This window comes from Ursus americanus, chromosome X (genome assembly GCF_024610735.1).
Source record: "Ursus americanus isolate L20-20 chromosome X, mUrsAme1.1.p, whole genome shotgun sequence".
Classification (NCBI taxonomy): domain Eukaryota; kingdom Metazoa; phylum Chordata; class Mammalia; order Carnivora; family Ursidae; genus Ursus; species Ursus americanus.
The window spans coordinates 83039867-83166248 of record NC_142164.1 but is presented as its reverse complement, the minus strand read 5'-3'; the positions used below and the strand labels follow the sequence as shown (position 1 = coordinate 83166248).

At 48.0% G+C, this 126382-nt stretch overlaps 3 protein-coding genes across 18 annotated transcripts; all 3 read left to right on the top strand.

Annotated features, from left to right (window-relative positions):
* Positions 1 to 5218: 5218 nt before the first annotated feature.
* UBA1 (ubiquitin like modifier activating enzyme 1) lies at positions 5219 to 27257 on the top strand. 4 transcript variants are annotated; one of them, XM_045790438.2, is made up of 27 exons: positions 8508 to 8712; positions 12923 to 13045; positions 13196 to 13312; positions 13446 to 13504; positions 13620 to 13788; positions 13880 to 14014; positions 15012 to 15118; positions 15375 to 15465; positions 15576 to 15708; positions 16186 to 16283; positions 16358 to 16504; positions 16651 to 16827; positions 16951 to 17055; positions 17143 to 17223; positions 17581 to 17736; positions 19684 to 19849; positions 20012 to 20208; positions 22054 to 22118; positions 22360 to 22555; positions 23250 to 23324; positions 23443 to 23632; positions 25112 to 25200; positions 25490 to 25582; positions 25713 to 25904; positions 26509 to 26610; positions 26717 to 26817; positions 26937 to 27257. In XM_045790438.2, the coding sequence occupies exons 3-27, from the start codon at positions 13196 to 13198 to the stop codon at positions 27070 to 27072; spliced, it is 3177 nt and encodes a 1058-aa protein (XP_045646394.1). In that variant the 5' UTR covers positions 8508 to 8712; positions 12923 to 13045; the 3' UTR covers positions 27073 to 27257. The 4 variants fall into 4 exon arrangements, with proteins under 4 accessions (XP_045646395.1, XP_045646396.1, XP_045646394.1 ...); XM_045790439.2 differs by lacking the exons at positions 8508 to 8712; positions 12923 to 13045 and adding an exon at positions 5219 to 5363; XM_045790440.2 differs by lacking the exons at positions 8508 to 8712; positions 12923 to 13045 and adding an exon at positions 6066 to 6210.
* A 3369-nt stretch (positions 27258 to 30626) lies between these two features.
* CDK16 (cyclin dependent kinase 16) lies at positions 30627 to 45356 on the top strand. 12 transcript variants are annotated; one of them, XM_087860289.1, is made up of 17 exons: positions 31034 to 31435; positions 34593 to 34676; positions 35870 to 36077; positions 36684 to 36817; positions 36919 to 37044; positions 37141 to 37197; positions 37294 to 37408; positions 38092 to 38186; positions 38276 to 38338; positions 38590 to 38713; positions 38911 to 39031; positions 39140 to 39237; positions 39318 to 39423; positions 39489 to 39552; positions 39716 to 39806; positions 41918 to 41995; positions 44164 to 44667. In XM_087860289.1, exons 2-17 carry the CDS (start codon positions 34671 to 34673, stop codon positions 44277 to 44279), a joined length of 1602 nt encoding a protein of 533 aa, XP_087716415.1. In that variant the 5' UTR covers positions 31034 to 31435; positions 34593 to 34670; the 3' UTR covers positions 44280 to 44667. The 12 variants fall into 12 exon arrangements, with proteins under 12 accessions (XP_087716414.1, XP_087716417.1, XP_087716418.1 ...); XM_087860288.1 differs by lacking the exons at positions 31034 to 31435; positions 34593 to 34676 and adding an exon at positions 30627 to 30994 and having other exon boundaries at positions 44164 to 44670; XM_087860291.1 differs by lacking the exons at positions 31034 to 31435; positions 34593 to 34676; positions 44164 to 44667 and adding exons at positions 30629 to 30994; positions 42405 to 43307.
* Positions 45357 to 46204: 848 nt separating this feature from the next.
* USP11 (ubiquitin specific peptidase 11) lies at positions 46205 to 62086 on the top strand. 2 transcript variants are annotated; one of them, XM_045790430.2, is made up of 21 exons: positions 46205 to 46380; positions 53847 to 53956; positions 54133 to 54263; positions 54529 to 54646; positions 55007 to 55152; positions 55274 to 55335; positions 55461 to 55560; positions 55926 to 56099; positions 56196 to 56354; positions 56594 to 56818; positions 56954 to 57037; positions 57145 to 57239; positions 58185 to 58391; positions 59059 to 59111; positions 59285 to 59527; positions 59616 to 59686; positions 59969 to 60081; positions 60857 to 61006; positions 61084 to 61199; positions 61387 to 61475; positions 61564 to 62086. In XM_045790430.2, the coding sequence occupies exons 1-21, from the start codon at positions 46235 to 46237 to the stop codon at positions 61699 to 61701; spliced, it is 2730 nt and encodes a 909-aa protein (XP_045646386.1). In that variant the 5' UTR covers positions 46205 to 46234; the 3' UTR covers positions 61702 to 62086. The 2 variants fall into 2 exon arrangements, with proteins under 2 accessions (XP_045646386.1, XP_045646385.1); XM_045790429.2 differs by having other exon boundaries at positions 46215 to 46380; positions 59285 to 59542.
* Positions 62087 to 126382: the final 64296 nt, after the last annotated feature.

Below are 126382 nucleotides of genomic sequence, written 5' to 3'. Positions count from 1 at the left end.
GGAACCGCCCCGCCCCCAAACAGATGCTTGTGAGGTGAGAAGGTGAAAGGGGAAGTACTAAGGGAACGCAAAGCCCCTCCCCCACTTACTGGCTTGCATTGTGACATCTCCCTGCACCAGCTGTAGGAGGCAAGGTTAGAAAGAAGGGGTCCCCTAGAAGTGATATGGTGGTGATTTGGGGTGGGGGTGTTGCCCAGGGACAGAGGAAGGGGGGTGTGGGAGAGGGCAGAGGGACAGGAAATAGGAACAGAAGGAGGTCACCTGTAAGAACCTGTCTCAGGATGGGTGGCTTTTAGCCTGGAGGCGCCCACATGTTCCCTTCCTGCTTCCCACCTACTCCCCCAGGGCTCTCGGAATCCCACAACAAGGAACCCTTACACATGGTCTGAAGTCGTAAATGATGCAGCCACTGTGGAAAACTGGCTCTTTCATATAAACGTACACTTACCCTATGACCCAGCAATTTCATTCTTAGATATTTACCCCCAAATAAATGCAAACGTATGCCAACAAAAAGACCTGTTACATGTACATGGAAAGCAGCAGCTGTGTTCACAGTAGCCAAAAACTAGGAACCCAAACATCCAACAAGAGGAGAGTGGATAAATTGTGGTCTACTCATACAGTAGACTACAACTCAGCAATAAGAAAGAACAAAATACAGATACAAACATCGACATCAATGAATCTCACAAACATGAGTGAAGAAAGACACAAAAGAGTACACACTATATAATTCCGTTTATGTGAAGTTCTTGATCAAAACATGTTGGTGGGGTACCCGGCTGGCTCAGTCAGTACAGCATGCAACTCTTGATCTCAAAGTTGTGTAAGTTTGAGCCCTGAGTTGGCTGTAGAGATTACTTGAAGTCTTAAAATTTTTTTTTCTGATGATAGAGCAGAGTGGAGGTGGGGAGGGTGTCTTTCACTAGAAAGGGTTGCACAAGGTAGCTTTCTGGAATAATGAAAAGTTTCTAGATCTTGACTGGGGTACTGGCCTCGTGGGTGTATATGTAGGTAAAAATTCAAGCTGTACAATTAAAATCTGAGCGTTTTATCATATGTAAGTTATACACAAAGTTGGAAAAAGACCACCAAAGCAAACCTCAATAAGAAGCAAGGAAATAGGGCACCTGGGTGGCTCAGTTGGTTAAGGGACTTCCTTTGGCTCAGGTCACGATCCTGGCATCCCGGGGTGGAGCCCCACATCGGGCTCCCTGCTCAGCAGGGAGTCTGCTTCTCCCTCTGACACCCCCCCCCTCGTGCTCTCTCGCTCTCTCTCTCATTCTTTCTCTCTCAAATAAATAAAATCTTTTTTTAAAAAACAAGGAAATAAGAGAACAGAAATAGATGAAATAGGGGAAAAACAAACAGATTAGTAAAATCAAAGGCAGAATCTTCTAAACAAAAAGTAAGAGGAAAGACCTGGCAAGACTGATCAATTAAAGAAGACTGAAAATGCAAACACACCAAATACAAAATTAAAAAGGGGAACTTACTACAGATGCAACAGAACTTTTAAAAATAACAAACATATGTCTGAAAATCTAGATGAAATGAATACATTCCTAGAATAATATAAAATGCCAAAAACCATTCCATGAAGAAACAGTTAAATTGAGCAAAAAGTAATAAATTGAAACAGTAGTCAAAAGCTTTCCTCTCCCCACCAAAAAAAGGGGGGGGGGCAAATGGTTTTTATAAGTGTGATTTACCCAACTCCCAAGGAATAGTTAGTTGCTACCTTATAGAAGTTGTTCCAGGTACTAGAAAAAGAATAAAAGAAGTCTATTTTATGAAGTTAGTGTAATCTCTATCCCTGAAACAGGTGAGATAATACAAGCAAATTTCAAGCCCATTTCACTTATATCTGTAGATGTAAAAATCCTTAACAAAATCTTAGCTAAATGAATCCAGTAGTATATTTATCAAACATGTTTTGATCAAATAGGATTTATCCTAGGAACGCAGAATTGGGTCAACATCAGAAAAGGCTATAAATGTAGTTCTCTACGTTAATAGACCCAAAGTAAACAAAACATAATCATCTGAAACACAGAAACAGCACTTGATAAATCCAAGACACCGTGAATCCATACCTATATAAACGAATGGGTGAAAGAGTAAATAATTGGAGAATAAGGGAAATGTTTTCTTTACAGTAGAACATCAACTAATAATACTAATAATTGTCAACAATGATGGAGTTAGAAAATTCACGAGTGCTCAAATTAGGGGTTACACTAGCAGTCCAGTCGGTCACACTTCGATGAGAAACAGGATATTCACATAGATTCAAAGTATCTCTCCACGAAATACATGTTAGTTAATTCTAAAAGGAAAAAGAGTATCTTTGCAGTAGAGAAACCTGACAGCGAACATTATCGGTATGAAAATGAGCCATCTGAGAGAATGAAATGAGGAGTCAGCGACACTTCTGTGATATTCCTGTCCCAAATGCAGAACCTGAGTCCAGCCACGAGGAAGCACCAGACAAAACCAAACTGAGGGACAGGCTACAAAATTCCTGGCTTGTCCTCTTCAAAAGCGCCAAGGTCATGGAGGTCAAGGGAAGACTGAAGAACTGTTGCAGACTGAAGGAGACATGCCATTTGAAAGTTCAAATGTCACCTCCTTAATGAGGCCTGCCCTGTCTACCCTATTTAAAATTCCAAACCCTCCCCCACCATACTCCCTATGCCCCGCTCCTTGCATTACTTTTCTCCATAACACTTCTCAACTTCTAATGTCCTCTCTATATTGTTTTCCTCTCTATATTGCCTCCTTCACCAGAACAGAAGCTCCATGAGGGAAGAGACTTTTGTCTTGCCTTGCTCACCACTGTGTCCCTAATGCCTAAAACAGGGTTTGGCATATACCAGGTCTTGGAAGTATGAATAAATACACCACAACCGTTCAAATCACCCTCACTTAAAAAAAAAAAAAAGACCAAAAAAAGGCTAATATATAAAGAATTCCTAAAAATCCATGAGAAGTACAGCAACCCAATAGAAATGAACAAAAGACAAACAGAAAATTCCCAAAAAACAAGAACCATAAATACCTTTAAATCTATGAAAAGATGCCCAAGCTCACTCCCGCAGAGTTCACAAGACACTCTCCTTCGTGGCTGGAGGCAAAGCGAAATGGCACACCTCTCTCTCACCCCCACCTCCCCCTCCCTGTCCTTTTCCTGCTTTCTTACCTCCATGGGCTTCTGCCCAAGCTGTTCCCTCCAACTGGAATGCTCTTTCTTCTCACTTCGGAAAGTCCAAATCCTGCCTCAGTTACTCCCACTGATCCATTTGAGGGCAATCAATTCTTCAGACAAGAACTGGGCCACACCCATAGCTTCGGCTGTCCCCTCCGACGGTCCCCAAATCCATATCTGCAGCCCCAGACCTCCCTCCATCCCCTGAATTTCACACCTGGTCCCCAACTGTTCACTCAACCAACATATACCACAACTTGGACGTCCAACGTGCATCTCGAATGTAACACATCCGAAAACAAATGCCTGATCTTGCCCTACACCTGGTCCTAGTGGAGAATTTCCCATGTCGGTTGATGACGCCATCGTTCCAGCTGCTCAGGCTCATAACCCGGGGGTCAGCCAGGACTCCTCTCTACTTTTCAAGTCCTGTATCTGATCTCTTGGCAAAGCCTGGCATCTTTACCTTCAAAATCAATCCAAAATTGCATCTCTCCTCACCCCCCCCCCTTTTACCATCTTAGTCTGATCCTGTCTCATCACTTCTGGACTCCTGCAGTGGCCTTTCCACTGGTTTCTCTGCTCCCGTCTTTCCCCTTAGTTTGTTCTCTCTCCACACAGAGCAACCAGCTTGTTTACGCTAAAATATAATTTATATAATGTGACTCCTCTGCTTAAAATCCTTTCATGGCTTCCCACGGATCTTAGAACAAAACCTAAACATCTCAGCCTGGCTTATAATACCCTCCTTGACATGGCCTCAGATCTCATCACCAGTGTGCTCCCTTCCTCCCTCGTCTCTGACTACACAGACTTCTGCACTCTTCCTCAGACAGGAACTTACAACCTCTAGGCTTTGCACCTGATGATCCCTCTGTCCGGAATGCTTTCCCCCATGTGACACATGGCCTGCTTCCTCACTTTTCACTTGCTGCTTCCTCAGAGAGGCGGTCTCTGACTACTTTACCGGGAGTATCTGGGGAGGTCTGTCTGAGGTGAGGCAAAAGATAAATAAGAAGGAAAAGATCTGATGGAACAGTGTTCTTGACTGTTGCAAGGGCAGTCTCCTTCGTATGTTCTTTGCTGTGTTCCCAGAGCCCTGCACTTAGTAGGCACTCAAGAAATCCCTTTCAAATGAATAAATTTGGAGGTTGTTGACAGGATGTGAGATACAGAATTTGCGTTAAGGTATTTTCTGTTAAACACCTTTGCTCAAACATCACCTTCTCAGCAAGGCCTTCTTTGATCACACGAAAAATGCAACCTGACCCCAGAGATTTCCCCTTATCTTGTTCTGTTTCTCTCCCTAGCACTTGGCAGTTGTCCCATACATATATACAACACGTATTTACGTATATCTTTAATTATATGTTCACGTATGAATATAGAATACACACAATGTACTTAAGACTTTTATTACATACAGATGTAAATTATTTACATATTGACACTAGCTATCATGTTATGTCAACTATGTATTTATATTTATATTTTATTACATATAATTTATATTATAGTCGCATATATCTATCATAATCTTTATATGCGAAACTATAATTTTTACTCATTTGCTATATTTATGGTCTATCTCTCTCGCTAGAATGTCTGCTCCGTGAGGGCAAGGAAGGAATCCCTAGCTCCTGGCCCACAGCTTGAACTCCATGAATGCCAAATGAATGAACTCCTTTGGCCCTCTGAGCCTCAGGCTTCCCATCTGTAGGATGGGTGTGCCTTTACATCTGGAGGTACCCCATGTTCCACTCCCCTTTCCCATCCCCCAGAGCACAGCTCCCAGAATTCCACAGCCCAGGTTTACATTTTCCCATACTCTGGGCGCTGTAGCCCACCACGTGCACCGGGCACTGGCCAGACAGAACTACCACCCCCAGCATGCCTCGCGCGCTCGGGAAGTACCACAACCCGTAGGGGTGTCTAGGTCCGACGCGGGCACCGACGGCGCGGGTGCAGGGGCGGGCGCCCCTCTAGCTAAACATCTGTGGTACGTCCCAAACCGGGGGCCCTTGAAGGCCCCGCGCTTCCGAGCTCCGCGCAAACTCTGGCTCTTGTACGACGGAGGTGGTTTGCTCTTCCGTTGCCCCGTGGCTTCGGCTCATCTCCAGCAGGAAGGCGAGGCTTCCGCCCGGCGCAGGGGGTGAGCTGGAGCACGGTGCCCCCAAACCCTAGACAGCATTTGGGGGAAGGGGCTCAATGTGGGGGATCCCCTCATGGGCACATTTGGAGCTCTGGGCCCGGGGTGGCTTTTCGGGGTGGCTGTTATTGAGGGGTCCCTTAGGAAGTGGTATTTGGGGACACCGGGATGGGATTTTGAGTCTGTTTTAGGGAGTATCACTGGGAGGCAGGATTTATATACCCCTCGGAGGCAGGCTTTACACCCCTCGGAGACAGGGTTTAGGGGGATGTTTGAGGAGACCCTTAAGGTCCGTGTATGAGTTCTCTGTCCATGAGGCAGGATTTGGGGGTCCTCCCCAAAGGGAGAGGCGAAGTTTGAGGTTCCTGAAGTCAAGGCGGAATTTTGGGAGAGCTTGTTTCAGGAAAGCTCCTGTGACAGTGGGAACGTTCGGGACCGACGTGGCATTGTGGATGTATCTATGGCCTTTGTGACCTCTCTGGTTCTATGATGAGGTCCCCCCGCGCTTGGGTACTCGCGGCGAGGCGACCGGGCAGATCGGAGCCCACACGTTCTTAGGGAGAGGGACCCCGAGGCCAGCCTGTGGAAGGGACGCCGGAGCCCAGTGTGCTAGGCTCTTCCCGAGGGGACAGCATGCTACCGGGCCTTCGTTGGCCGCGGCTCTTTTCATTATTCATGAGGAGGTGGGGCTGTTGAGGAAGCCCACTCTTGCCTCTTTCGCACCTGGTCCGCTCGAAGTATCGCCTTGTGAATTATTCACGAGGGGGCGGATCAGCGTGCTGGAGGGGTGTGCTGAAGGGGCGTTCTGCAGTCCGCCGGGCAAACTAGAACTCATTGATTCATCGTAAAGGTGAGTAGCGCCCCGAGTTTTCTGTGGCCTTTCTAGGGGCGTAATTGTGCATAATTCATGAGGGGCGTAGCTTTTATGGTTTCATTTGCATGACCCGCTGTTAGCTTTCCCTTACAGGTTCCAGGATTTAAGCCTTATATCCAGAGAAGGGGCGAGGCCTCCTACATTGTTCATTCCTTATGGCCCAGTAATTCCAGATTATCAACACAGGCTCTAGGTTCAAATCCCATCGATCCTTGCCAGCTGTGTGATCTTTGGCAAATCTTTCCGTGAGCCTGCAAATGGGTATGGGCATAATGATAATCAGATGGGTTTATACTCATTTCACACTTTATTAGCCCATTTAATCCCCACAACAATCCTAGGTGGTAGGTTATTATTATCCCATTTTATAGATGAGGAAACTGGGACACCGGGAAGCTAAGTAATTTGCCTAAAGTTACTCACAGTCAGTGAGTGCCTGAGCCAGGATTCAAACCCAGTCAATCTAGTTCCACAGTCTATAGCCTTAGTCAAATGCCACAATGTCTCCCCCCGCCGCCACCACTTTAATGGCATGTACTACTACTAACGTTAGTCATATAGCACTTGTGCCTGGCACTGTTCTAAGCCCTTTCTGCCCATTTGCTCATTTCAACTCCATCACAAGGTAGGTTACTATTCTCATTTTATGGGTGGGAAAACAGTGGCCCAGAGAAGTGAAGTGTCTGGCCCCAGGTCACACAGCTAGTCATCAGTGGGTGGAAATGATTTTTGTGAGGGTTCAAGAACTCTCTAAGGAGGTCACCTTTGAACTAAAACCTGAAGGCCAGGAAGGAACCGATTTCCTGCTCTGAATTCCTGAGATCAGCGGCACAGGGCATGGAAAGGACACATCACTGTAATGTGCGATCTGTTAATATGATCTGTTGTTATTTGAGAGAAATGTATTGGGTGCTTATTGTGTACCTGAGGCTTTGGTATATAGTTGTTTCTCTGGTGACCTGGTCCTCTATCCTACCTATTCAGTGGACATTGGTGGCCTTAGCATTCTATTTTCCATTCTCCTTCTGGGCGGTTGGTTGTCTCAAGGTATTGTTTTTTTTGTTTTTCTTTTTAGTCCTGAATAAGATTTCATTGTCTGGTCAAGACATTGTTTTTTAAATAATGCCCCAAGTTGGGGGTTTCTCTAGTGGCTGAGTACACCCTCACCCATAACTAGTTTTATATTAATATAAATATATATTTACATAGTTCTTTTATGATAATATATAATACTTAAATTTAACAGCGCCCTGTGTCAGCACTGCCAGCTCACACCATAATCCATATTCTCTGATTTTCATAATAGCTCATTTTGCCTTTATGAGGTAAATGGGTTCCATTACTATCCCCATTTTACAGTTGTGGAAACTGAAGCACCTGCCAAAGGAATATTAGTCTGGATTCGGTTGGACCAAGGCAGCCCTGGTGTTAGTCACGGGTGGGGAGAAGGCAGCTACACTTCCCCTGGGTTTCCCCTGTAGCTCTGCAGCATCGGCTTTCATTATTCATGAACAGGAAGGCGTGGCTGCGCTGCCTTGGCTGGAGTCCTATAATCCCTACTAGCAGGGCAGGGCTGTCTTGAGTGTTTCTGTCCATCCAGCCTCATACATAATTCATAAGTAACTAGGTGGGACCGTTCTTGACCTCTCTGAGTTTCCAGGTTGAGCTGCTGCAGCATCATCATTCATTATTGATAAGCCGGGGGAGTGTGTTTTCCCTGTGGTAGCCCTTTTTCCCTGCTTACAGGGTATTAGATGCGGCAATAGGTGGACCTGTACCTTTTGTTCCAGCCCACCGGGCCTCATGCATTATTCATGATAAGATGTAGCCTTGGTCTCCTTGGCTTCCGGGAGGCTGTAAGGTTATTAATTATTCATGACAACGGGGCGTGGCTTCCATGTTTTAACATTGGCTTTTTGGTCGCAGGGAGTTAGTCCACCAGCCACCCGGCCTCATGCATAATTCATGATCAGGAAATGTAGCCTTGGGGTCCTTTCTTAGTTTCCTTGGCAGCCTGGGTGCAACAGTGTATTCATTATTCACGTTTCATGGGGCGTGGCCTCTATGGTTTTTGGTTTGTTTTTTTTTTTTTTTACCTGTTTTCCTAGTTGCTGCCACCTTGGCCACCAGGTGGAGCTCTTCCTCTTCGAATGAGTCACAGCGGGCAGGGACCATTATACATGATTCATGAATGGGCGCGGCCTGCCTGCATCCGGGTTCCTGGGGGGTGGGGCTCAAGGTTTTGTTCCGGCCTCGGGCTCTGCGGCCGCCATCTTGTGTCGGCGGCGGAGGTGAAGGAGGTGTTAGGGAAGAGCGCTACCACTACGGCCGGGGGAGGAGAAGGCGGCCCAGGCGGCGGCGATTCTAGGCGGCCCAGGCGGCGGGGAGGAGGAGGAGGAGAAGGAGGAGGGTGGCGGCCGGGCTTGGCTTCGGCTCCTAGAGGAGTTGGCGGCGGCACGACCCGGGGAACCGGCATTGGTAACAAACGGCCTTTCTCAGCGCCTTGGCCGGGGCAGGGGTTTCGGGAAGCATTAGAGGAACCTGGGTCGGCGCTGGGCCAGGCTGTTGTCGGGATGGGCGGTGGTGACTCGGATACTAGGGATCTGTGGGGAGGGGGACAGATCTTGGGGCGGGGTCGACGTTTCCCATCGTGGACCAGCCCTCCGGCTCCGAAATCTGACCTTGGGGTCAGACCCCCCAGGATCTGGTTTTGGAGACTCAGGCCCAGTATCCCTAGTCAGGGACCGGGACCTTGTCCTGAACCTTGTATCGCAAGTCAGAACGCCCCTCAGTCGCCAGTAGAGACTTATGGGATTGACATTCCTGGTCGAAGCCCCCCACCAATGTATGCCATTAAAGCCCTACCCCAGAATCTGCCTTCAGACCCTCCTAGTCCTTCAGTATTTGCTCTCACAGCTTTTAAGAGGGGCTAGACCCCGGGGAGGGTCTTCGTTTCTTTAAGTCTTCTCTAGCAGCTTCCTTCAGATCGCTCTCCCTCCTCCCCCAACTCACACAGGCATTATCAACCCTCAGAGCCTCCAAGGGAAGGAGACCCCGTGAAAGACTATTTGGGCCTGGCTTCCATGTCAGAGACCCATTCTCCACATCTCCAACCCCGACCTGGCCCTAGCATCTTCCGTCAGAAAGCCCTCTGGGCCCAGCATTTCTAATCAGAGGTTCTCCTCAACATTTACCTTTAGAGACTCCTTTAATTTCTAGTATCTGCTTTTAGAGACTTCCTGTACTTTAAGGGAATGCCCTTTTTCACTGTCTCAGTATTCTCTTTGGAGACTACCTCTTGTGGGCCTCAGCAGCTCCCTGATCACACACTCCTTAACTCCCAGGATGTTCCCTCAGAGCCTCCCAGAGGACCAGATGCCAGGGCAGAACTGTTTGGATACATAATTCTCCATCACAGATCCCCCCCCCCCCCCGGCCAGCGCCTGCCCTTGCAGACCCTGTTGCCTTCTAGCCCCCTCCGTCAGACTCACCTCAAACCCCACCCTTCACTCAACCTCTGCCTTCAAAAGCCAACCAGGGTTGCAGCTTCTCTCACAGATCCCTTAACCTCACATCAGGCCTCAGAATCTGCCCTCAGAGTCTTACAAGGTCCGTAGCATCAGTTAGAGGCCTTCAGGTTCGTAGGACCCCAACATCATTGTCATATGTCCCTTCCCCTAACAGGCCCAGTTGTCTTCAGTCAAAGTAGAAAATCTCCTTCTCAGCATCTATTCTCAGAGCCTCCATGGGATTCCACATAATTGATCAGAGAAACCCAACCCTACTTGGAGACCTAGCCAGTATCTGCTTACTGAACTTTTTAGGGCCAGGACTGTCTGGGCTCAGCCTCCCCTTTCCACTCCGTCAGAGCAGCTGCTGTACCTAGCATGTACCAATCAGAGAGCAATACAAGGCTTTTGTGCTCCATTAGAGATTCCTCCCCAACCCTACCCTAGGACTCAGCATTCACCTTAGAGCCTCCTGGGACTGTGACATTGGTGTCAGAGACACCTCTCTCCCCACAAGTACCTGTTAATTTTGGTCAGAGGTTTTTCTGTGCCAACAGCATCCATCTGCAGAGACCCCTAGGGCCCCAGCATCCTCCTGATGGAAAACACACCTCTCCCTAGACCCCTGCATCTTCCTGCAGCCTCCTTAGGGCCCCAGAATCCCCCACCCATTCCCTGTGTAGCTTCCATGGGGCGCAGCTGCTGCCCTACCTCTTTGCAGCCTCAGGGGGCCTCTAGTGCAATTTCCTGGCCTTTCCCTAAAAGATCCCTTTCCAAAGACCCAGATATGGGTCTTAACAACCTGGCCTGGCCCTGCCCTGCCCACCTCCCATGACTTCTAACCCCCTTTTCCATTTCCGTCTGAGCCTCCATGGGCTCAAACAACTACCTCCTGACTCCTCTCTTGTATGTTCCCAGGGACTTCTCAGTTAATCCCTCCCAGGAGCCTTGACAGGCCCCAGCATCCTGTGCCCTAGCTTCTCCATCCTGATAACCTGACCCTGTGCCTGCCCCCTCTCAAACCTGCTCCAGGACTCCTACCTCAAACCTTCTTCTCTGGTTTGGGTGGGAGAGAATGCTCAGGCTTCAAAATCACCAGTTTGGAGACCTCAGGCAAGTTCTGAAACTCTCTAAGCCCCAGTTCAGCTTTGCTGAACAATGGATAGTATATACGTCCTAATTGGGGCCTGAGCATATGTTGAGGGAGAAAGGGTATCCATTTTGTACTGGGGGTGGGGGAATTTTTAGCTCCTCTCTGGGGTTTCTGCCCCAGAGTCCTCCTCCTTGCCTTGAGACTGGGCTGTTCCAAATCTCTGCAATTGAAATCTTTTCTGGAACAGTCACCCAAAACCTGCTTATAGACCCTGGCTGGCAGCAACAGGAATCCGGAGATAAAAAGTGCAGATATTAAAGATCTCTCTGGCCCTGGATCATCCCTGATTTAGGAAGCAAGGGAGACGGTGTGTCCCAGACAGAGCAAACCAGTGACAAGGCAAATAGATAACTAAGTAATGGAGGCCACTGTGGGTGTCCAGGGAGGAGCTTACTTATGTCCACAGAAGTAGACCTTTTTAACCTTTCCAGCAGCACCTTGAGGATAGTTCTGTTTGTCCCTGCTTTTGGAGAAAATGGGGCTCAGTAAATGAGATTCCTTCCCTAGGTCAGAGAGTCAGTAAATGGAAAAATTATGATTTGCTTTTGTCTCTACTAATTCACCAACTTTTTCTTGTCCAGGTTAGTGCTTTGTATTCCCAGTCATTAAGTTGGTTGGCTCCAGGACCCTAGCCAGCCTCCTGCCTTCTGGGTCCTCCTCCCTCACACCTCATCCCTTAGCCCCTCTCACTGAGGGCTGGGTCCTGAGCTGGGTCCTGACTCTTCTCCCAGGAGGCATTTGGCAAACAGGCCCGCACCAGCTGCGTGACTGTGGGCAAGTGATTGAGTTCTCTGAGCCTTTGTTTTCTTACTTGTGATGTGGGCATGAGGTTATCTTGGTGGGCGTTGTTGGGATTAGACAAAGCCCTTTACCCTGTGATTGACAGGCAGTGAGCCCTTGGTAGATGATAGGGAGCTCCTGTCTTCTTGCCTAGTGTCAGAGTGTGACAGGTGCCAAGATGGAATTTTAGGTACAGTGGGGATGCTCAGTGTGATCGGGGGGGGGGGGGGTCAGAAAAGGCCCAGTGTAGGAGGACAGTGACTTAGGAGAGCTTTGGTAGTGAGGGGAAATGATTGAGGGTCCTGTTGTCTCCGGCATGTGGATCCAGTCACACACAGATTTCACTCCCACAACAGGCTCTATTGTTCTGTTTCTGGGACCCAGTGTGTGTGATGCTCGGCAGGTTAACTTGACCTCGGGAGCTCAGGTTTTCTCATTTTTCTGGCAAGGGTGCTCAGCCCTGCTTTGTGGGGTCAGGACCGTTGAGGGCATGAAATGTGGTAACACTGGGCGGCAGCCTAGGCTTCTGGGTCAGCAGATCCTGGTCTGGGTCAAGTCCCCACCAAATGTCCCCAAGTGAATTTTTTTCCTCCAGTGTGAGTTGGGGGATGTTACTGATAGATAGTAGTCCACATCTCATGGAGACGCCCTGAGGACAAAGTGAGGCAAGGCTCCTAAAGTGCTTAGTATGACATCTGGCACAGGGAGGATTCCTAATAAATGTTCAGCTGCCGTTATCCTTAACTTGTTTAAGGGGCTCCACATGCAGCCGGGGCTTGGGAAGTGTGTTTTCTCTCTCCCTGTGACCTCTTTCATTGGCCTGGGCCTTTCCCCTCCCGGAACTGGGGGGACGGGTGGGGTGGGCTTTGGAAAACTCTCTTCCCTGAGCCCCTCTGGGGACTGGGTCTCTGGCAAGGTGTCTCCCGCCATCATGCCACCCTGATGGAAGTCTAAGCCGCGTTTCCCTCCTGCGCCCCTGTCGCCGGGGTTAAGGGGGAGGAGAATGGCTGCTTGTTGTTGCCTACCTGCTCTGTGCCAGGCTCTGTGGTCTGGGCTCTCTCTCATCACTTCGGCAACTCCGTGGGGTAGGTAAGTGGCCCTGTCAGCCCTATTGCACAGGTGAGGGAACTGAGCCCACAGGGCTTAAATGAGGTCTGTCAAGGAGTGGCAGGGTCTGACCTGAGCCTACACCCTCCTCTGACTTTCCCACAAGGACATTCTTCATGTCACTCCTCTCACCCTGCAGGATTGGAGTCTCTCCCTCATGCTGGGCTGGGGAGAAAGGCGAATGGCCTAGTGGTCAGCAGCATGGATTGCAAGCCAGACCACCTGGGTTCAGATCTTAGCTCTGACAGCTGTGTGACCCTGGGCAAGTCACCTCACCTCTCTGTACCTGCCTCCTCTTCTGTAAAATGGAGATACCAGCCCTTAAGTCTTCCCTTCCCCCCACAGTCACCACTAACCAGCTGCAACACTCACATGCCCCAGGCTCACCTCTGACCCTTCTTTTCCCTTGCAGATGTCCAGCTCGCCGCTGTCCAAGAAACGTCGCGTGTCCGGGCCTGATCCAAAGCCGGGTTCTAACTGTTCCCCTGCCCACTCCGTGTTGTCCGAAGTGCCCTCGGTGCCAACCAACGTAAGTGTCTTCTTCCTGGACCCTGGCAGGCAGGGCGGTGGGAGTGGTGGGTGGGAGAGCCTTCCGTATCACCGTGCATCTGTCCGCGCCCTCCTCTGTGTATCTCCCCAAACCTGTTCTTCTCTGTCCGTAGGGAATGGCGAAGAACGGCAGTGAAGCAGACATAGATGAGGGCCTTTACTCCCGGCAGCTGTAAGTGGGGACTACTACTTGGTTGGACCAAGCAGCGGCAGGGGCACTGGGAGGACAGGGTCTGGAGGGCTAGACCTTGACCCGGAACACACACCCCCCCCCCCCAACCTGGCAGGTACGTGTTGGGCCATGAGGCCATGAAGCGGCTCCAGACCTCGAGCGTCCTGGTGTCAGGCCTGCGCGGCCTGGGCGTGGAGATTGCCAAGAACATCATCCTTGGTGGGGTCAAGGCTGTCACCCTGCATGACCAGGGCACTGCCCAGTGGGCTGACCTCTCCTCCCAGGTACCTCTTGACAGCCCTTCTTCTCCCTGGCGGGGGTGCCAGTCCCCCGGGCTCTGCCACCACTCCCTTCCTCCCTGGCTCCCCTTTGCAGTTCTACCTGCGGGAGGAGGACATCGGTAAAAACCGGGCTGAGGTGTCCCAGCCCCGCCTTGCCGAGCTCAACAGCTATGTGCCTGTCAGTGCCTACACCGGGCCTCTGGTCGAGGACTTCCTTAGTGGCTTTCAGGTACTTTGGGGGGCGCACCACCCAGCCTCCTGCCCAGTTTTCTCCAAGTCCATCTTTGCTTTGTTCATTAGTTCTCTGGTAAATGGGCCAGCCTCCGTGCCAGGTTTCATGTTGGGAACGCAGGTGGGATTTAGACCCTGGACCTGCCTTTTCGGGGGCAGGGGTGTGACTGGGCAGACCCATGGAGCGTAGTGGTTGTGAGCACAGGCTGGAGCCAGACTGCCCTAGCTTGGGTCTCCAGTCCTACTAGTGTGACCTCAGGCAGGTTGCTCGATCTCCTCTGCTTTATTTTTTTCTCGTTTGTGGACTTGGGACCGATAGTAATACCTACTTCATAGAGTTTTTGTGAGGGCTGAGTGCTTAGAATAGCAGCTGGCACGTGACAAGGGCCATCTGGTTATTTGTTAAATAAAAACTCTGAGCCGGAAAGAGGAGCTGTGGGAGCCGAGATTCTGCCCTGGGGCGTCCCAGCGGGGGCCCCGCTGCTGCGGAACCTGAGGTAGTTGTAGGAGCTGGCCCTGGTGGGGAAGGGTGGGCGTTCAGACAGAAAGCGAAGTCCCAAGGCACCCGCTTCAGCAGGCATTGTCTGGAGAATTGGGAGCAAGTGGGTGTGGTAGGAGTGAGCTCAGACTTTGGCTGCGGAGGGAGGTTTACTTCTGTGTTTCACAGGGCAAGGCAGGGTTGTAGGCAGGCAGCGGTGGGTGTGGGTGCGTAAATGAGTCAGCTCCTCTCCACACTCTCCTGGCTGCCTCGTTACCTTGCCAGCTACCTTGCCTGCCCTGATGGAGGGACTGGCATTTCTCTCTTCTCTGGGTTTTACCCTGGCTGAATCTGATACATAGTAGATACCTTGTGAGAGTATCTACTGAGCCATGGTAGATACTTTGAAAGCTTTAAGGACTCTTCTGAGCCCCCCGGCACCAGCCTTCTTCCTCCATTATTCTCTCCCCTTTGCCCCAGTGCCGGGCCCTTGCCCTCAGCCTGTACCTCTCCACAGGTGGTGGTCCTCACCAACACCCCCCTGGAGGACCAGCTGCGGGTCGGTGAGTTCTGTCACAACCGTGGCATCAAGCTGGTGGTGGCAGACACGAGGGGCCTGTTTGGGTGAGTGCCCCCACCCTGGTTCCCCGACCCCTGCCAGGCCCGGGCCAAGACCCCTGAGCTCTCACCGCCCTGCCCCTCAGCCACTCGGGTTCTGGATTCTTTGTGTCCACCTCTCCCCACGTGACATGAGCGCTATGTGATTCCCAGTAGTGATGGGCTGAATTTGCTCAGCAAGTATTCACTGCATCTCAAGGGACATGCAGATCCCCACGCGCATGGGACTCTGGGGCATCAGCCCTGTTGCCTCCCTTTACAGGCAGCTCTTCTGCGACTTTGGAGAGGAAATGATCCTCACAGATTCCAACGGGGAGCAGCCACTCAGTGCTATGGTTTCTATGGTCACCAAGGTGAGGAGACCAGCCTCAGGGGTCCTGGCAGGTGGATGGGCAGCAGCAGGCCTTCTTTCTGCTCCTGGTACCCCGAACCTGCCTCTGAGGGTCACTTCTTCTTTAACCAGGACAGTCCTGGTGTGGTCACCTGCCTGGATGAGGCCCGACACGGGTTTGAGAATGGCGACTTTGTCTCCTTTTCAGAAGTACAGGGCATGGTTGAACTCAATGGAAGTCAGCCCATGGAGATCAAAGTCTTGGGTGAGCTAGGGCTGTGGAGGAATCGGGCGATAGGAGGTATGACCCTGGGCTCTGAGTGAGGAGAGACAGACCCCTCTGAGGTCCAGCCAGAGCTGGTGGGCCTGGGGTAGAGGTACTGTCTCGTGTTCGAGCTGTTTGTAGGAGAATAGGTCCCTGGTATCTGCGCTGGTGGGGAAAAGGTCTCTGGCGATTGAACAGAGTAGATCAGAGGATCCACTCGTGTCTGAGCTGATGTAGACAAGGAGCAGAGAATGTCTTCTAGTGTGGACTTGGGTCCAAGAGCACAGGGTCTTGTGGGTTCTGAGCCTGGGTCTTGGGCAGAGGGGAGATGGTTTCTGATGTCCAAGTAGAATCCGGGGCTGGGTCTTGGCTCTTGATGACTGAGCTCCCTGAAAATCCATGGATTTTTCCCTTATGTTGGGGGAGTTGTGGGCTTCAGGGAGGGCGGGTAGCCTGACTCTTTCCCTGTCTACCTAGGTCCTTACACCTTTAGCATCTGTGACACCTCCAACTTCTCCGATTACATCCGTGGAGGCATTGTCAGTCAGGTCAAAGTACCTAAGAAGATCAGCTTTGTGAGTGTGGTGGGGGTTGGTGGGTGGGGAGTGATTCTGGGCATTTCTAGGCTCTGATGCCCTGCCCCCCACAGAAATCCTTGCTGGCCTCACTGGCAGAGCCTGACTTCGTGATGACGGACTTTGCCAAGTATTCCCGGCCTGCCCAGCTGCACATTGGCTTCCAGGCCCTACACCAGTTCTGTGCTCAGCATGGCCGGCCCCCTCGGCCCCGCAATGAGGTGGGTGGGCCAACCAGGGAAGGTGACCTTGGCAGTGAAGGCCCGCTATGCCTCTACCTCTCTACTCTCCCTCCCATTTTCCCCTCCCCATCCCTCTTCCCACAGTGGCCTGACATGTGCCTTCTTGGTTTCTTCTGCCCCACCAGGAGGATGCGACAGAGCTGGTGACCTTAGCCCGGGCTGTGAATGCACGAGCGCTGCGAGCAGTGCAGCAGGACAGCCTGGACGAGGACCTCATCCGAAAGCTGGCCTATGTGGCTGCTGGGGATCTGGCACCTGTAAATGCTTTCATCGGGGGCCTTGCTGCCCAGGAGGTCATGAAGGTCAGCGTGGGTGGAGAAGGGCAGGGTCGGGAGGTGGGCCAGGCACCTCCCTGACTCCATCACTTATTGTCCATCTGCCCCGATTAACCACTGACTGCTTCATCTCTCCTCCCCAATCCCCAGGCCTGCTCTGGGAAGTTTATGCCCATCATGCAGTGGCTGTACTTTGATGCCCTGGAGTGTCTCCCTGAGGACAAAGAGGCCCTCACGGAGGACAAGTGCCATCCGGTATGCAAGTGGGGCCCATGGGGAAGACGTCATTGGGGGCATTTCTGGCGAGGCCCCCTCTGACTCTCCTCCCTTCGCACTCCTCAGCGCCAGAACCGTTACGATGGGCAGGTGGCCGTGTTTGGCTCCGACCTGCAAGAGAAGTTGGGCAGGCAGAAGTACTTTCTAGTGAGTGATCCCCTTAGATACCTGCACCTCCCAGGCCTCTGGCCACCTCTTCTGGAGTCTCCTGCCTCCCGAGAGAGGGTCTTTTGGTTCTTGTACCTCTGTTGCGTGCCTTTTGCCACGTTCTTTATCTCGAAGGAAGGCCTGGTGCGTCCTTCTGTTTCTGTCCCCCCTCTGGCGCTGCCTTCCCTCAAACGGCTCTGGGTTATTTCTTGTAGTTCTGGGACTTGGGGATGTGGCATTAGCCCCACTTTGCCTCCTCTTGCTGTCTTTGGGGGGAGGGAGGAGTAACGTGTACCCATCACACTCACCTGTGTTACTCCAGCCAGCCTCTTGTCTCTCTTCTCGGCTGCCTCCTAGGTGGGTGCAGGAGCCATTGGCTGTGAGCTGCTCAAGAACTTCGCCATGATTGGGCTGGGCTGTGCGGAGGGCGGAGAAATTGTTGTCACAGACATGGACACTATTGAGAAGTCAAATCTGAACCGGCAGTTTCTGTTCCGGCCCTGGGATGTCACGGTGAGTGGGGTGGGGAGAGAGGGTGGGATTTTGTCCTCTGGCTTTGCTCCTGTCTTTTGTTTCCATTCTTTCTGGAAAGGAGGGAGGCCTTTCCACCTTTTTCGTTCAGCTCTTTCTCTTAGCTTTTCTGCGTCACTCATTCAGCAAACGTTTCTTGAGTATCCTTGCATTGAATCTGCCGTTTTTCATCTCTTTTTTTTTTCTTTTTCTTTTTTTTTTCTTTAACCTCTTAATAGTGCTGGTTGGGACAGTGTGTTGGGGGACCCCCAAACAACCCCCAAGTTCAGTGATTGACTAGGAGAACTCACAGGACTCGGCTTATAGCCATATTCCCGGCTATGATTTCTTCCAGCAAAAGGATGCAGAGCATAATCAGCAAAGGGAAAAGGTGCCCGGGGCAAATTCTGGGGGAGACCAGGCATAAGCTTCCAAGACTCCTCTCCCAGTGGAGTCGCATGGGATGCATTTAACTCCCCCAGTAGCGAGTTGTGACAACACGTGTGAAATGTTGCCAACCAGGGAAGCTCATTAGAGACTCAGTGCCTAGGGCTTGTACTGTGGGCTGGTCACGTAGGCACCCTCTGCTGGGCACTTACCCAAATTCCAGCCTCCCAGAAGGAAAGCAGGAGTTCAGCAGAAACCACACTTTGCATGAGCAGTCTGGGTACAGTGAGCCACCCTTACCAGATAAGGCATAGTGAGAACCCTCCCGAAATCCAGGTTCCCAGATGCCAACCAAGGGCCGGCCTTGCCAGCAGGCCTTCCCTAGGAGAACATTTGTGCTGGGTTCACTCTTCCCTGCCAAATGGAGCCTGGGCCATACATGGCTCGAGCTGTGAGGCCTTCCGTGTGCGGACAGTGCCATTTGTGCCTGCCCAGGATCTGTTCCCCTTTCCATTCATTGACTTAGTCACCAGGTAGCCATTGGCCTAGGCACTGCTCTCGGCACTTGGGGTACAGCAAAGAAACAAAGATTCTAGAGGAGGGAGGGCAGACCATAAGCAATCAACATAGTGTAATCGTGAGGTTTGGAGTTAACGGTGAGGTTTGGAGTTAACGTTGACAAGTGCTGCGCAAAGGAAACAAACAAAAGCAAGTGAAGGGAAGTCGGCCAGGCCCGGAAGATGGGTAGGCAGTTTTGATTATAGTGGTTAGGGAAGGGCTCAGTTCTGCAGACCTGGAGGGTGGAAGGGAGTAGAGTCCCCCCCCTTTTCTGGGTTCAGAGCGCTCTAGGCCAGGATCCTGATGGCGGGGAGGAGGGTAGGAGATGAGCCAGGGGAAGTGGGGGCCAACTCCTTTTCCCTTCTGTGGAGGGGGGAGCCAGGGGAGGGGCTTTTTTTTTGTTTTTTTTTTTTTTTTAAGATTTTATTTATTTATTTGACAGAGATAGAGACAGCCAGCGAGAGAGGGGACACAAGCAGGGGGAGTGGGAGAGGAAGAAGCAGGCTCATAGCGGAGGAGCCTGATGTGGGGCTCGGTCCCATAACACCGGGATCACGCCCTGAGCCGAAGGCAGACGGCTAACCGCTGTGCCACCCAGGCGCCCCTAGGGGAGGGTTTTGAGCAGAGGAGGGACATTTACGACCTGACCTGGGCTTTGAAAGGATCCTGTTTTGTTCGAGAGGATAGATCCCAGCCCTGGGTGCTGTTATCTGAAAGAACAGTAGATGTTGGGTAGGCACAGAAGCAGAGTGTCTGGCCTCTTGCCTCCGGTCTGCATTTGTTCACTGCTCCCTTTCCACTGAGCCCCCTGCCACCTCTGTCACAGCCATGGTCATGTGGTGCTGTCGCAGACTGTCTCCTAAATCGGGAGCCTTCTGAATTCAGAGCCTGGTTCTTCCCAGGCATTAAGTAAATCCATGTTTAGGAGGACGGTTCTATAGAGGTTGTTGGGTGAATGCATGAATAACTGAGCCCCATGTTCCCCTCCTGCCCTTGTCCCCCTAGAAGTTAAAGTCTGACACGGCCGCTGCAGCTGTGCGCCAGATGAATCCGCACATCCGGGTGACAAGCCACCAAAACCGTGTGGGCCCTGACACAGAGCGCATCTACGATGACGATTTCTTCCAGAACCTGGATGGTGTGGCCAATGCCCTCGACAATGTGGATGCCCGTGAGTTTGGAGGCGGGCGACGTGGTCAGGGGCAAAGGTGGTGCACGTGTGTGCACGTGTGTAGGTGTGGGTGTGGGTGTGTCAGGGGTGTCTATCTTTCCATTCTCTATTGACGTTCCTTTCCTGACGCACGCATGGTCTCTCTCCCCCCCCCCCCCATAGGCATGTACATGGACCGCCGCTGTGTGTACTACCGTAAGCCGCTGCTAGAGTCGGGCACACTGGGCACCAAGGGCAACGTGCAGGTGGTGATCCCCTTCCTGACAGAGTCGTACAGCTCTAGCCAGGATCCGCCTGAGAAGTCCATCCCCATCTGCACCCTGAAGAACTTCCCCAACGCCATTGAGCACACCCTGCAGGTGATCAGCTGTGGGGGGAGAGGGGAGGGGGCAGGTACCTTCTTGGCCGCTAGGCCACCTCGGGTGGCAAAAGTCTAAGTTCAAGATGTGCTTTCTCTCAAAACCTTCCTCCCTCGCTTCCCATCCAGCAGCCTGGGTTTTTTAAAGTGATTCATTCATTTTCTTTTATTTTGAGAAGTTTTGAACATGTAGAGAAATACAAAGAGTGGTATGGGTATGATGAATGCTCAAATATCATTTCTCACCTAGATTTAATAGTTGTTAACGTTTTGACACATTTTCTTCTTAGATTGCTGTATTTTTCCTTCTTTGTGCTGAAATGTATCACGGATATCCCAGCACCTCACTCCTTAATACTGTAACGTGCTTCTGCGAGGGAAGTACGCTCTGCGTAGCAGGGTTTCTTGACCTCCTTGGCATATGGACATGTGGAGCCAGCCGTTTCTTTGTTGATGGGGGGTGGCATCCTCTGCACTGTCCAGTGCTTAGCAGCATCCCTGGCTTCTGCCCACTAGATGCCACTAGCGTGCTCGCGCAGTTGCGACAACTCGGAATGTCTCCACCCATTGCCAAATATCCCCCGGGGCTGGGGGGCAGGATTGCTCCCAGCTGAGACCTGCTGCTGTCTAACCCAAACCCTACCTTCGTGCGGAACAAAATCAGTGCTAATTTCTTACTATCTCCTGTAGTAACTTAGATCTTTAATGCTTAGTTCCTCTTCGGGTGTCCCCAGCTGTTGCTCAAAATGGCTTCAGCAGCTGGTTTCTCAGGACGATCCTGTGTGTGTGATGGTGTGCATACAGCCCAGCGCGCCTGTCACCAGGCCGACTTTTTACCAAGGGAACACACCTAGGCACCTGACACCAGGGCCACAAACCAGAACCTAAGGGTGACCCGAGGAGAACTCTTGGGCTGTGAGAATGACCCTATAGTCTTCAAGAACAGACCGTTCAGAATGTTTAGTTAGGTGTGTGGCGGTGAGAACCAAATAGGGAAAAACCGGTTTCCTCGGCCACTTTCCCTTCTGCATGGAGTTCCGGAGTGGGCATGTTCATATGTTTGTCCCCGCCATGGTCTCACTGTTTGACTTTGGACTCCAGCTCTCCTGCCTGACCCCTCCTCTGTGAAATGGGGCCGATAGCAGTGTCGGCCTCACGGTTTGGAAAGCACTTGGCATTACTATGTATCTGGGGCCGGTTTAGGAAACTTAAGGTAGACACATACTGCTCATTTCTTGTTTGCAACCCCACCACATGGTTACTACCAGTAAGTATCTGTTTTAGGAAGGAGGGTGCACAGGTAAGCGTTGCCGTATATTTCTGAAGTCACAAAACTAGATATTAGGTAGCAGAGCTGGGGATTGAACCTAGACGTCCTCTCCTCCAAACTCCCTCCCCAGTGAATGCATTTACTGTCCTCAGGAATTTTCAGAGTACAGAATATCTGTCTTGTTTGCTGCTCAGCCCCAGGGCCTGTATGGTGATCGTTTTTGGTTTGGGTCTGAATTTTTTTTTTTTCTCTTTTTAAATTGTGGTAAAATATACATAACTAAATTTTTTTTTAATCGAGATATAACATATCTCTAGTAAGGCACACAGATCCTTAAGAATAATTTTTTTTCACACGTACACTAGTGTAACAACCACCCAGAAAGTTCGTTGGTTTTTAAATTGAGGTGCCGGAGGGTGGGGGAGTGGGGAAGATTGGGGAGCAGCGGTGGAGGTCTTCCCTTTTCTCAGAGCAGTGGTGTTCTTCTAATTGGATGCATTCGCTGATGGTCTTTCTAATGACAAATCCCCAGTTGTCAGCTGTCACTCCATGTCATGCATCTGTTCTGTCTTTCAGTGGGCTCGGGATGAGTTTGAAGGCCTCTTCAAGCAGCCGGCGGAAAATGTGAACCAGTACCTCACGTAAGTCACCCAGCGCCCCATTCAGCCTGTCCCCTGCCTGCCCGTCAAGGCATCCTGCCTGCTTTCTTCACCAGCGACACTCAGCACCAGGCACACTTTGCACACGGAGCAAGGAAGCCTCGGCCCTCATACCGCCGGGAGTCAGGACTAGCTTTCCGTGGAGAAAGTGGGGTGGCCCTGGAGCCCACTCCTGGGGCCGCTGTGTAATCCTGCCCCTCTGACCCCCTCCAATTCCTGATAGAGACCCCAAGTTTGTGGAGCGGACCCTGCGGCTGGCGGGCACCCAACCCCTGGAGGTGCTGGAGGCCGTGCAGCGCAGCCTGGTGCTGCAGCGGCCACAGACCTGGGCTGACTGTGTGAGCTGGGCCTGCCACCACTGGCACACTCAGTACTCTAACAACATCCGGCAGCTGCTGCATAACTTCCCTCCCGACCAGGTAATGCCCACTTGCCAGGTCCGTTTGGCGCGATGCATTTTCCCGACATAGGAACTTGCTGTGGGCTCCCCACATGCTCTTCCCCGTCAGGAGGCCGGCTGTGGCAGGTACCCCAGGGCACGGGGCTCTCAAGACGGCTTAAGTCTGACCTGTTTTTCCCGCTGCCTTGCCTTCGAGCAAGAGACCTGTGTTTCCGCTTCCTTTGCCTGTGGCGTGCTCTGAGCCCTGCTCGACTCCCACGGCCATACGGATTATGGGGGAGAAAGTTTGTAGTTGAGAGCACAGGAATCCGTATGGGTTCGCAGCCCAGCTCCATTCGCGCTTGGGCAAGGCACATAACTTTCTCTGCACCTCAGTCTTCTCACACGTGAAGTAGACATAATAGTAATCTACTTCACGGGGGGTTTTGTGAGGATTTATTGGTACTTACTAATAGTACAGTGCCTGGAAGTCTGTAAGAGTTTGTGAAATGGCTGCGTATCTTTCACAAAGCGAGTGCCCAGGAATTGGTGGTAGTTTTCTCAGAGAGGTCCCTGCTTCAGCCTGGCGTCAGAACTTCCATCTACAGGACCGTATGATCTGGGTCTTTCGTGACTGACTCCAGTGCCCTGCGTGTGCCCAGCCAGGAGTTAGGCTTGTTAGAGAGGCCTCTGCTTTCAGGTTCTGCCCCTCAAAAATCTCTCTGTTCCTTTAGCTCACAAGCTCGGGAGCTCCGTTCTGGTCTGGGCCCAAACGCTGTCCACACCCGCTCACCTTTGATGTCAACAATGTAAGTCTCTTCCCTGGGGTCTCCTTGGGTCAGGTGGAGGGCGGGTGGAGGGAAGGAGGCCGAGTCGCATCAGGCGAGAGCTGATGTCCTCACCCTTCTGGGCCCTGCCTTCCCCCAGCCCCTGCATCTGGACTACGTGATGGCTGCCGCCAACCTGTTTGCCCAGACCTATGGGCTGACAGGCTCTCAGGACCGAGCTGCTGTGGCCACACTCCTACGGTCTGTGCAGGTCCCTGAGTTTACCCCCAAGTCTGGCGTCAAGATTCACGTCTCTGACCAGGAGCTGCAGAGCGCCAATGCCTCAGTTGGTGAGGGTGTTTGGCCAGTCGGCCAGGAGTCACCACCTGCCTTGTCCCCTGCCCAGGCCAGCCGTTCTCTGCCCCTGGTTCTGCTCTGCCACCCCGGGCCTGAGACTTCCCACACCTTCTTTTGAGCCTCCCTTCTTCTAAAGTGTGAAGAAGGTCGGTCGGTCGGTTGGGCCAAATTGTCTCCCTCAGTCCTCCCCACTCTCTGGTCTTCTGTGTGTTTTGCCTTGGAAGAATCTCTGTGGGGTATGATGTCCATCAGTGGTCTCTCCCTTGACATCTGGCCCCTGTGTTCCTCTGTATGCTTCTTCACCCTAATATTGCCCTCCATATATCTTTCCTCAGCACTCCCTCCCTATCTCTCTCTCCATGTCTCTCCCCTCCAACTCCCATCTCTCTCCATCTTTCTTCCAGCTCATGCTGCATATTAGGTGAGGGGCCAAACAGTGACTCTCAGGCTTTGCAGGCCATAGAGTGTGTGCAGCTAATCACCTGTCACGGTTGAAGCACAAAGCAGGCATATGCAACGTGTAAATGAACGTGTGTGGCTGTTTTCCAGTAAAATTTTATTGATGCAGCTGGTGGCGGGCTGACTTTGGCTCGGAGCCGTAGTTTGCTGACCCCCGGTCTGTGGATTTCTCTCTCTTCCCCTCTGTACCTCTCCCCATCCGTAGACTAGATACTGCATCTGCAGCTGTGTCACTGTCCCTGCATTTACCTTCCATGCTCCCCATCTGCCTCTCCGTTGATCTTCTCCTTTGTCCTGTCATTTCCTCCGTCATCTCCCCATCTCCCTTCCCAAATCTCTGCCTGCCTCGTGTTCCTCTCGTATGTTTCTTCCTATCTTCAACATTTCCTCCATTTTTCTCCTCTCGTACATATGTACATACGTGTATATAGCTGCATAACTGTACATGAGATCTATATAATGTATGTAAGGTATACGTATAATGTATATAAACGGTATCTATAAAGTATGTATGAAATGCATAACATCTCCATGTCTCGTGCCCCCATTCTCCGCTCTTCGTATCTTCTTTCCCCTTCCTGTATCTTTCCTCTATCTTCATGTCTGCATGTTCCCCCCCCAGTATCCCCTCTGTATGTTTTTCTATCCCCCTATCTGCGCCCCGCACCCGTATTCTCCATGTCTCCCCACCTCTTTCTGTGACATTCTTCCCAAGATCTGCAGCTCTCCCACCTGGGTCTGTCCATGTCCACCTCCTCCTGATGTCTTCCTTAGTGTCTCTGGAGAGCTCTCTGTTAATATACCTGCCCCCTTTCTGTCTCCTTCAGGTTTCTGCTCTCTCGTCCTGCTCTGCCTCTCTGCCTTGTGCCTCCTCTCTCCCAGGATAGTTTTCCTTTTTAAGTCGTCTCTACCTGAACATCTTTGGCCCTCCTTGCCCCTGCCCAAGCTCCTGTTTCCACCTTAGACACTGGCCTGGGATCTCAAGGGCCAATGGTATCCTTTTCTTCCTGCAGATGACAGCCGTCTCGAGGAGCTCAAGGCCACACTGCCCAGTCCAGAAAAGCTCCCTGGATTCAAGATGTATCCCATCGACTTTGAGAAGGTGCTGGGTGGGGGCCCTGGGCAGGCAGGGGGATGGGCTAGACAGAACGGGTCCGTGGGGATCTGGAGTCAGCCCCAGGCCTTTATGGGGATTGCATCATGGGCCTGCCACATGGCCCTGAACATAATAGATGTTCCCAGCCATGCCTTTGTGATGTGAGAGAGCCCGGCAGGTAATTGCAGTGGAGGATACTTCTGTCCCCGGGGGCCAGGAATCCTTTTCCTCCTCTGACTCTGATCCTCTCCTCATCTCCCCGCCCTTCCCCTTCCCCCTCCTCCACTCATAAAAGGATGATGACAGCAATTTCCATATGGATTTCATTGTGGCTGCATCCAACCTCCGGGCAGAGAACTATGACATTCCCCCTGCGGACCGGCACAAGGTGAGAGAAGTCTGGACCTGCTTCCGCCCCCGCCCACCAGGCTTGAGCTCTCCACGTTCGTTCATTCTGTGCAGGCTCTGAGCCTCTTCTTCCTTAACTATCATGTGTCTTGACCCTTCCTGCCTCACAGAGCAAGCTGATTGCAGGGAAGATCATCCCAGCCATTGCCACGACTACAGCAGCTGTGGTTGGCCTTGTGTGTCTGGAGTTGTATAAAGTGGTACACGGGCACCGACAGCTTGACTCCTACAAGAATGGTTTCCTCAACTTGGCCCTGCCCTTCTTTGCCTTCTCTGAACCCCTTGCCGCACCCCGTCACCAGGTAAGGGCCTTTATCAGGGCCTTCAGGTTTGTGCTCCGATGTTTCTCTGTAAAGCTGGCTTTAGTTTGCTTTCATGGCCCAAAAAAGAGCAGAGTAAGGAGGACTTGAGTACCAGGTGGCAAGGGGATGGTTTGGGGCCTTTAAATGTGGGATGGTCAGGAAAGGCCCTGCTGAAAAGGTGACCTGTGAGCCCAGTCTTGGAGGAGGGGTGGAGGTAGACCATGCAGGCTCCTGGGGGGAGAGCATTCCGGGCAGAGGGACCAGTCTCTCCAGGGGTCCGGAGGTAGGAGCATGCCTGGCATGTTTGAGGAAGAGTAAGTCTTTAGAGCAGAGTGAGAAAGAGGATGAGGGGGTAGGAGATGAGAACAGAACAGGATCCCAGTGACCATGCCATGTCGGCCATTGGTCACTGAAGGGTGTCAGTGCCCAGGGTGCCACGGAAGCCACATGTTTTTGACAAAAGAGGCTTGCAGTCTGACTTAACGTGTTAGCCTGAGTGGTGGTGGGCGGGGGGCGAGGATAGGACTTCCTGGGGCTGGACCCTGCGGTGGCCCGCAGCCAGCTGTGGGGTTTTGATTAGAGCAGCCCACTCCTTGTCCTGCAGTACTATAACCAGGAGTGGACGTTGTGGGATCGCTTTGAGGTCCAGGGGCTGCAGCCTAACGGTGAGGAGATGACGCTCAAACAGTTCCTGGACTACTTTAAGGTGAGGCCCCTCCCTCACTGTCATGCCACCTGCAGGCAGAGTGTTCAGGCGAGGCTCGCTGGGCCGTCCACCCCCATGACACTGCTGTCCCCCTCCACCCCCCCAGACAGAGCATAAATTGGAGATCACCATGCTGTCCCAGGGTGTGTCCATGCTCTATTCCTTCTTCATGCCAGCCGCCAAGCTCAAGGAACGGTTGGATCAGCCGTGAGTTGGGGCAGGGGGCTCCACTTGTAGCTGTTCCACCTCAGTTCGCTGCCCGCACCTCCCCACCCTTCTCCCTCGCTTTTTGCCTCCCTGACTTTCTGCTCCCCCGCCCCCCCCAGGATGACAGAGATCGTAAGCCGTGTGTCGAAGCGAAAGCTGGGCCGCCATGTGCGGGCGCTGGTGCTTGAGCTGTGCTGCAACGACGAGAGCGGCGAGGACGTCGAGGTCCCCTATGTACGATACACCATCCGCTGACCCCCGTCCACGCCCGTAGGCTGGCCCCAGCCCCCCACCCCCACCCCAGGGCTCCCATCGGGCCTCTGGCAGTGGCCCCGCTAGCCATGCCTGGTGTTCCCTCCTCATCCCCCTCCCTGCACCCCTCTTGCCGCTGCTTTCTACCTTGTTTGGAACCTGAATCCTAATAAAGAATTATTAACCCAGATGTGGCATGCGCTGCTGATTCCAGGGAAGGAAGGGACTTCCGGAGCTGTCCGGTTCGGGTGGTAGCCCAAAAGGCTCAGCCCCACGCCAGCTGCTGGTTACCTGGGCAGAGAAAATGTGGGAATCGCCACTTCTTCCTGCCACCCTCCCCACTTGGGGGAGATGGAGGCATAGGGTACAGGTACCTGGATCCATTTGACTGTATTTGAGCCGGGTTCAAATCCTACCTTGTCCAGCTCCAGCTCCTGACTGCCTGTCATGTTGATTTTGAGAGGTAGTAGGGAGTTGTGTTTGAGCAAGTCCTGTCACTTCTCTAACTTTGTTGCTTCCGTGAAGAAGAAAGTTAACTTCGACCCATCAGCCAGGGCTTGGTCGGCATGGCTTATGTCCTTGGGACAGACCCCTTCCCATCTGGTTTAAAGCACTGAGCCCCTGGACAAGTCTTTACCATCATGGTTCGCAGCACCAGGAATGCCTGTGGTGCCCTTGTTCAACTTCTCAGCTGCAGGGGGGGCCTAAACAACTCTGTTGGACTGAGGAATATCTGTGACTATGCAGACTTTGCAGTTTTTAATGAAAATATTTGGTTGAGAACATCTGTGGAGGAAAAATCCCTTTCCCACTCCACCCTGCTCCCCCTCAGGCCTGGTCTGCTTGTCCCCAGGCCTCCTACCTTTGAGAAGAGAGCCAGCTGTGGGGTTTTGATTAGAGCAGGCTCACTGCAGTTCACTCGCCCAGGACTGCAGAGCTGCCCATGCTCCTTCGGCCCCGGTGTCTGCCACGTCTCCTTGGTCTGGACTGAGCGCTCCAGACAGTTCAAAGCACCAATCAGACTGGCTACCTGGTGCCTGGGGATGCCGCTCCTACCTCTCCCTCACACAGCCAGAAGCCAACTTCTCTCTCCCACTTGGAAACAGACCCCTTCATGCCTTCATTCAAACCTGGGTACTGGGAATAGCACAACCTATCCCTGAACCTGGCCTGACACTTGTCACAGCCTGCCCCCACATCTGCTGCCTCCTGGGCCAGCTTCAGACCCCAGGCACAGTGTGCGCCCTTGTCCACCTCCCTCTCATGATTTTTTTTTCCCTTGGCCTACTCTGCTTGGGTGACCTCATCCTCCCATACTTCCTTTTTATTCCCCTCCAGGACGTTGGGGACTGAAGTGCTTTACCTCTGGCACCTATTTAGTGGTGATGCTAACTGTTTGGGTCAAGTGGAGAGGTTTTCCTGCCAGAGATACTTTTTCCATTGCTGCTCAAGAGCACGCCAAACACTCCACACCTTTGTCCGCTGTTGCTACCATCTGAGACTTGAACACAAACTTCTGCTCCCCTTCTCTACTATCCCAGCTCCTTGTCCACTATCTCCCCCATTATAGCTCTTGATTCTCCAGACACTTTTGTCCCTTTGTTCACCACCCCAGCTCCTGGATCACCTTCCTACCTCATTGTACCTGAAGCACTTCTTTATCAAGAACAGCTTCAGGGGCGCCTGGGTGGCACAGCGGTTAAGCGTCTGCCTTCGGCTCAGGGCGTGATCCCTGCGTTATGGGATCGAGCCCCACATCAGGCTCCTCCGCTATGAGCCTGCTTCTTCCTCTCCCACTCCCCCTGCTTGTGTTCCCTCTCTCGCTGGCTGTCTCTATCTCTGTCGAATAAATAAATAAAATCTTTAAAAAAAAAAAAAAAAGAACAGCTTCAGCTGGAACCCCTGAATCCTGGTTGTATCTTAGTTCCCCCCACACGTGTCATTTTCTGTCCTGTTTGGCTACCACTGTAACACCAAGAAGATAGAAGTCCACAGTTCAGTGGGCAGGGTTCAGGTCACTTCACTGAGCCCCCTGCACCGGGCAGGCACAAAGGAAATGGTGGTACACAGTTGTCTCTTGTCTTGGCCTAGAGCCATTTGCCATCAAACATTTGCCACAATGTTTATGGAGTGCTTGCTATGGGCCAGACACAATATTCTAGGCATTGGAGACAGCAATGGATCAAAAAAAAAAAAAAAAGAATCCCCGCCTTGAGGGGTGTGTGTGGGTGTGTGTTGACGGGGGCTTATGTTCTGCTAGGGTGAGACCCAGAATAGACAAACACAAGTAAATTGTAAGAAGTTGACTGGTGTCATTCAAAAGGTCTGCAGGGCCAGGTCTGGGGGTCTCGAATGATGGGGGTGCAGGTAGGCATTTTTAAATAGGGTATTCAGGGAAGCCTTCATGAAGGTGACATTGAAGCAAGGACTTGAAAGCACGTGAAGGGATGAAGTATGTGGGTATCTAGAAGAATATTCCAGGCAAAGGGAACAGCAAGTGCAAAGTCCCCGAAGCTGGATTGGCCCTGCTTTATTCAGAAACAGCTTGAAGGGAACAAATGCATCTGGAGTGGAGTGAGAGGAAGAAAGGTAGGAAATGAGAATGAGGTCAGAGAAGTGATGGACCTGATGGTCTAGCCCGCGGTGGACTTCTGTCTTTGTCAAGTATTTCCACTCCCATCATGCGCTGGTAAATCCTCGCTAGTATGAACTTTACTTAAAACTCTAACCGGTGTGATCAAGGCTGCCATAAAAGGAAGCCCAGAAGAGGCGGGGAAGTTGGCTTTGGACTGGGGTGCAGTGTAAAGATGTCCCAGAAGGCCTGCCAAAAGCTGCCGCCATTTGAGCTGGGCTTGTTGATAGGGTAGGAGTTTTCCAGGCATAGAGTGAGGAATTAGGGGTGCTGGCAGTGCTTGACACACAACAGGCGCGCAATAAATAAAACCGAAAACCGCAGACCTGGGGAGAGCCACGGGCGGGGCTCTGGCAGGCAAGAGGTAGATGAGAGGTGGCAGGCAAGAAAACCCAATTCAGGGTGCATACGCAAAGGCTCGCGTGAGGCAGAAAAAGAGGTCTCCTTCCGACCTGAAGTCCCGAGCATGCGCAGTAATGCACCCTCCCCTCTAAAGGTCCGCCTTTCCTCTTTTCTCAGCCTAGGCTCCACCCCGTGAGTCTTGCTGAAGGGGGGGGGGAATGGGAGGGGTTAGAGGCGGGACGAAAGACGATTGAACCCTCTTTTGACCAATCATCTTGCGGAATATTCGGCCTATAGTGAGAGAGGCGCTCAGAACAAAAAGAAGAGCCCACCCCCAGTGCTGAAAGCCAATGAAAACCTGGCAGAGGCGTGGTTCGGGGGGCAGTGAAATCACGCCTCTTCAGCTCAGCCACGCCCTTCATTCTTGCGCTGCCTCACCCCAGGGGGCAAATCCGATTGGCTGGGCGACAACCTCAAAGGGCGGGGCCGCACACGTTCACAGTGGGAATGAGCTAGCGGAGGGGGGGGAGCTGGGCGGGGCTAGACTCTGTCCTATCTAAGGTGGTAAAGGCCAATGATTCTCCAGGCCGCCTCTCCTAGGAAAGTCATCTTCTCGCGAACCTTTAAAATTCCTGCCTTCTGAGGCACCTCAAGGGACTCAGACTGACTGCTTCATCTGTCTTTTTCCTCCTTGCAAAAGTCCCGTTTGCCACCATGGGGATGTACCAAGTGAGACCACGTAGGGGGACCGAGTGGTGACCGGCACGCTGGTTACTGGCTGCTGCCCACTTCGGCGCTAGCAAACTTCTAGCAAGATCGGAACTGAGTACTAAGCAACCTCTACACTTCCCCCTGGCGCCGTTCCAGGGCTGGCGCCACATTCCCCGGTGGGCGCGCAATGGCCGCGCCCCCTCCCGCTGCGGACGGGTCTTTTGGTACATGCAGTCCGAGGTGAGTCCCCTCCTTCCCACTTCAGCCTTTTCGGCGCGTGCGTGCGCATGCGCGGAGCGCGGCGCGCGCGGCGGTTGGGCCGTTGGGTGTTCGGCCCTGGGATCCGCCGCGTCTCCGCAAGCAGTCGGCTCTGAGCCGCGAGCCGCCGTGAGCTCTCGGATTCGAGTGGGCACCAGCGAGCCCGGGGGCATCGCCCGCAGCGGCCAAGCTCATGGCCGGCTGAGCGGGACGCCGCCGCCGCCTCAACCACCGCCGCCGCCGCCGCCTCCTCCTCCTCAGCCGGCGGCGGCCCGGGCCCAGCAGCCATGGCCGAAGACTACTGGGACGGGCGCCTGCGGCGAACAGGAGGAGAAGGAGGTCGCGCGGCCTCAGCCCGGGCCGCCGCCCCAGGCGCCGCCGCGCCGGCCCCGCGGCGCTGAGGTTGCTCGCGCGCCCCCGCCGGTGAGCGCGTCCCCGAGACGTGGGGTGGGGGGCTGCCCTTCCTCTTGCAGAACCAACCCAGACCCCGGGCGGTGCCCAGGGGTCTGGGCTGCACCGCTGGCATGTGCCCCCTCCCCCAGCGAATTTCCCAGAGTGCACCGGGGCGGGGGTCATTCGGGGCCTCCCTGACCTTGGCCCCGCCCTGGGCCCGGTCTGGAAACGGGATGGGCAGTCCTGTGGGTGCTAATGGGGAGCAGGGTGATCAAAGGACCAGAGGTTGTGGAAGTGGGTGGTGAAAGGCTCGAGGTTTGCTAAAGGCCTGAGCTGTGGAGGGGTCGGAGCATGTGATAATAAGTCTTACCGCTGTGTAGGGCTTGAGGCCCAGCGCGTGCTAACGGGCGGGCGAGGCAGTGAAGGGCCCGGACGGTGTGTGATAGGGGAGAGCATGTCAGAGGAATGCTGAGGTATGCAAACGGGGTTATAGATGTGGAGAGACCCCGTGTGTGTTAATGGGGAATAAGGTGGTAGAGATAGCAGAAGGTATGCTAATAGGATCAGGGCTCTGAAACCCTGTGTGTGGTACGGAGCGTCAGGTTGGTGTTAATAGTGTGTATTTGTCCGTGAGGGACTGCAGCGTGCGGGGGTCCAGAGAGTGCTCATGGAGGTCAGGGTAGTGGAAGAACTGGAGTGTTGAGAGTGTGCTAATGGGGGTCTTAGGTGTAGAGGGTACATGTATGTGTTAATAAAGGTCTGGGTAGAGTGAGGCCCAGGATATGCTGATGGAGACAGAGTGGTGGAAGACCTGAGCCTGTGCTGCTGGGTACCAGGAGTTATATGGGGTGGGAGGGCACAGTGGTGAGGGAAATGTCTTAGCACCGTAAGAGGTTCAGTATATTAAGGATCAAGATGGTGTGAGGTTAGTGTGTGTGAGTGTGTGTGTGTGTCCATGTCCATGAGGACAGGGGATGTGAGACTCCAGGATGCGACAAGGGACAGTTATATATGAAACTCTAGTGACCATTGGTGTGGGTTTAAAGCCTTGGAGGTGCTTAAATGTGTGCCATTGGGGGGAAGAGTCAGAGCAGTATGGGGTCTGGAAAATGCTAGTGAGCGTCAGAACATTGTGAAGACAGTGTGTGCTTGTGTCCACGGGGGACTGGGGTGTGTTGAGGTTCCAGGGGGTGCGGTAAGGAGGATCAGGGTTGTGAAGGGATTCAGGTGTGAACCAACAGGCATTATAGGTGTGGAGGAGTTGAAGCAGAGAGAAAGGACAGGAATACGTGAAGGTCTAGGTGTGATAAAGTGGATTCAGAACCATGGAAGGCTGAAGTGTGTGCTAATGGGGCTCCAGGCTGAATGAAGACCTGTGTGCGCTAATGAGGGTCAGGCCATTATAGAACACTGTGTTTGTGTGTCCCTGGGGAATGGGGCTGAGTAAGGGTTCAGGGTGTGCTAATGGGGAGGCAGTGTGCGAGGCCCAGTGTGTGCTAATAGAGGTCAGGGTGAAGTGAAGGTCCAGCTTGCTCTGATGGGAGGTGGTGGGGACAGGGTAGTGAGAGGACCAGAATATGGGTTTAACGGTGGTTATAGCTGTGGAGGGGTCTGAGCGTGGGCAAAAACAGTCAGGTCAGGGATTGGCAAGTTTCACTTTGTGTTAATTAGATTCAGGGCAGTGTGAAGGTCCAGTGAGTGCTAATTTGGGTCAGCTGCAGAGGGTCCCAAGTGCATGTTAATAGGGGTCAGAATCATGCACGGGGAACAGCGTGTTAATAGGGATGAGTGCTTTGGAGAAGCTGATAGGCAGCTGGGCCTGGGAGGCGCCTAAGAATGTGGTGGTGAGAGTTAACTTAGAGGGGCCCGAGCCTGTGCAAACAGAGTTCTCTGCTCTGTTGGGGCTTCCTATGCTGATGGGGATTAGAAATAAATGGGGAAATTGCAGGTACTGGTAGTTAAAATGCAGAGAGGCCTTCTTGAGGGGCCAGTGTGTGCTTATGGGGGTCTGGACAGGATGAGGAGGGTGTGTCCTTGGTGGGAGTTGTGTGATGATTGTGATGACTAGAGTGTGATGACTGTGTCCTCAGTGGACAGTGTGGTGTGAGGTGATGAGTGCCCTTGGTGTGAGAGTATTCTGAGGATGGGTGTATGTCCTCGGGGGTCAGGAAGGACATATGCCCTTTTTTTGAGTGCAGTTGTGTATCCAGTTTCTTGTTCCCTCCTTCCCGATTCTGAAATCTAAAAAGCTCAGAAAATGGAAATAATAATATTTAAAAGTTTTATTGCATATTAATGTTCAAGTGTCTCTGTTCACAAAGGTCTGCCCAGGGCACCCCTGCTGGGAATGTTGCGTGATACACAGATTTTGTATCCTGTCTTCCTAAAATCCCCAAAAAACTGAACTCTGGAACATGTCCAGCCCTTGGAGTTTCCAGTTAGAGGTCATGGACCCTGGCTCCTTCTGGCTCCCTCCTCATCTTCCATCCAGCCCTACTTACCGCCCCCCAGATGCCCCATTCCCTGCCACAACAGGCAGAGCCGACTGGGTATTCGTACCATGGATGCAAGACTGCCTTTGGGGCTGACCATGCTTCTTCTTCAGCTTCAGGTCCTGTGTTTGGACTACTGGGTCAGGATTTTTGTTGTTATCCTGGGTTCTCTGAATGGACCTCATCCTCTTTACTGGGGTCTTTCTGCTAGGCTGGCCCCTCTACTCCTCCTGGGAGTGGTGAGGCCAGGTAAGTAGAACCAGGGTGTAGGGACCAGTGGGGTAAGCACCTGATTTCAAGGTAACAGATGACCCACTTCTCTCCTCGAATCCAGCCCCAGCCTCATCCTCCCACCTCCTATCTAGCTCCACTTCCCTTGGGCCCAGGGCCATCTTAGGCCCTGCTGTGAGTCCAGATGGTTCCTAGGCCAGGTCTTTCCCCCTCCTTGCTGGCCTGGAGCCCAGGAGGAAGCAGAAGAAGGCCAGCCTAAGCCTTTTGGTGGCCCTGTTCCTTCCAGCAGCCCCATCTAGGTCATCTTCCTGCCGATGCCAGTGTCCCTGGGCCACCTTTTCTGGAGTTGTTCACGAGTAGCAGACTTACCCTGTCCATCCTGGTAGAGATTGGTGTTAGGCCCTCAGCCCCCTGATTCATTAATTTCTGCCATAAGCACTTTTTGAGCATCTACTCTGTGTCAGTCACTGTTCCAGGTCCTCAGGATATAGCCGTGACCTAAACAGACAGAAATCTACCCTGGCGGAGCTGATCTTCTAGTTATGGCGGTGAGGAGACAGACAGTTAAGAATATAGAAACCAATAAGTAGATGGTATCATTTCTGAGGAGGTGATAAGAGCTGGGGGGATAATTTGGCAAAGTGAGGGGGAGCTCAGTGTGGTTGAGATTTTAAATAGGGTTTTTTGTGGAGGGTTTATCCATGAAAAAGGTGATATTTGAGCAAGGGTCCGAAGGGGGTGAGGGAGTGAGCTATTTTGAAATATGGGGGAAGGGTATTCCACGTACCAGGAACGGCCAGTGCAAAGGTCCTGAGGTGGGACTGCTGGGTGTGGTTGCAGATCAGCCACCAGCAATGGTTGAGGGGAAGGTGAGGCCAGAGAGATAATAAGGGGTGAAAAGGGTAAGACCTTGTGGGCCACCCTTGAGCACTGAGACATTTTTGGGGGGTGATAAGGGAGATGTGCACTCTCAAGTAGAGGAGAAATGAGGGTAGGCCTGGCTTATAAAAATCTTGAGTGGGACCCATAGGGTCCCAACCTGATTGAAACTTTCCAGCAGCCCTCAGGACAGCTGGCATCTATTGAGATCCCCCCCCCAACCTACCCAGTGGTTGGGTCTGGGCAGGACTCCCCTCTCTGTGCACCCCTCACTTGAGTAGACCAGTGGGGTAGTCCACTCACTGTGACAATGGTTGCTGGGGAAGGCGGGCGGGTCCTTGTGGTTGTGGGGAACATTCTGCCTTGGCAGTTGGGGGTGATGTGGGGCTGGTGCCGGTGGAACATGCCATTCTATGGGCGAGCCTGGGGCCGTATTGGCGGCCCCTCGGTCCTGGGCGAGCCCCTCGCCCCACCCACAGCTGGGACCATCACCACCGCTGCACCTGAGAATGCCTGCTGTAGAGGCCTTTGTTCCCGCAGTGAGGCTGCCCCCATAGAGGCCGACAGTCCACCAGTTGGGCCTTTGCCCTCAGCCAGCCACCCAGGCCTCAACACCCAGGTGCGCTACTTAGGACTAGGGTCCCCAGGGACTGGCTGTAGGTGGGCAGGCACTGACAAGGGTCCCCATCTGTGCCAGGTTTCCGGGAATCCCGAGTGGCTCCAGGCCTCCGCAGTGGTTGGGTGGGAACTGACACAAGTTCATGTCAGTGTGCCTCACTAAGTTGTCTTGGGCTTTAGGGGGCCCATGGTGGCCAGGCGAGTGCTAACGTGGGACCCATTCCCATCTATCCCTCCTGCTCAGGTCGCCATGGATCGGATGAAGAAGATCAAGCGGCAGCTGTCGATGACACTCCGAGGGGGCCGAGGTGTGGACAAGACCAATGGTGCCCCTGAACAGATAGGCCTGGATGAGAGTGGGGGTGGCGGTGGCAGTGACCTTGGAGAGGTACCCACTCGTGCCGCTCCTGGGGAACCTCGCTCTGGACGGGGCCCACTCAGCTCTGCACCAGGTAGGTCTACTGACTGCTCTTGCCCCCAAGACTGGTCCCCAGGTGCTGCCTCCCAGCCGAGTTCCCCTAGACTTGTGTTATTTCTGTTTTCCTTTCTCCATTTTTTCTCCCCTCCCTGCCATCCTCTCAACACCCTCTCTCTATCTGCCCATCTGTGTCCCTTTCCTTGGCTTTGTGCCCAGGCCTCAGGGGGGAGGAAGAGTGCCCTGCCTGCTGCAGCTGCCCCAACCTTCCCTTTGCCCTTCTCCTGCACTCTGCTGTGGCCCCCTCAGGCCTACGGGTGCCTGCCTGCCCTGGGCCCGCCTTCCCAGGGCTTTTGGCTACTCTGCCGCTGCCTGCCTCCTGGCCCTGGGCCAGCACCAGTCTCAGCTCACCCCTGGAATGGGGTGCTCCACTAGGTGACTATTGCCCCTCCACCCCTTTTCAACCCGTCCAAGCCTGACTGAACCTCCCTGGGCCTTGCCACTCTCTTCCTGAGGGACTCCAGGCTGCTCTGGGGGCTTGTGTGTACATGTGTGGTGAAGGAATGTGTTATGCTGGGGAGGGGGTTCCTGGGGCTCCAGACCTCAACTGGTCTGCCCTCCTCCCCCCTGTCCTCACTGCCAGAGATTGTACATGAGGACTTGAAGATGGGGTCTGATGGGGAAAGTGACCAGGCTTCAGCCACGTCCTCGGATGAGGTGCAGTCGCCAGTGAGGGTGCGCATGCGCAACCATCCCCCACGCAAGATCTCCACTGAGGTGCTTAACCCCCTGTCTGGCTGGTGGTGGGGCTAGAAAAGAGGGTTAAGCCAGGGGAGGTGGAGCTCATGGTCCTGTTTCCCCCCTCTCTTGCCTGCTAGGACATCAACAAGCGCCTGTCACTACCAGCCGACATCCGGCTGCCTGAGGGCTACCTTGAGAAGCTGACCCTCAATAGCCCTATCTTCGACAAGCCCCTCAGCCGCCGCCTCCGCCGTGTCAGCCTGGTGAGCGTCTTCTGTTTCTGTCCTCTCCTCCTCCCACTTCTCTCTTCCCTAGTCCCCTCTCATGAGCCTGCTTCAACCTGCCCCTTTACCCCACAGTCTGAGATTGGCTTTGGGAAACTGGAGACCTACATCAAGCTGGACAAGCTGGGTGAGGTGAGAGACAATCATGAGGCCTGTGGTGGGGATGGGGTCCGTGAGAACTTTCTGCAGCCTCCAGCTCCCCTCCCATCACTCTTCCTCACACCCCAGGGTACCTATGCCACCGTCTACAAAGGCAAAAGCAAGCTCACAGACAACCTTGTGGCACTCAAGGAGATCAGACTGGAACACGAAGAGGGGGCACCCTGCACCGCCATCCGGGAAGGTACAAACACCTAGGAAGGCTGTCCCAGGCTTCCCGGGCTCTCCCCATGGCACATACACACACGCTCCATAGTGAGAACAGGGACTGGGGGTTTTGAGACTTCCCTTCTGACACTCTGGGCTTCATGAGAAAGTGCCCATCATGCAGATACCTAGATAATAATCAGGGTAACCAGGAATCTGTTCCCATTTGGAGAAGAGGCCAAGGAATTAGAAAGTAGGGTGCTTGCTTTGGTTCTGAGAGCACCCACGAAAGTGCTCACCAGTTTCCTTGACATGACAGTTTCTAGTCAGACTGTCACACAGAATGAATTTGAATTGCATAGAAATTTTATGTGCAAACTCAATTTCACACGAAGCTGTGGGCCTCTCTACTGTGGGTTGAAGCAAAACCCCTTTCCATAAATCAAGAACAGGTTGTGAAAATCTAATGTCACATAAGCCTGGGGCTGCAATCACAGATTCTTGCTCCATACTCTTCTCTGAGCTTTAGTTTCCACATCCGGAACATAGGGACACACCTTCCTGGCATTGGGTGGGCTAGAGCCAGTGGCTGTGAGCCACCACCCCAGAGTGCACGGGGAAAGAAAGAAACTGTGGGCTCATCCCTGTCTGGTCCTCATCTATCCTCTATCCTGAGGGTGGGGTCCTGACTCCCCCATCTCACTCCTATGCTTCCTGCAGTGTCCCTGCTCAAGGACCTCAAACATGCCAACATCGTCACGCTACATGACATCATCCACACGGAGAAGTCCCTCACCCTTGTCTTTGAGTACCTGGTAAGATTGGGTGGCAGTGGGTCCTGGGGGGAGGCGGGGAGATGGCCACTATCTCCTCTTCTCTCCTCTATCTCCTCTTCTCTCTTCAGGACAAGGACCTGAAACAGTACCTGGATGACTGTGGGAACGTGATCAACATGCACAACGTGAAAGTGGGTGTGGGGCAGGAAGCAGGGGCACACGGGGGCCCCCACTCACCCACTCCACCCCACAAATCTCCCAGAAACAGACTTTTCCCGTTTGGCTTTTTTGCTGGGAGCCCTTGGAGGGCATTGGGACCCTGCCCTCTTTCGTGAGATAAGGCTCTGGGCTCAGTGTCTGTGTTTGGGAGGGGAGCAGTGTCTGCTGGGGGTCAGGCTGCTGGATACCCTTTGACCTCCACCTGCCCTTCCTGGGTCCCTAGCTGTTCCTGTTCCAGCTGCTCCGTGGCCTGGCCTACTGCCACCGGCAGAAGGTGCTACACCGAGACCTCAAGCCCCAAAACCTGCTCATCAACGAGAGAGGAGAGCTGAAGCTGGCAGACTTTGGTACCCTGGCCTCCCCCTTCTTCCCAGTGATGCCCCAGCCTTACCCTCTTATACTCCCCCTTCCTCATGACCACCTAATCTCAGTGCCCTTCAGCTTCTCCAGGCTTTGCTTAAGACTCCCTCAGTCCCAACTGTGCTCTCCCCCAGACTGCCTGGGACCCCCTCAATTCCAGCTGCCCCTTCTCTCAACCTCCCAGGCCTGGCCCGAGCTAAGTCAATTCCAACGAAGACCTACTCCAATGAGGTGGTGACACTGTGGTACCGGCCCCCCGACATTCTGCTTGGGTCCACGGACTACTCTACCCAGATTGACATGTGGTGAGGACAGGTGGAAGTGTGGCAGGAGCCATGTGGTGAAGGGGGTGGCTTGGTCACAATGGCCAACCAGCCAACCGCCTCCCTGTTCACTGTGCCCTCCCTGCCTAGGGGTGTGGGCTGCATCTTCTATGAGATGGCCACAGGCCGGCCCCTCTTCCCAGGCTCCACAGTGGAGGAACAGCTGCACTTCATCTTCCGCATCTTGGGTGAGGGGGAATGAGCCCTAGGAGCTGTGGGGACATTTAGAGATGCCCTGTGGGTGCTTAGGGTAACTCTTCCCCACCAGGAACCCCAACTGAGGAGACGTGGCCAGGCATTCTGTCCAACGAAGAGTTCAAGACATACAACTACCCCAAGTATCGAGCCGAGGCCCTTTTGAGCCATGCACCCCGGTGAGTCTGGTGGGTGGGTTGGGTGGGTGTTAGGGGCAAGAGTGCCCAAACTCAATTTAAAGCAGGTCCCCTTGTCCTTGCTGTAGACTTGACAGCGATGGGGCTGACCTCCTCACCAAGCTGCTGCAGGTGAGTCCACCTTCCTGGGCCAGCCTTGGGGGTTAGGGGATTCTAGGTGTGGGGAAACGGGGGAGCTCCAGGGGTACAGTCTGGGGTGGGGAGGAAGAGAGGCCTACTGTTGAAGGTGTTCAATACGCCACCACTGCCGCCGCCGCCCCTGCCCTCCCCTCAGTTTGAAGGTCGCAATCGGATCTCCGCAGAGGACGCCATGAAACATCCATTCTTCCTCAGTCTGGGGGATCGGATCCATAAACTTCCTGACAGTGAGTGAAGCTGGTGGGGGGTGGAGAATAGGACACTGGGCAGGTTGTGCAGGGCTCTGGCTATGTCATCTCTAAGGGGGCACACCCTTGTTCAGACATGTGATGTGTTTATTACAAAAATTATTTGGTTTTTGGTTCCTTTTTACCTTTCATGGGAATTTTCAAACAGTCATAAAAATAGATGCAACATCACTTTCCCTTTTTTAGTAAACATTTTCTTATAAAATATATACGAAGAAATGCACAGATCATAAGTATACAGCACAATGAACTTTCGCAAACTAAACATACCCATGTGACAGGCAAACAGGTCAAAAAATAGGATGTGAGGGATTCCTGGGTGGCTCAGTCTGTTAAGCGTCTGCCTTTGGCTCAGGTCATGATCCCAGGGTCCTGGGATCGAGTCCTGTATAGGGCTCCCTGCTCACCAGGGAGTCTGCTTCTCCCTCTCCCTGCTGCTCCCCCTGCTTATGTGTGCGGTCTCTCTCTCGCTCTCTTGCTCTTTCTCTCTCTGACAAATAAATAAAATCTTTAAAAAAAAGAAAAGAAGATGTGAGAAGCACCCCCGAAGGTGCCCTCTTGTTTCCTTTAGTTATTCCTAGCCCCTTCCCAAGGGTTACCACTAGTTGGACTTCTAACAGCACAAGTTTTCCCCATCCTTGTAGCATATAGAAATGTAATCACACAGGGTGCTCTCTTTTTATACCTGATTTTTTAAAAAGATTTCTTTATTTTAGAGAGAGTGTGAGTTGGTGGGGAGGGGCAGAGGGATAGGGAGAGAAGTCCTCAAGCAGACTCCCAGCTGAGCATGGAGCCTGACATGGGGCTTGATCCCAGGACCCTGAGATCATGACCTGAGCCAAAACCAAGAGTTGGACACTTAACTGACTGAGCCACCCAGGCACCCTTTATTTGTTTTAGAGTGTATGCAGTGGGGAGGGGCAGAAGTAGAGGGACAGAGAGTCTTAAGCAGACTCCACGCTGAGTGCAGAGCCTGATGGGCTCAATTTCAGGACGCTGAGCCAAAACCAAGAGTCTGACGCTCAACTGACTGCACTACCCAGGCGCCCCTTTATGCCTGATTTTTAAAAACTTTTTAATATGGATACTTAAAAACGATATATATTTGGGGACGCCTGGTGGTTCAGTCAGTGGAGCTATGACTCTTGATGCTGGGGTTGTGAGTTCGAGTCCCATATTGGGTGTAGAGATTACTTTAAAAAAATAAGGGCACATGGGTGGCTCAGTTGGTTAAGCATCTGACTCTTGGTTTCAGCTCAGGTCATGATCTCAGTGTCGTGTCATGAGTTCGAGCCTTGCATTGGTCTCTGTGTGAAGTCTGCTTGTCTCTCCCTGTCCCTCTCTGCCCCTCCCCATATGCCTCTCTCTGTCTCTCTCTCAATAAGATTTTTTTTTAAAGATTTTATTTATTTGACACAGCGCGGACAAGCAGGGGGAGCAGGAGGGAGAGGGAGAAGTAGGCTCCTTGCTGAGCAGAGAGCCCACGTGGGGCTTGATGCAGGACCCCTGAGCCGAAGGCAGACACTTAACCAGATGAGCCACCCAGGCGCCCACCCCAATAAGATCTTTCTTTAAAAAAATAGGTACAATTATGTGTATTTATATGTTAGACCAAATAGTATGAGTCCCCAAGTACTCCATCAGGTGATCAACTTGTGGCCAATCTGGTTTTATCTGTACTCCCTCTGATTATTTTGAATCAGATCCCAGATATATCATTCATCTATAAATGTCAGCATGTATCTCTAAAATATTTCTTAAAAACAATATCATCATACCTTAAAAAAATTGGCCTGCTTGCTGTATCTCCCCACCGGATTAAACTAAATCAAATCCCAAATACCATTCATCACCTAGACTGCAATACCATTATCACACTTGACAAAATTACTGAATTCCTGGTGTCGTGTAATAGTCCATGTTCCATATTCCCTCGTTGTAGCTGGTTTGTGTGTAAGGATTATTTGATAGGTGAAAGTCAGGCCCCTCAAAGAAAAGGCAACTTTTTGTAATTCCCCAATGGGGCCATGTGGGAGGTGATCCTGGATGGCCCTGTGGGTCATTTCCCACTGTTTCTCTTCCACCCACAGCTACTTCCATATTTGCACTAAAGGAGATCCAGCTGCAAAAGGAGGCCAGCCTTCGGTCTTCATCAATGCCTGACTCAGGTAGGTGTGGCCCTTGCCCTCTTCACTGCCCCAGCCACCTACCTGCTTATCCACCAACAGCCATCCGCTCTGCTTTCCCCTGCAGGCAGGCCAGCTTTCCGCGTGGTGGACACCGAGTTCTAAGCTGAGTTCTAAGCCACAGACCGAGGCCCCAGCAGGCAGCAGCTGGAGGGATGCCACTCCCCTCACAGGGCAGCCCCCAACTGCATCCTCCTTGCTTGCTGCCTGCCTACCTGCCTGACTCATGCTCGCCTACCCACATGTCCCCTGCTGCCTGTCCGAACACCCGACCATTGGCCTGTCAACCCACCCATTGGCCTGTCTGCTGGGTGCTAACAAAGCTCTCATCGCTCCTTTGCCTGGTTTGTCTTGTCTTGTCTTGTCTGTCTGTCTCTCTCTGTCTCGGTAGTTGCCGGCGGACAGCATGGCCGTGCCAGCCTCCCACACTGAGGCCAGGCCTATCCCCCCTCCCCGTCATATCCTCCCCCAGGACCACTACCCCACGGCCAGCCAGGGGTCCGGAGCTAGCCCAGGCTGGGGATCTCGACTCAAACAAGATGTGGCAATGCCTTGGGTCTGAGGCTTTCCCTGCCTGCTTTCCTGCCTGCCCCACCTGCCTCATGTTGTGTGGGCCTTTTTTTGTTTGTTTCATTCATTGTTGTTTTTTAATTATTTTAAATGAGGTTTTCATTTTTTAAATGCAATATCTCTGTATACAGACTGGCTGGGCCCCACCCCCTGCGTGTGGCCCTCCCACAGTATTTTGTGCAATGAAGCCCCGCTCCCAGCCTTTCCAAGGCAGGGACACAGTCCCTATTTGGAACCCTGACCATCACCAGACCCGGGTCGGCTAAAGGAAAGCATGCCTCCACCATTCGCCTTCCTAACCCCCCCCCCCCTCGCCTGCCGTCCCCGGCTGCAGGGGGACCTGGGGACTACCGGAGACTCTGGGAGGTGGACGAGGTGGGGGGCCCCCACTCTTTCCCTCCTGCAGTCCCATAGCTGGGGCCTCCTTCCTTCTCAGGGTCTCCTTAGCCCAACCCTCCTGCCCCTGTCCCACTCGGTGCTGTTGAGTAGGGCCCTGCCAGGAACTGACCAACTCTTCAAGGAGCCATAGTGTGTATATGTGCACAAGCAGGGGCAGAGGGGTGCATGGGGGTCCATGCCCAGGCGTTATCCCCAAACCCCTGGGGAGGGTGAGGCAGGGCAGGGACAGTCTCTGGGGTCAGTCCCAGATGGGTGGTTACCTCCCCGTCCTCCACTCTAAACCTGGGGCCCTCAAATGGGGTGGGAGGGCTGGGGTGGGGGCCCTCCTAGTGGGGTTTGGGGGGTTGGGTTCCTGAATGCACCATAATCGCTGTATGAAATATTAAAAAAGTCTAAAGTGAAAAACCTGATTGCAAGTCCCTGCAGGGGTGGGGGTGGGCTCAATCCAAGGTGAGTCCTGGGACCTTGGAGAATTCGTAACTGGTTCCCATTGTCTAGGAGAGCACTAAGATAGGCTAGGGACATGGCATGACTATGAAAGGCATCTGGGGGGTTGCACATGCCAATAGTAGAACATTGAGTTGAAGCAGGTAGGGCAGGCTGAATAGAGGATGAACTAAGAAGCAGAGAGAAGATTCACCCAAGAATATGGCGAAGCCAGATGGTGGAGATGGGTGTATGTGGAGGGGCTGTTTGTTTGCAAGACACTTGGGAAGGCCCCATAAGACCAGGAGGTAGGGAGGAGAGGCCCAGTATGACCACATGTCAGAACTGGACACCATGAGGCAGGCCAGTTGGAGTATGAGAGGAGGGTAAATTTTGGACCACTGAGTAGGTAGGGGAATCCTTTAATGGGTCAAATTCAGGAGTGGGGCCATCAATGGATGGAACTGGAAGTTTGGATTATTGGTGTCCAGGAAGTAACAAACCATGGGCGTGGGTGAGATAACTGAGAAGGACGCAATGGCTACTGCAGGTAATAAGCCTAACTTAAGGCTGGTTACTGAAGTCCAGCGGTGGTGGCCCAAGGACCTCTAATCATTCCACGGTGCCCCTGTAAGCACTTTGGTGATATCTCAGCCTGCAGCCTTAACGATTGCATGATGGCTGCCATGTTCCCTGAGATGGGGAAACAAGCAGGGAAAACAGGACATCCTTCCTGTCTTATTTCCTTATAACAGGCCTGAACCTTCCACAAACAACTCAACGGACTTCCAGTGCCATTCCTCTGGCAGGAAGGGAGGCTGGGAAAATGAGGACCTTGCAAAAGGAGGCAGGATTGCCAGGCCAGACTTAAAAGGACTAGAATTCATACAACTGCTCTGGGAAGTGGTAGGGTCATTGGTGTGTGCAGAGGTGGGCCTTTGGAAGGTAAGGAACCAAACAGTCTAGGCCTGGGGAGGGAGGCCTCTTGTTGAATTGTAGGAAGGACAGGCTACCCAGTAAATGGGGAGGGGGAGTCTGCAGAGGGGCAATGAGAAGAGGCAATTCAGAGAATATGACAGGATTCAGCTGCGCTTGAAGAGCAGCTACTTGCCCCGTGCCAGACCCAACTGTGCCATTATAGAGACCCTGGGGTGAAAGGGCTGTTCGCTTCTCCCTCAGAGTTTACACAACCGAGTTGTAAACCCTCAGCTGTGCCAGGTCTGGGCTAGGGGATGGAATCGCAGTAATAAAGACACAATCCCTGCTCTATAGAGGTTAACTGAAAATAGAAATTATGATATCCAGTGGATGGGTGTTTGAAATTGTGCAGGGAGAGGGTATTCTGGACACTCCAGGCCCGGGGAGCTGTGTGCATGAGCTTAGAGCTATGGGAAGGCAAGCTGTGGTCTCGCTTGTGGGGATGGGTGGTGGTGATAAGGAGGTCACCGAACCAGAGCCAGAATCATGAGCCTGTGTCTTAGGGAGTATGTAGGATGGTCAGGTCGGGGAAGCCAGCAGGCAGGTAGATACAGGGAGCCAGAGAGTGAAATATCCAAGTTATCAACAAGAGGTAGGGCTGGAAGCCCCAGCAGAAAAGGATGGCAGAGCCTAGTGCAGTGGTTCTCAACCAGTGAACACTGGCAATGTCTATAGAGACAACTTCCGGGAACGAGATGATTAGGGGATGATAACTTGCTATCCAGTGGGTAAAGGGCAGGGATGCAGCTAAATATCCTACAATGCTTCCCACAACAGGGAAATGTCCATTGTGCCTAGGTTGAGAACCCCTGGCCTGGTGCAATGGTTCTAAACTTTCTGGTCACGATCCCCTTATATTAAAAATTGAGGACATCTAAAGAGCTTTTGCTGATGTAGCCTCGGAATATTCCACCACACATGCAAGAGAGAATGACAATGACAAAGTATTGTGGAAATAGTTTTGACTTTGTGAACCCTCCTGAGAAGGTCTCCTGAACCAGTAGGAACCCTGGAACCACAGTTTGGGAATCTATGGCCTGGTGCTTAAGGTCACAGCTCTGAGTTCGAACCACAGCTCAGCCATTTACTAGCTGGGGCAAAATGAATTAACGTTTCTGGTCCTCAGCTTGCCCCATTGAAGTCCATAGGTGACAGTGATATTTATCTGCTGCCTAAGGCTACTATTTACGTGCAATAAAGCACTTAAGCAGGGCCAACTATTATTAGTTATCATTGCTATAACGCCAACAAATACGCTGGGCCTGAGGCTGACTTGCCTTCAACACGTTTGTCAAGAGAGTAAATCTAGTTCAGGCAGGGAAGCGGCCCGCAGGCCTGGGTGGTGACCTTTCGTACCAGGTTTGGATGGCCGAGAAGAGCAATGCAATGAAGGTAGGGCATTCTCATCAGGCTAACAAAAACTCTCAGGGCAGGGGCCGCGGTTCCCTACCAGAGCACGGGACCGAGAAAGCCCGTAACCTTTTTGTCCCTGAGCATTCCCCAAAATGTCCTCGTCCGTATCGGGGACCTCCGCCTCCACTTTTCCACACCACCTTTTGCCTAGACTCAACATGGCGTTAAAATCCGACAAGGCACCTTTGTCTTTCTTAGTTCCCAACTGGAGGTTTTACCCCGCCCATGGGCCGCAGAGATCACCGCCCACAGTCCGATGCCCGCCTAGCCCCTCCACGCGTCCGAGCGTGGGGTCCCTTTCCAAGATGGCAGTTGCCCCCTGGCTGTTTGGGGGGCTCTGTTTCCGTTTCCGGGACCAGAATCCGGAAGTGGCCGTTGAGGGGGCCTCTTCCTATATCTCCAGCTGCAGTAGCTGAGAGAGGAGGGCGAACGGTGATGGCGGCGGTCGCAGCGAATGTGGCGGCTGCGGCCGAGGACCGAGAGCCGCAACGCGAAGCGGTGCCGGGCCTTGAGAGCCAGCGGCGCCAGATCGAGAACGGCGAGAGTGGGCGAGAGCGTCCACTGCGGGCCGGCGAAAGCTGGTGAGGCAGGGCTGCGAGCAGAGCCTCGACTGAAGGGACACAGTGGGGGCGTTGGCGACGGTGGGAGACGTGGCGGCCGAGGTCCGAAGAACTGCCGTGGGGGCGGGGGAGTGGCTTGCGGGACTGAGGACGGGAGGGGCGGGGAAGTGCTTGTGAGTGGATCGCCTTGTCTGAGAAAGAGGCGGGGCATGTGTGGTGGCGCCCGAGGCCTGAGAACAGGAGAGGGTTTGTTGTGGAGAGGCGGGGGGCGGGGCCTGAGAAGAAACGGCCATGGGGGTGGGGCCGGGCCTGCGTTGTGGAACTCGGAACCTGGGAAGGGGCGGTCTTGGCGGCAGAGCCCGAGGGGCGTGGTCTGCGTGGCGCTAAGTAGCATCTGGCGGCAGGGGCGGCCTGCGGTTGCTTGGCTCCTGAGAGCTAGGCAGAGCGGATGACGTCAGGCAGAAGAGCGGAATCCGAGCCGTAGGGCTGTGGGCGGGAGGGAGGGAGGGAATCGGAGCCTGCGTGGTGGAGGGAGCTGGCGCCTGGGAACGAGGCTTGTGACGTGAGCCGAGGGGCGTGTCCTGAGGCCGAGGAAAGACTGCAGAGGGGAGGTGGTGCCTGTGAAGCAGAAAATGGCGCCTGCGAATGAGCAAAGTTTGTGACGCGGCGAGGTTTTTGCCTCTGGCCGAGGCCTTCTTCCCAGGACGGGAGAAAGTGCAGGTGATTGGCACGGGAGGGGCCTTCGATGTTACGTTTGTTTTCTGTTTTAGTACTGTTTTGTTTTTGTAATCAGGAGAAATAGCTATTTAAGAAAATGTCAATGCGTATCTTGATAAATCGGCTTGTTTTACTGATTTCTTGGCTAACCAGTGCTTGAAATGTACTGTTTCTGGGTTTATTTTATTTCTCGCTGTGTTGCATCTCATTTTTTAAATTGTGATATACGTAAGTCCTAAAAAGATTGCATAAAACGTTTACGTAGCCCAGGTTGATGGACATTCTGTAAAAAATAAACGGCCTCTGCTCTTCAAAAATTTCAAGGTCGTGAAAGACAAAAGATGAAGAACTGTTCCAGATTGAAGGAATTAATGGGATTTAAAGAGTCATGATAACTAAATGCAATGTGTGATCCTGGATTGGATCCTGGAGCAGAAAAAAAATAAATTGTTTTTAAAAATCAGGGTTTTTTCTCATAAAATTGATTTTCTCTTTTTTACTGTAAAAGATGTTGATAGGGAAATTGGTGAAATTTGACAGACTTCCAGCTTAGATATTAGTAGTGATCATCTCTTGCTTTGGATAATTGTTATTGTGGTTATGAAAGAGAGTACCTTTTTTTTAAGGGAATACATACCGAAAATTTTACGGATAAAGAACCATCGTGTAAGCCGCTCACTCGCAAGTGGTTGGAAAAATAGCGTATATAAAGATGTGTTTAAAGAAACGATCGGGCAAATGGCTAAAATGTTAAATTTGGGGAATCTGGATGAAGGGTATACGGGAATTCTTTATATTATTTTTGCAATTTTTCTGAGTCTATTTCAAAGTAAAGAGAATTAAAGAATAATAAAACAAAAATTTGTGAATTCACATTTAGGTTAAGATTCAGACCGTTAGCTTAAGAAATTCTGTGCCCCTCTCGGATGAAAATCCCTCTCTGCGCCACTATTATCCTGAATTTTTCAATTTGTTAACGTTTTTCCACTTCTGTATGCATCCCTAAATAGTATTTGTGGTCTAAGCTTTCATTTAATGGAGGATATATGTGAAATCATACTAGATGCGTACTGTGTGCTCTTCGCATCATATCTGGTGGTACACGGTATCCACATGACGTCATTGGTGACGTTAGCCTTGAGCATTTGGTGAAGGCGGTATCTGCCCTGTTTCTCCACTATAAAGGTACTATTTTTCTCTTTCTGTACACAGCAATTCTTTTAAAAACGTATTTATGTCCATCCATTCCTCAAAACGTTTTAACAGGTTCCCATCTTGTACAGTGTAAATGCTAAAATTCTTACAATGACTAGCAAGGCTGGTCCCCCGCTCTGATTGCTTCTCTGATCTCGCATCTGATTACCACCGCCGCCCCCCCTCAACTCTCTCCATCCGGCCATATTGGACTCTTGCTGTTCCTCAAACACCGCGGGCATGCTCTCGCCTGAGGGCTTTTCAGAGTGAGGTTTGCTCATTTTAGAGTTCTCTAATCACAATGCTAGTGAAATACATGTATCCCTGTTAACTGGAGAGTACAGAGACAAATTGAGATTCCCCAAATGGGGAATACAAAATCTTTTTTTTTTTTTTAACTGTTGCGCTGTAGCTCTCCAGCAAGGAAAAACCTCATTCCATCCTGAAAATAAACAACAATAACTGGAACGTTTTTTATAGTTCATTTGGATGTGTTCAGACAGGGTTGGGGGCTTCCGTTCCTGCCGCATCCTGCCTTTACAGCCGCCTCGTGACAACACCCTTTAAAATTACCCCACGGGTACGGATTTCCTTTTGGGGTGTTGGAAATGGTTTGGAACTAGGTAGAGGTCGTGGTTGCACAACACTGTGAATGTATTAAATGCCACCGAACTGCTCACTTGAAAATGGTTACTTTTATGTGAATTTTTAAAATGATGTTCTGTCAATAAAAAAAAAAATTACGCCCCCAATGTTGGTTCAGTACTGAAGCCAGTTTATCTGTGCAATTGTGGCTGATACCCTGAAGCGTTTTTCTTTAACTCCATTTTTAAAATGCTTGTTGTCTACTTAGGTGAGAGCAAAGCATCTCAAGGTTCTTTAATTTGCTTTTCATTTTATACAGGTTTGCTGCAGTGGTCAGGAAATTTGTGTTTTCGAAGCATTTCGAAGTCATGGACTAAAATCCCCAAATCATGTATCTAATATCAATATTAATGTTTTGCACCTTCTTTTTGTCAGCTGGCAGATCTGGGCAAGGGCAAGTAATTTGTCCATCTGAACTGATTTAATTTCTAGGAGAAGCTTATATTTTAAGAGTAAATTCAAATCTATGATGGTATAGCTTCCTTGGCAAATTCCAGTTTTTCTTTTTAAGGATGAACCATCTACAACCATAATTAAATCAGGGAGAGTGGAAGAAGTCTCTAGAAGGTTCGTGCAGGGTGTGGGTAGTTTCCTAACAGGTAAGCAGGCAAGGGGTTCTTTGTTCAGGTAAAGGAAGGAGTGTGGCTGGGTTCAGTGTTGCAGAGTGGATAGTGATGTGTGAAGGGAAAGTGACAGTGTTCCATGAGAGGTTAAGGACTGGCCTAGAAATGTTGAGGCTTTTCTGTCAATGGAGAAGTCTGCATAGCACAGGGGACCACTAAGTGTAATGAAGACGCTAGAACTACATCAATTTTCACATGTTTGCTTGGTGATTGCTGCTATAGCCCAAATAAGGTGGATATGCCTTGACTTCTGGATCTAATGAAAGGCTGAAATGAACAGTAGGCCTCTAGCTATTCCCTTGTCATTGAGTCGGTCCCCCTAGTGCTTGTGAACCAGGGGGAGAGGGTTTGTGAGTTTAGAGTCCTGGACTGGGAAATCTTTTGGTAGATAGTAATTGCACCAGTCTTGTTGCTTGAACATGGGTATGCTTTTTAGCTTGAAAAATATGCAGTTAAAGATATTTGCAATTTTAATTATAATTAATGTAATTAAGCTAGGAAGATAAACTTGCTTTTTGATGTGTCATTTTAAAAAAATACTAAGTTTGTTAAAGACTACACTTACCACGATGAGCACTGAGTAATGTATAGAATTGTTGATCACTATATTTCTCACCTGAAACTAACTCTGTGTTAACTATACTGGAATTATAATTAAAAACTTAGGGGCGCCTGGGTAGTTCAGTCGTTAAGCGGCTGCCTTCGGCTCAGGTCATGATTCCAGGGTCCTGGGATCCAGCCCCCGCCCTGCGTTGGTCAGGCTCCCTACTCAGCGGGAAGCCTGCTTCTCCCTCTCCCATTTCCCCTGCTTGTGATCCCTCTCTCTGTGTCAAATAAATAAATAAAATCTTTTTAAAAATTAAAAACTTAATAAAATTTAAAGAAAATATTAAGTTTGGAAAATGAAAGAGCTTTTATAAAAATTTTAAGTTCATTGAAATTTGGAGAATTTTAATTAAACCTAATTTTGCGTATTGCCATTCCTTTTATAGGGCAGAGGAGCAAATCTTTGTGTTATCTCCCAGACGTAGTTTAGCTATAAAAGAACATTTTAACAGTATTATTCTTCTGAATTGGAGAAAGACAAATGAAGAATAGTTGCTAGGGAAAAAAAGATATGAATTGAAGTAAGGACAAAAAAATACTTAGAGTCAACTTTGTAAAAACGCAGTGATAAATAACAAAGGTGATTAGAAGCCTAACTTCTTTGATGTCAGAAAACACCAAGAGTTAATAATTTGGTGATTTAAAAAAAAAAAGGATCTTATAATCTACTCACAAAATAATGACATTTTACAGAAAAGGTCCAAATTCTAATTTTCCTCCTTTGGGTACATTACTGATGCAACAATTTATAGTAAAGGATTCATTTATGTACCTCTGTGTACATCTCTTTAGGCTTATACGGATATATAAACCATAAACTTAGAACACCATAATATTAAATTTACCATCTGAATAAGCTAACAAAGCTTTTAATAAACAAATAGGAAATCCTATCTCTTCATTTATATTTATATTTCTCTGTCTCTCTGATTATTGTATCTAGTATAATTGACCTGTTAATGTATATTGTTATCTTAATCAATATAACCAGTTTTCTTCAGACACGAGAGAAAACCAGAGGACAAAAAACATAGTTTAGTAATTTTTTTCCATAAGCACATATTTCATAAGCGTTTGAACAAATTTGAGGAAACACAAACATAAGTGATTTTAGCACGATGTGTTGTATTTCTATATACTAGCAGGAAGAAATTGGAAAATTAAAATTTAAATTTAAAAGAGACCATTTGTGATCGCATCCTCCCAAATCAAATCTAACAATGTGGGTGCTTCCCTATCAGACAATGACAACTGTCATGACTGCCATCTGGGCTGACAGATTATGAGACATCCCAATTTCAGAGATGTTAAACATTTTTAAAGTGTCCTTGAATTGAAGAAATCTGGTAGTCTTATTCTGTGAAAATTGGTGTAAAACTTCGGGCTCCTGTGAAGACTTCAGAAATTCAGGTTGTAGCCAGGTATGGGGGGTTTTGCTTGCCTCTGCAGAGTGATTTTGTTTTTTTAATTGAAGGTGTAGTTGATATACAGTGTTACATTAGTTTCAGGTGTATGCTACAGAATGATTTTAATGTTAATTTTCCTTAAAAATCTGCTTTTTTAAAAAAGATTTGATTTATTTATTTGACAGAGACCGTGAGAGAGGGAACACAAGCAGGGGGAGTGGGAGAGGGAGAAGCAGGCTTCCCACTGAGCAGGGAGCCCGATGCAGGGGGCTCGATCCCAGAACCCTGGGTTCATGACCTGAGCCAAAGGCAGATGCTTAACAACTGAGCCACCCGGGCGCCCCTAAAAATCTGCTCTAAAAAAAAAAAGTTGAGCAGTGCCTCCCCTTGCATTGAAAGTCCCGGTAACCCTAAAGGAGCTTTAGGGAAGAAATGAACCTCATAGACTGTCAGTGGAGACAGTGAAAGCCACGGGGGGTGAGGGGTGGGTTTGCAGGTATGAGTGGCGGAGGGGTAGGGGTCAGTGATGGCGCATTCAAGAAGAGTGATGGGCGATTTGTGGCATGCGCCACTGGGGCAGGGAGGGTGTGTGTTCTGGCATGAGTGACGTGCAGGGGGCTCAGTGCAGCAAAAACAAACGACGAAACCCCACTGAAATGTGTGCTTAGCCGGGTGACCCGTCACTATTGCGGGGTTTTCTAGCCCTCCATCCCCCCACCGCCCTCATCCTTTTATGAATACAGGAAAAGTTGCCATTTTAAAGAATCCCGTTGATAGGGTTAAATTGCTGGAACACTAATCACTACAGCGTGAGAGTAATATTTTAAAAAGTGTTTGTTTGAGGTGGTTAACTGTTTGGGACAGGGTCTTATGTGTCAGAAAATCCCATAGCAGAGCAGATGTGTGAGTGAGGGTGGGACCAGGGTTGTGCGTCTGTGTGTTATGTGAGCTTTGAGGCCCAAGTCCTGGGATTCAGACAGTAACTGCTAACATTCATTTAGCATTTTTACTCTATGTCAGGTCTTTTCCAGACTCGAGAATTGCTCGTGACACTTTACAGAGGCAGGCTTCAGCAGTCCCAAATATTTATCCTAGGTATCGTGCATATAAAAGTTTCTCTTTTAAAAGAGAGCTGGTCAAGCTGTACGTTTTAAAATGGTTAAAAAAAAATAAAATGGTTCAGATGGCAAATTTTACAGTACATGCTTTTTGCCACAGTTAAAAAAAAAAAAAAGAGGGATGCCTGGGTGGCTCAATTAAACGTCTGCCTTCTGCTCAAGTCATGATCCTGGGGTCCTGGGATCGAGCCCCACTTCATCGGGCTCTTTGCTCAGCGGAGAACCTGTTCCTCCTTTTCCTCCCTGCTCTTGCTCTCTCTCACTATCTCTGTCTCTCTCTCAAATAAATAAATAAAATCTTAAAAAAAAAAAACGAGCTAGTAACCATAAGCTCAGAGATCTATTATAAAGCCAAAATAAATCCTCAACACAAAAATGACGAAAAATGGTGAGATGCAGTCTTTGAAGGAAAACCTTATGATTCTTTTAGCATTTTATTTTATTTGATTTTTTAAAGATTTTATTTATTTATGTGACAGACAGCCAGCGAGAGAGGGAACACAAGCAGGGGGAGTGGGAGAGGAAGAAGCAGGCTCCCAGCAGAGGAGCCCAATGTGGGACCCGATCCCGGAACGCCGGGATCACGCCCTGACGCTCAACGACTGCGCTACCCAGGCACCCCTCTTTTAGCATTTTAAATTCTTCTCGGTTTCTGAGTAGGTTTCCAGAATTTAATAATTCATTTCTTACTCTTATATTTATATATCCTTTACAAACACTGCACACTTAATGAACGACCAAACCTTTATAACATTGGCTGTAAACAACGGATAATTTTCAGCCTGATTCTTTGTTCTATAATAAAACCTCATCCTGGCACTATGGGTGTGGGTTTGTGGTTTGTTTTGTTTGGGGTTTTGCCATTTTCTGGTTTTAATCCCATCTCTTTTAGTGTCTTAAGAAATTAGGTAATCTATTCAAACCTGAATTTCGCTAAATAAATTTTGCTTCTAATTATTTTTATATGATGATGAAGCTTTTTCTTCATATTGAATTCTGGGAGAGATTTCCCCTTTTTTTGAGATATAATTGACATACAATGTGGGATTAGTTTTAGTGTACGTGAAATTTGTCATGTTAACTTGCAGTGTGTTGATCCTTTTAGTCTAATAACCATGGGAAATGGTACCACTAACTCCAGGTAACCACGTGACACCCTTATTACCTGTCTGGTGCAGGTTCCTCGTGGAGCAGCACTGGTACAAACAGTGGGAAGTGTACGTGCAGGGAGGAGACCAGGACTCCGGCACCTTCCCTGGCTGCATCAATAATGCTGACCTCTTTGAAGGTACCAGGCCTCTCCCTCTCCACCCCAGCCAAGCCCTGGAGTTCCTGTCCCCTCTGTCCTTAAAACAAACGATCATAAGCCTCTTTACTGAGCTATGTCATTGGTGAGATGGCCAGAGTGACTTACCACTTTCCTTCCCTGATTCTTCCTTTGCCGCCATCCTCTGCCCCCGGCAGACCAGGTAAACTGGCGCCTCAAGAAGGGTCTGGTGGAAGGTGAGGACTATGTTCTGCTCCCAGCCGCTGCTTGGCATTGCCTGGTCGACTGGTATGGTCTAGAGCATGGCCAGCCACCCATTGAACGCAAGGTACAACAGATGGGGAGGGTGCTCAGGGTAGATTCTTGGGGGATGGGGTAGGAGAAAGGCCTTGTAGACCCCGGATGGGTCTGGACCGGTGTGTACACAGTGTAGATACACTTTGTCTGCACTCCTCTTCCCTCAAGTATCTCAGTGTGTCCCGGGTGTGTGTTCGTCTGTGTGCGTGCCGCTCTGGTCTCAGAGGTCGTCGCGCCTGTGTGTGTGTGTCTGTGCTATGTGGGTATGCCCATGTACGCACCCCTCCACCTTCCAGGTTGTGGAGCTGCCCAGCGTCCAGAAGGTCGAAGTGTACCCAGTAGAACTGCTGCTTGTCCGGCACAGTGATATGGACACACCTCACACTGCTCAATTCAGCCATACAGATTCTGTCGGTGAGTCCGAGGGTCACAGAGTGGGTTGGCCTTCCCACAGCTCCGTGACCCGAGAATGCCTGGGGTTTGGCTGTGGCCGACCGAGAAGGCATTGGTCAGACTTGGGAGGACCTGCAAGGCACTGGTCGAGTTGGGCAGAGGCGCTGAGGGGGTGCCCTGGAGTCCTGAGGGTACGCGAGCTGCACGCCAGCGGCTTCGATGGTACAGCAGAGGAGCCTTGCTGGGGGCCTCGGGCCCCGAGTGGGCGAGATCGCTCAGACCGAGTGCAGAGTCTGTGAGGATGAGTCGGGGCTGCTGCTGAGAGGGGTCAATCGTTCAGAGTCTCAGGAAGGCTTGAGTGTGCTCCGCCACCTTCCACAGATCTCGTTCTGCGCACCGCCCGAGAGCAGTTTCTGGTGAGCCCCCAGGAAGAGACACGCCTGTGGATCAAGAACGCAGAGGGCTCTTTTGAGAGATTGTGCAACACCCGCGTCACAGTGCTCGACGCTGCCCTCAAGAGTGGGCAGGTGAGGGTGGGGAGGACCCTCCTGCCCACCACACTGCTCTCGGGTTGGGGGAGTGACGGTGAGGTGCCTACAGGCCCTCCATGAGTGCCTTTCCTGCTTTTCTCTCTCTTCCTCGACCCAGGTGGTCATCATGGAGACCCGAAACAAGGATGGCACGTGGCCCAGTGCCCAGCCACAGGCCGTGTAAGCCCCTAGAGTGTCTGGCCCAGAGTGGGGTCCCCCCAGTAGGCAGGATAACTGAGTTCGTGAGCCCATTTCACCTGCACGTCATTGGCCTTCAGCTGACAAGAGCTTCCCCTCCGCCCTAGGAACACTGCGTTGGAGGAGGATGAGGAGTTCCAGGGCCAGCCAGGCATCTGTGGTCTCACCAACCTGGGCAACACGTGCTTCATGAACTCGGCCCTGCAGGTTGGGCGGGTAGAGCTGTGTCTGGCACAGCTCAGGGGTGGGCTTCAAGTGACGAGCATTGGTGGGGGGGGGCACTGCAGGGCATGGGGTCAGGTTGGAAGCTGGGGCCCCACAGGTCGGACTTGATGTGCCCACGGTCCTCCCTGAAACATTAGTACCATCTCCTTCTACTTGCCCCTGTTTTCTGGATTCTTCTGTCCTTTGTCACCACATTCTTCCTTTTCTCGAAATGCTGCCGCCTTTTCTCCCCCACCTTCTTGCCCCCCTTCTCTGTCCTTCCTCTTTGCTTCCTTCTCTCTGTCTCCACCGTGGTCACCCCTCTCGCCTCTCCTCTGCCTCACTTGGCTGGGCTCTGCCTCCTGCAGTGCCTCAGTAATGTGCCGCAGCTCACTGAGTACTTCCTCAAGAACCGCTACCTGGAGGAGCTCAACTTCTGCAACCCGCTGGGCATGAAGGGTGAGATTGCGGAGGCCTATGCTGACCTGGTGAAGCAGGCCTGGTCCGGCCACCACCGGTCCATCGTGCCTCATGTGTTCAAGGTGTGACTCAGGCCCGGGCTGCCCCCACCCACGCACCCCCCCCCCCCCCGCCGGCGCAGCTCCCTCTCGTTCTGACCGCCCTGCCCATCTTGTCAGACCAAGGTCGGCCACTTTGCGTCCCAGTTTCTGGGCTACCAGCAGCATGACTCACAGGAGCTGCTGTCGTTCCTCCTGGATGGGCTGCACGAGGACCTCAATCGTGTCAAGAAGAAGGAGTATGTGGAGCTGTGTGATGCTGCTGGGCGGCCAGATCAGGTGGGCACTTCTTCAGAGACCCCTATGCTGAGAGCTCCATTAAAACCACCAGGGCCTCTGCTTCAGGGATCCTCTGGCCTCTCTGGGGTACCCCACGCCCCACCTGACCTCCTCACCCAGTCTCCTGCCCAAATAAACCCCAAACAGATCATGGGCCTAGCCTCCATGCACATCCACCCCAGACTGTGGTTCCCCCTGCCCCGGGCAAGCCTTGTCACCCACCATGACACTGTCCACAGGAGGTCGCTCAGGAGGCCTGGCAGAACCACAAACGTCGGAACGATTCTGTGATTGTGGACACTTTCCACGGTCTCTTCAAGTCCACGCTGGTGTGCCCTGATTGTGGCAACGTGTCTGTGACCTTCGACCCCTTCTGCTACCTCAGCGTGCCACTGCCTGTCAGCCACAAGAGGGTCATGGAGGTCTTCTTTGTCTCCATGGACCCTCGCCGCAAGCCGGAGCAGGTACGGGGTCGTGGGGACGCGGGAACGCAACAAGGGATGTCGTCGGAGTGTGATTGCTCTGCCACACCTTCATGTTGCCCACACTGACTCACCACACGCCCTTCTGCTCTTCTGTGGATCCCGTGTCTCCCTCAGCATCGGCTTGTGGTCCCCAAGAAAGGCAAGATCTCGGATCTGTGTGTGGCTCTGGCCAAGCACACTGGCATGTCGCCTGAGAGGGTGAGGCTCTGCAGGCACAGGGCGGGTGGGATTTAGGGGCAGGGAGGCAGAGGGCCCCGGGGAGACCTTGCAGACTGACCAGCCTCCTCTCTGCGTTTCGTTCCCAGATGATGGTGGCTGATGTCTTCAGTCATCGCTTCTATAAGATCTACCAGCTAGAGGAGTCTCTGAGCAGCATCTTGGACCGAGACGATATTTTCATGTGAGTGAGGGACCAGGGGACGTAGGGGTTCCTCAGGAATCTCCTCCCCTTAACCAGCTTCGGCCTGACTGACAAGGCACCTCCCTTGTGCAGGGCTTCGGCCATGGGCCTTAGTAGGGCAGGGGGCTTGGGGCTGTCAGTGGAGTGGGCAAGACGTCCTTACACAGGGTGCCCTTGGGTGTTCTCCTTCTCGTTTCTTCCTCATTTTACTCAGCAGTCACTGAGTACCTCCTGTCTCCCAGGTGCTCGATCCTCGTTCCTTACTCCCGTTGCAGTCCTCAAAAACCAAAAGGGATTTTCGAAAGAGGGAACACTAAGATATTTTCTGAACATAAGGGTATTCAGAACAGATTTGAAATCTTTGGGTACCAGAAAGTACAGGGGCTCCTGGGTGGCTCAGTCGGTTAAGCATTTGATTTGGGCTCCGGTCCTGATCTCAGGGTTGTGAGATGGAGCCCCGCGTCGGGCTCTGTGCTCAGCAGGGCGTCTGCTTGAGATTCCTTCCCTCTGCCCCTCCCCCTACTTGCCCTTGTGTACTGGCTCGCTCTCTCTTGCTCTCTCTCCCGCTGTCTCTTGCTCTCTCAAATAAGTCTTTAATAAAAAAAATAATAAAAAATAAAAATAAAACAGAAAGTGCATCTTGAGTAGAGAAGGTCTTTTTAAACCAAGGAGGGTTTTCCAAAAGAAAATGGTTTTAAATCCCTTTGTCTCCAAAACTTTGTGTTGCCGTGCTCAGCGCTTTCTTACCACCAGAGTGCTTTGTAAAACATCACGCAAACAAAACGTTCTACCGTCTACCAGTCTGTAAAGCACAAAACACGGGGTGGCTCTTAAACCTTTCAAAAAACTATTTTCAGGCCGTGAGGGGTGAGTGGGTGGAGCCACTGGGGCAGAGTCCCCGAGTCCCTCTGGCGTGCCCTGATGAGGTGCGACCCGCCCCCACAGATACGAGGTGTCAGGCAGGTCTACTATTGGCGAAAACTCCAGGGAGGACGTCGTGCTTCCTATCTACCTGCGGGAGCGCACCCCAGCCCGGGACTACAACAACTCCTACTATGGCCTGATGCTCTTTGGGCACCCTCTCCTCGTGTCGGTGCCCCGTGACCGGCTCTCCTGGGACGCCCTCTATCACATCCTGCTCTACCGCCTCTCGTGAGTCTGCCTTTGGGGGGCAAGAGGGGAAGGTGGAGTCTGAACTCAGACCTGGGTGTCGAGCTGCTTGTTGCCACCCCCCTTCCACTTCCAAAAGACAGCCAAGCTTAACGTGGCCAGAGAGAAACTTGGAGGGTTTGTTTTTGTTTTTGTTTTTTTTCCTGGTCTGAACCTCTGGCTTTGCCACTGCCTCTCCTGGGTGTTGGGGATAACAGGGGTCAACAAAATGGACAAAATACACACAACTTTGTGTAGTCCTTGATGACCCTCTCCTTGGTGAGGCATGGTTATTTGGATTTTTACTAAGAGACTTCCATTGTATCGAAAATCCAGAGTCCTCAGCGAGGCAGACAGAGCAGTGTGCTCTCTGGCGTACTGTTGCCCTCATGTTGCACTAACAGGCCCATTGCTCAGAGGCCTGCCCTGATTTAAAGTGGCTCGTCGTACTTAAGGTCCATACTCTCAGCCACGGCTCACGAGACCCTACCTTGTCGAGCCAACTCTTCATGCGTTTCTGGGTCCTCTCCTGAGACCTTCTAGGCTCAGCATGAGCGACTGCTTGTGTGGGGGTTTGCTGAGGGTTTCCCATCAGAAGCAAAGTAGAATCCTGGGCCCTGGTGTCTCTGCCTTTGTGCCCCCCCAAGAGCCTCCCGTGCTCTCTCGGCAGGCGCTACGTGACCAGACCTAGCTCGGACGACGAAGATGACGGGGATGAGAAAGGTGAGGAGGAGGAAGGAGAGAGGATCCACAAGGATGACAGTCTGTACAGCTGCTCCAGGGCCCAAGGGAGGGGCGGGGGGGGGCGGGGGGGCGGTCCGCCTGGATGCGCATTGCTGCTCAGCTGCTTGGGGCTCACACAGACCCGTGTCTGCTGCCCTCCCCTGTCCTAACAGACATGGAGGATAAGGACAACATCCCCAAGCCTGGACATGTGGCTGGGGGCAGCTCCCAAAATTCTGGGCCGGAGCAGGCGGGGCCTAGCTCCGGAGTCGCAGGCGGGAGCCGGGCCCCCGTGGACAACTCCCCTGGACCATCTCACTGGCCCCAGAGGGCGCGGCGCAAGCACCTCTTCACCCTGCAGACAGTGAACTCCAACGGGACCAGCGACCGCTCGACCTTCAACGAGGATACCCATGGTGTCTCCTTCAGCTGTGAGCCAGGGTTGGGAGGCGGGAGGGGGGTTTCCTTGGCAGCAGGGCCCATGACCACCTCCCTCGCCCCCAGCCCAGCCGTACATTGCCATCGACTGGGAGCCAGAGATGAAGAAGCGTTACTATGACGAGGTGGAGGCGGAGGTAAACGAGATCCCGGTTGCTTTTGCGCCTCTCCCCCACCGCCACACACACACACACACACACACACACACACACACACACACACACACACACACCCTGCCCCCCTGCCCGCAACCCTTCACCCCCTGCCCCTCCCACCTCCTCCAAGCCATGACCACAGAGCTCCCAGGGCCTCAGATTCCTAGCTTTGGAGTGCACGCCCTTTGGCATGGGGCACGTGTCTTCTGCCTCGCTCCCTCGCACAAGCCATCCTCACTGCCGCCCATGTGCACCCTGGCCTAGGGCTACGTGAAGCACGACTGCGTCGGGTACGTGCTAAAGAAGGCTCCGGTGCGGCTGCAGGAATGCATTGAGCTCTTCACCACTGTCGAGACTCTGGAGAAGGAAAATCCCTGGTGAGGGACCAGAGTAGGGTCTCTGGGGGTGTAGTTGGGTGGGACGACCTGCCCAGATCCCTCCTACGTGTAAATAAATGTCCCTCGTCTGCGCCTCACTCGGACCCTTCCTGCCACTCTGGCCACCAACACCCAGGCTTAGTCCCACCTGAGAGCCTTTGCCTGTCTGTCCCTCCTTTCGGTCCGGTTATCTGCAGGACTGGACTCCCTTCATTTTGCTCAGGTCTCTTACCAAACGTCAGCTTATCAGAGATCTTCTCTTAGCGCCCTGTTAGGAGCCACTCCCGCCAAGCCATCCGTTCCTCCGTTCCCTCCCCAGGCTGGCTCTCTCCAGCCCAGCATGACTTCTTCCTAGCTCAGTAATACCACTTGGTGGCCTGTCCTAGATCCCCGTTTGCATCATTGTTTTTTTCCTTTAGAGTAAACCCTTGAGGGTGAAGACTTCAGTTTCTGCTGTGTCTCTTCTCGCTGATTATAATGGTGGGGGGGCGGGTGCAGTAAGTAGCAGGCGAGTGAGCGAGTGGGTCAAATGGAGAAGTGGAGGGACAGAGGCAGGCTCTAACACATGGACCAGAAACCAGAGCAAAACACGTCCGTGTGAGAGCGTGCTAGTACCCGACGAACGACAGGATTTTCACACGTGAGGGGAGCCGAGCCGAGTAAGGGGCGGGCTGGCAGGAAGAGCCGCCTCTCCGAGGATGGCTGGGGCCCCGCGGAACCGAGCGCGTGGTGGGTGCCCGGCGAGCGCGCCTGCCGACTCGGCTCTCGTGTGCAGGTACTGCCCCACCTGCAAGCAGCAGCAGCTGGCCACCAAGAAGCTGGACCTGTGGACGCTGCCCGAGACGCTCATCATCCACCTGAAGCGCTTCTCCTACACCAAGTTCTCCCGCGAGAAGCTGGACACCCTTGTGGAGTTCCCCATCCGGTCCGCGCTGGGGCCAGAGCAGGGAGGGAGGCGGCGGGGAAGGGGTGCGCGGGGAGTAACCCTGTCCTGCCCCGCAGGGACCTGGACTTCTCCGAGTTTGTCATCAAGCCGCAGAACGAGTCCGCGCCAGAGCTGTACAAATACGATCTCATCGCGGTTTCCAACCATTATGGGGGCCTGCGTGACGGACACTGTATGTGCCAGGCTGTGGCAGGGCTGGCCCGGGGTCGGGGGGGGGTGGTGGCAGGGGGCAGGATATCCCGTGTGTGACTGAGATGAGTGAGCCAGTGGCGAGGTCATCGTGGTGGGCGGAGTGGGAGGGAATTTGGGAAGCTCTGGGAGGCAGGGGAGTCGGTGTGGACAGCACCCCTCTCTCGCAGACACGACATTTGCCTGCAACAAGGACAGTGGCCAGTGGCACTACTTCGATGACAACAGCGTCTCACCTGTAACTGAGAACCAGATTGAGGTGGGATCTCCCTCCTCCCTGCTCCCCTTCTCCCGACCCCCACCCCGCAGCCAGCCGGTCCACACTGACTCCTGTCCTCTCCCTGCAGTCCAAGGCGGCCTATGTTCTCTTCTACCAACGCCAGGATGTGGCGCGTCGCCTGCAGCCCCAGCCTGGCTTATCTGACCCCCCAGCATCCCCTGCCTGTGGTTCCCCACCCAACTCTGAGTTCATGGATGTAAACTGAGGGGCCCCGGCCCTGCCGCAGGGAAGGAAGCCATCTCTGCTCTCTTCCTTCCCATACCCACCCCCTGCCCTCTTACCCGTGTTAGGCGCCCCCATGCCAGGCATCACAGGCTTAGTCGTGGCTACTGTTTTCCTGTGCCGCTATATTGCTCTCTCCCGGGGAAGAAGAGGTTGTGTCTCCTCCCGGCAGTGTGTTCCCCGCCTGTGTTTGCCCCTTAGAGCATTAACCTTCCCTTCTATTCTCTATTTATGGTTGTCCCCTTCCCTCTGTCCTCAGCCTGGGCTGTTCTGAGGGGGTGGTGGTGGGGTGCACCTGGACACAGAGTGTATTTTCTTATCGAGCCCCTGTACCCTCCGCTGTGTATATATAAAGTGACAGTGTGTTCCTTGGCGGTGTGGCTTTTTTCCCCACGTCGTTCCTGCGCGCCGGTGGGGTGCCTGTGTGCGTATGTGCGCTCACTGAGTGCCCGGTGTGTGACGAGTGCTGCGCCGCGTGCTTGTCGAGCGCCATTGGGGGAGTTTTTAGCACCATCTGAACGCCAGACACGATTCTCAGCACTAACCGTGTGCCCGGGGTGTTCCAGAGCATTTTACACACTGACTCATAATCCTCACAACGGTCTCATGTGGGAGTTGTCATCTCCAGTTTCAGATGGGTAAACTGAGGTACAGAGATCAAGTAATTGCCCCAGTTCTGTCAGATCAGCACACCTCTTCACTTACACTGGTGTTGGTTCCCGGAGGGGGCCTTTGACCTTTCTGAAACACACGGGCATCCCTGTGGGCAAATGTGTGGTTTCTGGACACAAAGGGACTAACCAGATCACCTCCCAGACTGCCAGCAGTGTCCTCTGAGGAGAACTGCGGAGGGGGTAGCTGACGCAAACCAGCCAGCCTGACAGGACAGACGTGTTGGGTCTCTGTTGTCCCTACACTTTAGCCTCCCGTTCCTCCCCATTCCCCCACCGGGCAGGGTCCCTCCAGCCTCATCCCAGGGAAGAGGGAGATGGAACGCCTACCCCAGAATGGGAACGGCATAGTGTGTACGGGTGTAAGACACCATTTAAACACTGAGCGTCTCCCACCTGACCCCTCCCATAGGCGCCGGCCACCTCCTCTAAGAAACAGCTCCCATGGGAGCCGCTGCGAGGTGGACAGATGTGGGACGTGGGTGTAAACAAGCCCCCAGCCCCTCGCACTGGGGAAGGGACTCTTGCATGGTGGTTGTCGAGGGAACATTCCCACGGGAAGGGCCTCCACATCCCCCTGGCAGGCAAGCCCCACTCTGAGGGGCATTCGGCCCAGCATTACCACACGCAGACCTCCCAGGCACGCCGTTGACCACGGCAAGAAGGGAGGAAGTCGCTTCGAGGAACCCAGCTCAAACTGACGTAGGTGAAAATAAACACAGTTTCAGGTAGGACTGGATCCAGGAACTCAAAACGGTCATTTAATCCTCACAAACACCATATGATTTGAACGCTTTGACCCCATTTTGCAGATGAGGAAGCAGGCATCAAGAGCTGGTTCAGGATGGGCTTTAAGTACAGAAAGACCTCATTACCTCTGCATCATCGGTCCTGGACGAAGACCTCTTAAAGGGAACCCATTTAAAATGACTTCCCTGATTTAACCAAAAAGGTCTTGAAATGACAACACGTGGGGCTCCTGGCTGGCTCCGTCGGTTAAGCGGCTGCCTTTGGCTCAGGTCATGATCTCTGGGTCCTGGAATCAAGCCCCACATTGGGGCTCCCTGCTCAGTGGGGAGTCTGCTTCTCTCTCTCTCTCTCTCTCTCTCCCTCTGCCCCTCCCCACTGCTCATTCTCTCTCTCTCTCTCAAATAAATACAAACTTTAAAAAAATGACAACACGCATAAGAATCAGAAGAAAATTGTAAGAATCAATCACAGAAATGCCTCACATTAGAATTCTCAGACATCAGTGTGAAACAGTTGTGCTGACTCTGGTCATGGAGATAAAGACGATAGCAAGTGAACAAGAAATGTAAAAGTTTTAAAAAGAAAACGAGTTGAAAAAGAACCAAGTAGAAGTGATAGGCCTGAGATAGGTAATGACAAATTGAAGAAACGGATGAGTTGAGCAATGCATTACACGTAGCCGAGGAGGAGTGGTTGAACTGGATAGAGGTTCAAGCATGGGCACCTGGCTGGCTCAGTCGGTAGAGTGCGTGACTCTTGATCTTGGGGTTGTGAGTTCAAGCCCCTCATGGGGCATAGAGCTTGCTTAAAATAAGTAAATAAAATATATTATGGGTAGAGGTTAAAGTGTACCAAGGAATGCATCTTCTTGTAAGACTAATACTGTTTTGATAAACTACAGGCAGCCAGCTAAAGAATGGGAAAGGTGTCATGATGAACAATCAATCCAGAAGGGACCATAGAGCGAGGTGGACGGGTAGAGATCACATACCCGATCATGTACAAATAAAGTCTGTTCTGTCCCCTCGGTTCGAGGGAGGGAACTGGGAACCGGGCTGCCACTTCGAGACCATGGCTGCCACCGTGCCAGGGAGAGGGTCGGGTGAGGGTGGGTAAGAATGCCCAAAACTTTCCTACGACTTTGAAGACGGCTTTCTCTTGAATGGATGCTTGCTCCGTTGCTGTAGAGCTCTTCTGCAGGGCTCTGGCGCGCTTTGTTCTGGCACTTCCGCTTGCTGTTTGTTTTTTGATGTTTCTGCTGAGGAGTGAGAGCTTGGCGCTTCCTAGTCTGCCGTTTTGCTGATGCCACTCCCCTTGCGTATTATGCTGTAAGTGTGTTTCTTAACACACTTAAGTTGGATCTTTAAATCGATCCAACAGTATTTGTGTTGTAATTGGGCTGCTTAGATCAGTCAGTTAATGCGATTGTTGACATATTTAACTATAAGTTGAATCTCTATTTGGCTGTTGGTGTTCTATGTATCCTATTCCCTCTTCTCCTTTTCCCTCTCTTTCTGCGTTATTTTGGATTAGGTATTTTTTTTTAATGATTCCACTTTAGCTCTTTTGTTGACTTATCAGCTATAACTCTTGGTTTCGTTTGCTTTGGGGTTTGTAGTAGACATCTTTAACTTCGGGTGATAGATTGCACTTCGCATATAGAACTCTCTGATAGCATGCTTCCATCTCTCCCTGCTCAGCCTTTAAGTTGTTGTTGTCATGCATTTCACTTTTCCATATGTTGTAAACCCCAAGATACATTGGGGTTTTTTCTTTTTTTTTTTTAAGATTTTATTTATTTATTTGACAGAGAGAGACAGCCAGCGAGAGAGGGAACACAGGCAGGGGGAGTGGGAGAGGGAGAAGCAGGCTCCCAGCGGAGGAGCCCGATGCGGGGCTCGATCCCAGCACCCTGGGATCACGCCCTGAGCCGAAGGCAGATGCTTAACGACTGAGCCACCCAGGCGCCCCTGGGTTTTTTTTCTTTAAACAGTCGATTGCTTTGAAGAGATTTAAATAATAAAAAAAGGAATCGCATATATTCAACATGCCATACAGTGGTTACCATTTTCTCTTCACTCCTGCTCTTCATTCCTTTGTGTACGTCCTGATTTCCATCTGGTGTCACTTGCCTTCTGCCCAAAGGGCATCCTTTAACATCTCTTACAGTGTACATCTGCGGGCGATGAATTCTCTTAGTTTTGGAATGTCTGAAAATGTCTTTGTTTCACCTTATTTTTTGAAATATTTTCATGGGTATAGAATTCTAGGTACACGGTTTCTAGTTCTTTCAGTACTTTAAAGATGTTACTCCAGGGACACCTAGGTGGCTTAGACCATTAAGTGTCTGCCTTCAGCTCGGGTCATGGTCTCAGGGTCCTGGGATCCAGCCCCACATCGGGCTCCCTGCTCAGCAGGGAGTCTCCTTCTCCCTCACCCTCTGCCTCCTCCCTGCCCTGCTCATGCTCTCTCTCTCTCTCTCAAATAAATAAATAAAATCTTTAAAAATTTTTTTTAAATAAAGATGTTACTCCACTGTCTTCTTGCCTGCATTGTTGTCCAATGAGAAATTTGCTGTCACCCTTATCTCTGTGCTTGTGTACCCTAGCAGCCCCTGGCTGCTGTGAATATTTTCTTTTTAGCACTCCTGTTGAGCGATTTCATTATAATACGCCTTACAATGTCTAGGATCCGACCAAAGATTACCAGAAATGTCTTTGTAGTTTCTTCATGTTTCTTGTGTGTGGGTTTCTTTGAGATTCTTGGATCCCTTGGGTTTCTACTGTTCGTCAAATTTGGAAACATTTTGGCCAGTATTTCTTCAAATGTTTTTTTCTGACGTTCCCCTCTCTCTTCTCCTTCATGGACTCCAGCTACTCATATGGAGTAACTCATACTCCAGCTCCTTGACGTTGTCCCACAGCTCACTGATGCACTTTTCATTTTTTTAATTCTTTTTACTCTATGTGTTTCATTTTCTTTTCTTTTTTATAGAATATCTTATTTGTTTGTTTGTTTACGTAATCTCTCCACCCCACGTGGGGCTCAAACTCATGACCCTGGGATCAAGAATTGCATGCTCCCCCCACTGAGCCAGTCAGGAGCCCCCATGTGTTCATTTTCAGTAGTTTCTATGGCTGTGCCTTCGAAGTGACTAATATTTTTTTCTGCAATGCCTAATGTGCTGTTAATCCCATCTAGTATATTTTTCAACTAGGGCATTGTAGCTGCCCAGTTTGGGTCCCTTTTATATCCCCAATGTCTCTATTTAACTTTTTGAACATATGGCATACGGTCATGCTAATAACCATTAATGACCTCTGATAATTTATCAGGGTCAATTCTAAGTCGGTTTTGATTCATTAATGATTCTCCTTCTTATGGGGTCGCATCTCCCCACAAAGACATTTCTGGTAATCTTTGGTTGGATCCCAGACATGGTGAATTTTAATCTTACTAGTTGCTGGATATTTTTGTCTTCCTATAAATCTCCTGGATCTTTGTTCTGTGATGCATCTGATTTTCTTAGAAACAGTTTGATCCTTTCAGGTCTTGCTTTTATGACTTGTTAGGCAGTTCCAAAGAAGTGTTTGTTCTAAGGCTAATTATTCCCCACTACTGAGTCCTCTAGCCCATGACCTGTGAATTATGAGTGTTTCCAGTCTTGCTGGTTAGATTAGCCTCTGTCCCCCACCCTGTGTGAATGCTCCGCATTGTTCCCTATAATCCTTTCGGATGGCTCTTTCCCCGTCTCAGGCAGTTTCCTCACACACATGCTCTGATGGGTACTCTGTGGACTGTTGCAGGAGGACCCACTGCAGATCTCCAGGGTCCTTTGTGCCTCGATCGCCTCTTGGCTACGCGGTCCTGTGGACTCTAGCCATCCTGGCGGTCTCCATGGACTCTCTGCTCTGTCTCCTTGAGTTGAGGGGTGTGCTGGGCTCTGCCTCGGTGCCCCTCCCTACGCCATGGCCTGGACAATCCCTCGAGGCACGAAGCTGAGGAATTCATAGGGCTCCTCTCAAGTGTTTCCTATCTCTCAGGGACCACTGTCCTTCATTTCCTAATGACCCTTATTTTGGAAACTATTGTCGCATGTGTTTTGTCTGGTTCTATTGTTGTTTCGGGCAGGAAGATAAGTCTCGCCCCTGTTGCTCCACTGTGGCTGGAAGCAGAAGCACTTCTCCTCAGCTTTGTTAAATTGCCTTAGCTGTCCGTTCTCTCACCTCTTGAGAGGAAGGCTTAGCCCATTAATTATTCCAACTTTTTGTCTCGATATATTTGCACTCTTAGGTACTGAAAGACAGAAATATGGACTGTAAAAAACCTCACATACATTGATTTATTACTTTTAACACTCTTGGGTTCTTTAAATTCATTGAATAAAAAAAGTGATACATTTGTGAAATGCTTATAGATTTTTGTGCTATCATCATCCTTGTCTTGAAGAAAGTTTCCTTAATAACTGGACAAAAATGGATGTAAACATGAGTATCTGTATTTTATTTTTTTAATGCAGTTGTTTTTTTTTTTTTTTTTTTTTTTTTTTTTTTTTAAAGATTTATTTATTTATTTATTTGACAGAGATAAGAGACAGCCAGCGAGAGAGGGAACACAAGCAGGGGGCATGGGAGAGGAAGAAGCAGGCTCATAGCGGAGGAGCCTGATGTGGGGCTCGATCCCATAACGCCAGGATCACGCCCTGAGCCGAAGGCAGACGCTTAACCGCTGTGCCACCCAGGCGCCCCAATGCAGTTGTTTTTTTAAAAGATCTTTTAAATTTATTTGAGAAAGAGATTGAGTGAAAGAGAGAGAGCATGAGTGGGGGGGCAGAGGGCAGAGGGAGAAGCAGACTCCCCACTGAGCAAGGAGCCCGATGCGGGACTCGATCCCAGGACTCTAAGACCATGACCTGAGTTGAAGGCAGACGCTCAACCGACTGAGCCACCCAGGCGCCCCAAGTATCTATACTTTAAAAACATTTTGGGGCGCCTGGGTGGCTCAGTCAGTTAAGCGTCTGCCTTCAGCTCAGGTCATGATCCCAGGGTCTTGAGATGGAGCCCCTCATGGGGCTCCCTGCTCAAGGGGCAGCCTGCTTTTCCCTCTCTCTCTGCCTGCTGCTCCCCCTGCTTGTGCTCTCTCTCTCAAAAAAATAAAATCTCTAAAAACATTTTCTTATACCACCTTCTAAAAGTTGTACATTCTTTCAGTGCAGTAAGGAGATAGGAGAGAAAGCAATCTGGAAGTTAAAAAGAAATATGGAAGGCAGAAGAAAGCAAGAAAAAAGGACAGAAAAGTAGAAAAACTGAAGAGCACATGAATAAGGCTTACAGTTACAGTTTCCAGAGAACGTGATGAACAGGTGGTCACGGCCCACGTGCGTTTGCCAGCCACCCATTGAGCGGGTCGCTGCCGACGTTAGCTACTCTATGAAATAGAAAAGCACCACAGAAGAAAACTTCATTGTGAATATAGGTGTTTGGTGTTAGGAATGAACAATGTCTGAAAACAGGGTTTCAAGGGACCATCCTTTTTTTTTCCTTTCCCCACTGCCATGGAAGATCGGTGTCCCAATCTCTGAGCAGCTCTGGAATCTTGATTCTTTCCATTCGAGATCCCAGCAAAATTTTGGTTTGGGTTTGCTCCAGCAGTTATACTCTCCGAGGGGCTGCTCTCCTTCCCTTGCCCCCTCCCTCTCTCCCTCAGTCAATAGGCTTTTCTGTGCCCAGTTGGAAATGGGGGAGGGGTAGACAGGATCCCTCCTCTTTCCAAAAGGAGACTGTGCTGAAAGCAGCAGATTTTGTATCCATTTGGAAACATTCCTGCCTCTTTCCAAGCTCCTGCCCTTGGCTTTCAGCCAGCCCTTTCTTTTTGGGACGTGCAGAACAGGGCTCTGACTTTCAGTGAAGGTAAAATACGTGTTTCAAAATGAAATCTGGTTTTGAACCTATCCTGGAAACAAAAATACTCGAATAAATGATTAAGAACTGTCCTGCTCTGTCATAAATACAACAATGCAGATGGGACCTCAGGAATCGCAGCTATATTCTCATTTGCCCTCGTGATAACACTATGGAATGCGGTGTTATTGTCGCCGTGTTAACAGATGATGGAGCGGCTGCTGGGTCTCGGCAGTCTGCCCTTGCCCAGGGTCATGGAGCAAACAAGTGGTATCTTTTAGCCAGGTCTTCTGTCTGAAGCCCCACTCTTTCCACTACTCTGTTCCTTCTAACGTGCGCTAAAGAGCAGTTTTGCTTAAAGAAAAAGGAAGTCCTTTCAGTCCTCCTACTGATTTTGATCACGCATAAGCTTTTAAAAACAAAAAGGAAATGCAGTCGTATAACTTGAAGGAGTCTGCCATGTTGGGAGGGCCAACTGTTTACAGATTACTTCATAATTTTAGATCGTCTCATTCCTTAGTTTTACCCCTTTGCACCCTGCCGTGGTGGGATTAATGCCAGTTCTAGTTTGTGAAAGGCTCTGCATCTTAGGATGGTCAGGGGAGGGACGTCTCTGGGATGGTAGTTCTTAGTGGTTCTGACATGAGGTTTGAAAATCAACGGCTTATTATTTTTTAAAGATTTAATTGATTTATATGAAAAAGAGAGAGAGCACAAGTAGGGGGAGCAGCAGGCAGAGGGAGAAGCAGGCTCTCCGCTGAGCAGGGAGCCGGATGCGGGGCTCGAGCCCAGGACCCCAGATCATGAGTTGAGCTGAAGGCAGACGCTTCACCGACTGAGCCACCCAGGCGACCCGAAAATTAGTGGTTTAACAAAGCCGGCCTTCTCTAGGAATTCCACCCTACCCCCCACCCCACGAAATTTCAGCTCTTTGTGTAGCTCTTTGTTTTGTTTTTAAGATTTTAGTTATTTATTTGACAGAGTGAGAGCGCACAAGCAGGGGGAGCAGTAGAAGGAGAGGGAGAAGCAGGCTCCCCGCTGAGCAGGGAGCCCGATGCGGGGCTCCACCCCAGGACCCCGGGATCATGATCTGGGCCGAAGGCAGACGCTTAGAGACTGAGCCACCCAGGCGCCCCAGGATCAGAAGAGGAGGCTATTTTGTTGCCTACTCAGAGAGAACATCACCTGCGCTGACTGCTGCAACGTAATTCCTCCCTGTCTCCATCCTTATCTTCAGCATGTTTAGTGAACTCCCATCATGGAACAGCACAGGGCTGCTTCTCTGTTTTTCACACGGCACAGAGATACTGAAAGCTTCAGATTGTGCTGTTGTATTCAGCTGAAGTGTTCTTTTGTTATTTATTTATTTATTTATTTATTTATTTATTTATTTATTTATGTGATCTCTACACCCAGCGTGGGGTTTGAACTCACGACCCAGAGATCAAGAGTCACATGCTCTTCAGACTGAGCCAGCCAGCCACCCCTCAGCCAAAGTAAAAGAAAAAAAGATTATTTTCTGTTTTTGGAAAAGGAAGAGTTTATAATATAATCAATCATAGCCAAAAGCTTACATCTTTTCTGATATTAAAACTTGACAGAAGGGGCGCCTGGCCGGCTCCGTTGGTAAAGCATGTGACTCCTGGTCTTGGAGTTGTGAGTTTGAGCCCCATGTTGAGTGTCGAGAATACTTAAAAAAAAAAAAAACAAGCAAACTCGGGGTGCCTGGGTGGCTCAGTCGGTTAAGCAGCTGCCTTGGGTTCAGGTCATGGTCCCAGGGTCCTGGGATCGAGCCCCGCATCGGGCTCCGTCTTCAGCGGAGAGTCTGCTTCTCTCTCCTTCTCTCTCACTCTGCTCTCCCCACCACTCATTCTCTCTCTCAAATAAATAAATAAAATCTTAAAAAAACAACTCAGCTGAAAAGCAACAGAAATTGTTTTGTTGGCAATTTAGGTCCGGGAACCACCCCACAGAGTCAGACACATCAAGCAGGTGACTTTTATTGGGTTTTACTGAATTAAATCAGTGACGAGGAAATGTATTCGGTGTAAGTACTGCTTGTTGACTTCATCTGAGGCCCTCAATCTCTGAGAAAGAGGTGTGAGTCCGCAGGGGAAGTGAATGCTGATCCCACAGCAGGCATGTGTTCTCCCCAAATCTTTATGTTTTTTAGTTAAAAATAACTAAAAAATTGGGGCGCCTGGGTGGCTCAGTTGTTAAGCATCTGCCTTTGGCTCAGGGCGTGATCCTGGAGTCCTGGGATCAAGCCCCGCGTCCGGCTCCTCCGCTGGGAGCCTGCTTCTTCCTCTCCCACTCCCCCTGCCTGTGTTCCCTCTCTCGCTGGCTGTCTCTCTCTGTCAAATAAATAAATAAAATCTTTAAAAAAAATAACTAAAAAATAAAAATATTTTTTGGTTTTTCCTGTTTTATTGAGATATAATTGACGTATAACATTGTATTAGTTTTCAGTTTCCAGCACAATACGATTTATGTATACTGTGAAACGATCACCACAATGCATTTAGTGAACACCCATCACCTCACACACCAAGATCTTTTTGGAGGAAGAACAGACCTCTTTTAATTTTTATTGGAATGCTGTCATGTTTCTTCTTTTTCCCATTGTATCCTCCTAACACTCCTCTTTATCCCCTCACCTGCATTTCTTCCAACAGTTTCCTGAAGTAGAATTTGTGGGAAGCCTGTGTTTTTATAAAGTTGGGATTTTTAAAAAATATTTTATTCCTTGGGGCGCCCGGCTGGCTCAGTCATTGGGCGTCTGCCTTTGGCTCAGATCACGATCCCAGGGTCCTGGGATTGAGCCCCGCATTGGGCTCCCTGCTCAGCGGGGGGCCTGCTTCTCCCTCTTCCTCCTCCCCTGATTGTGTTCCCTCTCTCACTGTTTAATAAATAAATATTTATTTCTTTATTTCAGAGAGAGTGGGAGAATGCATGAGCAGGGGGAACGGCAGAGGCAGAGGGAGAAGCAGACTCCCCACTGAGCAGGGAGCCCAAGGACGCAGGACTTCATCCCAGGACCCTGAGATCATGGCCTGAGCCTGAGATAGATGCTTAACTGGGTCAGCCAGGTGCCCCTAAAGTTGGAATTTTATTTTATTTTACTTTTTTAAGTAAAAGGGGGAGAGGGAGAAGCAGACTCCCTGCTGAGCAGGGAGCCTGATGAGGGGCTCGATCCCAGGACCCTGGAATCATGACCTGAGCTGAAGGCAGACGCTTAATGACTTAGCCACCCAGGTGCCCCTAAAGTTGGAATTTTATGAGCCAGCCCCTTCTGTGATAAGTATTCCCAAGAAATCAAGAGTAATATCTCTATTTTGGAAGTACAATTTTTAAAATTTAAAATTTTAATTTCACTGAAAGGATAGCATCAACAAGTGATATTTGCCCTTTTAAAGCCTTATTAGATGATAAGATATGAGACAAAGGAATAATTCACATTTCAGAGCTCAGTAATGTCCTCAAAAGGGTGCTTTATTTACGATAGACCTCGTTCTGCAACGCCGTAGGGTGCCTCCTTTGTTGGAAGTTAGCATTTTCCAGAGGTCTCCGCCATGCCTTCTAACTCTAGGTCTAGTTGGAAGGCTGCTCCTAACTCCCGTCCCTGGCTTTGCCCTCATTCTCTGCGGCTGTAAACACAGTGCGTTGGGTGAAGCTCTAAACACAGAGCTCTTGCTGCTCTCTGAGTGTTCAGGGTTCCAAGAGCACAGATGAAAGAACAATGTAACCTAAATTTTGTAGGACTGCGTCATTTGACTGTGCTCAGCCTCTGTGTGTGTATGTGTGCGTGTGCGTGTGCGTGTGCGCGTGCGTGCGTGTGCGTGTGTGCGTGTGTGCGTGTGTGCATGTGTGCGTGTGCGTGCGTGTGTGTGCGTGTGTGCGCGCGCGTGTGTGTGCATGTGTGCGTGTGCATCCGTGTGTGTGCGTGTGTGTGTGTGCGTGTCCGTGTGTTCTAGGAAGAATATAGCTATGGTGGATGCATTCCGGAGCAATGATAAACAGTAAAACTGGGAACAGGATAGCTGACTGTCTCCATGGTAACCTGCATTGGCCATGTGTATGCATATTTTACTCATTTTGTAATGCGTATTTTAAAATATAAATGATTTTATGCTCGTGATCATGCATTCGTGGTCATCAGTTACTTGTGACCACAGTGATTATTGACTATTGTTTCTGCTCCGGAATCATAAGAGCTGTGGAGGAGGTGGGTGGAGGACATGCAGGAAGAGAGATGATTCATTTTAACCTTTTCGGGAACCAACAGGTGATGACTTCAGAAAATAACAAAGATTTTATTTTTATTTATTTATTTATTTTTTAATTCCATCTTTCCCTTCACCTTATAAACAGAGCAGGACCAGACTCAAATTCTAGAGAACTACTTTTTTTTTTTTAAGATTTTATTTATTTGTTTATTTGTTTGAGAGAGAGAGAGAGCACAAGCAGGGGGAGCAGCAGGCAGAGGGAGAAGCAGGCTCCCTGCTTAGCAGTGAGCCCAAAGAGGGCCTTGATCCCAGGACCCTGGGATCATGACCTGAGCTGAAGGCAGACACTTAACCGATTGAGCCACCCAGGCACCCCCCAAAAATGATTTTATTATCTACTTCCCCCCACCCCCCCAAACCTTTCCCAGTAATATAATGCCTTTCTGCATTGACCCTGTCCTTCAACCATGGCAGCCAGGCTGAGGCTACTTTTCTTTTCTTTTTTTAAAGATCTATTTATTTATTTATTTATTTATTTGAGAATGAGAAAACCAGAGACAGCGCATGAGGGGAGGGGGAGGGGAAAGAGGGAGACAGAGAAGCAGATTCCCCGCTGAGCAGGGGAGCCCAACGTGGGACTCGATCCCAGGACCCTGGGATCATGACCTGAGCAGAAGGCAGACGCTTCACTGACTGAGCCCCCCAGGTGCCCCTGGGGCTACTTTTCAAGTGCTGCCTAGACCTTAGAACACTTGGCATTGAAGTGAGGCTGGGGGAATCTTTTCAGCTGAGCTGCTCGTTGACTTATGTTTGCTGGGGACAATTCTCTGAGGTCTTCCTTCGGTAAAGTCTCCCAGGAGAATCTGAGAACTGCTACAGAACATCTTTGTCACCCTCATTACACCAGCCGGCTGAACAAAATGTCACATTGTGAACCTGAGCTCATAAGTAAGACGGCCAGCTACGTACTCAGGCCACGACTTCATCAAGGCACGTGTAGTTGGTAAGTCATTTCTCTCCATGGCCTTCCAGTAGCTTTCATGGTGCTCTTAGAAATGTACCAAGTGGGGCTCCTGGGTGGCACAGCGGTTAAGCGTCTGCCTTCAGCTCAGGGCGTGATCCCGGCGTTCTGGGATCGAGTCCCACATCAGGCTCCTCCTCTGTGAGCCTGCTTCTTCCTCTCCCACTCCCCCTGCTTGTGTTCCCTCTCTCGCTGGCTGTCTCTATCTCTGTCAAATAAATAAATAAAATCTTAAAAAAAAAAAAAAGAAATGTACCGAGTGTCCCTGATGAATGTACCAGCTTCACTGTCACCCCCACGTGAGCTGTGAAAATGCATACTATCAGAAGGGGTTGAGTCGACAGTTGAGTGTCCTGAATGGTCACAGAAGGTGGTGATTTCTGAAGCTGCTGCTTCTTTTTTTTAAGATTTTATGTATTCATTTGGGGGGGGGTGCGTGTGTGGGTTGGGGGGAGGAGCAGAGGGAGGAAAGAGACAAGCAGACTCCCTGCTGAGCACAGAGCCCGAGATTCCGAGGACCCTGAGATCATGATCTGAGCCGAAATCAAGAGTCTGACATTCAGGGGCGCCTGGGTGGCTCAGTCGGTTAGGCATCTGCCTTTGGCTCAGGTCATGATCCCAGGGTGCTGGGATGGAGCCCTATGTTGGGCTCCCTGCTCAGCGGGGAGTCTGCTTCTCTCTTTCTCCCTCTGCCTCCTCTCCCTGCTCATGCTCTGTCTCTGTTTCTCTCAAATAAATAAAGCTAAATAAAAATCTTAAAAAAAAAAAAAGGAGTCCAATGCTCAACCGACTGCGCCCCCCGGGTACCCTGGAAGCCTCTTTTCTTCTCTTAACCACGCAGAACTGCCAATTGGCTTCTCTCTAAATGTATTTTGGAAAAAAAAATAATGCTTGGGATTTGAATGCCCCATCACAGATTTCTTCTCATCAAGAAACTCTAGGCTTTTCCATTTTAAACCTGCCATGGTTCCCATAGCAGGACAACCAGTCTTCATCCTTCTCAAAGCCTCGCAGAGTTTTCCTCCCAGAGATCCATGGCTGCCAAAGCGTTGTAAAGCAGTAACATATTCAGAACTCTTGCTAATGGCTCGAAGGTTCCAGAAATCTCTCTGCCATCTGCCTGCCTGCTTTTTCTGTCCCTCCTGAAATTCCGACCTCATGGCCATGGTCAAAGACACTCCTGTGGCTATTTAAATTTGCTTCCTGCTTTTCTCATTCCTTTTCTGGTTTTCATGCTGCTGTCAAACTCAGCTTCCTTTTCACAGAAATTCTCTCTTTAAAAAAAAAAGATCTTATTTATTTGAGAGAGAGAGGCAGGGAGGAACAGAGGGGGAGGGAGAGGGACGCAACGCATGGCTTGATCCCCCAACCCTGAGATCATGACAGGAGTCGAAACCATGAGTCCCACGCTTACCTGACTGAGCCACCCAAGGGCCCCTTGCAGTAATTCTCTTAGTGAGAATCGTAAGAGGTTTCGATTCTCAAGACACAGAACCTGATTTTCCTGCTTGTTCTGACATTTTTTCCCTGTGCTTGTTACTGTACTTGGACCCAGAGAAGTAACATTTTCTTCTGCATTGGTAAAAATGTCTACTTTTCCCTAAAGATCTTTCAGCACCGTTAGCTGTTTGTACCATACATTTCTTTCCTTAGTCCTTGAAAATAATTTTCAGCTTTCGTTCTGCTCCATTATTATTCCCCACGACTTCTTTGGAAATCTAGTTGCTACTCTTGGAAAGGCCACAGTGATTAAAAAGCAAACGAGCAAAGCTCTCATTGTATCACCCCCCAGAGTCCTAATGCATCCAACAAAGACCGTGGAATGGTTAGGGACCTGTTCGTGCTACAGAAAGGATAGCTTTGTTTCTCAGCAGAGCGGTAAAACACGGGCACCTGCATCTCAACGGGATTGTGACCCACGTTCTCCCTTGTGAAATGAAGTTGAAATTATCTTCAGATTTAGTGGTAGATTTTTTGCATTCCAATTCTTGGAAAAATTAATAATCCGGGTGTGGTATGGAGGGTAGCATTTCGTTAATCAGATTAGTGAGCTGCGGGATCCCAGTGTTCTCCACTTGACCAAATAGAAAAGCTTTCTGTAGAATTCTGCTAGACCCAGACAGGCTTTTCCTCTGAGTCCTAGTGATAAAGTGGTCTCAATATGTAAATTGCAGAGTTCTTGTTTTCTTCCGGAAAAAGAGGGGGGAGGGAGGAGAGGGAGAGGGAGAGGCAGACTCCCCACTGAGCACAGAGCCCAACGCAGGCTCCATCCCAGGACCCCGAGATCATGACCTGGGGCGAAGGCAGATGCTTCACCGACTGAGCGACCCAGGCGCCCCTTACACTTTTGTTTCTTGATGACTGTTTTGCCTTATAGATGAGTAACTCAGCTGCTGGGAGAGGTGATCAGAGAAAGGAGACAGGGAGCCAGCGGTTGGGTTACAGCCCTCATATGCTAGGCTTGAAGCAAATAGGCAGTGAATATAATTTATGGAATGGGTGTTAAAGTATAGTTGCAACCTTTTTACAAATTTTAAGATTGGCCCTTTGAACATTTGGATTTTATTTATTTATTTATTTATTTTAAAGATTTTATTTATTTATTCGAAAGAGATAGAAACAGCCAGCGAGAGAGGGAACACAAGCAGGGGGAGTGGGAGAGGAAGAAGCAGGCTCATAGCGGAAGAGCCTGATGTGGCGCTCGATCCCAGAACGCCGGGATCACGCCCTGAGCCAAAGGCAGACGCTTAACCGCTGCGCCACCCAGGCGCCCCGAACATTTGGATTTTAGAGAGTACATTAAAATGGTTTGCTTTACAGGTTTGATCTATTTTAAACTCTGTGGAATAAATATCCACCCCCCCACACCCAATTTTTGACACTATAGGGCAATATTTTGAATTGAGATGTCCCATAATGCCACCACCCCCTTTTTAAAAAGATTTACTTATTTATTTGAGGGAGAGAGAGAGAACATGACCGGGGAGGGAGGGGCAGGGGGAGAGAGAGAGGGGAAGCAGACTCCCTGCCAGCCTCCGGGCTCGAGATCTCATGACTCTGAGATCACGAGCCGAGCCGAAACCAAGAGTCAGATGCTTAACCGACTGAGCCACCCAGGCGCCCCTAATGTCCTTTCTTTTTAAAACACCTCACCCGGAACAGTGCATAATTATGTCCTAATGGAAGTGTGTTCAGCATAAATCCTTCCTTTGCCACATTTACGTCATGTGAACACTGCGGAATATATCAATTTCTGTTCCCATTACCATATGTTTCTCCTACCATTTATGGTTTTCCAGTTACCATGCCCATAGCAACATAGAAACCACTCAAGCACTAGAGTCAAGAGAACTGGTTTGAGTTCCAGCTTATGAATCAAGTGGTGCTCGAAACACCATGGCTAAGGGTCACAGAAGTCCATTCTCTGAAATTGGTATATGATATATTAATTTATAGCCTAATTTTCCCAGTGACTTCTCCTCAATTCACTCTGTCGTAAAGATTTTTTTTTAAAGATTTTATTTTTTCAAATAATCTCTATACCCAACGTGGGGCTCGAACTTGTAACCCCAAGATCAAGAGTCGTATGCTCTACCGACTGAGCCAGCCAGGCGCCCCACCGTCGTAAAGATTTTAGCTGTAAAGGAAGAAAAAGAGAAATCCGGAGACTCTGATATTTTCTTCATAATTTTCAGAGCTTTAACATGTGCGGTATATATAAAAACTAGATATTTGGATTTCATATTCTATGATAAGGTGACATACATCTATGACACGTATTCATATAAAACACATACATATAAGATCGTGCAGCGCCGATTTCAGTAATTCGTGTGCAACTGTCACTATTTGCTGTATCCATATACCACCTGAATGTTATTTACTTCGTATGTTTCTTTAAACTGATGCACATTTTGGGGGCGCCTGGGTGGCTCAGTCGGTCAAGAGTCTGCCTTCGGTTCAGCTCATGATGCCGGGGTCCTCGGATCGAGCCCCTTGTTGGGCTCCCTGCTAGCGAGGATCCTGCTTCTCCCTCTCCCTCTGCCCCCCAGCTCTCAGCTCTCTCTCACACTCTTTATCTCAAATAAATAAATAAAATCTTTTTAAAAAAACTGATGTACATTTTTAACATACTTCCTTTTTTTCTTTAAGTGAGCTCTACGCTCAATGGGGGGACTGAAATCACGCCCCCCCCCAGATCAAGAGTCACATGCGTCACCGACTGAGCCAGCCAGGCGTCCCTAAACTGATGTGTATTTTGAAGGTTAAATAAAATGACACTCAGTCCTAAGTGCAGGGTGCTTTTATCACTGGCGGTAACTATGGACACGGCACTAAATATCAGTGAATCGCAAGTGAGAGAGATGCTGCCCTCCCCAGGCTCCTTCAGCATCTGTGGCTCAGGCACGTATAAAGTCTCGTTTTGGAACTCGTGACAATGGAAGAGCAGGCCTCGGGCCCAGAGCCTCCACCAACCAGTAGGATTTAGCTAGGATTCAGAAAGACGATTTTGTTTTCGTTGTACTGACCCCCAGTCTATAAAGGGGAAAAAAGCAATAACTTAGAAGTTTTGTGATCACATACACATTCTCCTTTAAGATCATGGATTGTCAAATAAAGTTCATCTTATTTAGGAAGATGTCAGCGAAACGTTAGAAAGGACGTGTTACTACTCTTTCATTGAATCAAAGCAATTCACAGTTATTGCAGATTTTTCAAATGGCCACACTGAAACTCAGAGAAGAAATAGGAATGCAAGAGGAAGAAACCAGATCTTTCTAGTATTTTGCTCCTTTCTCAAACATTTGAGACTATGTTAGATAAATAACTGTGAGTTGCTATGCAGATGCCCCTTGAACTGTGCAGGTCCACAATACACACGAATTTGTTTTCATAAATGGGGTATGGTGCTGGAAATGTATTTTTGCTTCCTTTTAACTTTTTTTTCTTATAGCTTTCTGACATAACCTTTTCTTTTCTCTAGCTTATTGGATCGGAAGAATGCGGCATATTGGGGACGCCTGGGTGGCTCAGTCGGTTAAGCATCTGCCTTGGGCTCAGGTCATGATCTCAGGGTCCTGGGATCGAGCCCCACATTGGGCTCCCTGCTCAGCAGAGAGCCTGCTTCTCCCTTCCCTCTGCTGCTCTCCCTGCTTGGGCTCACTCACTCTGTCAAATAAATAAATAAAATCTTTTAAAAAAAAGAATGCAGCATATAATTGATAGAACATAAAAAAATATGTGTTCATTGACTGTTCTCAGTAAGACTTCTAGTCAACAGTAGGGTATTCGTACGTAAGTTTCTAGGAAGCCAAAAGTTACACGCGGAATTTTGACTGCATGGGGTGGGGGTCAGCACCTCTAACCTCCACTTTGTTCAGGGGTCAACTGTATAGCTATGGTGCAGTTCTAAGTTTGATTAATGCTTTTGATCAAAAACTGCAAATTAAATAAGCTTTTGGTTCTCTTGCTAATCACCCTCCCCCACGCCCAAATATACATCTCCAAATGCAACAGGCTTGGGGCGGGGGCGACAGCCTCAGAACAGAGATTGGGAGCAAGAGGGCAGCCAGGCATAGAGGAGAAGTCATTCCAAACGCAAGAACGCCAGTGTGCAGGCGACCGGCGCCCTTGATGCGTGCGCGCTGCGAGAAGACTGGCTTGCACACCAGTCGTTGCTCGACAGCACCCACCGGGGCTACACATTAGTGTTGGTGACATCACCAAAGCACGCCAAGTAGTCATTTGTAGGGCAGTTATTTTCCATAAGAGTGAAAGTGTTCATCTCTGTGCTTGCTTTGTCTAACATAACGCTACGACGTTTTAAGGAATTGTAATTTCAGTGTAATTAACATAGGATGTTATATTGGTTTCAGGTATACAATCTAGAGATTTAACACTTCCATGTATTACTTTGCTCGTAGGCACAAGAAGTGAACTCTCAACCCCCCCCCCACTCCCCGCAACCTACAGTTTGTTCTAAGAGTTACGCTTTTACTTTTCAAAGAGGGAAAAGAATCACGAACTGAAGAGCGAGCACGTACTCCTTGTTGTCATTGTTGCTGTTTGCTCCAGCAACTACAGCTTGTGGAAGGAGCCCGAAGGTGCAAGAAAGGGACATGGTCAATCCCAACTCCATGCCTGCGGAATTTTGACTGCATGGGGTGGGGGTCAGCACCTCTAACCTCCGGTGGCTTTGGACACAAGGCATCTTACCGCTCGGCGGCCCCGTTTCTGACCTGCAAGACGGGTACAGAAATCCGTGCGCGTGTGCCTGGGGCTGTTATTACTCTAACTAATCTCCAAATCCCCTTTTCCCTGTCAACGTGTCTGTGATCTGTGTTCTTACATTACGAGGATAAACCGGTTTCTTTCCATTAGGGGTTTTCTTCTAGAAGAATGGCGGTTAGGGTTTCCCGTCACGCCTTTGAGCATCTCTTAAGCAACATCGAAGCTTCCAGGGGCTGGCAATGGCTAACGTGAGGCAGAGTGGCCAGGGGCAGTGTGACTCCGGGAACGGACATGGGCAATTGTAAGACAAGGTGACATTGGGAAGAGGTTCATCAAAATGCCAAAGTGAGAGGACGCATATCCTCCCTGGCCTTTCAGCACATTCGTGTCGCTCAGGAGAAACAGTCCCTCAGCAGCAGTGCGGCGGCAGCTGCTAGGCTAGCTTCTCACGTGTCCGCAGCTTCAGCCAAGAGAGAGACAACAGCCCGCGTCCATTCGCTTTAGTACTTACAGACACAGCAAAAGTAAGACCAGCGTGGTGACAGCTGCCACGTCCCTAGTCCCACAAGATGACGCTGAACCAGAGCAGCCAGATGACAGGCGGCACAGGCGGTGAGGTAGTGAAGAGCCAACTCTAAACAGAAGTAGTTCTGTTTCTAGAACCACACGACTCCGGGCAGTTTTGAAGACTTAACACAGAAGCCCACGGCTGGACCTTCCGTGCGGCCAAGGTGGGAAGTGCCAGCGGCACCAGAGCCAGGGAGGCGAGGGACCTTCTGCCAAGACTCCTGTCGGACTTCGGTCAAGCCTTTGCCCTTGTGGCCCGTGTGAGGCGGTGCAAAGTCACCATGGCGCCATGACAGACGGAGCTGTCCCCCTACAACTGCGCCACCCCATCTTCCGCGTGTTCATCTAAGAATTCTTTTTAGAAGCACGGGCTACCCCACCAGGTGCCCCGAGTAAATGTACTGAGAGGGGCTTGGAAGAAAGCCTGTTTGTCTCGAGTGCATTCAGGTGGGAGTGACCATGGCTATGACTCCCACTAGAATGACCAGACCTGGTCTGATCCCAGACAGACCACAGCCAGGCTCCTCGTCCAGAGCCGAGCCCCCTAAATATGTCCTGAATCCAGGTGTAGCAGGAGGTGTTGACGAGCGCACACAGCTTGCCTTGGGGTGGCCAGCACGATGTCCGGGGCCATGGCGTTGTCCGTCCCCAGTCACGCCAGACAGTTGCGACTGCTTTGTGTGTGGCAGGCAAATACCACAGAAGTGGTACCCTAGGGGCACCTGGGTGGCTCCGTCGGTTAAGCGTCTGCCTTTGGCTCCTGTCATGATCCCAGGGTGCTGCGATCAAGCCCCGATCCTCGTGCTCCAGGCTCAGCGGGGAGTCTGCTTCTCCCTCTCCGCCCCCCCCCACAATCGTGCCCTCTCTCTCTCTCAAATGAATAAATAGAAATCTTTAAAAAGAAAAAAAGAAGTGGTACCGTATCGGGGCAGAAACTGTAGTAGGATGGAATCATTTATTACACTTACGATAACTGGAATAAAGCACTTTTGCGTCCCTTCTACAGACCAACCCTTTGAGCAGGCTCAAGTGTTTCTGCAGAGAACAATTAGGCTACCCCAGCTGGCACAGCGCCCCTGCCGCTGCTTGCTGGGGGGGGGGACCGGATTCGGCTAGGAAGTTTGTAGCCAACTCAACAACAGCATTTTGTGGACTTGGGGTCTAGAACAAGGTTTCCGCAGTGTTCTGAGACGACAGGACAAGTCAGGTGTCCTGCAGGTAAGAAGCAAGCAAACCCTAATGGTTCCCCCCCCAAACCCCTCACTGCACCAAACCCTCTGGGCCTGATGGGTTCCTTTCCCACCAGCCCAAGATGTCCCTGTCTTTTGGTGGCCACGTGATGGGTATATGCCCAGCCTCTGAAGCCCCCAGGCCTTGTCATCTCCCCCGTATCTGCCCCACCCCTGAGTGCGGTTGCTCCAGGGCCAACTTAGGAGTCATGCCCTCATATCTACTGCCATTGTCATCAGTCTCTAACCATCCAGCCCCGCTGGGAGGGGAAGAGGAACACCAGGTTAGCGCCCCCTCCCCCCATCTCTTCTGGGCTTCCTGCTGGTAGGTGTGGGAGGGGAAGAGTTAAGGTGAAAAGGGCCGCTGGTGTGATCAGGGTCTCTTACAGCCGTCTGGGCCTCCTCCTGTTGCCCCCAACTTTATAATTATTTTCTTCAAATGGGGGTTCTCTGGGGGTGCTGGGGTGGCTCAGTCTGTTAAGGGTCTGCCTTTGGCTCAGGTCATGATCTCAGGGTCCTGGGATTGAACCCCATGTCAGGCTCCCTGCTCAGCAGGGGAGTCCGATTCTCCCTCTGCCTCTGCCCCCCTGCTCCTACTCTCTCTCTTTCTCTCTCTCAATAAATAAAATCTTAAACACGGGAAAAGCAAATGGGAGGTTCTCTGGTGCAGAATTGCCATGTCTGGAGCCCCCACTGCGTTTAAAATGTCTGCTCCCCCAGGAGCTGTGCTTGGTGGCTCACTTCCCTTTCATTTTTGCTTTCATGAATCGATTTTATGTTTTAATGGCTTTCATAGCGGGAGGTGACACGGGGCAGGAAATGTTCAGCCAACGGCCCTCTGCCTGCTAATCTTTGCTGAAAGGTGGCACCATTTGGTGCGATCGGTCGTGTTTGGGGAATTCAAAAGGCAGCCCAGCCCTGTTAGGGGTCCTTGGACAGTATGTCCCCACCTGCTGTGGGGACAGGAGTGGCGGTGCCATGCCCTGAAGAGGCACCTGCTGCAATCAACGCCCCCCACCCTCAAGAGCGGGGAGGGAAGTTGCCTAGAGGGTTATGTGCCCTGAAGCTCTCTCTGTCACCCTACCGTGTGACCCGCAGTCTCACCACATTTGCCAGGTTTCCTTGCTTTCTTGTGCTGCGACCCCCAAGACCTCGTTCTGGGGCCCAGCCTAGAATCATGGCCTGATTACCATGCTCTGTGTGGCTGGGTCCGGGCGTCCATGGTCCTGACCCAGGCAGGGCAGGGCTCAACAGCCTGTTGATCCACTAACACGCATCCTGAAAGGGTCCTGTCCCATGGCATCCGTTCACACAGGTCACAAACAGGGCTGTGGGGCTTGTGCCATCTGCTGCCACAGATGACACTCGGTCATCCAGTGGCCTCGCTGCCTGGCTACCATCTGTGAGTTCAGGGCTCAGGGCAGCTCCGCAGCCTGCCGCTCTGCCCACAGAAGCCAGTCCCCTTCTTCACGCAGATTGGTTTTTAATTTTTAATTTTGAAATAAGAAGAAATTCACACGAAATTGCACAAAAAAATCATACAAAGAGATTCCATGTGTCCTTCCTTTAGCTTTTGCATGACTGTAGTACAATATCAAAGAGGGAATCTGGGGTCCTTGGGTGTCTCAGTCAGTTAAGCATCCAACTCCTGATATGGGCTCAGGTCATGATCTCAGGGTCGTGGGATCGAGCCCTGCTCAGGGGGGAATCTGTTTGAGGAGTCTCTCTTCCTCTCCCTCTGCCCCTCCCCCTGCTCATGCTCTCTCTCTCTCAAATAAATAAATACATCTTTAAAAAAATAGAGGAAATTGACATTGGTACAACCCACCAACTTTATTCAGATTTCACCAGCTTTACGTGCATTCGTGTGTGTGTGTGTGTGTGTGGTGTGTGGTGTGTGGTGTTGTGTAGATTCTGCCTATCTATCTGTCACGTGTAGATTCACGGAACAGCCCCTGCAGTAAAGGCAGAGAACTGTTCCTTTAGCACAAAGAGCCCTGCGCTACTCCTTTACGGGCCCCCTCCCCCATCCCTGTCCCCTTGGCAACCACTAATCCTTTCTCCATCTCTATAATTGTGTTATTTCAAGAATGTTACATAAATGGAACCACACAATGTGAAACCTTTGGAGATTGGCTTTTCCACTCAGCATGATTCCTTCGAGATCCGACTAAGTTGTTGCATGTTTTAATAGGACCCCTTGCTTTTTATCCCTGAGAATATTCCATCGCAGGATGTGTCTGCTGCTTGTTAACTAGTCACCCACTGAAGGACATCTGGGCTAATTGCAGTTTTTGCCTATTACGAACAAAGCTGCTAAGACCATTCATGTACATGTTTTTGTGTGAATGTAAGTTTTCATTTCTCCGGGATACATGCCCAGGAATGCAATGCCGGACCATATGGTAGTTGCACGTTCAGTTGTATAAGAAACTGCCAAACTATGTTCCAGAGTAGCTGTATCATTTTGCATTCTCTCTAGCAACGAGCAGTTAACCCTTGAACAACACAGGTTTAAACTGCTTAGGTCCACTTCTACAGGTGGATTTTCCCCATAAATACGGTACAGTAGTAGAAATATATTTTCTCTTCTTTGTGATTTTCTTAATAACATTTCCCTCTCTCTAGCTTGCTTGATTGTAAGAATACAGCATACAGTATGGAATATGTGTTACTTGATTGTTTGTGTTATCAGTAAAATTTGTGGTCAACTGTAGGCTATTAGCAGTTATGTTTTTGGAGAGTCACACGTTATACATGACTGGGGGGGGGGTAGCTCCCCTAACCCCTGCACTGTTCAAGAGTCAGCTGTATTGGTGATCCAGTTTCTCTACATCCTCTCCAGCATTTAGTATTGTCACTATTTTTTATTTTAGCCATTTCGATAGGTGTGTAGGGATATTTCATTTGCATTTCTCTGGTGGCTAATGATATTGACCTCATTCTTTGCCATCTGTACATCCTCCGGGGTGAAATTCTTCACGTCTTTTGCACCATTTGCTAATGGGATTGTTTGGTTTTCTAATTGGGTTGTTCGATTGACTTTTGAGAGTTTTTTTGGTACCTTTTAGATACAAGTTCTTTGTTGGATATATGTTTTGCAACTGTTTTTTCCCAGTCTGTAGCTCATCTCTTCCAGGGCAGAAATTTTTAGTTTTGGTGAAGCCCGATTTGTCACATTTCCCTTCATGGATCGTACTTTCGGTGTCATGTGTAAGAACTCTTTGTCTAGCCTGATGTACTGAAGATTTTCTCCTGTTTTCTTTTTAGAAGTTTTACATTTTATATGTAACTTTACGATCCATTTTGAGTTAATTTTGTATAAGGTGCAAGGTTTGGTCCAGGTTCATGTTTTTTCCCATTGACGTCCACTTGGCTCTAGCCCTTTGTTGCAGAGGCGGTCCTTCCCTTGAATTGCTTTTGCTTCCTTGACCAAAATCAGTTGGGCCTATTTGTGTGAGTCTATGCCTGGGTTCTATATTCTGTTCCATCCATCTCTGTGTCTATCCCTCTGCCAGTACCATACTCTCTTGATTCCTGCAGCTATGTAATAAGCCTTAATAGCAGGTAGAGTGATTTCTCCTGCTTTTTTCTTCCTTGCTCAAAATTGTTTTAGTGTTTGCTATTTTACTCTTTGCTTTTCCATATACGTTTTAGAAAAAGCTTGTCTCTTTCTATGGAAAACTTTGCTGGTATTTTCGTAGTAATTGCATTAACCCTGTAGATGAGTTTGGGGAGAATTGACATTCTTTTAACCATGCTGACTCTTCCAATTCATAACAGAATATATCTCTCCATTTATTTAGCTCTCCTCTTGCTTTCTTCATCAGTATTTTATAATTTTTAGCGTACAGATCCTGTATGTTTTTTGTTAACTGTATACCAAAGTATTTTATGTTCTTTGGAGCAATTATATATGGTATTGTGTTTTTACCTTTCATTGTTAGTATAGAGAAATGCTATCGTTTTCGTGTGTGTGTGTGTTGCAATAAACCTTTACTTACAAAAAAAGACAGAGGTCCATATTTGGTGATGGGCCATGGTTTGCTGGTCCTTATTCTAAGAGAACACATAAATAACTTCAAGCAGAAAATATTCCGAGTTTCCTCTCAAAGCCAGATTTCCACTGTTACTAAATAAACAACAACAAAAAAGACAATCAACTGTCTTTTCCAGTGCAAAAATTTCCAGGGTATAATACCCAATAGTAGCATGATAGGTACTTTAGGCCATAGGCACATATCCTAATGCATATCTCCATGGCTAAGTCATATAAATTCTAAACCCCTTTCATAGTTCTCCTAATCAAATGAAAATAATCTCTTTGATGCTTTTTTCCCTCTGAATGAAATATTTAGACAGAAGATCACTCACGGCCAGGAATTTTTTCTTTTTAATTAATAATTTTTATTTTGTTATATTAGTCACCATACAGTACATCCCCAGTTTTTGATGCAACGTTCCATGATTCATTAGTTGCGTATAACACCCAGTGCACCATGCAATACATGCCCTCCTTACTACCCATCACCGGTCTATCCCAGTCCCCCAGCCCCCTCCCCTCTGAAGCCCTCAGTTTGTTTCCCAGAGTCCACAGTTTCTCATGGTTCATTCCCCCTTCTGTTTACCCCCCCTTCATTGTTCCCTTCCTTCTCCTACCGATCTTCCTAGTTCTTATGTTCCATAAATGAGTGAAACCATATGATAATTGTCTTTCTCTGCTTGACTTATTTCACTTAGCATAATCTCCTCCAGTCCCGTCCATGTTGCTGCAAATGTGGTGTAATTGTTCTTTCTGATGTCATGGCCAGGAATTAAGTAGCTTGTCTGTCTTTGTTACTGCGATATTGTGACTTACAATAAGAAATACTATTTATTTGATCATTGGCCCAGGTTCCGTAATTACTGCTAGAAATAGGAAGGGGTGTGTCCTCTCCATCTTCAGGAACCAGAAGTCTGGCCATCAGAGTTTGTCAAATGCTGGGGGTTTGTGTGCGCACGCATGCCCGAAACCAGTGTTTCACACCTAGAATAAATCCCACTTGGTTGTGGTATACTGTATAATTCTTTTTCAATATTGTCAGATTTGATTTTCTCAGTTGTCTCAGTCTGTAGTTTTCTTTTTCTTTTTTTGCTTTTTTTCCTGGTTTTGGTGGCAAAGGGAAATTGGTCTCATAAAATGAGGTGGGAAAGGTCTTCTTATCTGGAAGAGATCCTACAAAGTTGGTGCTAATTTCTCTTTCAGTGTTTTGTAGAAATCTCCAGTGAAAACATCTGGGTCTGGAGATCCCTTTCTGGAAGGCAAAACAACACCTGTAATCTCTTTAATGCTTCTGGGTCTATTTGGATGAATACAGTAGTTTGCAGTCTCGGAGCACGTGGTCAATTTCTTCTAAGTTGTTGAATTTATTAGCATAAAGTTGTTCACAGGCGGTTACCTTACTATCTTTTTAATAGCTGCAGGATCTGCAGAGATATCCCGTGTTTCATTCCTGATGTTGGTGATTTATATTTTCTCTTTTTATCTTTCTCCGTCTTGCCAGAGGTTTTCAATTTTCTTGATCTTTTCAATGATCTAGCCTTTTGTTTCATTGATTTTATCTATTACTTTTCTACTTTTCGTTTTTTGGGGTTTTGCTCTTATATTTATAATTGCCCTCCTTCTGCTTGCTTTGGTCTGTTTCACTCTTTTTTTTCTAGTTTCTTGGGGGTAGGAACCAGATTATTGATTTGAGAACTTTCCTCCTTTCTTTACTTTTTTCTTTTTATTTATTTTTTAAATTGGAGTACAGTTCACACACAATCTTACATTAGTTTCTTTTTTTTTTTAAGATTGGTCAAATTATTTTTTTTAAAGATTTATTTATCTGGGGCACCTGGGTGGCTCAGTCGGTTAAGTGTCTGCCTTCGGCTCAGGCCACGATCCCAGGGTCCTGGGATCGAGTCCCACATCAGGCTCCTTGCTCAAATCTTTTCTTTTTTTTTTTTATAATCAGGCTGAGCAAGAAGCCTGATGCGGGACTTGATTCCAGGACCCTGGGATCGTGACCTGAGTGGAAAGCAGTGGCTTAACTGACTGAGCCACCCAGGCATCCCAATAAATACAATCTTAAAAAAAAAAGATTTATTTATCTATTTTAGAGAGAGAGAAAGAGACGAGTGGGAGGGACAAAAGGAGAGGGAGAGAAAATCCTAAGCTGACTCCACACTGAGCGCAGAGCCCAACACGGGGCTAGATTTCACAATCCTGAGATCACAACCTGAGCTGAAACCGAGAGCCAGAGGCTTAACCAACTGCACCACCGAGGCACACTGGGCAGTATAGGTGTTTTAACAGTATTTGCTCTTTGAATCCATGAGCATAGAATGTTTTCCCACTTATTTGTATCATCTTCAATTTCTTTCGTGTTTTATAGTTTTTAGAGTACACATCTTTTACCTCTTTGGTTAGGTTTATTCCTAGATATCTTATGGTTTTTGGTGCAATTGTACATGGGATCGATTCCTTGATTTCTCTTTCTGCTGCTTCATTATTGGTGTGTAGAAATGCAGCAGATTTCTGTATGTTGATTTTGCATCCTGTGACTTTTCTGAATTTGTGTACCGGTCTTAGCAATTTTTTGGTGGAGTCTTTCAGGTTTTCTACATAGAGCATCATGTCTTTGAAGACTGAAAGTTTAACTTCTTCCTTTCTGATTTCGTTGCCTTTTATTTCTTTTTGTTGTCTGATTGCTGAGGCCAAGACTTCCAATACTATGTTAAATAGTACCAGTGAGAGACAGGACATCCCTGCCTTGTTCTTGACTATAGAAGAAAAGCTCTACTAACTGTGGGTCTCCCTTTATGATATTGAGGTACGTTCCCTTTTTCCTTACTTCGTTGAGGGTTTTTATCAAGAATGGGTGCTGTAGGGGTGCCTGGGTGGTTTAGTCGGTTAAGCGTCCGACTTGCTTTTTCACATTTTATTTATTAATTTGTGAGAGAGAGAGAGAGCGCGCGCACAAGCAGGGGGAGCGGCAGGCAGAGGGAGAAGCAGGCTTCCCGCTGAGCAAGGAGCCGGATGAGGGACTCGATCCCAGGACCCTGGGATCATGACCTGAGCCAAAGGCAGGTGTTTAACTGACTGAGCCACCCAGGCGTCCCCAAGTGTCCGACTCTTGATTTTGGCTCAGGTCATGATCTTGGGGTTGTGGGATTAAGCCCCACATTGGGCAGGCTCCACTCTCAGTGCAGAGTCCGTTTGTCCCTCTCCCTCTGCTCCTCCCCCTGCTTGGGCTGATTCCACGGCACGCATTCTCTCTCTCTCTCTCTCTCAAATAAATAAATAAATAAATAAAATCTTTAAGAAAAAAGAATGGATGCTGTACTCTGTCAAATGCTTTTTCTGCATCTATTGAGAGGATCACATGGTTATTTTCTTTTATTAATGTGGCGTATCACGTTGATTGATTTGCCAATATTGAACCGCCTTTGCAGCCCAGGAATAAATCTCACTCGATCATGGTGAATGATTCTCTTAATGTACTGTCGAACTGGATTTGCTAGTATTTTGTCGAGAATTTTTGCATCCATGTTCATCAGAGATATTGGCCTATAGTTCTCTTTTTTAATGGGCTCTTTGTCTGGTTTTGGAATCAAGGTAATGCTGGCCTCATAGAATGAGTTTGGAAGTTTTTCTTCCATTCCTAGTTTTTGGAACAGTTTCAGAAGACTAGGTATTAACTCCTCTTTAAATGTTTGGTAGAATTCCCCTGGGAAGCCTTCTGGCCCTGGACTTCTGTTTGTTGGGAGATTTTTGATGACTGATGCAATTTCTTTGCTGGTTATAGGTCTGTTCAAATTTTCTATTTCTTCCTGTTTCAGTTTTGATAGTTTATGTGTTTCTTGGACTTTATCCATTTCTTCCAGATTGCCCAATTTGTTGGCATAAAGTTTTTCATAATATTCCCTTACACTTGTTTGTATTTCTGTGGTGTTGCTTGCGACCTCCTCTCTCATTTGTGATTTTATTTCTTTGGGTCCTTTCTATTTTCATTTTGATAAGTCTGGCTAGCGATTTATCAATTTTATTAATTCTTCCAAAGAACCAGCTCCTAGTTTCATTGATCTGTTCTGCTGGGTGTTTTTTTGTTTGTTTCTATATCATGTACTTCTGCTCTAGTCTTTATTATTTCCCTTCTTCTGCTGGCTTTGGGCTTCATTTGCCATTCTTTTTCCAGCTCCTTTAGGTGTAAAGTTTGGTTGTATATTTGAGATTTTTCTTGCTTCTTGAGGAAGGCCTGTATTACTATACACTTCCCTCTTACGGCCACTTTTGCTGCTTCCCAAAGGTTTTGGACCATTGTGTTTTCATTTTCATTTGTTTCCATATATTATTTTTTCAAATTTCTTCTTTCATTTCCTGGTGGACCCATTCATTCTTTAGTAGGATGTTCTTTAACCTCCATGTATTTGTGGTCTTTCCAAGTATTTTTCTTGTGGTTGACTTCAAGTTTCGTAGCATTGTGGTCAGAAAATGTGCATCGTACGATTCCAATCTCTTTGTACTTGTTGAAGCCTGATTTGTGACCCAGTAGTTATCTATTCTGGAGAATGTTCCTGTGTGCACTGGAAAAGAACGTGTATTCTGTTGCTTTAGGATGAAATGTTCTGAACATATCTGTGAAGTCCATCTGGTCCAGTGTGTCATTCAAAGCCATTGTTTCCTTGTTGATTTTCTGCTTAGATGCTCTGTCCGTTGCTGTGAGTGGGGTGTTAAAGTCTCCTACTATCATTGAGTTATTAGCAATGAGGTCCTTTATGTTCATTATTGATTATTTTATGTATCTGGGTGCTCCCAAGTTGGAGGCATAAATATTTACAGTTGTTAGATCCTCTTGTTGTAGCTCCTTTCTTCATCTCTTTTCACAGTCCTTGGTTTACAATCTAGCTTTTCTGGGGTTCCGGGTGGCTCAGTCGGTTAAGCGTCCTACTCTTGATTCTAGCTCAGGTCATGATCTCAGCGCTGTGAGTTCAAGCCCTAGGTTGGGCCCCACACGCAGTGTGGTGCCAACTTAAAAAAAAAAAAGGAAAACCTGTTATGTTTCCTGCTTCTGAGCATAATGCCTTTTTGAAGAAGAGGTCATACACTGTCCAGGGCCTGGGGCTTCAGGAAGTGTCTCTGATGTATGCTGTGTGCACTCTGCGGGGACAGCACCCCCACAGGGCAGGAGTGCGGGGCTTGGTGTAAGCAGTTTAGAACACTGCTGCTTATTTCAGCTAGTTTATGCTGAGGGAAATGGTGCCGGCCATCTCCCCCGTCCCAGAGAGCGGAGTTTGCACCTGCCGCTGTCTTGGGAAGTCCTCCCCGAAGAGCGAACAATCTCCCCCCTCTTGTGTCCTAGGTGTCCCTCAGCTCGCTACCCTGATCCTATCTGTGTCCGGGCCATCTGCCCACGCGGCAGTGCAGTGCACCTTGGGCTCTATCCCAGGCGGGCCAGCTGAGTTGTAAAACTCCAAACTTTAGGGACCTGGGATGTCAGGGACCCATGTTGGTTCCTTGGGGGGAGGGTCTTGGTGAGCCGGGCATGATACAGGTTTGTCCCGGAAATTCGGTGGTGGAATTCGGGGTAATGAAGAAAGCGTAGCAAAGAGCTGGTGTCCAGGTGTCTCTGCCCCCAGGCTGAGGGGCAAGAGAGGGTAATGGCACCCACCAGCTCTTTTGTCCCACGAGAGGCAATGCCACCTCTCCCAGATGTGCTCCAAGGAGGAGCCACCTCTCCCAGGGGGATGGTCAGATGGTGCTGTCTGCCCCCGGTCCATCTGCCCTTCTCCACAGGAGCACTGCGGACCTCTAAACTCCAGTCTCTGAGCCCCGCTGGTTGTAAAACCTCACAAACAGCAGCCCCTCTCCTTTTGCCAGTCAACAGCTTGGGGGAAGGGTTTTCCTCGCGTGATCCCCTGTGCACTACACGCCCTTGCCTCTCTCAGGGACCTTCCCCGAGGTGGCCTCCTCTCCGCCTCTTCTGCCGTTTGTTCTGTCAGTCCTCAGATCGATTTCTTGGGTGTTCAGAATGATTTGACACTTATCTAGCTGTGCTCTTGAGGAAGTATAGGCCCTCCTGCTATGTTGCCATCTTAGCTCCTCCTCCTTTCAAAAATCTTTTTGTGTGGGGCACCTGGGTGGCTCAGTCCTTAAGCGTTTGCCTTCAGCTTGGGTCATGATCCCAGGGTCCTGGGATCGAGCCCAGCATTGGGCTCTCTGCTCGGCAGGAAGCCTGCTTCTTCCCTCTCTCTCTCCCACTCCCTCCCGCTTGTGTTTCCTCTCTCATTGTCTCTCTCTCTCTGTCAAATAAATAAAATCTTTTTTCTTAAGATTTAAAAATTAAAAAAAAATTTTTGTGTGTGTATAATCTCTACACCCAGTGTGGGGTTCAAACCCAAGATTAAGAGTCATCTGCTCTGGGGCACCTGGGTGGCACAGTCGTTAAGTGTCTGCCTTTGGCTCAGGGCGTGATCCCGGCGTTCTGGGATCGAGCCCCACATCAGGCTCTTCTGCTAGGAGCCTGCTTCTTCCTCTCCCACTCCCCCTGCTTGTGTTCCCTCTCTTGCTGGCTGTCTCTGTCAAATAAATAAATAAAATCTTTAAAAAAAAAAAAAGAGTCATCTGCTCTACCAACTGAGCCAGCCCCCCCCCCGCAGTTCCGCATATTTGTAAAATTTCCTTTTGACTTCCATCTTCACCCAGGGATTATTGAGAAGTGTGTTTTTAATAAATGTCTTAGAGGGGCGCCTGGGTGGCACAGCGGTTAAGCATCTGCCTTCGACTCAGGGCGTGATCCTGGAGTTCTGGGATCGAGCCCCACATCGGGCTCCTCCGCTACGAGCCTGCTTCTTCCTCTCCCACTCCCCCTGCCCTCTCTCGCTGGCTGTCTCTATCTCTGTCGAATAAATAAATAAAATCTTTAAAAAAAATAAATGTCTTAGAGATTTTACTGTTGTCTGTTATTGATTTCTAGTTTGACTCCGTACAGTCAGAGAACATACACTGTATGATTTCAATTCTTCTGACTTTGTTGAGGTATTTTTTTTTTGGCCCAGAAATTGTCCATCTTGGTGAATGTTCCATAGGCACTTGAAAGTAATGTGTTGTTGGGTTGAATGTTCTATAAATAACTAGATCCTGCGAGTCACTGGTGGTGTTCACTTTTTCTTTATCATTGCTGAAATTCTCTCCAGTAGTTCTATTAATTGGTGGTGCGGGGTGTTGATGTCTTTAATTATAATTGTGGATTTGTCTATTTCTCCTTTCAGCACAATCACTGTTGTTTCACATTTTTTGAAGCTGTTTTGTTGGTGCATACACATTTAGGATTGTTATTTTTTTTGGTGGATTGAGTCTTTGTCCTTGTAAGTTTATTTGCTCTGAGGTCTACTTGTTAAAAATTCATGTTAACATTGCATATCTTGTTCCTTCCCTTTATTTTTAACCTACTTCTGTCATCATAGTTGAAGTGAATTTCTTGTAGATGGCATACAGTTGGGTTGTGTTTTGTATCTACTCTGCTAATCTCTGTCTTTTAACTGGCATATTTGGACCATTTACACTAAAAGTAATTGGTAAGATATGTTTGGACTTATGTCTGCCATTTTATTATTTGTTTTCTGTTTGTTCCCTCTGATTCTCATTCTTCTGCTTCTCTCCTTTTGCCTTCCTTTGGAGACACAAACATTTCTTAGAATTCCATTTTTATATATTTACGTAATTTTTGAGTATATCTCTTTGTGTCATTTTCTTAGCAGTTTCTGTATTACAACGTGCAGTTTACTGATAGCAATGTTTTAGCACTTTGATTGAAATGTAGAAAACTTAATTTCCTTTTGGCTGGTCCCTTTACCCTTCTGAGCACCGTATCAGATGTTATAATTTTTACTTCAATCATTAAATATGGCTTACAAAGCTCATGAGGAGAGGACATTTACTCCTATTTTAACCCATTCTGTTGTTCTTTTTTCCCTTTTGAAGTTTCAAGCTTTTGTCTATTATTATTTTATTTCTGTTTGGAGAACTTCTTTTAGCCATTCTTGAAGGGTAGATCTGCTAGCAACAAATTGTTTTAATTTTCTTTCATCTGAAAATGTCTTTTTTTAAAAGATTTTATTTATTTATTTATTTTTTAAAAGATTTTATTTATTTATTTGACAGAGAGAGACAGTCAGCGAGAGAGGGAACACAAGCAGGGGGAGTGGGAGAGGAAGAAGCAGGCTCCTAGCGGAGAAGCCTAATGTGGGGTTCGATCTCAGGACCCTGGGATCACGCCCTGAGCTGAAGGCAGACGCTTAATGACTGCGCCACCCAGGTGCCCCATTTTATTTTATTTTAGTAATCTCTACATCCAACGTGGGGCTTGAGATCAAGAGTTGCGTGCTCTTCTGAGACAGCCAGGTGCCCCTAGTTTTCAGAAATTTAATTATGATACATTGGCATGGATTTCTTTTGGTTTATCTTACTGGGGTTTTCTCAGCTTCTTGAATCTGTAGGTTTATGTCATTTGCCAAACTTGAGAAAGTTTCAATAATTATTTCTTTTAACACTTTTTTAACACCACTCTGTCCTTTACTTCTGGTAGTCCAGTGTATGAATCTTAGATCTTTGTTATTATTCTATATATCTTTGAGACTCTTTATCTTTTTTTTTTCCAGTGTATTTTTTCTCCGTTATTCAGATTGGTCAAGTTCTAATGTTCTATCTCTGAGATCACTTCTTCTCTGTCAAATTTATTCTGCCATTGATCCTTTTGCATAAGTCTTAGATTTCACTTATATTTTTCAATTCTGTCATTTCCATTTGGTTCTTTTTCATATCTTACTTGGTGAGACTTTCTCGCTCTTCATTTATTTCAAGTTTATTTGTAATTCCTTGTTGAATCATTTTTATAATTACTTTAAAATCCTTGTCAGATAATTCCAACATCCAATTAATCTTGGTATTGGCTTTTCTTGATATCTTTTCATTCATATTGTGATTTTTTTGTTTTGCTATGAGATCTGATTTTTATTGTATCCCAGACAGTCTATTATGTTACGAGACCCTGAATCCTATTTAAGTGTTCTGTTTTAGCAATCAATGATCCTGTTTAGCTTTAGTATGCAAGTCTTGACTCTTTGGGGGCTGTGGTTCCAATGATAATTTCGTTTTCAGAGTCCTTGCAATGTTATTCTGGTCTGTTTCGGTTGTCTGGTGCCACTAGAGCACCATCTCAGTCTTTGTTGGTGCCAAGGGTGGATGTTGCTTTCCTGGCCCATGGGTGTGGGATGGAAGATGTGGGATTGGGAGGTGGGAACACGTTTTTCAGTTTTTCAGTGCCTCCTGCTCCATCCGTGCCAGTGTTGCCTCAGGGGCGCAACCCCTTCCTGGGTCTGCATGCTCCATGCAAAGCTTTAAATAGTTTTGTTTTGGGGCACCTGGGTGGCTCAGTCAGTTAAGCATCTGCCTTTGGCTCAGGTCGTGTCCTGGGATGGAGCCCCACATAGGGCTCTCTGCTCAGGAGGGAGCCTGCTTCTCCCTCTCCCTCTGCCTGCCGCTCCCCCTGCTTGCGCTCTTTCACCGTCTATCAAATCAATAAATAAAATCTTTAAAAATAATTAAAAAATAAATAGTTTTGTTTAGTTTGTTGGTGGTTGCACTGCTGCAAGTGGCCCAGAATGCCCCACCAGACTTTCACTTAGCTGATATCTCTGTGGATCAGGTCCAGTTATCCTCAGGAATCTTGATGTACCAAAGCAAATACCATGGGGCACCTGAGTGGCTCAGTCAGTTAAGCATCTGCCTTTGGCTCAGGTCATAATCCCAGAGTCCTGGGATCGAGCCCCGAGTCAGGCTCCGTGTTCAGCAGGGAGCCTGCTTCTCCCTCTCCTTCTGCCCATCCTCCCCACTCGTGCTTTCTCTCTTTCTCAAATAAATAAATAAAATCTTAAAAAAAAAAAAAGCAAATGCCACGTGCAAAACCATAGCAGAGATTATGGCCTTAGTGGCAACTTATTTTTGCTACAGGCTCCAGTCTGCCTAATTATCAGTCACTGACACTTGTAATTCAAAAAGCTTATTAGGCCTGACTGGCTTAAGCAGGATAGCAATCTGTTGGATAGTTTTTATTATTTTATTTTACTTTATTTTTATTATTATTTTTATAGAAAGTCAGCAGCAATTCATTGGGATGTGTCTGGAGTCTTGGAAGCTTGACTGCCCTACTTTCTCCTACAAATGGACCTTGAGGGCTTGTTCGGAGGTTCTAGAAGGGGAGTGTAGCTACTCGTATACCCTTGACCAAAGAATTGTCCTCCTCTACCGGGGAAGGTTGTCCTCTTTGAACAAGCGCACGGCTTCAGGAGGGACGCACATGGAGTGGTGAGGGAGGAAGGGGACACCCGCCTAGCCAGCCAGATCAGCCGAATCAACCCTGGCGATCAGTGGAGTGACAGATGTCGTAGCCAGATCGCCCTCATATCCTGGATATTTTTTAAAAGCTCTTCCATCTCTATTAGGTTTTTGTTTAATATAATGATCAGCACACTCTCCCCTGTCTTGTGTTATTTTAGTGACACCATATGGCTGGGCTGGGGAAGCCAGAGGCAGGCCTGGCTCTATCTTATCCTCCTGCTACTGTTTTAATTGTGGCGTTTCTGCACTGGAAATGTCCTACACAACCAGAAGAAGTATTACTCCTACTTAAAATGTCTGTTACTCCAGTACTTTCAGCAGCATTTGTTACAGCCATTTGAGTGTGTTCATCAGGGAAAACATGGCACAGTTTGAACAAACACCAACTCTGATGAGGTCCCACTGATAACCTGAAAGTGTGTCTCAGAGCTGACGCTGATCTATGAGGAGCGGGTAGGGCCGATGCTCAGTGTAATGGGAACCTTTTGGTAACGAGACTTTGCCAGAAGTTATAATTCTGGCACGCACTAGTGGTTTCTTATCAGAAACATGAAGTCCTCTACTTCGTAAGAGACAGTAGGTTGTGTTCTTTGGCTTCCAGAGGGACTGAGTGTTGTACATTCACCCATGTGGATCCAAAAAACTGTACTTGGCAAGCAGGACTCTGGATTTTCTTGGGGTTGATCAGCTACCCCTACTGGTGAAGGTGAGATGACAGCACAGACAAGGCTGCTAAGGTTGAGGCTTCTGACTGGCCACCCGCAGAACATCACCTATATAGCAAAAGCTTTGGGTCTCAGAGGGTAGAGGTACTTGCATTAAATCCCGACTCACACACTGGTGACGATTTGGGGAGGGAGATTTCCCCCTGAGTGCTTTTTACATGCGGCAGTGCCCTGAAAAGAGAAAGGGCATGCACTGCCGGATCCCAGGGGGTCTCCTAACTTGGCCCACACGGCTCCTATGTCTTTTCTCCAAAAAGGCATTGTGACTTTACTGGCCCCGTGCTGGGTGCCAGTTTGGCAAGTGGCCAAGCAGTCCCTAAGCAGCAGCACAGTGAAGTTGGTTTGTCTTATTTCCATAGATTCAGCTGGTGAGGAGACAATGAACCATAAGGATTTGTTATTTACACAGACAATAAAAGCAAGGTCAGGATTGTGTCACTCCCCATATGCCCAGTCTGACAGGATGACACTGAACTATTTGGGGCCAGATGACAGAGAGCGTGCATGGTGGGTCACTCTGTCATTGAGAACTCTCTTATAAACTACAACCAAAAGTTTTACAGACTTGCACAGAGGTTTGCAGCTTACCCTCAAGGGGGGCTTCAAACAGAAAGCCCCATGCCTCACCTGAACCAGAGAGGCAGATGAGAAAATGCTTCGTGGGAGCCTCTCGCAAGATAGCAAGGTTTCTGGGACAGACGGAGGCAGATGAGAAACGGCCATGTGACAGCTTCTCACAAGACCATGGTGTTCTAGGGAAGGGTCACAGGGCGTTCTGCCAGGATTTGGGTGACTGCGGTCAAAACTTGACTACGTGAGCTTTGTGGAGAGACGCAAGATGGCCACGGCGCCATTTTGGATCTGTTCACCTACAATTTATAAATGAACATGCAGGGCTAGTAGCTTAGAATCTTGTTAGCATTTCATAGGAAATGACAATCTAAGTGTGAATCATTAGTGAATAGAGAATTTTAAGTGGTACCATTAGCTGGAAGTTTGTCTTATTAAATACTGGTTAATATAGTTCAAATAGAAAATACTTTGTTAAAAATATTAGAACACAAAGATAAATGTTTTCTTATTATTCATGTGCCGTTTTTACAACTTTGTAATTCACCTGATAAAAATGTAGAAGCAAATACATAAAATCAGAATTAGAAGCCAAAGAAGGGTTCCACAATTAGCTCCAGTTTTATTATAAGAGGCTAAGTCTAAGACAAAATCTTTATGCTTTTGGGCAGAATAATCTTATACATTAAAATTTAAAGGTCCTTTGCATTCTGACATTTATTCTTTGTACAATTGCTTTGTATTCACAGTCACTTTTTTTTTATTCACAGTTTTTACTTACACTGAAATGGTGTAAGTAAAAGAGCTTTCTGTTGCCACGGGCTTATATTTAAGTCAACATTACTGACCAAACATTTGGATTTCTTTTAACACATGGTTACCTGTTTATTTCTTCTATATTCTTCCAGGCAGGGTACATTGAGACTAGTCTTGGGTTTTTATTTTTTATTTTTTATTTTTTTAAAGATTGTATTTATTTATTCGACAGAGATAGAGACAGCCAGCGAGAGAGGGAACACAAGCAGGGGGAGCGGGAGAGGAAGAAGCAGGCTCCTAGCGGAGGAGCCTGATGTGGGGCTCGATCCCATAACGCCGGGATCACGCCCTGAGCGGAAGGCAGACGCTTAACCGCTGTGCCACCCAGGCGCCCCTAGTCTTGGGTTTTAAATTAAACTAGATTCAAAAATACTTTGTATTGCTGGAAATATTTTCATGAAGTGAAATTTCTTCTAAGGATACACCAGAAAGCAGAGGGAAGGTAAAGTTATGGGAGCAAATGGGAAGAATGAGAGAAGAAAATGAAGGTAAAAGAGAGAAAGGAAGAAGAAAGGTGTTTCATTTCTTTATATTTTGGGGAAGAATGTGCCAATATTTTAGAGTTTACTATTTCTTTTTTTTAAAGATTTTATTTCTAAGTAATGTCTACACTCAACATGGGGCTCAAAGTTACAACCCCAAGATCAACTGTTGCATGCTCTGGGGACACCTGGGGGGCTCAATCGGTTGAGCGTCTGCCTTTGGCTCAGGTCATGATCCCGGGGTCCTGGGATCAAGTCCCATGAAGGGCTCAGGAGCCTGTTTCTCCCTCTGCCTGCTTCTCCCCTTGCTTGTGCTCTCTCTCTTTCTCTTTTTCTGTCAAATAAATAAATAAATATCTTAAAAAAAAAAAAAGAGTTGCATGCTCTCTCGACTGAGCCAGCCAGGTGCCCCTAGACTTGTGTATTTCTGAAAAATGTCAGGACGGTAAATCCTAAACTTTGTAATTTCCAATAATGAAATCACCATTGGAAAATTTACAAGATTCAGGAAGGAAAAATCATACTTTTAACTGAAATTTTTATTCCTGGCTAATAGAGTTTCCTGTAAAAATTCTTGTCAAATGCTGGAGACCTTTCTCGAGATAATATCATGCTTGGTGTGCATTCATTATAAACATTTTTCTTTTGGCTATGAGAGGCTATTAATCCTTCTAAACCTCTTGTTAAAAGAACACCTTGTACATGCAATGCAGTTATGAGAATTACATAAAGAAGCAGTAAAAATACTTTGCTCAACTTAAGGTTAAACTTGATGTATAAAACTGTAGGGGACATAAAATGTTATATGTCAAATATATTTCTACTTAAAAATTGAAAAATTAAAAAAAATTCCCCTACTACAGGGGAAATAGTGAGAGGTGGATGGGAGTGGGCATTGTTTGGGGTCTGGCCCAACTTGGAAACAAAAGGGGGTGCACTGCACTTCACCAGCCTCAGCTCTCACTGAGGCTCCTGGAGAAACTAATCCTCTCAGCACTGAGCCCTTGAACTCTTCCTCCTACTACCCGAGGAAGATGGTTGTTTAAAGCTCTTCCTATCGGTGTCACTGTGTTGGAAGGATCATCAGATATTCAGAGTATGATGTTTGGGATCAAAGTGGAAATCTGTTAAAAAACAAAATTCAGGGGCTCATGGCTGGCTCCGTTGGTTGGGTGTCTGCTTTCTGCTCGTGTCATGATCCCAGCCTCCTGGGATCGAGTCCCGCATCAGGCTCCTTGCTCAGTGGGGAGCCTGCTTCTCCCTTTCCCTCTGCTGCTCCCCTGCTTGTGCTCTCTCTGTCTCTGTCAAATAAATAAATAAAATCTTTTTTAAAAAAGCAAAATTCAGGGGCGCCTGGGTGGCTCAGTCGTTAAGCATCTGCCTTCGGCTCAGGGCGTGATCCCAGGGTCCTGGGATCGAGCCCCACATCGGGCTCCTCCGCTGGGAGCCTGCTTCTTCTTCTCCCACTCCCCCTGCTTGTGTTCCCTTTCTTGCTGGCTGTCTCTCTCTCTGTTAAATAAATAAATAAAATCTTAAAAAAAAAAAAGCAAAATTCAACTGAGTAAACCTGAAAGATTTTATTGGCTTTATTCAGCAATTCATGAATCAGGCAGCATTCCATCTACGAGATAGAAAGGAGATCTGAAGAGCTGAACAAAATGGTAGACTTTTCTAGGCAGAAGGAGGCAGGGACAAGGAGAGTCCATTAACTTCATCTTTCTTTGGGGGACGAAGAGAATTGATCAGGTCAACCAGGAAATTCCAGATTAATTGGTTTAAGATCACATTCCTGGGAAAAGTTGAAACTGCAATTAGGTTACATATTAAGTCTTGGTTTGGTGATGTGGGCTTAGCATAAGTGATTCCAATTTGGGTCTGTTGTCTCTTTTTTAACAGTAGTCAAACATTTAAGAGTAAGATACGATTTCAGCCAAATAGTGTTTTGGAAAGCCATGTATACAAAAGTTTCAGTTAATGGGGGTAGGTGGGCAGGTGGGGATCATACCGTTTATATCCAGGTTAATGCATGTGAATCTCCCATCCTGTGACAGAAAGCCCAAAATAGAAGCAGCATCCTTATTCTTGAGACCTGCCTTAGGTACAAGAGTTTATGGTAATTCTAAGGATAATGAACACTAATATTAAGGAAAGCCGGAGATGAAAAACTCAGCCCATATAAACCTGCAGAATCAGAGTGATCACCTTGGGTAGGAGTCACCTTTTTACCTCCAGCCTTTACAGCAATGCAATGTCATGCAAGTGTCATTGCTAGCCATGACCTCCTCTGATGTTTCAGAAAGGGTTGCTTATTGTCAATACTTGGAGAAATGTAAAAAAAAAAATGCTTACAAATAAATGTACAAATATACTTACCAGTGCCAAGTGTTGACGAGACTGTGGAGCGATGGGAACTCTCATACACTGTTGGGGACAGTACAAACTGGGACAGTGGCTCTCGAAAACTCTTTGGCACGATCCACTACATTTTAACATACACATGCGCTATGATCCAACTATTGCACTCCTGGGCATACACCCAGCAGAAACATTCGTATGCACACCAAAAGTCATGTCGACGAATGTTTATATCACTGTTCTTTATTAAAGTAAGAACTTGGAAACAACGCAAGTGCTTATCAATCATAGAATGGATAGATTGTGGTATATTCCACACTAAGCTGCAGAAATACTATGCTACAACTGAAAGGACGAAGTGCAGGGCGCCTGGCTGACTCAGTTGGTAGAGCATGTGACTCTTAAATATTTTTATCTTCTTTTATATTTAAGTAGGCTCCACACCCAATGTGGGACTCGAACTCACAACCCCAAGATCAAGAGTCACATACTTTACCGACTGAGCCAGCCAGGCACCCCTGGAACAAGTGACTTTTGATCTCAGGGTCATGAGTTCGAGCCCCATGTCAGACATAGAGATTACTTAAAAAAAAAAAATAGAAGAACCAATTGCAAGCACATGCAACAACATAGATGAATCCCATAACATGCTGTTGAGTGAAAGAAACCAGACACCAAATGGTATGAGTCCACTTTTGAAGAAAGTTCAAACCCAGACAAAACCAATGTATGGTATAACAAGTCAGGGTAATGGTTACTTACTTTGGGGAGGTAGGAGGAGATACTTGGGAAGGGTCCAAAGGGAGTTTCTGGGGTTCTTGACCTGGACATTGTTACCTAGGTGTGTGTGTTCGCTTTGGAATAAGCCAGTTGGCTGTATACTTAGGATTTGTGCATTTTTCTAATAAAAGCATCAATGGAAGGTTTAAAAAATCAACTGAAAGAACAAAATATTAAGAGGAAAATGTCATGGAAAACTGTGTTTTATTATAGATAAACCTAACCTGACACAAGCTATGACTAGTTCTAGGTGTCCTTTCGAAAGCTCGTTCTTTTGCCTTCAAGCTTTGTCCTCAGTCATCATTTCTTCTCGCTCCATCTGCTCTGCAGTGATCTTAGCATTTCCATGCCCTCTGTTGCCATGTTAACAGAAAGCTCCCATGTTGCTATTCGATACTTTTCTCCCTCGAGCTCAAAACAAGCATTTTTGAAAGCGTTCTTTGGAACAAGTCCCCCAACATACTCTATGGGAAGAAAAACAGGTCTGTGGTCAAATAATATGGGGGAAATGCCTTTACTCTTGGAAATTCACCACGTACATGGACACATTGAAGGCTCCACACCTGTTTAACTTCATGTAACCAAACTTTTCCCCTAACTTCTTTTACAGGGAGCTTTCCTCCTTCGTTTATCCTTTTAAATTTGCTAATGTCCCAGAGAACTGTCATTTTTTGGCAACTGCTTTGGGATAATGCTGCCTGCCCTTAACCCTTCTTTTTTTTTTTAAAGATTTTTATTTATTTATTTGACATAGAGACAGCCAGTGAGAGAGGGAACACAAGCAGGGGGAGTGGGAGAGGAAGAAGCAGGCTCCCAGCGGAGGAGCCTGATGCGGGGCTCGATCCCAGAACGCTGGGATCACACCCTGAGCCAAAGGCAGACGCTTAACAACTGTGCTACCCAGGCGCCCCTGCCCTTAGCCCTCTATCCAGCTATCTGATGGCTGTCTCTATCTGGATGTCATGTAGATCCATTAAATACATTTTGCTTGAAACAGATGTCATACTATCACTATAACCTTCAGTTCCTATGTGTAATCGGTCATCAAATCCCAGGGCGTATTCTTCAAATCTCTCTCAACCCACAGTCCTCACTATTTTTACTTTAAGCCATTAGGCCATTTCTCACCTGGACTATTGCTGGACTACGGCAGCAGCACCCTAAATCTCTCTCTTATCCCATTCTTTCCCTCTTTCCTTAAAGCCACACCCCACACTGCCGCCGGATGGATTGCCTAAAAATAGAGAGTGATTGCTATTGCCACTAGTTAAAACGAAGGATTATTTCTCCATTTGCTTCAGTGAAATTGAATTCCTTAGGAGGGTCTGCAGGGGGTCCTGCGACCAGTTCTTGCCCAGCTGTAAGACCCTCATATCTCCCTTCTCTTCTGCTGCACCGTATACAGATCGCAGGAGACGGCAAACCACTTCCCATCCTCCACTCCTTCTGCCTACAATTTCTTTATCACGCTTGTTGATTCAGAACTGGGTTCAGACTCCAGCTTCACACCTTACTAGCTATGTGACCTTACCCAAGGTACTTGAGCACGGCGGGCCTGGTTTTCCTCATCTGTGAGGAAACATAGTCTCATTGTTTAGAAGGAAAAAAAAATCTATACATCACAAATTTCTTTTTTTTTTTAAGATTTTATTTATTTATTCGACAGAGATAGAGACAGCCAGCGAGAGAGGGAACACAAGCAGGGGGAGTGGGAGAGGAAGAAGCAGGCTCCCAGCGGAAGAGCCTGACGTGGGGCTCGATCCCATAACTACGGGATCACGCCCTGAGTCGAAGGCAGACGCTTAACTGCTGTGCCACCCAGGCGCCCCTATACATCACAAATTTCTTAAAACTAAAGCTGTGACAACTTTATATTTTAAGACCCAATTTTTCATAGTAATCTTGAAGGATCTCTATTCAAGTTTACGTAGGAAACCAATATCGTTTTACTTTCCTTTTTTTAAAAAAAAAAAAGATTTTATTTATTCATTTGAGAGAGAGAGAAGACAGCCAGCGAGAGAGGGAACACAAGCAGGGGGAGTGGGAGAGGAAGAAGCAGGCTCATAGCGGAGGAGCCTGATGTGGGGCTCGATCCCATCACGCCGGGATCACTCCCTGAGCCGAAGGCAGACGCTTAATGACTGAGCCACCCAGGCGCCCTTTGCGTGTTCTTTTTCACTATTGTATCACCAGTGCCTAGCACACAACTGACACCAAAACATTATATTCATTTATTTAAACAAATATTACGAATACTCTAAGTTTGGGGGAGGACACGGAGTTTGTCTTCTTTGGGCGTTAGTAGAATTGCTGGGGTTCGAGATGGGCCATGAGCCCAGGATTAACTCTTTGCTGCTGAAAACAAACTCAAGTCCTCCCCCACTGTGCCCACAGTGGGTGTCCACACACTCATGGATGACAAATATCAATGGGCAGCTGTCAAGGACTCCAAGGTCCTGACCCTCACCTCTTGAGACTCTGGTTTCTGCCTCAGGGTGTGTCTGAAGGTCCTGGGTGATGGTGGTGAATGCTGGCCGGTCGGGCTGAGGCCCGCTCATTCTTCCCTGGAGCAGCCATGAGAGCCGTGTGTACCTGTCTAAGAGCTAAAACTCACGGCCCCCGTGGCCCAGCATGTGAACCACCGACAGAACAGGTTGGTTGGGTCATGGCCTGCCAGTCCTGCAGGAACATGGAGAGATGCCTGTGAGGCTAGGGAAGAGGGAGGAGAAGGGAAGGATAGTGTCTAAAGATGAAGGGGCAGCCTGAGGGAAAGGGCCTAATGGTGTTTGTGTCCTGACCCCTAGGTCTCTCATATTGTTTTGTCCTCCCCCTCAGCTGGCCCCCAGCTACCTTCCCCACAACCGACTCTCTGGCCCCGGGGTACTCTATCTCTTCCCTGTGCACTACCTACCTCTCCTACGCCAACACTGCCCACCACGGGGTCTTCCTGAACCTGACACGCAGAAATGGGGACAGGCGACATAGCTTGGGGTCCTGGGAAGTCTCAAGACAAAGCTACTGAGCAGTGGGCAAGGGACCATAATAAACTCTTCTGGGTCATGGTGCCCTGCTATCCACTTCAGAATGGGGCCAGATGGCCAATGGAGTGTTAGACGTGGTCCAGAGTACCACGCTGAGACTAACTTTTACCATTCAAGCCAAGGGTGGGTCTGAGAGTGGAGTCAGGTGGGAGATTCTGATTGGCGTGTGGACTCCTAGTGCACAAATTTGGGCTTGGTGATCAGTTTGGGGACTGACATTGAAGCTAGGTCTGGTGTTTATGGTGTTGTTTGGCATAAAGTCCCCAGGCTGGAATTTAGCTGTAGCGAAACTCCTAGCAACAAGCCAGCCCCTTAGCCACAAGGAGGGCACTAGCAATTCAGGCCTGGGACTTCCCCTTGGAATGTTTGGCAAGTTGCACTGAGGTCTGGACATCATGCTTAGAGACTGGAATGCTTGGCAGAGAATGGGTGTCATGGAGACTAGGGCTGGCACCGAGGCCGGGAAGGGTGGGGCGAGGAAGACCAGATTTAGACACAGAGGGAGAGGAGGAGTTAGCTCAGGTTGAGGTGGATGTAGCTGACACGTAATCCAAGATGGCTGCACCCAAGGAGAGGCTGCTGTGTGGGTGCTGCCTGCTTCCTTGAAGTTTAGGGGTGAAGGATGTGCAAGGGTACACAGCAGAGCTCTGGGGACTGCTATGTTGGTTTAAAGCACTCATCTACAACCTTAAATCCTCAGCGAGCACTCTAGAAGACTCTCAGCTTCCCAGATGAAGCCTAAAGGGATTAAGAATATTGTGTTAGGTTTAGAAATATGGTTCGCTTAATAAAATCTTAATGTCAGAACATACTTTTATTTTATTTGTTTAAAATTTTTTAAGCTGTACATCTATTTATTTTTTTAAGTAAACTCTACCCCCAATGTGGGGCTCAAACTCAAGACTCCATGATCAAGAGTCCAACCCTCTGTAGACTGAACCCACCAGGTGTCCCAAGACCATACTTTTAGATGGAAGAACTTTTATACCAATAAGGGAAACCAAGAAACTATAAATTTAGAAATGTGCATGTTTTACTATATAACAATGTCAATATTTGGTAAGGCAAAAAGATATGATGAATAAAGTCACCAAGGGAAACTTAGATTGAAAATAATGTCTTTTGGGGCACCTACGTGGCTCAGTCAGTCAAGCATCTGCCTTCGGCTCAGGTCATGATCCCAGAGTTCTGGGATCGAGTCCTGCATCGGGCTCCCCGCTTGTTTTCTCTACTCTGCCCCTCCCCCCTGCTTGTGCTCTCTTTCTCTCAAATAACAAATAAAATCTTTAAAAGAATCTTTAAAAAATAAAAAAAGAAAATGAAAATAGTGTCTTTAAAAAATTAAAAAAAAAAAAAAAACTAGGCTCCACTCCCAGCATGGAGCCCAAGGTGGGGCTTGAACTCAGGACCCTGAGATGAAGACCTGAGCTGCGATCAAGAGTCAGTCGCTCAACTGACTGAGCCACTCAGATGCCCCTCCTACTACTAATTTGTTATTACAACTATGTTATAGGTAGTGCAGGGAATACCAAAAGATAATAATCATTATTTCGTAGTCCATCCACTGAAGTTCAAACGCAAATATTTCTTGCACTGTATAGGGCTTCTATCTTTATGTATGTATCAAATTGAAAAACAAGAGCTCAGAATATTTTATCTACAGAGCTATTATCTTATACAAGACTATTTTTGTTGTTGTCATATTGTTAGTACTTGGAGAAAGGCAGCTCGTATCTTCATTCTTTTGCTAACTCTTGCCTTGTTCATAGAAGTTTTTTTACTTTTCCATATTTTAGGTAAACAACACTTCTATAAAATCTGCTTCTGGCACAAAGGCAGTGGGAGACCTCAAGAGTGTTGGCCTTATTATTGAACCAGGGCCTCAGGATCAGTTTCCCCACCCATTTACATATGTCAGCCGATGGCAGGCTAAGGTAAAGATGATGTAGGACACCCGGGTGGCTCAGTCGGTTAAGCGTCTGCCTTCGGCTCAGGTCGTGATCCTGGGGTTCTGGGATCGAGCCCCGCATCGGGCTCTCTGCTCAACGGGCAGCTTGCTTCTCCCTCTCCACCACTTGTGCTCTCTTGCATGCTCTCTCTCTCAAATAAATAAAATCCTTCAAAAAAAAAGATAAAGATGATGTGGTATTTATTTTCGTGTTTAAAATACGAACAAGGTTCAAAATTAAATGTGGCCCACTTTTAGATTAAACTCTATTGCTAACTCCTCTATATTACTGATCAATGTTTCCATTGCGATTGCTCCTTATTCTTCTTTTACCTTTTTTTTTAAAGATTTTATTTTTAAGTAATCTCCAAACCCAACGTGGGCTTGACCTCACAACCTCAAGTTCAAGAGTTGCACACTCTACCGATTGAGCCAGCCGGGCGCCCCCTCCTTTTACTTTTTAATGGAAGTGTAACATGTAATAAAGTTCACAAATCTTAAGTATACGGCTTGATCATATTTGGTACATTTGCACCTGTGTAGCTACCACCGAGATCAAGATCTAAAACATCGCCAGAACCTCAAAAGCCTCCCTCATGCCTTCTCTAGTCAATACTTACCCCCAGTCATAACCACTGTTCTGACCTCTGTTATCACACATTAGTTTTGCTTGTCTTAGCTCTTCATACATATTGAATCATAGAGTGTGTAGTCTTTTGTGTCCGGCTCAACAAAATATTTGTGAGATTCACCCATGCTGCGCGTAGTGGTAGTTCATTCTTTTTATCACTGCGTATTATTCCGTTGGGCTAATACACCGTGATTTATTTATCCACTCTCCTATAGATGAGCAATTTGGGTGGGTTCCAGTTTTGGGCTATTACAAATAGTATGTCCACAAACACTCCAGTGCGTGTCTTTCAGGTAGCCTATGTACCCACTTTTGCAATGTATATAACTATTAGTGGAATTTCTGCGGAGGCATATATTCAACTTTCCAAACCAGTTGTACCAATTCAAAATGTCATAGGCGGTGTATGAGAATCCCAGTTGTTCCACATTCTTGCCAACACTTGGTACTGTTGGTCCTCTTATTTTTAAAAGTTCTGGTGAGTAGGCATCTTGACCTATCGTTTTTATATGTCATCTATGTAGTATTTATATCTATTCTCTATTAACATCCTGCCATGATATAATTACACCTACATCATATCATTGATTACTCTGTATATTTGAAATTATTTAGTTTTATGTAGAGAAGCCCTGAAAAGACGCAGGAAAATCTAACACAGATGGTAACTTACAGGGGCCGGAGTAGATCAGGTGGATGAAACAGGAGAAGGAAGAAGATTTGCCAACGTTTACTTCTCACGATGTTTTGGTTTTTGAACCATGTGCATGTGTTATCTATTTCAAATTTTAAAAAGGAAAACATGAAAAAAAAATATTGCAGATCCAAGTCCCACGTAAGAGTTATATGTAGGAGCACATGAGTGGCTCAGTCAGTTAAGCATCCAACTCTTGATTTTGGCTCAGGTCATGATCTCAGGATCGTGAGATCGAGCCCCGTGTTGGGCTCCACGTTGGGCATGGAGCCTGCTTAAGAATCTCTCTCTCCCGGGGCGCCTGGGTAGTGCAGTCGTTAAAGCGTCTGCCTTCGGCTCAGGGCGTGATCCCGGCGTGCCGGGATCGAGTCCCACATCAGGCTCCTCCGCTACGAGCCTGCTTCTTCCTCTCCCACTCCCCCTGCTTGTGTTCCCTCTCTCGCTGGCTGTCTCTCTGTCACATAAATAAATAAAATCTTTTTTTTTTTAAAAAAAAGGAAGGATACTAATGATAACGACCTGAAACACCACAAAATACGAAAACCCATGAGTTCATTAAAATCTTAGCCAACCCCTCCCCCCCCCCCCCGCAAGAAAACCCAAAAACAAAAAACAAACTTCACTGGTTACATTTGGACCAATAAAAAGAAAGAATGATATTTATATCCTACCTTTCCTGTTTGAAATGTTCCTTAGGATGAACAAACAGTTAATTAGAGGAGATTCTTCTCTGAAGAAAAATGAAATTAATAAATGCACGAAGAGGGCGCCTGGGTGGCTCAGTCCGTTGAGTGTCTGCCTTCCGCTTAGGTCATGATCCCAGAGTCCTGGGATCGAGCCCCACATGGGGCTCCCTGCTCAGCAGGGAGTCTGATTCTCCCTCTCCCTCTGCTTCTCCCCCTGCTCACTCTCTCTCTCTCTCTTTCTCTCTCAAATAAATAAATAAAAATCTTTTAAAAAATAAAAAAAATATACTGGGGCGCCTGGGTGACTCAGCCGTTAAGTGTCTGCCTTCAGCTCAGGCGTGATCCCAGAGTCCTGGGATCAAGCCCCACATTGGGGTCCCTGCTCCGCTGGGAGCCTGCTTCTTCCTCTCCCACTCCCCCTGCTTGTGTTCCCTCTCTCGCTGGCTGTCTCTCTGTTAAATAAATAAATAAAATCTTTTTAAAAATATAAATAAAAAATATATAAATGCAGGAAGAGGACAAAGTTAGAATACCACTCTCTTGCAATAAAAATCCAGGCAAGATCAACAGCAGTGTTCAAATCATGGTGAAAGGCTGATGGGCGGTTTTAATGGATGCATCAGGCCCCATCACCTAAAGTCACCGTCAGTGTTAACATAACCAGAAGTGAGACAATCACATTACGTGCCTCCCAGGGTGATGTAATGCAAAGTGCCTGGCACCACGTACTAACTTCTCTTGCCAAAAAAATCAAAGCGGAATCTTATCAAGCCTTTAGATCTAACTACTAGTTTAAAGGAGATATAAGTCTCTGAGAAATGTTAAATAACACCATGGTGATGTAATCAGAAAGCCCAGAACATGAGAAATTCTAAGGTGAACAAGCTGGATTCTTTAGCAAATACATTTCAAGGGGAAAAAAAAAAAGAGGCAAGAAAAGGTAGGGATTAAGAGTCATAAGAGACATAATTAAGCAAATGCAATCTACGGATCTTGTTTGGAACTCAATTTGTAAACTCAAATGTAAAAATAAAACTGCAAGACTTTGGAGGAAACCTGAACACTGAACAGATATTTGATGATATTAAGTAATTTTTGCTAATTTTTCAAGTGTGCTATGCTATTTTGTTTTTATTTAAGTCTTTATTTTTAAAACATTTAAAAATTTTGACATCACATCTGAAACATAACTTTCCTTATATAGGTTTTTAAAAGATTTTATTAAGTAATCTCTACACCCAGCCTGGGGCTCGAACTTACAACTCCCAGATCAAGAGTCACACTGACTCACGCTGAGTCACTGACTGAGCCAGCCAGGTGTCCCCTTATATTAATATATTTTAGAAATACAAGTGCTTTCCTAAATTCCTTAAATTGATGATTTCTCCTGAGAGGGGTTTCTCTGATGCTTAATAAGTCTGGGGCCAGGACTGAAGTCATTCCCACATTCAGAACATATACGGGGTTTCTCCCCAGTATGAGATCTGTGATGTATGATGAGACAGGACTTTGTGCTAAAAACTCCCCCACATTCAGTATATTTATAAGGTGTCTTCCCTGTGTGAGTTCTAGAGTGTACAATTAGTTCTGACTTCCAGAAGAAGGCCTTACCACGTACGGTACATTCATAGCGTTCCTGCCCAGCATGAATTCTTTGATGGTTAGTAAAGGATGTGTTACAGGGGAAGGCTTCCTTGCATTCGCTACAGTCATAGAGCTTCTCGGAAGTATGAGTCCTATGATGAATGGTGAGTTCGGATTTCCTGCTAAAGGCTTTCTTGCATTCAGAGAAGGGTGAAGGAGCTTTCGGGGGTGGCTGAAAGCGTCCTAGATCTTGTTGGTGCTGGTTATTTGGAGAATACATTTATCAAATCTCATAGGGATTCGGATTTGTACACTTTACTGTATGTTTTCTTAATATAAAGTTTACTTTGAAAATGTCACTTAACTATATCCTGCCATTTGCTATGCATCTTTTTCCATCCTTTAAAAAAAAATGAAACTTGGAGGGACCTCTTTTAGGGCTCCCACCCGACATGATCAGAACAAGTTGATGGTTGGGGGGGGGGATAAGATAAATCCCTTGTCCTAGGTAGTTCGAGGACTTAGAGAAATAGGCCTCCAAATTAAGAATTAGCTTATGGGGGCACCTGGGTGGCTCAGTCAGTTAAGCACCTGCCTTCAACTCAGGTCATGATCTCAGGGTCCTGGGATCAAGCCCCACATTGGGCTCCCTGCTCAGTGGGGAGTCTGCTTCTCCCTCTCTCTCTGTCCTCCCCACTTGTGCTCGCTCTCTTTCTCAAATAAATAAATAAAATCTTTTAAAAAAAGAATTAGTCTCAGGATTGGAGGACAGAGTGTGTGGGAGGAGGACAATACTCCTGCTTAGGAAGGTCAAGTATAGTACACAGGAGAGGCATGGGCCAGGCTGGGTGGGGCACAAGAAGTGGTCATAGGACATGACAGGGATGGTGCCCACAGAGAGAGAAGCTGGGTCCTGGGGCACAGAAAGACTCAGTGGGCTCAGGGGCTGCAGATAGCTCTGTAGGGATAATGAGGACAAGAGATTGTGGGGTGTGTGTGTGTGTGTGTGTGTGTGCTGGAGACTATTTAACAACCAGCTCTCCAGGGAAAATATATTATGTATCTGAGTTTTGAGCTCATTATAAATTTTACCAATATGAAGGATGTATAGCACTCATTTTATAGTGGATAATTAAATATACAATACTCTTTTTTAAAAGATTTATTTATTAGACAGAGAGAGAGAGGAGCGGCAGGCAGAAGGAGAAGCAGACTGCCCGCTGAGCAGGGAGCCCAATGCGGGACTCAATCCCAGGACCCTGGGATCATGATCTGAGCCGAAGGCAGACGCTGTTAAGCGTCAGGGCATGATCCTGGCGTTCTGGGATCGAGCCCCACATCAGGTTCCTCCGCTAGGAGCCTGCTTCTTCCTCTCCCACTCCCCCTTGCTTGTGTTCCCTCTCTCGCTGGCTGTCTCTCTCTGTCAAATAAATAAATAAAAACTAAAAAACAAACAAACAAACAAAAAAACGGACTGAGCCACCCAGGTGCCCCACAATACTCTTTTTTTTTTTAAGATTAATTTACTTATTTTTAGAGAGAGCATGAGCATGAGTCGGGGGAGGGGCAGACGGAGAGGCAGAGGGAGAGAGCCTTCAAGCACACTCCTCTCTGAGGGCAGAGCCCAATGTGGGGCTCTAGCTCACAACCCTGAGATCACAAACTGAGCCAAAATCAAGAGTGGGACGCTTAACCAACTGCGCCACCCAGGTGCCCCAATATACAATACTCTTCCTTGTAAATATCGTATGGCCAATTCATTATCACAGAATTCTTTCATTGTCTTTTGCCAAATCCTTGTATCTCTTGCCTACCTCTCTGTTTCAATTGCATCCCAATCTGATAACTCATTTCCAAATAAATGTATTGTCATTAAATCTGGTATGTGATCTATTGAACTATTTCTCATGGTGATACACATTATTTTTGTTACACAAAAATTGCGTTTTTCTATTTCTATCCTTTTTTTTTTTTTAGTTCAGGAATAGAATTTAGTGATTCATCACTTACATATAACACCCAGTGCTCATCACAAGTGCCCTCCTTAACCGCCATCACCCATTTAGCACCCCCCCCCGCCCACCTTCCCTCCAGCAACCTTGTTTGTTCTCTGTAGTTAAGAGCCTCATTTATGGTTTGCCTACCTCCCTTTTTTCTCTTTCCCCCATGTTCATCTGTTTTGTTTCTTAAATTCCACATATGAGTGAAATCAAATGATATTTATCTTTCTCTGATTGACTTATTTCATGTAGCATAATACACTCTAGCTCCATCCACGTCACTGCAAATGGTAAGATTTCATTTTTTTATGGCTGAGTGATATTCCATTGTGTATATACCACACCTACTTTATCTGTTCACCAGTCGATGGACATTAAGGCTCTTTCCATAATTTGGCTATCGTTGATAATGCTGCTATAAACACCAGGGTGCATTTGCCCCTTCCAATCAGTATTTTTGTATCCCTTGGGTAAATACGTAGTAGTGCAATTGCTGGATCATGGGGTAGTTCTATTTTTAACTTCTGGAAAAACCCCCATACTGTTTTCCACAGTGGCTGCACCAGTTTGCATTCCCACCAACAGTGTAAGAGGGATCCCCTTTCTCTACATCCTTGCCAATATCTGTTGTTTCCTGAGTTGTTAATTTTAGCCATTCTGACCGGTATGAGGCGGTATCTTATTGTAACTTAAAAAAAATTTTTTTTAAAGATTTTATTGATTTATTTAAGAGAGAGAGAGAGAGCGCGCACAAGCAGAGGGAGCTGCAGGCAGAGGGAGAAGCAAGCTCCCCACTGAGCAGAGATCCCGATGTGGGACTTGATCCCAGGACCCCGGGATCGTGACCTGAGCCAAAGACAGATGCTTAACCGACTGAGCCACCCAGGCGCCCCTTATTGTAGCTTTGATTTGTATTTCCTTGATAATAAGTGATGTGTCTGTTAGCCATCTGGATGTCTTTGGAAAAATGTCTATTCATGCCTTCTGGCATTTCTTAACTGGATTATTTTTTTGGGGGGGTGAGTTTGATAAGTTCTTTATTTTAAAGATTTACTCATTTATTTGAGAGAGAGAGAGAGAGAGCATGCGGGGTGAAGGGAATGGCAGAGGTTAGAAAGAACCCAAGCAGACTCCATGCTGAGTGCAGAGCCCAACTTGGGGCTTGATTCCACAATCCTGAGACCATGACCTAAGCCAAAACCAAGAGTCGGATGCCCACCTGACTGTGCCACCCAGGTGCCCCAAGTTTGATAAGATCTTTATAGAACCTGCTCAGAAGTGGAAGTTTTCTTTCCATTTCCATTTTTTGGAACAGTTTCAGAAGACTAGGTATTAACTCCTCTTTAAATGTTTGGTAGAATTCCCCTGGGAAGCCTTCTGGCCCTGGACTTCTGTTTGTTGGGAGATTTTTGATGACTGATGCAATTTCTTTGCTGGTTATAGGTCTGTTCAAATTTTCTATTTCTTCCTGTTTCAGTTTTGATAGTTTATATGTTTCTTGGACTTTATCCATTTCTTCCAGATTGCCCAATTTGTTGGCATAAAGTTTTTCATAATATTCCCTTACACTTGTTTGTATTTCTGTGGTGTTGCTTGCGACCTCCTCTCTCATTTGTGATTTTATTTCTTTGGGTCCTTTCTATTTTCATTTTGATAAGTCTGGCTAGCGATTTATCAATTTTATTAATTCTTCCAAAGAACCAGCTCCTAGTTTCATTGATCTGTTCTGCTGGGTGTTTTTTTGTTTGTTTCTGTATCATGTACTTCTGCTCTAGTCTTTATTATTTCCCTTCTTCTGCTGGCTTTAGGCTTCATTTGCCATTCTTTTTCCAGCTCCTTTAGGTGTAAAGTTCGGTTGTATATTTGAGATTTTTCTTGCTTCTTGAGGAAGGCCTGTATTACTATACACTTCCCTCTTATGGCCACTTTTGCTGCTTCCCAAAGGTTTTGGACCATTGTGTTTTCATTTTCATTTGTTTCCATGTATTTTTTCTTAATTTCTTCTTTAATTTCCTGGTAGAGCCATTCATTCTTTAGTAGGATGTTCTTTAACCTCCATGTATTTGTTGACTTCAAGTTTCACAACATTGTGGTCAGAAAATGTGCATGGTATGATCTCAATCTCTTTGTACTTGTTGAGGCCTGATTTGTGACCCAGTATGAGATCTATTCTGGTGAATGTCCTATGTGCACTGGAAAAGAATGTGTATTCTGTTGCTTTGGGAAGAAATGTTCTGAATATATCTGTGAAGTCCATCTGGTCCAGTGTGTCATTCAAAGCCATTGTTTCCTTGTTGGTTTTCCGCTTAGATGCTCTGTCCGTTGCTGTGAGTGGGGTGTTAAAGTCCCCTGCTATTATTGTATCATTAACAATGAGGTCCTTTATGTTTGTTATTAGTTTTATATATTTGGGTGCTCCCAAGTTGGGGGCATAAATATTTACAATTGTTAGATCTTCTTGTCGGATAGACCCCTTTATTATGATACAGTGCCCTTCTTCATCTTTCAATACAGTCATTGGTTTAAAACCTAGTTTGTCAGATACAGGTATGGCTACTCCAGCTTTCTTTTGATGTCCATTAGCATGATAGATGGTTCTCCATCCCCTCACTTTCTTTTTTTTTTTTTAAGATTTTATTTATTTATTTGACAGAGAGAGAGAGATAGCCAGCGAGAGAGGGAACAGAAGCAGGGGGAGTGGGAGAGGAAGAAGCAGGCTCATAGCGGAGGAGCCTGATGTGGGGCTCGATCCCATAACGCCGGGATCACGCCCTGAGCCAAAGGCAGACGCTTAACTGCTGTGCCACCCAGGCGCCCCCATCCCCTCACTTTCAATCTGCAGGTGCTTTTACGTCTAAAATGAGTCTCTTGTAGGCAGCATATAGAAGGGTCTTATTTTTTTTATCCATTCTGATACTCTATGTCTTTGATTGGAGCCTTTAGTCCATTTACGTAAATTCAGAGCGATTATTGATAGATAAGAATTTAATGCCATTGTGTTACCTGTTAAGACATTGTTTCTGGAGACTCTCTCTGTTCCTTTCTAGTCTTTGTCGCTTTTTGTCTTTCCCATTCAAAAAGTCCCCTTTAATATTTCCTGCAGGGCTAGTTTAGTGGTCACAAACACCTTTAGTTTTTGTTTCTGGAGACTCTCTCTGTTCCTTTCTAGTCTTTGTCGCTTTTTGTCTTTCCCATTCAAAAAGTCCCCTTTAATATTTCCTGCAGGGCTAGTTTAGTGGTCACAAACACCTTTAGTTTTTGTTTGTCTGGGAAACTCTTGATCTCTCCTTCTATTCTGAATGATAGCCTTGCTGGATAGAGTATTCTTGGCTGCAGATTTTTCCCAGTCACCTCGTTGAATATATCACGGCACTCTCTTCTGACCTATGTTTCTGTGGAGAGATCTGCTACTAACTTTATTTGTCTTCCCTTGTAAGTTAGGGATTTCTTTTCCCTTGCTGCTTTGAGGATTTTTTCCTTGTCTCTGTATTTCGCAAATTTTACTACAATATGTCTTGGCGTTGGCCTGCTTTTGCTGATTTTGTAAGGAGTCCTCTGTGTCTTCTGGATTTGGAAGTCTGTTTCCTTCCCCAGATTAGGGAAGTTTTCAGCTATAATTTCCTCAAATAAACTTTCTGCCCCCTTTGCCCTCTCTTCTTCTGGGACGCCTATGATACAAATGTTATTATGCTTTATGGAGTCGCTGAGGTCCCTAGGTCATATTTGTGATCCAATATTTTTCTTTCCCTTTTCTTTTCAGCTTCATTTTTTCCATAATTTTACCTCATATATCACTTATTTGTTCCTCTGCTTCTTCCATCCTTGTGGTCATTTCATCCAGTTGGTTTCATATCTCAGTTACAGGATTTTTTATTTCGGCCTGACTAGTTTTTAGTTCTTTTATCTCTGTGGTAAGGGACTCCCTGGTGTCTTCTATGCTTTTCTCAAGCCCAGCTAGTTTCCTTATGATTGTTCCTTTAAATTCTGGACCAGGCATATTATCTATATCTGTTTCGATTAGATCCCTGGCTGTGACCTTTTCTTGTTCTTACTTTGGGGATGAATTCCTCCATCTTGCCATTTTGTGTAGGTCTCCGCCTTCTTCTGTGTGTTTAGAAAGCCTATTATGTTTCCTGCTTCTGAGAGTAATGGCTTTATGACGAGGTTATATACTGTCCAGGGCCTGGCACTTTGAGAAGTGTTTCTGGTATAGGCTGTGTGCCTTCTGCTGTGGTTTGGCTGCTCTTTCCTTCAGGTCAGTCCTCCGCAGTTTCTCCTTGCCTGCATGGGGAGTGTTTGGACCTTGGCCAGAGTGTGGCGAGTTTTAACGAGCTGTGCTCTGGTCTGTTTGTTAAAAGAGACCTGATGCCACTTCCACAAGAGCTGAAGCTTTGCAAACTCTATGGTCTGTAGACGTGGCGCATGGTGGCTGGGGGGTTGTGCTGGTCTTCGGGGGGAGGGGCTGCTGCTGTGATTCTCAGACACACTTGCCCAAGGAAGGAAGCACCTGCAGAAAGCAGGGGGTGGGGCTTGATGCAAGCAACTCAGGCTTCCACCTTCGGAGTTGTGCTACTCCTTGATGTCAGTCCGTGGTGATGGGCAGGGGAGAAAAATAGTGCCAGTCCTCTCCTTCGTTCCCAGAGAGAGGAGTTCCACCACTGTCCAGGAAGCCCTCCCAGAAGAGTGAACCATCTCCCCTCATCTGTACCAGGCATCCCTCAGATCCCTGTCTTCATTCTGTTTAGGTCCCGGCCGTCTGCCTGATTGGCAGTGTAGTACACCTGTGTTTATCTCAGGCAGGCAGCTGAGTTTCTAAACTCCGAACTTTAGGGACCCAGCGCAGCGCAGACTTGCACTGGTTCTCTGGGGGAGGGTCTTGCCATGCTGGGGCTGCTGCAGTTTGTCCCAGAAGGGCAGTCACACCAACGTGCAGGAGCTTGGAGTTTAAAGTGCAGCAAAAGGCCTGAGCCCAGGTTAACCCCCCTCAGCAGGTGTCTCTGCTCCTATGCTTAAGGGGCAGGGGAATGCGATGGCACCTGTCGGCTCTTTTGTCCCCCGAGAGGCCAATCCCACTTCTCCCAGATGCACTGCAAGAAGGGAGAACCATCTTTCTCAGTGTGTCCCAGGGAATCCTTAGATCACGTGTCCACTCCTGGGCCTCTGCTCTCCTACTCCACAGGAACACTGCAGCCCCCGCGGGTTCAATACCAGCTAAGGTGCAGACCTCTAAACTTCTAGGCTTTGAGCTCTGCTGGTTGTAAAAACTCAAGATAATCCACCGCTCTTGTTTTCTTAGTCAATGGCTTTGGGGAAGTGTTTTCCTTTGTACGATCCCTGTGTGATCCTCTCTCTCTTTTGTCTCTTTCTCTCTGTCTCTCTCTCTCTTTTGCCTCTCTCCATGAGCAAGGCTCCCTCCCCTCCACAGCACCTGCAATCCTTTCCTCCCCCAAATCACGTCTCTGCACCTCCTACCCTCCATGATGTGGCCTCTTCTCTCTCTCCCTAGTTGTGCAGTTTGTTTTGTCAGTCCTCAGATCAATTTCTTGGGCGTTCAGAATGATTTGATATTTATCTAGCTTGTCCAAGACCGAGGCAAGCATAGGGTCCTCCTACTACTCCACCATCTTAACTCCAATCTCATTACACAAAAGTTTCTTTCAGCTTCAGCACTAAGCTGCAACTCCACTCATTGGTCAACGATATGAGCAATTTCTTTGATGAATTAGGTAATAGCCACAGACAATATGTAACAAATGTGCATAGCTGTGTTTCCATAAAACTTTACTTAAAAAACAGGTAGTAGGTCAGATTGGCCTGTGACCTTTTGACCCATGGTTTAAACAATCAACACTAGAGTAAATTGGCTCTGATTGATAACATTCGCTGATCTCCATTGTGTAAATATTGTCAACATGGCTGATTTCAAAGCTGCCAACATGACATCAGTAAGCACAGAGTTGGGGAGAAATGTACAATAGCGCTCCATTATATAGTATTTCCACTATACACGTGCAATACATGCAAGTAATCCGAAGATGAAAATAACAGTAAAGTGTACAAAAATCATTAGGAATGATCAATTCTGAGTATGTATTGCCTTTTTTTAAAAAAAGATTTGATTTATTCATTTATTTTAGAGGATTCCCATGCTCAGCAGGGAATCTGCTTCTCTCAGCTTCTCTCTCTCCCTCTCCCCCCAGTCACATGCTCCCTCCCTCTCTCTCTCTCTCATCCCTCTCTGTCTTGTGTGGAGCCTGATGAGGGGGGCTTAATCCTAGGACTCTGAGATCATGACCTGAGCTGAAATCAAGAGTCAGACGCTTAACCAACTGAGCCACCCAGGCACCTACTTTCGTTTTGAATATAATTCATTTAATTATAAGTTTATATTATTTAATATTTAATAATGGCTGTGTTTGACAACCAGCTCACAATTTAACAATGAAAATGTAAGAACCAGCTCTTGCAAACCAGTACAAGCCAGCTCCAGCACACCACTGTATATCTCCTTTTATACACTGAGATGGCCTGGGAACAGTCACACCCCAATTGCAATGAGCAACCTGGTGCCCAGATCTCAGTTTCCCAGTAATATTTTCCACCAACCAGAGCTCCCTGGAGAAATGGCTGATCACAGGGCTGGGACAGGGAAAAGATAATATGAACCTGGAACATCTTGTTATGCCAAAAAGTAAGGTAGATACTAAGAAAAGTGATGGGAACTATTGCAGCCTAGAGGACCCCAAGAGGACATGATAATTAAATGTAATGTGTTACAAACTGAGGGTTGCTGGAGGGGAGGGGGCTGGAGGGATGGGGTAGGGGGGGTGGAAGGATGGGGTGGCTGGGTGATGGACATTGGGGAGGGTATGTGTTATGGTGAGCACTGTGTGTTGTGTAAGACTGTTGAATCACAGACCTGGAACAAATAATACATTATATGTTAATAATAAAATAAATAATTAAATAATTAAAAAATAAATGAATGTGATGTGATATCCTAAAACATGAAAAAGATGTTAGGTAGGGGCACCTGGGTGGCTCAGTCGTTAAGCGTCTGCCTTTGGCTCAGGGCATGATCGCAGAGTCCTGGGATCGAGCCCCACATCAGGCTCCTCCACTGGGAGTCTGCTTCTTCCTCTCCCACTCCCCCTGCTTGTGTTCCCTCTCTCGCTGGCTGTCTCTCTGTGTCAAATAAATAAATAAAATCTTAAAAAAAAAGAAAAAGTAAAAGACGTTAGGTAAAAAAACTAAAGAAAGAAAAGGGAAAATTTTTCATTTTTTTTTTAAATTGAATACAACACTGATATCAACCTTACCAAAAGGAGAAAAAAAAATCGGATGGTAACTACAGCTGTATTTCGGTTATGTCTATCAATATATAAATCATATATGAAAAACGGTGAAACACACTACCCACCAAAAGAATAATACAGCATGAATAAGTGGGGTTTTTTCCTGGGAACGCCGGGAGGGTCAGATGGAAGGAAATCTATTAGTATAAAGCATATTATATTGATTGATGTTAGGAGAAAACCCGGATTATCTCCCAGATGTCAAAAACACATGTGATCAAAACCATTGATCATTCTGAATAAAAACTTAATATACTAGGAATAGCTGGATATTTCTTTAATGTGATTAAATATTTTTATCTCAAACCAATAACCAGCATCATATTACCTGTGGGACCACAAAAGCCATTGTATTCAAGTCAGGAAAAAGATGAGATTGGTCCCTGTCAGGACTTGACATGTCCTCGAGAAACTAGCCAATGTTAGTTAAGAAATTAGAGACAGAGGGCGCCTGGGTGGCTCAGTCAGTTAAGCAACTGCCTTCAGCTCAGGTTATGATCCCAGGGTCCTGGGATTGAGCCCCACATCTGGCTCCCTGCTCAGGGGGGAGTCTGCTTCTCCCTCTCCCTCTGCCTCTGTGCTTTCCCTCTCAAATAAATAAATGAAATCTTTAAAGAAGAAATTAGAGACAGAAACCAGAGGAGCAAATATTGGACAGACAAAAATTAATATAACTTTTTCAAAAAGCTAAGTGTTCCGGCACATACCAAAACACGGAATAAACTGCAGCTGCTGTAAAGATGGAAAATGTGAAAAGCAATAAATGTCAAACAGAAAAGAAAATTTAGAATGTTAGTTATATAAATTTGGGGCAGGCCAGCTAGCCACGCCATTCTCTATAGAAGGAAAGACAGCTGTATCGCCACTAGAAGTACTTTGTAATACAATGTGGTAAAGGAAGCCAAGGAAATAATAAAACTTCATAACTAACTTGACAGACGTCCATTCGCTCCACAGACCTCTCATCACTCACCCCACAGATCCTCATAACTCGTCTACCCACCCCTGCCCCTTGGTCACTCACCGAAGTCCCCATTCCCGACAAAAGCCAGTGTGTCCATGAGCCGCTGTTAACAAAGACCCCGTCGGCTTTTTTATCTGTGCCCTTTTCTCGATCCTTGCCTAACTGCCACTAATATGCCTCCTTGTTACCAGCTGTGAAGTGACAGTTTGCCCAGGCCACCTGTCCTCCAGGATTGTGCTCCTGGGGTTGGCTCTGCAGGGGTCGTGGTCCTAGTGTTCTGGGATGGGGCGGCAGGAAAGGGACCAGTGTTTAGGGGTTTGGGAACTGCATCCCAAAGTGTAAATTTGGAGAAATCTCTGTTCCTACTTATATAGGTAAAATACACATCTAATATATTAAAAAATATAAATCATATATATACATATTTTATGTATTATAATTATATACTATATATTGTATAAAATAGGTATAAATATGTATTTATATTATAGAAATATATAAAGTATATATTATATATAAAAACAAAACTACACAGATTAAACTAATCAGATAGATATAAAGATGTTGCATTTTTATTTTTTTATTTTATTTTATTTTATTTTTTTAAAAATTTATTTATGAGATAGAGACAGCCAGCGAGAGAGGGAACACAAGCAGGGGGAGTGGGAGAGGAAGAAGCAGGCTCCCAGCAGAGGAGCCTGATGTGGGGCTCGATCCCATAACACCGGGATCACGCCCTGAGCCGAAGGCAGACGCTTAACGACTGTGCCACCCAGGTGCCCCAAGATGTTGCATTTTTAAATGTGAAGATGTTACGTCTCTGTGATTTATTTAGGATTGAAAAATGATTTTGTGGGGGGCGCCTGGGAGGCCTAGTTGGTCGAGCACGGGACTCTTGATTTCAGCTCAGGTCGTGATCTCAGGGTCCTGGGATTGAGCCCCGCATCAGGCTCCGCACTCAGTGGGGAGTTGGCTTCTCTCTCTCTCTCTCTCTCTGCTCCTCTTCCCACGAGTGCACTCTTTCTCCCTAAAACAGATGAATAGATCTTTTCAAAAAAAGATTTTCGGGGGCACCTGGGTGGCGCAGTCAAACATCTGACTCTTGACTTCAGCTCAGGTCATGATCTCAGGGTTGTGAGATTAAGCCCTGCATCCGACTCCATGCTGGGCATGGAGCCTGCCTAGGATTCTCCCTCTCCCTCTGCCCCTCCTCTCTCTCCCTCCCTCTCAAATAAATAAATAAATAAATAAACAAACCATTTTCACGAAAATTGTTGAAACTGTTGATGGTTAGGGGCGCCTGGCTGGCTCAGTTGGTAGAGTGTGTGACTCTTGGTCTCAGGGTTGTGAGTTAAACCCAATGTTGGGTGCAGATTACTTAAAATCTTAAAAAAAAAAAAAAGAAACTTGTGATGGTTATATGCCAGGTCATTGTATTTTTCATTATCCTTTGTCCATGTGCTTAAGTTTCCATAACAAAAACATCTAAAGGGGCGCCTGGGGGGCTCCTGGGAGGTGCCTGGGTGGCTCAGTCTGTTAAGCGTCTGCCTTCGGCTCAGGTCATAATCCCAGGGTCCTGGGATCGAGCCCTGCATTGGGCTCCCTGCTCAGTGGGGAGTCTGCTTCTTCCTCTGCCACTCCCCCTGCTTGTGCTCTCTCTCACTCTCTCAAATAAAATCTTTAAAAAAATAAAAATAAAACATTTAAAACATCACAATTTTGAAAACTGTAATGATAATAAACATGCTGCTTCTTACTTTTTAAATTTTATTTTTTATGTGTATTTTTTCCCTTTACTTCATCTCCAGGCACACTCCTTGAAGCATCATGTCCATTATGTCTAGAGATGTATGGAAGTGTATGTATCTCCATCAGTTAATATTTGTATGAATCGGCTTTTTCATAATTTTTGCATAATTTCACCATTATGCAACTAATCCTCTTATGACCACAAAATGTCTTATTTTAAGATTTAGAAAGATGTCCATATATCTAAATATAAAATACTGGTTCTATATATTTTAAAGATTTTATTTATTTATTTGACAGAGACAGCCAGCGAGAGAGGGAACACAAGCAGGGGGAGTGGCAGAGGAAGAAGCAAGCTCCCGGCAGAGGAGCCTGATGCGGGGCTCGATCCCAGAACGCTGGGATCACGCCCTGAGCCGAAGGCAGACGCTTAACGACTGCGCCACCCAGGCGCCCCTGGTTCTATATATTTTGATATGTGCATGTACATATCTATTTAATTTATAACAAATATATTTATGTTACACATACACATATACTCATAAACGTCATCATGGTAGACAACACAAGGTTTACAATGGACTGTGTGGTACCCAAAATCCATGTGTGTGAACACCATGAAAAAAAAGCAAGTAGCAGTGTGGAGACCCATCCTGTGATTACTGTGAAGACTGGCCAGAGTCCCAGAGGACTTGGTGTTGCTCCTGGAGAGCTGGGCTTATGAAACTGGGAGATTTTGATAACCATCTGGATGACATTCAGAATGACTGGACACATCCAGAGATCAATAAAGCTGTTAGTACCCGGGTTAGGGAGGGATTTCAGTTACTAGTTTCTGGGCATTTCTACTACACTGAAGAAGAAAAGCTATTTTTATTTATGTATTTATTTATGTATTTATGTATTTATTTAAAGATTTTATTCATTCATTCGACAGAGAGAGAGAGACAGCCAGCGAGAGAGGGAACACAAGCAGGGGGAGTAGGAGAGGAAGAAGCAAGCTCCCAGCAGAGGAGCCTGATGTGGGGCTCGATCCCAGAACGCCAGGATCACGCCCTGAGCCGAAGGCAGACACCCAACGACTGAGCCACCCAGGCGCCCCTATTTATTTATTTTAATATAAGAGTATGTTTCTTTTCTTTTTTTAAGATTTTATTTATTTATTAGAGAGAGAGAGAGACAGCACAGAGGGAGAGGGAGAAGCTGGCTCCCCGCAGAGCAGGGAGCCTGACGCGGGGCTCGATCTCAGGACCCTGAGATCATGACCTGAGCCGAAGGCAGATGCCCAACTGACTGAGCCACCCAGGCGCCCTGAAAAGCTATTTTTAAATGTAAATAAAATATCTCATAGCCTGTGTAAAAAGTTGACAATTTTCAGAAGTGGCATATGTTATGAAAGAGGACAGAATGTCCCATCAGTTGTCTTTTTTAATTCGGTCTCTGGAAGTGGTACCAACTGTGTAATCTGACTCTCCTTGAGGAGTCCCTCCCCGTTCTATGTGTCTATAATCCTAGTAATCAATTCCTAGTAATCAATTTTTTTAAAGATATTATTTATTTATTTGACAGAGAGAGAGAGCACAAGCAGGAGGAGTAGCAGGCAGAGGGAGAGGGAGAAGCAGACTCCTCGCAGAGCAAGGAGCCTGACATGGGGCTTGATCCCAGGATCCTGGGGTTGTGACCTGAGCTGAAGGCAGACACTTAACCGAATGAGCCACCCAGGTGCGCCCCTAGTACTCAGTTTTAACTAACCTTTTATAATCTAGTGGCAATACTTTTTGAGGCTTATGAATGAGCTATCTTTTTTTAAAGCCCACATCTTATTAAAAATCATATTTTATTTATTTATATATATATATATTCTCTGGCGTAAATGCCCAAGAATGCAATTTTTGGAGTGTGCTTAGTTTTATGAGAAACTGCCAAATGATTTTCCAGAGTGGCTGTGCCATTCTATGTTACTAGCAGGATATATGAATAAACAATTTCTCTGTATCCTACTAGCATGGTGTTATCACTGTATTTTATTTCAGCCATTCTGGTATGTGTATCCTGATTTCGCATTGTGGCCTGCATTTGTATTTCCCTGATGGCTAAAGATGTCAAACATCATTCCATGTACTTATTTACCATCTGTACATCCTCTTTGGTGAAATGTCTGTTCATGTCTTTTTCCTACTTTATAATTGGATTGTTTGTTTTATACTCTTGAGTTTTGAGACTTCGTTACATATTCTTTTTTTTTTTTTGGATTTTATTTATTTATGTGACAGAGAGACAGCCAGCGAGAGAGGGAACACAAGCAGGGGGAGTGGGAGAGGAAGAAGCAGGCTTCCAGTGGAGGAGCCTGATGTGGGGCTCGATCCCAGAATGCTGGGATCACGCCCTGAGCCGAAGGCAGATGCTTAATGACTGAGCCACCCAGGCGCCCCCCTCTCTCTCTTTTTTTAAGATTTTATTGATTTATTTGACTGAGAGAGAGACAGCCAGAGAGAGAGGGAACACAGCAGGGGAGTGGGAGAGGAAGAAGCAGGCTGCCAGAGGAAGAGCCTGTCGTGGGGCTCGATCCCGGAACGCCGGGATCACGCCCTGAGCTGAACGCAGACGCTTAACGACTGAGCCACCTTCGTTACATATTCTAGAAACTAATCTCTTGTTGGATGCCAAAACTTTCTCCCAGTCTCTAACTTGTCTTTTTATCTTCCATTTTCACAAATGATTTTGCAGAATAAAGGTTTTTAGTTTTGATGAAGGGCAATTGATAAATTTTTCCTTTTATGAATCATGCTTTTCGTGTCCAGTTTTCGAGCTCTTTGCCTATCCCTAGCTCCTAACGATTTTCTCCTATGCTTTTTTCTAAAAGTTTTACATTTCACATTTTGCATTAATTTTTGTGTGAGGTTTGAACCTTAATTTTTTTGGTTATGATGTCCACTTCCTCCAGCACCATTTGTTGAAAAGCCTATCCATCTCCATTGAATTGCTTTTGCAACCTTATCAAAAATAAATTGGCCATACTTGTGTGGGGCTTTTCCTGGGTTCTCTATTCTGTTCCACTCATTTATGTGTCTATGCTTCCTCCAATACCACACTGTCTTATTAATGTAGCTATGTAAACATTAATATTGAGTAGTATGATTCCTCCCGCTTTCTTCTTTCTCAAAATTGTTTTAGCTATTCGAGTTCGTTTGTCTTTCCATATAAATTGCAGAAAATTATTGTCTGTCTACAAAAACTCTGTTGGGATTTTGATGGGTATTATATTAGACC

Coding starts and splice junctions, on each gene's coding strand:
- USP11 (XM_045790429.2), top strand. CDS start 46,235: ATGGCGGCGGTCGCAGCGAATGTGGCGGCTGCGGCCGAGGACCGAGAG. Junction 54,647..55,006: donor CAGCCATACAGATTCTGTCG/GTGAGTCCGAGG, acceptor CACCTTCCACAG/ATCTCGTTCTGCGCACCGCC. Junction 55,561..55,925: donor TCATGAACTCGGCCCTGCAG/GTTGGGCGGGTA, acceptor TGCCTCCTGCAG/TGCCTCAGTAATGTGCCGCA.
- CDK16 (XM_087860282.1), top strand. CDS start 35,318: ATGGTTGCTGGGGAAGGCGGGCGGGTCCTTGTGGTTGTGGGGAACATT. Junction 37,409..38,091: donor CTGCACCGCCATCCGGGAAG/GTACAAACACCT, acceptor TGCTTCCTGCAG/TGTCCCTGCTCAAGGACCTC. Junction 38,339..38,589: donor TCAACATGCACAACGTGAAA/GTGGGTGTGGGG, acceptor CTGGGTCCCTAG/CTGTTCCTGTTCCAGCTGCT.
- UBA1 (XM_045790439.2), top strand. CDS start 13,196: ATGTCCAGCTCGCCGCTGTCCAAGAAACGTCGCGTGTCCGGGCCTGAT. Junction 13,313..13,445: donor TGCCCTCGGTGCCAACCAAC/GTAAGTGTCTTC, acceptor CTCTGTCCGTAG/GGAATGGCGAAGAACGGCAG. Junction 26,818..26,936: donor AAGGAACGGTTGGATCAGCC/GTGAGTTGGGGC, acceptor CGCCCCCCCCAG/GATGACAGAGATCGTAAGCC.